Source organism: Schistocerca piceifrons, chromosome 10, assembly GCF_021461385.2.
Source record: "Schistocerca piceifrons isolate TAMUIC-IGC-003096 chromosome 10, iqSchPice1.1, whole genome shotgun sequence".
NCBI lineage: Eukaryota > Metazoa > Arthropoda > Insecta > Orthoptera > Acrididae > Schistocerca > Schistocerca piceifrons.
In genome coordinates, this window is record NC_060147.1 from 128,040,313 (window position 1) to 128,162,208 (window position 121,896).

The 121,896-nt window shown below is 41.0% G+C and overlaps 2 protein-coding genes across 2 annotated transcripts; one reads left to right on the forward strand and one right to left on the reverse strand.

Moving 5' to 3' along the window:
* Positions 1-26,422: 26,422 nt before the first annotated feature.
* LOC124718823 (zinc finger protein 830) lies at positions 26,423-82,730 on the reverse strand. Its single transcript, XM_047244442.1, has 5 exons — positions 82,540-82,730; positions 73,490-73,716; positions 58,739-59,073; positions 47,107-47,276; positions 26,423-27,821 (listed from the first exon to the last, which is right to left on the reverse strand). The coding sequence occupies exons 1-5, from the start codon at positions 82,659-82,661 to the stop codon at positions 27,653-27,655; spliced, it is 1,023 nt and encodes a 340-aa protein (XP_047100398.1). The 5' UTR covers positions 82,662-82,730; the 3' UTR covers positions 26,423-27,652.
* A 387-nt stretch (positions 82,731-83,117) lies between these two features.
* Positions 83,118-120,567, forward strand: LOC124718825 (charged multivesicular body protein 5). Its single transcript, XM_047244443.1, has 5 exons — positions 83,118-83,311; positions 83,529-83,680; positions 96,913-97,078; positions 100,567-100,794; positions 120,293-120,567. Exons 1-5 carry the CDS (start codon positions 83,243-83,245, stop codon positions 120,341-120,343), a joined length of 666 nt encoding a protein of 221 aa, XP_047100399.1. The 5' UTR covers positions 83,118-83,242; the 3' UTR covers positions 120,344-120,567.
* The last annotated feature ends 1,329 nt before the right edge of the window (positions 120,568-121,896 follow it).

The following is a 121,896-nucleotide window of genomic DNA, read 5'->3' on the forward strand; positions in this document are numbered from 1 at the left end:
TGTATAAAATGATCCTTGCAATAGCAACAGCCTTAAGGTTTTTTTTAACAAGAGATCATCATCTACCGAACACTTAATTCTTGAAGGGAGGGCATTAAAAATCTTACAGCCACTGAAATGGACTCCTTTCTGCACCACTCCTTCTAGTATTGTGACTGTGATATGCACTATTCAGCTTAAAGATGGATTTTTCTTTCCTTATGAAGCACATCAACGAGAATATATATTGCGCAGTGGATGTAAGTATTTCAAGCTTCTTAAAAAGATTCCTGCATGTGGCTCTAGGATGGACTCCACACATGATCCTTATGGCTCTTTTTTGTACACACAGTACTTTTTTAGCCAGTGGTTGATTTCCCCAAAATATAATTCCAAATGCCATCATTGCATGAAAGTAACCATAATACGCTGACTTCATGGTTTCCATATTTCTATAAGAAGAAACAATGCGCAATGTGTATGTTGCTGAACTTAGTCTTTTGCACAGATCCACGATGTGGTTTGACCAACTCAGTTTGCTATCAATATGCAAGCCTAGGTATTTTGAGGAATCTACCCTGGTTATTGTCTGCTCACCTACCTTTACAAATACTCCCTCACCTTTGGATGTTTTGTGGAACTGAATGTAGTTTGTTTTACAGTAATTTAAAATAAGACCATTAATGTTGAACCAGTTCACCGTTTCATTTAAAACCTTATTTGCCATTACCTCAAGCTTATCTACTGAATTATCAATAAGTAGTGTAGTGTCATCCGCAAAAATGGTGAATCTACAATATTCCGTAGAGAGAGGAAGATCATTTATAAATATAATAAAACGTAGGGGGCCCAGAACTGAGCCCTGCGGCACTCCACATGTGAAGGTACCCCATTCTGAAGATACTGGGACACCATCTTGACTATCTACTACAACTTTTTGTTTCCTGTTTGACAGATATGAGTCGAGCCATTTCCCTGCTGCACGACTTATACCGAGATGTGCAGCTTTTGGTAAAAGAATTTGGTGATTTACACTGTCAAATGCTTTTGTTAGGTCACAAAATATGCCAATCACTTTCAGTTTTTTGTTGATAGATTCCAAGAGTTTGCCAGTAAATGCAAATATTGCATCTTCTGTTAACAAACCTTTCTGAAATCCAAACTGACTTTTGCTGAAGCTATTGTGTTCACTGAGATGCTTAACTATCCTGGCATGCATTAGTTTCTCTAAAACCTTTGAAAAGCTTGTCAATAGTGATATTGGCCCATAGTTAGCAGTATCCGTCCTTTCCCCCTTCTTATACAGTGGTTTTACAACTGCATACTTAAGCCTCTCAGGAACTATTCCTTGCTTAAGTGACGTATCAAAAATGTGGCAAAGGACTTTACTTACATGGCTGGAGCAGTATTTTAATAATTTGTTAGAAATGTTGTTAATTCCAGCAGAGTTTTTACTTTTCAGGGATTTAATAACTCTTTCAATTTCTTGAACAGTGACTGTTTTTACCTTCATGTGTTGTACTGAACCAGGTACTCTAGCTTTCAAAAGATTGATGGCTTGCTTCATGGACCCTTGTAAACCTTTTTTTTTCTGTTACTGTTGAAAAATTGTTGTTGAATGTGTCTGCAACTGTTTTTGGATCGCTAACAAGATTACCCTCACTTTTGATTTGGATATTTTCACTACAAACTGCATTTTTCCCCGTTTCCTTCTTTACAAATTTCCAGATAGTTTTTACTTTATTGCCCAAGTTGTCAATTTCTGCCTTCAAGCACATGTTCTTTGCTGCCTGAATTGTCTTATTCAGAACTTTATTGTAGATTTTATAGTGTGTAATCCTACTGTTATCATTTGAACTCCTGGCTGCAGCATATAGTTCTCTTCTTGTTTTACAATTCGGATCATTAAATTCTTCCCGAGGGACTTCAAATTCAACATGATCACTATGTAAATCACAAACAATTTCTGGCTTAAATTTTACATCGTGACTCAACACCACTTTTCTTTTAGATGGAATCCAAACTCTGAACCCATCTTTGTCATTAACATATCCAACAAGTCGTCCAAAAACTGCCTTATCATCAAATTTGGAACGGAATTGTTTGTTAATGTGAACATAGTAGCCTGTACCAAAAATTCTGAGATGATCAAGTCGTCCTACTGGTCGATTAAACCATAGTTCATAAGGGGTTTTATTTTCAACTGAAGATTTTCCAGTACGATTTATTAGGTAGACTGCTGTGTTACATGCCTCTGCCCACAACCCTTTAGGTAATTTACTCGGATTTAGCATTGACCGGGCAGCATCAACAATGGTCCTATTTTCCCGTTCAGCCACACCATTTTGTTCAGGAGTGTAAGGAGGAGGAATCAGTAGCTCTATTCCCCTGTCTGCAAGCAGGTCACTGACATTCTTATTGTTAAATTCTTTGCCACCATCACATCTAAATTGTTTGACAACATGTCCATTAGTTCGTGCTTCATTTAAAAACTGCTTAAGCACAGTACAACTTCACTTTTGTGTCTTAAAAAGAAAATTCGACGAAATTTACTAAAATCATCTTTGAAACATACATAATAATGCTTGCCTCCAAAAGATTTCGTGCTCATTGGTCCATTTACATCCGCGTGGATTAATTCACCAGTACTGGTAGCGCGTATTGTTCGTGTTTTGAATGGCAGCCTATGCATCTTTCCAACCACACAGCTGTCACAAAATTCACTCTTGGCATCTTCCACATTAATGTTCATTCCTTTTAAAATATTCTTCACATGTTGTTTATTCTGATGACCAAACCTTTCATGGTACACTTGCAATGTTTCGAGTGAAGTCATCAAGCTCATACGATTCATTTTTGCATTTCTAACAACACGCATGTTCAACACATAAAGTCCATTTTTCACATAACCTGTCATAACAATATTGCCACTGACTTGTTTTCGAACACAGACATTATTATAACTAAAATTAGTACTGCAGCCTCTGCAGGCAATGGCTCTCACAGAGAACAGATTAGCACTTGCATCAGGGACGTATAAAACATTGTCCATTCTAGCACTGTACCATTTATTGTTTCGTCGGATTTGGATGTAAACTGTTCCTTGATCGTACGCACACATTTTCACATTTTGTTTTCCCAATGAAATTACTTGAGGAACATCAAATTCACTATACGAAACAAAATACTGTTTGTTGGGAGTGATATGATTTGTAGCGCCACTGTCGTAATACCATTTATTTGGGTCACTGTGATTACTGGTACACACACCCATAGCGTATGAAGTAAATGCAGCGTGTTCACTGTCTCGCTTCTTCTCTTTTCTTTTATTGCTGTCACGAGTGTTCTGTGGACACTCTGCTGCCCAGTGACCTAATTGTTTGCATTTATTACACGGAAACTTCTGTTTTAATTGTGACTTCGTCATCTTTACTTGCTGATTACTTGTTTGCCGTTTTCTTGTTTTAGAAACGGCAAAAGCTGCACTTCCATTAACGTCTTGTTCACGCAGTTCAATAGTACAGAGTTTTTCAATGACTAAGTTCAAGCTTTGCTTTTCTGTTGGTATCGTATCCCAGAGATCCTTAAAATTGTCGTAGTCTTTTCCCAGTGTAGACAAAATTCGACCATTTAAGATTCTTTCAGATAGCGTATTTTCTTCATGTTTTGATAATTCATCGTTCAGGTCCACAAATAACTTTTGCAGTTTGGCCACATGTGCACTAATATCTTCCGATTCATCACGTTTAACACGGAAAAATGTTTCAATCAACATATTCAAACGCTGAGTACTGCTACATTCAAATCGGGCGCGTAATTTATCCCAGATTTCTTAGCATTCTTGCACGTTAAGACGAGTTCTGCAACAGGTTTACTTAGCGCACTTGCTATAAGACTTGCTGCCTTTGCGTCGTCCTTGAGCCATGCCACATACGCTTCTTTTTGTTCACTTGTCGCATCTTGCGGCAACTCTACACGTTCACGTGTACCGTTAATAATATCTTCTAGTCCATATGAACGTAGCACCATAGAAATATGCCATTTCCATTTGGCCCAGTCGTCAGGTCCGTCAAGCTTATCAATGCTGACTTTATAATCGCCACTAGCAGTCATGTTTCTTTACAGACATACGCTCATTTCAAATATTGTTTTAATTAAACTGTGTTGTTTGCCTTTACGCGTGTACTGGGCCCATAACCTGATGAAAAATATTATTTAAAGGCAAGAAAACATTTTATTAGCTTTGTAATTACACCCTGGATACGAAAAAAAAACACATTTACTGTAAGAAAAAACACAGAAGTTACACACAAGCCAAGAATAAAGATATTGACAGCAGAGTCATGGAGCAGCACATAAATATAGATGTCAAGGATTTTTTTCTTTTCTTTTAACAATCATTTTACGTACAAAGTTTTTCCCTTCATAATTTAGATGCATCCCGTGTTTGGTATGCTGGCATCTGTCCAATTTGCCTATATCAAGGACGCTACATTTTCCAAACAAAGAACACATCTGCTTTATTTTAATGTTAGTTTTACGAATTTCTTTATTTACACACGAGTGATACATTAGATCATATCTGTGTGGTAATGTTGCAACTATCGTATTTTTTTGTTTACTGCGTTCCAGGAATTTATTTAGTTCAGTGAGATAGTTATTTGCTTCGTTTTTCGCAACATCATTTGCACCCGCTATACACACGACATAGTCATTTTTTCCCGACATTTTGTCTTGTAAATCAACACCAATAATGTTTTTTGCTGTTGCTCCTGGCTTCACAAAACCTGTTGCGTCGTATTTCGTGTTTTCTTTGACTAGTCTCGTCATATTTCTGCTGTGACTGTCCGTTAAAAATAATACATTACTTTCGTCTTTGCACTGTTGTACGTTTTGATTGATAGTGTCTTTCTCATTACTACGTGAAATAGATGTCCCATTATTATGTACAATAGATGGCATGCTCAATTTCGCACCTTCATTGTTTGCGTTAATGCTGAACTCAGAGCCTGTATCACCATTCTGATTACAAAGTTTGTTCAAAAGTTCATGTTCCCTTACCGATGTTAGGCCTAAATCCGCCTCTTCACTCACGGAAAGAACGTGAAATTTGTTTTTAACCGCCAACTGTTTGGTGTTTTTACTCCCTGGTGATGCTTTCGTATTCACACCTCTGTTTTTATATGGTATATTTGTCCACTCCTTAGAGTTTTTTTGCGGAAGAGAACTGGCCTTTTGTTTGACTAATGACTCACTTATTTCTTTTCGAAGTTCTGACATCTCACTACTCAATACACTGACGAATTGCTGAAGGCTAGAAATACACTGGTTTAACTTAATAATTTCGTCCTTACAATTCACACACACTGTACTTTTACCGATATTATTCTCGTTTTTCGCAGGAACACTACTCACTTGTACACACAACATCTCCGCCATCTTGGGCAAAGAGATGGGTGAGGCCTAAGGTTAAATTGGTCTGGAATTTAAGGCAAAGTTTAACTTGTTACAAATGATAAAGATATATGGAGAGATTTACTTTTAGAAATGTAAACACCCTAAAGTTAGGTAAATGACATATTATGGGGAGATTTACTTTTAGAAATGTAAACACCCTAAACTTAGGTAAATGACATATTGTACAATCCGCTAGTTTCTCTGTAGAATTATGTTTCAGCGTGTAATTGACAAAAACCAACCTAATGGCTATGGACAGAATTGTGTGTATAAACATACACTTAAGTCAATGAAAATATTTTGAGGAAGATAGATTGCTACTCATCATATAGTGGAGATGTTGAGTCGCAGGCAGTCACTACAAAAAAGATTGCTAAGCAACAACTTTCTGTTGTGCCTGTCTGCGACTCATCAACTCATCTATATGGTGAGCAGCAATCTATCCTTTCCATAATATTGTCATTATTCAGTCCTGGATTTTACTTTGTTTACACATTAAAGTTAGTAACACAAGCTGTAATTAGTAATTGCTGTCAACAATTTAGCAGGTATCTTTCAATTTTTTGTCCTACATGGTGAGACCACGATGTCTCCCACAAGTCCAACCCCTCTCCAAGTCATGGGAGATTTGCAATGGCAAGAAGTAGGGGATTGCCTGTAGGAGTGAGGTACAGTGGGGACTGTGTGTGCCCCGGGACCGCTACGGTAGCTGTGAAGGTCCTACAGGAGCCCTGAAAAGTGATGGTTAACGGGGCTGTGGTGAAGCTACCATAGGCCCAGCAAGCCAGTAGTGGATTATGATTTCTGCTTTCAAAAATAGAATGGGCCTCGGAAAGGACCGATTTAATCGATGACGAACTGGCTATAAACAAGGACTACGATTTGGAACATTAAATATACAAACATTGACTGGAAAGGTGGAGGAGATCGTAGACATGATGGAAAGAAGGAAGTTGACCTATTGTGGTTAGCTGAAATTGAAACGTCCCCTTTGAACAATTATACAAGACTGTGCTTAAACTGACACACAATATTTTGTTAGCGCAACGCAATCTGACTTTCAAAATTCCCTACAAAAGAATGGCCCTGACTAACATTAAACTATACCTTTCACAAATCACTTACCTCACAAAAATCTTCGCTGCTCAAGCTACTGCAATACAGCGAGCGCCACTACTGCCAGCTAAATAAAAGATTCAAACTATGGAAGGCACTAACTACTGATAGGGATAGTTAGCAAATGAAAGATATTAATAGAGAACAAACAATGTATTTACCTTGATATCATCATATATAAATATAGCAGTTCATGACAAATTTCAAAACTCCGCCATCTCTCTCCCCACATCCACCACTGCTGGCGGCTCACCTCCAACTGCGCAACGCTACGCACTGTTCACATCCAGCTGCCGCTGCCCAACACTACAATGGCAGACAACAATGCAAACTAGCCACAGACTGCACACAGCACAGCCAGTGATTTTCATATTGAGCGCTACGTAACGTTGCCAATAAGAAAACATAAACAGCCTACTTGTAACGTTGCCAATAAGAAAACATAAACAGCCTACTTACATAGAGAAAACATAAACAGCCTACTTACATAGAGAAAACATAAACAGCCTACTTACAAAATGAGATGGAAAGGAGAAGGAAGGACAGAACTGAGGAAAGGCTACTGACTGTACTGGAGCGGAAATGAGGAGGGAAGGAGAAATGGAGTTAGAATAGTTTTAAGAGATGGATTAAAATAGGAAGTGAAGAGAATAAGTGGTAGGATGATGAAGACCAAAATATAACTCAAGGGGATGACCACAGAGGTAATACAAGTGTATGTGCCGTAGGTGGGATGCACTTCTGAGGAGAAGCAAGAGTATGAAGAGGAAATGCAGAAGCAGATGGGAAGGAAGAATATGATAGTAATTGGGGATTTAAATGCACACATTGGAAGAGAAAGACAAAACTGCAAAAGTGTGCATGGACCAGAGGGTTGGGGCTGCTGAAATGAGGAAGGTGAAAGACTATTGGAGTTCTGTCAAAGGAATGGCTTGCTGGTTGAAGAGGCATTGGGCAAGAGGAAGGGAGGGGAGTCACCAGGTCTGGAAGAGCTAAGCATAGAGATGGTGAGAGCAGCAGGAGAGGTGGGGATACAATAACTCTATTGAGTAATGAAAATTGTGTGGAGACAGATGATGATACCAGAAGGCTGGAAGAAGGAAATAACTGTCCCGACCTTTAAGAAGGGAAATAGAAAGAGTGCAAGAACTACTGAGGGATAACATTGATCAGTCATTGTGCAAAGATTTTTGAGAAAATTTTGGAAGCACGAATTTGGGCAAAATTAGAAGGAAGAACGAGAGAAGAGCAACATGGCTTCAGAACAGGAAGCTCCACGATGGATCTAATTTTTGCTGTAAGACAACTGCACAAACAGCACTATGAATATGGAATAGATCTACTAATGACCTTCCTGGACATTGAAAGAGTGTATGATAGTGTACGCAGAAGCAAAGTGTGGAAAGCCCTGGAAACAGAGGAGTAGCAAAACAGATTATTTGGAGGATAAGGGAAATGTAAGATGGAAGTGTGAGCTGTGTGAAAGTGGGAGGAGAGAGATCTGCTTGGATTGAACTGAGGAATGGCTTGAGGCAGGGAAGTGCACTTTCACCATTACTCTTCACTGTAGTGATAGATGATGTAATGAGTACAACAGTACAAGTGATTGGTGAAAGGAAGAGGAAAACTGTGGTGTTTGCAAATGATCTGATGATTTGGGGGAATAAGGAGGAGGAAGTACAAGAGTGGTTGGATGTATGGGAATGAACAGTACAAGAATATGGGATGAAGTTTAGTATAAGTAAGAGTGAGATGATTATCACAACAAGAAAGAAGGAGAGAGGAACAACGAGAATAACAATTGGTGGGAAACGATTGGGGAGAGTGGAGAGTTTCAAATACCTAGGAGGCCTGATACAAGGAGATGGAAAAAATGACAAAGAAATAAATGAGTGGGGGAGAAAAGCAGAAGCATTTCGGAAGAGTGTCAGAAGCCTGATATGGAGCAAGGATCTACCCCAAATCAGTAAAAAGGTTATATACCAGTCATAATATGTCCCAATCCTGACATATACAACAGAAACTTGAGTTATGAAAGGAAGAGAGAAAAGCAAAGTACAAGCTAGTGAGATGAAATTCTTGAGAAACAGTATTGAAGTGACAAAGATAGACAGGTTAAGAAATGAGAGGATGAGAGAGTTAATGAAGGTGGAACCATTACAGGAGGAGATGGAGAAATCAAGGCTGAGATGGTATGGACACGTTAAGAGAATGGAGGAGAAGAGGATACCCAGGAGGATACATGAGATGAAACTGGAAGGAATGAGACCAAGTGGAAGATCGAGGGACAGATGGTTGAAAGAAGTAGAGGAATGCGTCCAGAGGAAAGGAGAAGACTGGACCAAAGTGAAGGTGGAGAGATGGTTGCAAGACAGAAGACAATGGAATAAGAATAAGAATCTTTAGTAGCCGTTCAGTATTTTCTCATACAATGGGCTTCATCAATAAGTTCAATTACAGTATAAAGATGGTTATATTCTCATAACAATGTATATATAAATCATATGAATGTTAGTGTAGTACAATAGCACACATTTGAAATCTTATACATCGTTAATTTTACAATAAAAAAGAAAACATTATACAAATTTATTTTAAGTGGGGAGTATTCATGTTGATGACACTGTGTCATTATCATATACATGTTGATAACACTATGTCATTATCCTGAGCTATTGATACAAATATAGAGCACTCGAAATAGGTCTATTATGCCTATATGTTATATATTGTTTTTCCAAATTTAGATCCTACTATAGGCAAAGGTACCTTTCTCTATGTTAAAACAGCAAATCTGCCATATTACAATGTTTATATTCATCAACTGAGTAAAATGCTTTACCTTTGAGCCACTGACCCAATGTTGTCTTAAATTTTTTTTTGATTGATTGATTTCTTTATTAATCCATGTAACAATTTACATTGTGTGGATTTCGTCAGCAAAATCATATACAATACAATATACCTACAATTATACACATAAAATTAGTATTTACACACATTTTTGAGGTATCTTAAATTAGTTTTATATCCTTGTGTAATTTGTAATTTTCTTATAGTACTGTACAATTTTTGATTACATATCATAATTATTTCCTCATGTATTACAATGCAGGCTACTTTAATTACACTACATGTTTTAATTCAGATAGTCCGTTACTGCGTAATAACTTTTATTTAATAAAAAAAATTTTAGTTTTGTTTTGAACTGTCCGATTGTGTCAATATCTCTTATTTTTTGGGGTAATTTATTATATAATTTAACAGCATTGTACAACAAGCTCTGCTGAGTTTTAACTTTATTTTTCCTCTCTAGATGCAGATTGAATTGGTTTCTAGTTTCATAGCTGTGTACTAATGAATTTTTCATATAGCAGTCAATATTTTTTTTTACGTACATAACACTTTGAAAAATGTATTCACAGGGGACAGTTAGGATTTCCAGCTTTTGGAAATGTTCAAGGCAGTGAGCCCTACTGCCACTCTTGGTTATTATACGAATTGCTCTTTTTTGTAATTTGAAAACTGTTTGAATATTTTTACTGTTGACTCCCCAAAATATTATTCCATAGGTAATAACAGAGTGGATATAAGAAAAATATACAGATCTGACACATGTAGTATCACAAACTGCAGTGAGAATTCTCAGAGCATAGCATGCTGTAGCGATTCTGTTACTAAGTATTTTAATGTGTTCTTCCCACTTTAACTGACTGTCAACATGCATACCAAGAAATTTTGTGTAGTCTACACATTCTATAGTTTCATTGTTTAACTTAAAGTTGTTAAAGTGTGGTTTTTTGCAGACATAGAAGTTAACAGAATTTGTTTTTTTAAGATTTAGTGTTAGTTTATTATTGGATGCCCACTCACGTACACTGTTTAGTGTTTGTTCGGCTTTTTCTTTTAGTGCATCTGGTGATTTGTCACTGATTAGAACATTTGAGTCATCTGCAAACAATATTGTTTGTCCATGCTTGATGCTCTGTGGGAAGTCGTTTATGTAAATGAGGAATAGTACTGGGCCAAGGACACTACCCTGTGGGACACCTATATTTACATAATTTGGGTCTGAAGTATACTTTACAATATAGTTTGAGCAACTTGAAATATGTGAGATTTCAGTTATCTGTCTTCTATTTTTTAGATATGACTGGAACCACTTTTTCACAAGTCCTCTAATTCCAAGTTCATCTAACTTATTTAACAATATGTTGTGGTCTACTGTATCAAACGCTTTAGTTAGATCAAGAAATATACCTGTTGTGTAGTTCCCTTTATCTAATGCTTCTAGAATGTGTTTTGTGAGGTGTGCTGTTGCTGATTCTGTGCTTTTCCCTGATCGAAATCCAAACTGGTCAACAGACAGTAAGTTGTATTTATTTAAATAATTGATTAGCCTATCTTTCATAATAGTTTCTAATATTTTTGCAAAGCATGATAGTAGAGAAATTGGCCTATAATTTTCAATTATTCCTGCATCACCTTTTTTGAAGAGAGGTAGTAATTTTGCATATTTTAAATAGTCTGGAAAGTAGCCCTGCTTGAAAGATTGATTTATAATATCAACTAAAAGTGGAAGTAGGCTCTTGATACAGTCCTTAATTATAAAAATGGGGACTTCATCCAGACCAGCTGAGTTTTTGTTTTTCAGTTTGCTGACTGCTTTATAGACTTCTTCCTGTGTTGTAGGGAATAACACCATTGAGTGTGATACACCATTATTTGGCTTTTTGACCTGAGGGGCTGTTAGAAAATTTTCCTGTAATTTTATTCCTATGCTACTAAAATAATCATTTATATAGTTTGCCAAATATATTGGGTCTTTTATTAAAGTCCCTTCCTCTTTGATTTTCAAGTTTGACAGATTCATTTTCCTGGTACCAGTTTCCTGCTTCACAATCTTCCATACTGCCTTATTTTTGTTTTCAGCAGAGTGCACTATTTTGGAGTTATGAGCTCTCTTTGCTGCAAACAATATTTTCCTATATGTTTTCCTATATCTTTTATAAAAGAGTGAGAAAGCAGGATTAGTTTGGCTGTGTTTAATGGAGCTCAGGTACTTTAGTGTTTCAGATGATTTTTTGATTCCTTTTGTGACCCACTTGCTTTTTCCTGCTGTTGGTAATGGACATAATACTTTAGGAAATGTTTCTTCAAAATTTAATTTAAACAATGTCATGAAATTTTTGAATTTTTCATTTGCATCTACCTCTGAGTATACTGAGTCCCATGTTTGTCCTGCTATCTGTTTGGCAAACTCATGTCTATTTTTTTTTAGAAAAAAATCGTCTGTAAATATGCATTTTCTTTGTTTCTTCTGGAGCCACTTTTATATTAATGATTTGAGCTGAGTGATCAGATAATCCTAGCTCTGCTACCACCACCTCACAGTTTTCTTTGCCTAAATCTGTTAATACCTGATCAACAGCTGTCTTTGAGTATTTTGTTATTCTGGTTGCACTGTTAACCATTGGAACTAAATTGAAACTTTGAGCAAGACTTTGTAATGAGTCCCATGTAGAATCAGGATTCAGTTTATCCACATTTAGGTCTCCACATATGAGAATGTGGTTCTTTGGAGTGGATATCTTGTCAAGAACATGATTAAGTTTGGAGAAAAAGATATTGAAGTCTCCACTAGGAGATCTGTATATACATAAGATAATCAAATTCCTACACCTGTATTGGTCCCTGATTTCAACTGCTGCCAGTTCAAAATGTTGCTCTTCACTGATTACACATAAATCGCTTCTGGTCTTATACTGATAATTTTGTTTTACATAAATACAACACCCTCCACGCTTCATAGAAGTCCTACAGTATGCACACGCTAAATTATAAGACTGCAAGACTAACTGATTAATTTCAGCCTCATTGCACCAATGCTCAGTGAGACAAACAACTGAGCACTCTGTAGACTCCAGCTCCACTTCTAGCTGTTGGGTCTTATTTGCTAGGGAACATATATTTTGGTGAACAACTGTTAAGTAATTTTTTCCACCGCTATTTGCATTCCCACTTTTTTTCGTTTTAATGTCGTTCTGTTTTGGTTCAACTGCTTCCTTATTACGATTACACTCACGTTTTTTGTTTGCATATGTTATTCTTGAATAGTCACCCCCTGCAGATCGTATTAGTTTCCCTTATTTTTTATAATTTTACATAAATCCAGGAGCATTTTACTGAAAGTCATTGCACCTAGTCTGTTTAGGTGCAGGCCATCCCTACCCAGACATTTGTCGTCGAGAAATTTATTCTTAGATACTGTTTGTACAATTTTAGGGAGCATATTAAACAGTTCGAGGCCTACAATTTATAACTATTATGTATCTTGGACAATCTAGAGTATGGCAGATCTATTGTGTGGCTTCGTCTTGTATTGTGGGTGTGGACAGATGACCTAATGGGATGTTGAGCTATGTTTTCTTTTACGTGTAATAAGCAATAATAGATGTACAAACAAGGAACTGTCATGATGTTAAGTTTTTTTGAAATGTTCCCTGCATGTATCCCTAGAAGATAAACCCACTATACATCGAAGAGCTTTTTTTTGCCATCTGAAAATTGATACTGAATAGGGAGAATTTCCCCAGAGCAGAATACCATGTGAAATATGGGGGTGGATATAAGCAAAATATGAATGCAGCAGTGTTTTGGCTGACATTACTCCTAAGCTTATAAAGTAGGAGAGGCCTATGTTCCACACAGACCCGGCCAGAGGCTGGGAACTGTCCAAGATGATGATGATGATGATGATGATGATGGTGAGACCATGATAGTGTTACAAACTTTTAGGGATGATGAAGAAGGGTAAATTTATCAATTTTGAGCTAAGGGACCTCGGTTCAGAAACGACCCCATCAAAAGTTCGAAGAGAAAATTGTTCTGATACCTCTGACAGTGGAATACATGTACCGATACAGTTTTCACTGAGATTACAGTGTGGGCAACTTTCACAGATGTTAATATGGATCAAAACAAGGAAAAATGTGCAGTAAATATGGGCTCTGAAATGCATACCTTAAGAGCAATGAGCACTTTATCATCTTTGGTACTGTGAAACACATCTGCTATGGAACAAATGCGCATAGCTCTTAGATCCATTTTAGAGCCCATGTTTACCAGACTTTTCTTTTTTGGTCCATACTACCTGTCCCCAAAATATGGAAAGTGCAGAGGTTGCAGACAAAATGCTTCATAGTACTGAAGATAACAAGTGCTCACAGCTGTTTAGGTACACATTTCAGGGCCCATATTTACTGGACTTTTTCTCTCGTTTTAATCCATACTACCATCTACAAAAGTTGACTATCCTAGAACATTAGCAATACTACTGGTACATTTATTCCCTTGGCAGAAGTAACACAACAATTTTTCCTTATAACTTACAATTTGGTTGTTTAAAAACCAGGGTCCCTTACTCGAATTGATATATGTACCCTTCTCCATGCCACTTTCCTTGATGTTGATCTCGTCCTCACCCATATAGCCTTGGCATCCGAGGTAAACATATTTGTTCAGATATAGACTCTTTATAGCAATACACCGCCATTCTCACCTCAGCCTTCACTGCACATAATTACCCCACCAGCCTAGTTAAAAAACAGATTTTCTGGGCCATCACATCGAATCCCGGTATTGCTGATCCCTGAACAACTTCGAAGCACACCATTGGTGACTCAGTATTATGCTGGTGTGGAATGTGTTAATCACCTACTTCGACAGGGCCATGACTTCCTAAAATTGTGCCCTGAAATGAGATCCATTCTGTCTACAGTTAGCTCACCACACCTAGAATAGCTTTCCGTCACCCTCCCAATCCCCGCAATATTCTTGTCAGACCCCATGCTCGTTCTGCGTCCATCCCTTCCCTATGGCTCCTATCCCTGTGACCGTCTCCACGGCGAGACTTGCCCTATTCACTCTCCTACTGGCACCTATTGCAGCCCTGCAAATGGCAAAACGTACACTACCAAAGGGAGAGCCACCTGCGAAACAACATGTCATATACCAGCTGTTCTGTAAACCCTGTTCGGCCTTCTACATCGGCATGTCTACCACCAAATTATCAATTAGGATGAACGGGCATATGCAGAGGGTGTATATTGGCAACTTGCAATATCCTGTTGTAGATCATGCCCTACGACATGACATTCATGACCTTGGCACCTGTTTCACCACAGGCACCATCTGGATTCTTCCCTCAGACACCAGTTTCGCAGAACTCTGTCTGTGGTTCTCGCCACCCACCTGGCCTTAATTTACATTAATTTCTTCTGTCTCTGCATTTCTTCACTGTAACTACTCTTCGCTTCACTTCTTTTTAGTTTTCTACATCTTTCATTGTCTTTCCTGTCTATTTTTCACTGCCCCTCTCCCATCTCTGTTATGTATTATGCACTTAGCTTTTTACTCTTATTAAATCGTACATAATGTTTTAGCAGTAATCTCTGTCTGCATATTACCTTGTCTTCCACCTTTAAGCTCTCAGGTTTTCAAATCTCGTCTGATGCAGTCCCCCAACAATCAGTCTTTCATTCTCATCCCGTACAGTAAGTCTCCCCTGACTCGCGGAACTGGGTGAATTCCCTGAAATCTACCCCTTTTCCTAGACCTCTCCAGTCCTTTTCCTTCGCTCCTCTTCCTTCCCCTTCAACCCTTCTGCCTGAAGAAGAAACTACTGGCTCTGAAAGCTTGCCAATTCAAACCATCTTTTAAAAGTGTGTTCACGCGCCACCTTGTGAGTAAATTTTTTATCTATTCAATTAAATAACCCATGAAAGTTTGTAACATCACCACATAACCACACTGTATACTGATTTGTTATAGTATGTCACAGCTACAGTTAGTCATATTTTTCATCTTATTGTGCTTTACATCTTGAAACACTCCTGTTAAGTCCTTTACTGGATTTTGCTTGATTTACCGAAGCCGCCAAACAGTTAATTATTATGATTATATGACCGTGTGCTTAATGGATGAAAGGCTATCGGTTTTTCTGCTGTGGTTTCGGGGGTATTTCAACCGAGTGCAGCTGTTCTGAGACGGAATAGTTAATGATTGAAAGTTTGTCTATTATTAAAGACCATAAAGGTTGCGATGTACAAATTGATTTGTATTTTCTACTAACACACAAATTCTGAGGCAGTTGCTACCTTCGCCTTACACATCTAATTACCGTTATATCTTTTATTGGTTGCTGATTATAAGTACTTCATCACATGCAATGATGATGGTTAACATTCACTACAATCCTCACTGCAATCCACAGTTGTTGTTGGCCGACATGGTTGACGCGAAACACGTAATTCCGCACTTGTCACCTTTGGTTCCATATCACTCGTGAATTGGTATTGATGAGGGTACAGCCCCACGACGATCAGGGAGACGTGCTCATTTGTCATACTCCGGTGAATTCACTCGACCACCATTCTTGCCCGTCTCTCCAGTACTACTTCTCACTCGACACTCGTCTCACTGCCTCCTGCAGCACTCGACAATCGACTCCTGTCTGCTATCGACCTGTGTGTCGGATACTAATATCTATGTTCGTGGGATCAAGGAACCCTTACATCCCTGCCCTAAAAACCTTCTTCGTAGCCACAGGCGAAAAAGAATAATAGGAAAAATTCACCACACAGCATATAAATGAAAATGACGAACATAAGTTCTGGTTCACATACTGAAAGTTACATTGTATCACAAATAATACCCTATTGACTCTTGTAGCAAACTGCCCCTACAGAAACATCATACACCATCAATCTATCTTAATTAACATACCATGGTAAATATTTTTACAAACTTATCTTACATTCAGTTACCAAAAATCTTCACTTTTAAAGGTTTGTATGGGTTGTTAACTACATATTTGTTACTGGTTAGCTTTCTATAACTTGCTACAGCAAAGACAAGAAAAACTAGTCTAATGCCAGCTACCCCTTTGGTATGCCATCCTTTCAGCTGGGCTCCTGCCGTCCATACTATTATCACACTAACTTATAACTCACTTGGCCAACACACGTGAAAGTTAAGGAAAAAATTGACAACTTATTCATTTGAGTCAACAGCAGCAGAAAATGGTAGAATGGGAGTAGGATTCACTATGAATAGGAAGGTAGGGCAGAGAGTGAGTTGCTGTGAAGTGTTCAGCGATAGGGTTGTTCTCGTCAGAATCAACAGCAAAACAACATGACAGTGATAGTTTATGTATTGTGCACATCCAAAGCTGAGGATAAGAGATACTGAACAGGTAATTTAGTATGTTACAGAGAGATGAAAATCTAATAGTCACAGAGGATTGGAATGCGGTTGTAGGAGAAGGAGTAGAAGAAAGAGTTAGAGGAGAACATGAGCTTTGTACTAGGAATGAGGAGAAAAAATGAGTTCTGTAATACATTTCAGTTAGTAATAGCGAACACACTTTTCCAAGAACTGCAAGAGGAGGAGGTATACTTGGAAAAGGCCAGGAGGTATGGGAACATTTCAGTTAGATTACGTCATGGTCATGCAGAGACTCTGAAATCAGATTTGGACTGTAAGACACACTGCAGAGGCAGATATATACTCAGATCACAATTTAGAAGTGATTAGGAGTAGGCTGAGACCAGTCAGGAAGAATAATGCACGAAGAAGTAGGATACGGAAGTACTAAGGAATGAAGAGATATGGTTGAAGTTGTCTGAAGCTATAGATACTGCGCTAAGAAATAGCTCAGTAGGCAGTTCAGTTGAAGAGGAATAGACATCTCTAAAAGGAACACTCACATTAGATGGAAAGAAAAAAATAGATACAACGAAGATAAGTGTGAGGAAACCGTGGGTAACAGGAGAAGTACTTCAACTGATCGATGAAAGAAGGAAGTACAAAATTGTTCAGGGGAATCCAGGAACAAAGAAATACAAGCCGACAATGTAGGAAAAGACACACATTTAGTTGCAGACATGCACAATTAAAAACACTTATGTAAAGCTTTCAGCCACAGCCTTCATCAACAAAAGAGAAATACACACCATTAATACACACAAGCAAGCACATCTCGTGCACAAGACTGCCAACTCCAGCATCTTGGGCCAGAATGGCTGAAATCTTTATGTGAGTGTCTTTTAATCATGGCTGTCTACAATTTATTGTGTCTTCTTTATGGTATACAGCAATCTGCCTTTTCCTACATCACAGGAATACGAGTCGCTTAGAAATGAAATAAACAGGAAATTCAGGGAAGCCACGGTGAAACGGTTGCATGAAAAATGTGAAAATCAAAAAAGAAACAATTATTGGAAGGAATGAATAGAAAAGTCAAAACAATCTTCAGTGAAATTAAAAATAAGCGTGGTAACATTAAGAGTGCAATAGTAATCTCATTGTCGAATGTGAAGAAGAGAGCAGATATGTGGAAAAAGTACACTAAAGGCCTCTGTGAGGGGGAAGACTTGTCTGAGGACGTGATACCAGAAAAACAGGAGTCGATATAGAAGAGAGTGGCAACAAAGAAGACTATTCACATTGGTGTGAAGGATGTACGAGTATGGTGATATATCAGGGGAGGGCAGGAATCCTGCACGTGTGCGGTGCACTTGCACGCGTGCAGTTAACAGGTGTTCTGCGTGCACACAGGGGCAAGCTGGCCACCTGCTTCTCTCCCTTCCCCGCCATACCTTCTCTCCGCTCCTTCCTCTTTAATGCTTTTTGTTTTCTAGCTTGCTTTATTGAATGAAGGAATAAGGTTAGTAGGAGTGCTTGAAAGAAATCATGGTTTGAAAGAGTACCTATTACCCACGACACATTTTATTTAATTATGACAGGTAGATTTTACAATACGTTTAATGTCTGGAACAAAATTTCTGCATACAGACAAATGCAAACAGTTACGTAAATTTTCATCACTGATGTTTGCTCTTAACCGAGACTTATTAATTTTCATAACAGAAAAAAATCTCTCACAAACGTATGTCGAGCCAAACATTGACATACTCTTCGCGGCTTCACGATGGAGACGAGGAAACTCTTGCTGTGGAAAGTCGTGATAAAAATCTATTACACGTCTTGCCAAAAGGAATTTGTCTCTCAGATGAGAATTACACTGTAGATCTACTAATTCATTTGCAAACTGGAATGAATATCATCTACAGAAACAGCAAATGGTCTCAAGAGCCATTCAAAAACTTGGGATAAATACGATATATCCCCAAATTGTTTGAGAAATTCCTCTTTTACTGCACTAAGTACAGAAACATATTCTTTGCAATTCTGTTCTCGCACAGTAGACAGAGTAGGGAAATGCACTGCGTTCCCTGACGAGAGCTGTCGTTCCCACAGCTCAAGCTTGCTAGTGAAAGCTTGCACCTTTTCAGCCATTTCACAAATTAGCTGATTTTCTCCTTGCAAACTTGTGTTCAATGCATTCATGTGTCCAGTAATGTCCACTAAAAATGCTAGGTCAGCAACTCACTCTGGATCTTCTAACTTGGTGTCATATACCTTCCTTTGTCCTTTAAAAATTGATTTATTGGCTCAGCTCAAAAAATCTTTTGAGTACGTTACCGCGGCTAAGCCAGCGGACTTCACTGTGGTATGGTATGTCACTGTACTCTTCCCCAATTTCAGCAAGCAGCACACGTGCAGCGCTGTGCGCTCACGAGCCGCGTGCAACGTTTGCCCGCCCCTGTGATATACCATCTGAATTTCAGAAAAACATCTTCCACATAATTCTGAAGACTGCAAGACCCGACTAGTACAAGAATTATCACAAAATCAGCTTAATAGCTCACGCGTCCAAGTTGCCGACAAGAATAATATGTAGAAGAATGGAAAAGAAAACTGAGGACGTGATAGTTGAAGAACAGTTTTGCTTTACGAAAGGTAAAGGCACCAGAGAGGCAATTCTGATGTTAAGGTTGATAATGGAAGCAACCTGGAAGAAGCATTTGACAATGTCAAATGGTGCAAGATGTTCAAAATTTTGAGATCAGTAGGGGTAAGCTACAGAGAAAGATGGGTAATATGCAATATGTACAAGATTCAAGAGGGAACGATAAGAGTTCAAGGCCAAGAACAAAGTGCCCAGATTAAAAAGGGTGTGAGACAGGGATGTAGTCTTTTGTCCTGACTGTTCAATCTATATGTTGAAGAAGCAATGACGGAAATAAACGAAAGGTTCAAGAGTGGAATTAAAATTCAAGGTGACAGGATATCAATGACAAGATTCTCCGATGATACTGCTATCCCCAGTGAAAGTGAAGAAGAATTACAGAATCTTCTGAATCAGGGTGTATACGTGGACAAGAAAAAGAATTCCGGATTTCCCAGTTAAAAAATACACTTTTTCTGTTAAAGTGACAGTATACTTTCCCACAGAACTCCAAAACTTATCGTTCCTTTGAATGGTTAACGTTTTATACACAGGTAGGTGTAAACCTTCCCAGCACTTTAGAACAGAATATGAAACCTAGCAAAACGTTGGAAAGGTCTCTGTTATGCACCAACATGTATGATGCATACTTTCGTATTACGAAAGTATAAATTCGAATTCCACCAAACACTGCACATTAGTTTCTGAAGAAATGAAATCGAGATCGTGATGTCCTTTTGTAAGCCAGTCATATCTCATTTCGCGTGATCTCGCCAGTTGATGACAGCAGATGTTCAGGGCATAGGACACGTGCTGTAGTCAGCCAATAGCAACTGTTAAAGAGTGCAAATACACAAACAGGAAAAGTGACAGATTTAAATTAATGTAGATACTGAGATACTGTAGCTACAAGAAAAGCTAAGGTTTCATGTATAATATTAATCTCTAAGATTAATAAGCTACAAGGGAAGCGAAGCTTTCACATGTAATATTGATCTTTTTTGCGTGTGTTACACTTTAAGATACATTACACAAATGTGCCAGTAAAATTTAAAATAATGACATAAACATCTGGTCTTCTGGGCTCGAAATTCTTCTAAGTGACTGGTCCTCAAAGTGTTAAGTTTTAAATGAGAGTCAAACGCTCTGTGATTTAATTAAAAGATCTTACATTATGCCATAAAAGAAACAGGATATCAGAGGATACCCCCAAGAGTATTGGACTTTCATAAACCATACTCAAACGCATAATTAGGCTTGAAGTGCATATTAGTATGTCCATATTCACAATAAAGTAGCCCCAACCTGATATTAAGCTTTTCACTGTGGTTTTCAGGATGTAAATTTTCTTGGAGTACCACTACTGTACTAGATCATGTTTGGTTCTTTGTTATGGCACAATGCCACATGAGCCAGAAGATGAAAATGTGCACTTGAAATCCAACAAACAGTTGGAACTAGCCTATACTGAGGAATGAAACACTTTGTTTCAAATAAATTGACTGCCTCAGTGGAAAAGATTAACAGAAGCCAAATTTGTTTAGCAAACTTACAAAAATAACTTCATTGTTCTGTAAGACGATGAATGCTTGACTAACGAAAATGTGGAAATAAAATAAAATCAGAAAAATGAAATTAATTACATATTTCAGCATTCCATAATTATGAGAATATACTTTAATTTACTTGATAGTTTCTGGCCACAGAAATCCATTTTGTTTTTATCTGAAGTGGGGGCTGTAAATGGCGAAGAAACAGCAAAATCATTAAACATACACACATTTCACATGAAGGCTAACCTCCCCCCCTCTCCCCCCCACTAATAATCATACTGCTCTGTGCGTGTGCAATCTGGCTGCCTGGGTGCACCAGAAAATTTTTTCTGTTTAGCATCTGGCTTCCAGTAGCCAGAAGCAAGAGAAGGTACTGCTTGTATGCAACTCACTGCGCATGTGCCCGAGCCCTCTGGCAACTGCTCAAACTAATCTAATGCAAACAAGTTGTGACGTCGCACTCATTGGAAGCAGTTTGTTGTTACACATTTTGCTGTTGGCAGACACTTGTGTGTGCGCAGTGTTTTGTTGCTGTAAAAGGCACATTTCTTATGCAACTAACTATTTTTTCTTGTTATGTTTTATTGCTGCAGTATTATTCTGCAGTGGTGGGATACAGTAATATTCTTAGTTAGAGTATCAGTTATTACCAGTCAAAATCACAAAAATTTAGTTGAAAGTTAAAATAATGAAAAATTTTTCTCCCAGATGAAAAAATTCCCAAGTTTTTCTCAGATTTCCGGTTTCCTAGGGTGTATACTCCGCGAATGGAATGAACAGTCTAATGAGTACAGAATGTGGATTGAGAGTAAATCGAAGAAACACGAAAGTAATGAGAAGTAGCAGAAATGAGAACGCTGAGAAACTGAACATTAGGACTGGTGATCACAAAGTAGATAAAGCTGAGGAATTCTGCTACCTGGGCAGCAAAATAATCCATGACAGATGGAGCAAGGAGTACATAAAAAGCAGATGGCATTCCTGGCCAAGAGAATTCTACTAGTAGCAAACATAGACCCTAATTTGACAAAGAAATTTCTGAAAATGTACATTTGGAGTACAGCATTATGTGGTAGTGAAACATGGACTGTAGGAATATTGGAAAAGAAGAAAATCACAGCATGTGGCCCTACAGGAATGCTGAAAATTAGGTTGACTGATAAGGTAAGGAATGAGTTGGTTCTCTAGAGAACCAGTGAAGAAAGGAATTTATGGAAAACACTGACAAGAAGAAGGGACAGGATTGTAGGACATCTGTTAAGACATCCTGGAATAACTGCTATGGTACTAGAGGGAGCTGTGGGAGGAGACACAGATTGGAATGCAACTTCTTCTTCTTCTTTCTTGGCTCTACAGCTCATGATGAGCCTTGGCCTCTTCTACAATTTCCTTCAATTTCTCTTGGTTCTTTGCCAATACTCTCTATAGCCCATCTTCCTAAGATCTTCAATTACTCCATCTTCCCACCTGGCTCTTGGTCGACCATGTCCTCTCTGCCCTCCTGGCTTTCCTTGTAAGATTCTTTTTGGTACTTCTGTATGATTCATGCGACCCATATGTCCCGCCAACCTCAGTCTGGATGAATTCACTATCCTTCTGATGGGTTGGTCTTTGAATATGATATACAACAACTCATGGTTGTATCTCCTCCTCCATCTTCCTCTTTCACAGATTGGGCCGATAATTCGTCTAAGTACCTTTCTTTCAAATGCATCCAGTGTTTCAATATCTTTAGTTGTTAATGTCCAGGCTTCAGAGGAATATGTAAGCACTGGTTGTATAAGTGATTTATACATAGTTAATTTCATGGTACGAGTCAGGAGCCTTGAGGATAGAATTCTTATTAGGGCAAAATAAGCTCTAATGGCTAGTATTAATCTCTGCTTAATTTCATAGTATCATTTAGATGCGTAACTGTTGAGCCCATGGAACTTGAAATGTTCAACTCTCTCAAATGTATAATTGCCCATTGTTATTGCATTTGGCATATTTTCTGTGTGTGCTTTTCCAGCTGCCATATATTTTGCTTTTTGTTCATTAATAATTAACCCCATATTCCTACTAGCCTGTTCAAGAGCTGTAAATGTCTCTTCCATTCCTTTTTGGGTTCTTGCTATTATATCTGTGCCATCTGCGTAGGCCAGTATCTGTACTGATTTATAGAAGATCGTTCCCTATTCAGAAGGTTTGTGTTTCTCATCACTTTCTCCAGGGGGGCATTAAATGGAAGACCTACCAATGCATCCCTTTTTTGCATTCCGTTTTTAATACTCAATGTATTGGACATCATTGTCCCTATTCTTACACTACCTCGTGTTTCGGTCATTGTCATTCTCACTAGCCTTACCAACTTTCTCGAGATTCCCAGTTCATCTAGAGCTTGATATAACTGCTCTCTATTTACACTATCATAAGCTGCTTTGAAATCTATAAAGAGGTGATGTGTGCCAACTACGTATTCATTTGTTTTTTCCCGGATTTGTCTTAAGATGAATATTTGATCTATAGTTGACTTTCGCGAGAAGGAATCCGCATTGGTACGGCCCCATCTCCCTCTGTATGATCGGGAGTATTCTGTCGAACAGCATATTAGAGAATATTTTATATCCCAAATTAAGCAGTGTGATCCCTCTGTAATTGCCACATTCCATTTTATGTCCTTTCTTATATATGGGACATATAATACGCTGTTTCCATTGTCGGGGCATTTTCTCCTCCCCCATATTCTGGTGACCATTTTCAGAAGGCTTCGTTCCAGCTCTCTGCCTCCTTGTTTAAACAGTTCTGCTGGACTACCATCTGTCCCTGCCGCCTTGTTGTTTTTCAATTTTTTTTACGGCGGTTTTCACTTCTTTTATATTTGGTGTAGTAGTGTTGTTGTCTGGGTCCACTTCCCCATTCGTGTCTTGCACCATCTTTCGAATATTCCCTTCTCTTCACTTATTATATTCCTTGTCTCATCTTTTATTAACCTAGGTTTACTACCAAAAGGCTTCCGTGCCGTATTCACCTCTCTATAGAATTTTCATATTTCATTTTTGCTTCTCATTAGCTCCATTTCTTTGACACTTGCTTTCATCCATTTTCTCTTTTTTTCTTTGGTGAGTCCTCTTTTCAATCCTCCATTTTTCTTTGTATTATTCTACCATCCTCCTCGTACAGTGTGATCACAGTGTCCTTCTATATGCTTTGTTCTTTTCTTCAGTTACTATTTCACATTCAGTATCAAATCATGTTGGTCTTACTTGTCTTGTCCCAATTCCAAGTATCTCTCTTGCCGATGTCTCCACCATCTTTTTTATCGCTTCCCACTGATCTTCGATATTGTTATATTCTCCAGTGTTTTCCAGAATCCGAGTTACCTTCTCCTGATACTGTTCTCTAACTTCCACTGATTCTAAAGTTTTTATATTTCTGTGCCCTGGGTCGGTCTCCTTGAGCTGCATTAGATATCCTTGCCCTCACCTGCACCCATACCAGGAAATGATCTGTATCTATATTAGGGCCTCTCAGACTCCTTACGTCCAACACGTCCAATTTGTGTCTCAAATCTATCAACACATGGTCGATATGGTTTACTGTGTTTCCATTCGGTGAGTTCCATGTTCCCTTATGTATTTTTCTATGCGGCAACAGTGTTGATCCTATTACCATATTTCTTGATTCTGCGAACAGTATAAGCCTTGTTCCGTTCTCATTACTTGTTGCGTGTTTGCTGTAGGGGCCAATTATCGGTCCATACATCTGTTCTTTCCCCACCTGAGCATTCAAGTCTCCGGCTATTATTTTAATATCATGCCTTGGGCACTCATAACATATCCTTTCCAAAGATTTATAGAATATTTCTTTCTCTCCTTCTTCGTATTGTTCTGCTGGTGCATGGGCATTAATTATGGAGTAGTTAAAGAATTTCCCTTTACCCTCAATGTTGCTAATCTTGGACTAATGGCTGTAAACCCTATTACCAAATGCTTTAATTGATGGTGTACAACAAATTCTGTCCCCAGTTCGTGATTTCTTTCCCTGCAGCTATAGAATATATTCGCCTCTTTCTTTTCTAAAACTCCACTCCTTGTCCATCTAATTTCTTGTAGTGCTATTATATTTTGCTTCAGATTCATTATTTGATTCAGCATTACTTTCAGTGCTCCTGGTTGATATAGGGATGTCACATTCCAAGTACCAATATATAGATCTGATCTACCCTTATATTTCTCTTCTTCCTTATTTTCCCTCCTTCATTTACTTGTATTCCATCCTCCTTGTCCTTTTCCATGCCAGATCTGTCTTCCTTCATCCGTCCGACTTTACTTTGTAGAAGTTCAGCAACAACTGTTTTTTACAGAGCGGGCTGTCAACCCTGCGTCCAACCCCTACCGGTGGATGGGTGATTTTTAATCAGGGTTTTCTTCCCTTAGCCTTTGGAGACCCAACAGCACATAATTGAGGATACAGGTTGCTAGTGCTACTCCGAGATAAAAGAGGGACTTGGAATGGGCCACATCAAACCAGTTAGAAGACTGAGGACTCAATCCAAAAAAATATCTGTATACAAGTATACAGTCTACATCTGTCAAAACATTCTAGGCAAAACATTGACTATATATCATAGAAATGGCAATGTGAGTGCATGACATTTAATTTTGTACGATCTGTAGTTAAATAAGTTGATTGTGTGTGTGTGTGTGTGTGTGTGTGTGTGTGTGTGTGTGTGTATTGGGAGACAGGGATTCGCGAAGGTGAGGTGTGAGGGGAGATGGGGAGGGGAGGGGAGGGGGGTGACGGGGGAGAGGAGAGGAGTGAGGGTAGAGAGCATAGAGCAGAGAGGGGGGAGTGGAGGGGAGGGGAAGGAGGGGGGAGACGGAGGGGAGGAGCGGAGTGAGGGGAGAGGAGAGGGAGGAGAGGAGAAGGAGGGGGTGGCAGGGGGAGAGAAGAGGGGAATAGGAGAGGGGAAAAGGAGAGGGGAATAGGAGAGGGGAAGAGGGAGAGGGGAAGAGGGAGAGGGGAAGAGGGAGAGGGGAAGAGGGAGAGGGGAAGAGGAGAGGGGGAAGGGGGAGAGGGGAAGAGGAGAGGGGGAAGGGGGAGAGGGGGAGGGGAGAGTGGGTGGGAGGGAGGGGAGGGGAGGGCGAGAGGGGGGAAGAGGGGGGGAAGAGGGGGGGAGAGAGGGAGAGGGAGAGGGGGGAGAGAGAGAGAGAGAGAGAGAGAGAGAGAGAGATAGAGAGAGAGAGATAGAGAGAGAGAGAGATAGAGAGAGAGATGGGGGTGGAGGGAGTGAGGAGGCGATGGGGTGGGGGCGGGGTGCAGGTCCTGTAATCTAGTCATTCAAATAAAATACAATTGAAGATAACACAATTTTCCAAAAACTGAAGAAGAGTGATTACGTGACTAACATTTTTAAAAAAAGGAAGAAGAAGAAGAAGCAGCTGGTGCAAGGGGCAAAATAAAAAATGTAAAGATCACAGAGTACAAGGAAATATCCAAAATTATTTATTCATATACACCATTATAAATTTTTTACATAAATTTTATACAGCTCTCACAATCTTTCAAGTTCAAAGCAGGCAGTTAAATTTGCAACTTACTCTTAATGTTAAGTTTTTTTCCTTGTTATGTCTCAAAATAACTGGTATACAACCTATGTTGCACAGTAACAGTCATATTTATTATGTTTACGACTGCAGCAGTGTTCAACAGATATTTCACATATTCATTGTAAACATAGAACTGGTTACACAAAAAATATTTTGCAAATTCTGTTGCTTGTCTAGAAACAATATTCTCCACAGGAGATAAACTCATTGTCTTTTATACATTATTAGTCTTCGCAATTCCTGAACATTGCTCCACGATAACGGGTACATTGTTCTTATAGTCAGTTGTCCACAAAACAACTTCCTAGTATTCACAACATTCAACTTCTAGCAACATACGAAGCACCCCATCTATACAATTTCAAAACATTCTAGTCATATGTTAAATAAAATAATGTACTATAGTCAAATGTAAGCTCTTGTATGAGTGATATTTGTAGCCATCTGCTACTACACAATACACTCCTTCCATCCAAATATAAAGTGTACAATTGATTTTCTGTTCTCACTGCACTCTATATTTAATTCAACATTAATTAACTGAGACCACTCACTCTGCACTGATAGAAACAAACCAATATGCATAAAGAAAGCTTTGGTGAACCTCAACTGCCTAAATTATAGGACAGAATCATGTACACTATGTTTGCAAACACATGTTTCTGATACGATACAATGTTGGCAGTGATTATCATAGCCTAAAATGTGTAGTACTGTAAATATCAAACAAAAGTTCAACTATGAAAGTGTTGATAGGAGAAACTAAGAACCTCATATTGCCATCACAATTGACCCACAATGCACCAAAGTACCTTTTGGTAGCAACCAACGATCTGAAGAATCATCGAAACACTGTGTTGGAAGTATCCGACTGTATTTTGCATAACAGTTCGGGGCAAAATTGCACGAAGGTCACCAGCTTCACCTTCTCTGAGGCATCAGATGAGGACACATTACAATGTCCAGTTGCAGACCCACAAGAACACTGCTCGATTCTCCCATTATTTTTCAAAAAATGATCTGAGACGTGGTTGTTGGAACAACAGCAGTTATGCACTTCCACTGTAACCTGGCAATGGCATCCAAAACTGCAATACGCCTTCTCACTTGAAGGACTTTTTCGCTCGCCAGTCCAGGTACTCGTCAAAACTGTCAGGGTCGAGCTCGTCCGAACTGTTGGGCGACTCTTCATCGCTGGCTCCTCCTCCGCCCTTCCCAGAAGTGTTCGACTGTTGCGCCACTAGCTCCTTCTTCCTTTCGAGGTCCAAAACCCTGTTATAAATGACAAATTTACACTCATCATTTAATAATGAAACAACGACATCATAAATGAACGCTTTAACTCAATAAATCAAATACAAGGAGAGAAAGAAGTTTGGTTTTTGGGATCCCATCAACAATGGGGTCATCAGAGGTGCAGCACAAGCTCAGAAGGACAAGGATGAGTACGGAAATTGCCTCAATTCTTTTTAATACACCGTTACCCATTAATAATGCAACACCAAGGAGGACAGCAAGTAATGAAATTTTACTTATTGTGTGTGTAGTACACTAACAGAAAAAAAGTACACCTAGAAACAAGTAATGTGGAGTACAGAAATTTTGTGAATGCATTTGTCTAGACAACATATTAAAGTGATAAATGTTGCAAACTCAAAGGCTGTATTGTACTGTACGGAACTGGGGACCTAGAAACGACGGAGAGTCTTCATCCCTACCTTAGCCCGCAGTGGTACACAACCCCAAAATAGGCTACAGCAGTCCATCCACCTCACCATTGCCCCACACTGAACCCAGGCTAGGGTTAGTGTGCGGTTCGGCTTACAGTGGACACCAGATGAGTGTAACCCCAATGTTTGCATGGTAGAGTAATTATGGTGCACACGTATGTGGAGAAAGTGTTTGTGCGGCAATTGCTGACATAGTGTAACTGAGGTAGAATAAGGGGAACCGGCCCGCATTCGCTGAGGCAGATGGAAAAAAGCATCCACAGCCTGGCCAGCAAACTGGACCTCGACACTAATCTGCCGGGCAGATTTGTGCCAGGGACCGGCACGCCTTCCTGCCAATGAAGCAGTGCATTAGATTGCACAGCTAACCGGGCAGGCAACTCACAGGTTAATGTGAGCTCGAGATACGCCACTGCAAATGTGAAATTCTGGTGCATTATAATAAGTGTAACTCCCAAAATGTTGAATTCAAGCTTGCAAACTTGCATACATTGTGTCTTACAGTTGTGAGGTGTCAGTTTGTGGGATGAAGTTCCATGCCTGTTGCGGTTGGTTAGTCAGTACAGGGATGGTTAATGCTGGTTGTGGACGACCCTGGAGTTGTCGTCCGATGATGTTGCATATGTGCTCAACCAGAGACAGACCTGGTGATCGAGCAGGTCAAGGCAACATGATGACACTTGTAGAGGGTGTTAAGTTACAACAGTGGTGTGTGGACAAGTATTATCCAGCTGGAAAACACCCCCTGGAACACTGTTCATAAGTGGCAGCACAACCACCACACTGGGATACAAATTTGCAGTCAGGATGCGTGCAATAACCACAAGAGCAATACGATTTTATACAACAGCAGGAGCACTCTTGTGGCTATCACATGCATCCTGACCACACATTTATACCTCTGTCTGGTGTAGGTGTAGGTTCAGTGTGACTAGGCCGCAGACTGGTTTGTTACAGATGCACACCTGGCCTGCTCCTAACTGACACACAAACGTCAATGGCAATGAGAGCGAACCATTTTTCATCAGAAAACACAACAGACTGTCATTCTACTCCACAATGAGCTCTCACTTGACACAACTGAAGTCAAAACTGTGGTGGTTTGGGGTCAGTGAATTGCATGCTACAGGATATCTGGCTCAGAGCTGTCCTTGAATTAACCAATAGTAAAAGTTCATTGTGTCACTGTGGTGCCAACTGCTGCTCAAATTCCTGCAGACTCGGTATGATGTTCCACAGCCATATGCCGGACAAGTGCCAAATTTCTATAGATGTCATCTTTTGGATATAAAATCGCGCTTACCAATTTCATTTCACAACTTCTTCTTGGTGTTGTTATTTTTTTCCCGTCAGTATATATAGTACACAAACACAAACAATTACATTTATAGATGATTTGACGGTACACAGAGCGCAAAATTCTGTACAGAGAGCTTCCAACTCTGGTAACAACAGCAGCCCTAGCCCAATTACGAATAGTATTAAACTGAGCTCAGATGTCAGATACAGGTACGCCATTCTGTGATGCTTCAACTGTGTGCAAGAGTTTATCAAAAGTAATGAGTAGGCACCAAGGAAGTGTAATAGGATCTTTAATATTCTCAATATACGAGACTTATTCAGAAAGCATTCTAATTTCTTATAAAACATAAACCATCACAGATTTTTTAAAAATATCGTTTTTATTTAATTCCTCACATGTTTCTCTATTTAACTACATAGTTTCCATATTGTTTTAAACATAACATTCTACAAGTTTCCCCCCCCCCCCCCTTAAGTCACAGACATGTGCCGCCTGTGAGGATAACCAGTCTTTAACAGCTCCTTTCACCTCGTCATATGTCGCAAAGCGCTTTCAGCTGAGAAACTCCTATAGTTAGTGGAACAAGTGAAAATCACTCAGTGTCTGGACTGTACAATAAGTGGACAATCTGTTCCCAGCCAAAATATCTGACCAGATTTTGGGTATGAATGGCAGAACGGGGTTTCACTCTCATGTGGCAAAAAAACTCGACGTCAGAAGGCCACATCACTTATTCTGTATTGCAGATCAAAGTTTAGCCAGCGCGTTTATGAGGTTCATTCAAATGAAACATGGTCAGTGCGTCTACCTTTGCCTTACATCTAAAGTGGCACCATGTAACTGCGGGTATCGTGGCGCCATCTACTGGTAGAGAGATGACTCATGTGCACTGTTTGATGTTGCATAGCACCAGTGTGATTTCACGCTGAAGAGTAGGAGTTCACACAAGTTATCGTCCACTACCGAACATGCAGGCGAGTGAGCAGGAACGACGACGAATGATTCAATTTTTGGAGGTGGAGGGAATTGCAGGATGTGAAATTCATCAATGGATGAAGGCTGTCTGAGTCATTCAAGTGTTGTGGAATGGTGCAAATGATTCCTTGAGAGATCTATTGGTTACTGGGTATCAGCATGGGCACCGCCCACACCATAATCTGCTCGCAGTGGGTTCCCCACCAACTGACCGCTGAACAACGCAATATTCAAATGGCGCTGCCTTCGAGTCATCTGCAACGTTATCATGAGGAGGAATACAGCTTTCTGTCACATTTTGTCACAGGTGACGAAACATGGTGTCAACATTTTGAACCGGAAAGTAAGTATCAGGGCAAGCAGTGGAAACATGTGACTTCACCACCTCCAAAGAAATTAAAGACCATGCACACCAGTTCTGGTAAGGTCAGGATGTCCTTCTTTTCTAACCACAAGGGCCCACTTCTTGTTGAGTTCCTGGAACAGGCAACGACCATCAATGTCCAGCATTATCAAGCCACCTTACAGAACCTTAGACGAGCCATCAGTTTGAAACGCCGAGGCACGTTGTCCAATGGTGTTATCCTCCTGCATGCGGCCAATGCGGTGAAGATGACACTGCAGCAGTTTCAGTGGGAAATGCTGGAACACCTACCGTACAGTCCTTACCTTTCACCATGGACTTTCATGTGTTTGGACCTCTAAAACAAGCTATTTGCGGACATTGATTCGCAACAAACAATGAAGTGTGTGACTGGATCCAGGTGTGGATCCGACAGCAGCCTCCTAGCTTCTTCAAGGATGGAATGGACCGACTAGTGTCACAGTGGGATAAATGTGCTAAGAGTTTTGGTGACTACTTTTGAGTATGGGTAGTGTGTATAACTACATTTCTGAGTTAACAAAACCGTTACCATTACCTTACACAAGTGACCGTATTTCATTTAAATGCCCCTTATATTATTGTCCTTTGCAGCATAAACTCGACTAACAAGATTCCATATCAACCTCAAAGACAGTTGCCCTTATCTTGGGTGTTCAGCTTGTCTGCTTGGCCTCGACTTTGACCAGTGATGTCGTGTGCCGGAATTCCATTGATTGACATTGGTTATGTGAGAAACCCATGTCTCGTCCCCTGTTACAAATTTCTCTAAAATCTGATCACCCTTTGCACGATACTGGTCAAAAAAGTCAATAGCACGAGCCATTTTTCCCATTTTGTGTTCCTTTGACAGTAGCCTGAGAACCCAAGGTCTGTACAATTTGGGAAGTTGCAACTTTCGAAAGACAATTTTATGAGAAATAGTTTTACCCATGTTTGGAAAGTCCAAACTTGTGAATCACTGGTATTCACAAATCTTTTTGTCCATGGCTTTGACCAAATCTACTGAGATCATGGAAGGGCAGCCTCATTGCAGTTCATCATGGACATGTCCCATCTATCCTCCAAACCTCTCACCCACTTACATGCTTTGCTGTCACTTGTCGCATTGGGGACATACACGTCACTTATTTGTCAATGATTTTCTACTGCTGCAACATTCCTTGTTGTGAAACACCAAGCAGGCTGGTAAATTGTTTTAAACATCTTAAACTGATACTATAAACAATGCACTGGGACAATATAAATGCATATGGTGCCGTTTGACAAGCAAGGCATGGCGCAAGTTGGTGTGCATGCATGTTTCAATGTTTGCACAACATTCAATTAGCTGCGGCAATTCGGAACTTACTTTCTGGACTACCCTCATACATAAGCAAGTTATAGTGTGGAAACACTATAAGACTGTTCACTGTTTGGTGCTGCCCACAACAAAACATCATCGCTGGACGATCCTATGGAAATGCAGGCAGACTTGGACAAAGTTTCCATTTGGTGTAATCAATGGAGACACTCTTTAAATGTGAATAAATATGACAGAAATTAATCACAGTGAAGACTTGGTTTAAGAATCATGAAAGAAGGTTGTTTACATGGAACAGACTTGGAGACACCAGACGGTTTCAGGTTTATTATATAATGATAAGACAGAGATTTCGGAACCAGATTTTAAACCATGAAGACATTTCCAGAGCAGATGTGCACTCTGACCACAATTTATTTGTTATGAACCGTAGATGAAAACTAAAGAAATTGCAAAAAGGTAGGAAATAAAGGAAATACAATCTGGATAGGTTACAAGAAGCAGAGGTTGTTGAGAGTTTCACAAGGAGCATTAGGCAACAATTGATTAGAACAGGGGAAAGGAATTGATGATGAATGGGTAGCTTTGCTGAATGAAATAGTGAAGGCAGCAGAAGATGAAACAGGTAAAACGACAAGGCCTAATAGAAATCCTTGGGTAACATAAGAAACATTGAATTTAATTGATGAAAGGAGAACGTAAAAATGCACCAAATGAAGCAGGCAAAATAGATACAAATGTCTAAAAAATGAGATTGACAGGAAGTGCAAAATGGCTCAGTACAAACAGCTAGAGGACAAATTTGAGGTTTTAAAAGTATACTTCACAAGGAGAAAGGTGGTGGTGGTTGTTGGGATGTTTAAGGGGGACGAAACAGCGAAGGTCATCAGTCCCCCATTCCAAAAACAGACGAGACATAAATTCACGAAGCAGGTAAAAACCCAAGGGGAAGGAGACTCACCCCAGGCCCTAAAAGAACACAAATGCGGCAACGAACACTACAGACATGAAGAGTACAGATGAACACCAAACAAAAGGAAACAGAAGAAAAGAAGACGGCCGGAGACCGATTGACTGACCACGAGAACAAAAAAAGGGAAAGAGTCAACCATCCGACGACACACCAAAACAGCAACAAATATTGAGAGACGCGAGGACAAAAGACACAGAAAGGGAAAGGTGCAGGACCTCCCTAAATGGAACCATAAAAAGGACTACCATGGATAAAATTTAAAACGTCATCAGCCATGGAGGCATCGTCACATAAAACCAAAGGCAAAGTGCCTGGGAGATTAAAAGACTGCCGGAGGGTGCGCAGTCGGGGACACTCCAACAAAATGTGGGCGACCGTCAGCCGGGACCCACACCGACACAGGGGGGGATCCTCCTGACGCAAAAGATGGCCATGCGTCAGGTAGGTATGGCCGATGCGGAGCCGACACAGGATGACAGAGTCCCTGCGAGAAGCCCGCAGGGAGGACCGCCACACATCGGTCGTCTCCTTAACAGCCCGCAGTTTATTCGGGGATGTCAGGCCACGCCACTCAGGAGCCCACATCCCAAGCACCTTACGGCGCAACACCAACTGCTGATCTCGAGCTGGGAGGCCGATCTCCAAAGCTGGGGCGTCGATCGCCCCTTTGGCCAGCCTGTCGACACGTTCGTTCCCCGGGATGCCAACGTGACCTGGCGTCCAAACAAAGACCACCGAACGACCAGAGCGGGTAATGGCGGAAACAGACTCCCAAATAGAGGATACCGCAGGAGAAGAGGGATAGCAGCGGTTGATGGCCTGGAGGCTGCTCAGGGAGTCACTGCAGATGACGATGGACGGACCTGAGCAGGAACGCATATGCTCAAGAGCGCGCAATATGGCCACCAGCTCTGCAGTAAAAATACTGCAGCCAGCCAGCAATGAGCGCTGTTCAACATGGGCACCGTGAGCAAAAGCGTAGGCAGTGCGACCATCAACCAGGGAACCATCTGTGAAGACAGTCTCACAGCCCGAAAATGAGGCGAGGAGCGCAAGAAAACGGCGATGGAGGGCCACGGGCGGAACCGAGTCCTTGGGTTCCTGTGCCAAGTCCAGACAGACGGACGGCTGAGGCAAACACCAGGGAGGCGTAGGTGCATGGACCCGGAAGGGAGGCAGAAGAGGGAATGACCCCAGTTCCGACAGCAGGGACTGGACGCGGACAGCTATGGCAAGCCCAGACCTAGGTCGCCTTTCGGGCAGATGGAGGACCATGGCAGGATAAAGCAGGTGACAACTGGGACGGCCCGGCGAGCAATGCACGTGGACAGCATAGTCGGCGAGCAGTCGATGGCGGCGAATCCGCAGCGGGGGAACCCCGGCCTCCACCAGTAGACTATCCACGGGGCTCGTACGAAAAGCGCCAGTTGCAAGCCGAACCCCACAGTGGTGTATGGGGTCTAACAACTTCAACACTGAGGGTGATGCAGACCCATGGACCAGGCTCCCATAATCAAGCCTGGACTGCACCAGGGCTCTGTATAATCGCAACAGTGTGCAGCGACCCGCACCCCAAGATGTGTGGCTCAGGCAACGGATGGCGTTGAGGTGCCGACAGCACTTTTGCTTCAGCTGGGTAATATGAGGAACCCATGTGAGTCGGGCATCAAAGACGAGTCCTAAGAAGCGGCAAGTGTCCACCACGTCAAGCAGGTGGCCGTCGAGGTAAAGTTCAGGATGAGGGTGGACCGTCCGACGCCTGCAGAAGTGCATAACTCGAGTCTTGGATGCAGAGAACTGAAAACCATGAGTCAGAGCCCATGATGCTGCCTCGCGAACAGCTACTTGCAGCCTGCGTTCGGCGACTCCCGTAGTCGTGGAGCCAAATGAGATGCAGAAGTCGTCGGCATACAAAGAAGGAGACACCGATGACCCCACGGCTGCAGCCAGACCATTAATGGCCACTAGAAATAAGGAGACACTCAAAACCGAGCCCTGCTGGACCCCATTTTCCTGTATATAAGATGAACTAGAGGCGGCACCCACTTGCACCCGGAAAGAGCGGCGCAATAAAAAGGTTTGAAGAAAAGCCGGGAGCTGACCACAAAGACCCCACTCATGCAACGTAGCAAGGATGTGATGCCTCCATGTGGTGTCATACGCCTTACGCAGATCAAAAAATACAGCAACGAGAAGCTGACGTCGGGCAAAGGCCGTACGGATAGCAGATTCCAGCCGCACCAAATTGTCCGCTGCAGACCGACCCCGATGGAAGCCACCCTGGGATGGAGCGAGGAGACCGCGCGACTCAAGGACCCAACACAAACGCCACCCCACCATACATTCGAGCAATTTGCACAAAACGTTGGTGAGGGTAATGGGACGATAGCTGTCCACCGCCAGTGGGTCCGCACCGGGTTTCAAGATGGGGACAATAACACCCTCTCGCCATTGCGACGGGAACACGCCCTCGCTCCAAATGCGGTTAAAGATGGTGAGGATGTGTCTCTGGCAGTCCCTGGAGAGATGCTTCAGCATCTGTGCATGGATGCAGTCTGGTCCTGGTGCTGTATCAGGGCAATGGGCGAGGGCAGCGAGGAATTCCCTCTCGCTGAAAGGAGCATTGTATTTTTCAGAACGACGCGTGTGGAATGATAACGGCGTCTGCTCGGCTCGCTCCTTTAAAGAGCGAAAGGCGGGGGGATAAGTTGCAGTCGCAGAGCTCTTAGCAAAGTGCGCAGCAAGGTGTTCAGCAATGGCGGCAGTGTCCGTGCAGACAGCGCCATCCAAGGAGATCCCAGGGACACCCAGAGGGGTCTGGTACCCGTAAATCCACCGGATCCGGGACCACACGAGTGATGGGTAGACACGGGAGCCCAAGGAGGAGACATACCTCTCCCAGCACTCCTGCTTACGCCGTGCAATAAGACGACGGGCCAAGGCACAGGGCCTCTTAAAGGCAATGAGGGTCTCGAGAGACGAGTGCCGCCTATCACACTGGAGAGCCTGCCGACGGTCGCGAATAGCCTCAGCAATCTCTGGCGACCACCAGGGTACAGCCTTCCTCTGAGGGAGTCTAGAAGAGCGGGGGATGGCAGCCTCGGCCGCCGAAATGATGGACGTGGTTAAGACACAGACCACCTCGTCAATGTCACCCTGTGGGGGAGACTCAATGGTTGCAGCGGAAGTAAAAGCCGGCCAGTCAGCCCTGTGGAGAGCCCAGCGGGGCAGGCGCTCAGAAGAATGACACTGGGGCAGTGACAAATAGATGGGAAAATGGTCACTACCACACAGGTCAGGATGCACTCTCCAGTGGAGGGACGGGACAAGTCCGGGGCTGCAAAGAGAGAGATCGATGGCCGAGAACGAGCCATGGACCACACTGAAATGCGTGGGAGCACCGGTGTTCAAGAGGCTAAGGTTGAGCTGAGACAACAAATGCTCCACGGCACGACCGTGGTCATCGACGACAGTCCCACCCCATAGAGGGTTGTGGGCATTGAAATCGCCCAGTAACAAGAAAGGTGGCGGCAATTGGGCCAGCAGCGCAGCCAGCTCATGCTGCGCGACATCACCATCCGGTGGAAGGTAAAGACTGCAGACGGTAATAGCCTGTGGCATCCACACCCTAACAGCGACAGCCTCTAAAGCCGTTTGGAGAGGTACACACTCGCTGTGAAGAGAGTTAAGGACGTATAGGCAGACGCCACCAGACACCCTTTCATAAGCTGCCCGGTTCTTATAATAACCCCGATAGCCATGGAGGGCGGGGGTTCGCATTGCTGGAAACCAAGTTTCCTGAAGAGCAATGCAGAAGAAAGGGTGAAGGCTGATAAGTTGTCGGAGCTCAGCTAGATGGTGGAAAACACCACTGCAGTTCCACTGGAGGATGGTATTGTCCATGTCTGAGAAAGGCGTGACGGGACTTGGAAGGCAGATTACGCCGCTGGGTCACCTGCTGCCTCCAATTGAGCACCAGTGCTAGCGCTATCCAAGGTGTCTGAGGGATCGACGAGATCGAGGTCCTCAGCGGACGCCAGAATCTCCACCTCGTCCCCAGACGCAGAGCTTGTAGGAAGCGGTGGGATGGGTGCCACCGCAACGTCGTTAGCCTTGGGGACTTTCTTCGTCTTCTGTTTCTCTCGCTGTGCCTTCGGTGGGTCAGGCTGGGAGGGCTTCACTGGGTCAGTCTCAGGGACAGACGACGACCGTGAGGCCCTACGACCAGGGACCGGTGGTTGTTGGAGCCACTTGCGGCTGTCTGCTTTTGTACCGGTCGGAACTTTGGGAAGGGAGATCCCTAAGGGATCCCTTCCTGGCGAGAGGAGCCGAAGAAGACTTACACTTCTCCAGCTGGGAAGGGGGAACTGATGTCCCCGATGGTTGGGTGGGTGTTGCTCCTGAAGTAGATGGAGCAGGAGCAACAGGGAGTGTAGTGCCCCCCACCATCAAGGGGGCAGGTGTGGGCCTTCGACTCTGAGAGCTGACTGGAGCAGATGGAACTGTAGCAGGAGTGACAGTTGCGGCATAAGAAGATGTCATGCGCACTGGATGAAGCCGATCATATTTCCGCTTCGCCTCAGTGTGCGTCAGGCGGTCGAGAGTCTTGATTTCCATGACCTTCCGCTCCTTCTGCAGAATCGGACAGTCCGGGGAGCAAGGCGGATGGCGCGCACCACAGTTCACACAGATTGGAGGCGGGGCACAGGGATGATCAGGATGGGATGGTCGACCGCAATCGCGACAGACGAGGTCGGAAGCACAGCGTGAAGACATATGTCCGAACTTCCAACACTTGAAGCACCGCATCGGGGGAGGGATATAAGGCTTGACATCACAACGGTACACCATCACCTTGACCTTCTCAGGTAACATGTCACCCTCGAAGGCCAAGATGAAGGCACCGGTGGCAACTTGACGATCCCTCGGACTCCGGTGGACGCGCCGGACGAAATGGACACCTCGTCGCTCCAAGTTGGCGCGCAGCTCGTCATCGGACTGTAAAAGGAGATCCCTGTGGAAGATAATGCCCTGGACCATATTCAGACTTTTATGGGGCATGATAGCTACGGAGACATCCCCCAGCTTAGTACAAGCGAGCAAGGCCCGCGACTGGGCGGAGGATGCGGTTTTTATCAACACCGATCCGGACCGCATCTTGGACAAGCCCTCCACCTCCCCAAACTTGTCCTCTAAATGCTCTACAAAGAACTGAGGCTTCACGGATATAAAAGATTCCCCATCAGCTCTGGTACAGACAAGATATCTGGGCGAATACGTCTCACTTTCATTCAATGCCTTTCGTTCCTCCCATGGTGCGGCGAGGGAGGGGAACGATTAGGGGTCATAAACGTTACCTTTAAAATGGGCCCTCGAATGCTTTGAGACTGCTGGTGGCTGGCCACCAGCAAGAGAAGATGTGCCACACTTCATTGCGTGTCATCCACCCTGATGCCACCTACTCCGACCAAGGGCCCTCCCCACGGGCGCCACCCAGCCACAGCAAAGGCCAGCTGGCAGGATGGCCATGGCCGGGAGTCCCGATGCCCCAGGGACATGGGCATCTACTCCTTGGCATACGTGGGGAGTTAACGGCGCAGGCATCAGTAGAGCGATCCCTGTGTTGTCAGGGGGCTACAACCAACAGGGTACATGGCGGCCCCACCACAACGGACTGGCTACCGTGCTGGATGTTAGGTAACATGTGGTCCATGGTCGCCGTCAGTGCAGAAAGAGGCACTGCACAGTGCAAGGTGTAATCTGCACGCAGGAACGTAGTCATGGCCAAGAGATGGAGAGCGGGCAGGACTGCAATTCAACAGCGAATAAGCTGGCAAAAGGTCTGATCGCAAGATGGAAACAACGCACCAAGTAAGGCGCCCTTCCCCAATCGGCTCGCTCTTCGGAAAATTTTGAGAGATGGAGGTCAAACCCAACAGGGGACCATCACAGAAGGCCGAAAAGTGCGAAACTCCTTTTAGTCGCCTCTTACGACAGGCAGGAATACCGCGGGCCTATTCTTACCCCCGAACCCGCAGGGGGTTCACAAGGAGAAAGATTTGTGCCATCTACAGGAAAATTAAAGAGGCCTTTGGAGAAAAGAGAAGCAGATACATAAATATCAAGAGCTCAGATGGAAAACCAGTCCTAAGCAAAGAAGGGAAAGGAGGAAGGAGTATTTAGAGGGTCTGTACAAGGGAGATGAACTTGAAGACAATATTATAGAAATGGAAAAGGATATAGATGAAGATGAGAAGGGAGATATGATACTGCAAGAAGAATTTGACACAGCACTGAAAGACCTAAAAAACTGAAACAAGGGCCCATGGCTAGATGACATGTCAGGACTACTGACAGCCTTAGGAAAGCCAGCATGACAAAACTCTTCCATCTGGCATGCAAGATGTACGAGAGAGGTGAAATACTCTCAGGCTTCAGGAAGAATGTAATTATTCCAATTCCAAAGAAAGCAGGTGCTGACAAATGTGAATATTACCAAACTATCAGGTTAATATGCCACAGTTGCAATATGCTAATGTGAATTCTTTACAGAAGAATGGAAAAAATTGGCAGAAACTTATCTAAGAAGATAGGTTAAGGAAAGGAAAAAACCAACATTTATAGCATTTGTAGACTTGGAGACAGCTTTTAACAATGTTGACTGAAATACACTCTCTGAAATTCCAAAGATAGCAGGGGTAAAACACAGGGAATGGAAGGCTATTTACAACTTGTAAGGAACCCAGACAGTAGTTATAGGAGTCGAGGGGCATGAAAGGGAAGCAGCAGTTGAGATGGGGGTGAGAAAGGATTGTAGCCTACCACCAATGTCAGTCAATCTGTACACTGAGCAAGCAGTGAAGAAAACAAAAGAAAAATCTGGAATAGGAATTAAAGATCAAGGAGAAGAAATAAAAACTTCAAGGTTTGCCAATGACATTGTAGTTCTGTCAGAGATAACAAAGGACAACAGCAGGAGCAGGAGCAGTTGATTGGAATGGACAGAGTCTTGAAAGGAAGATATAAGATGGACACCAACAAAAGTAAAACAAGGGTAATGAAATGTAGTTGAATTAATGCAGGTGGTGATGACAGAATTAGATTAGGAAAGAGATGAGTTTTGCTATCTGGACAGCACAATTACTGATGATGGGTGAAATAGAGAGGATACAAAATTTAGACTGACAATGGCAAGAAAAGCGTTTCTGGAGGAAAAAAAAGTTGTTAACATTGAGTATAGATTGAAGCATTAGAAAGGCTTTTCTGGAAGTATGTGTCTTGAGTGTAGCCATGCATAGAAGTGAAACATGGATGGTTAACAATTAAGACAAGAAGAGAATAGAAGCTTTTGAAATGTGAAGCTATAGAAGACTGCTGAAGATTAGGTGGATAGATACGTAACTAATTAGGAGGTACTGAACGGAACTGGGGAGAAAAGAAATTAGTAGCACAACTTGACTAGACGAAGAGATTAGATGATAGGACCCATTCTGAAACATCAAGGGATCACCAATTTAGTACTGGAGGGAGGTATGAGGGGTAAAAACTGTAGAGGTAGACCAAAAGATAAGCAAGCAGATTCAGAAGGATTCAATCCTTTGAATGGTAAAGGTTTTATACACCAGCATAGAACTTCCCAGCTTTTTAGGAAACAAAACATAGCAAATATAAATAAATAAATCTGGAAAGATCTTTGCGCCACGGTAACATGTACACTGCATATTTTCGTATTCCGAAAGTGTAATAAGAGTTCTACCAAATACAGTGCGGTAGCTTCAGAGCACTGAAATTGAGACTGCAATGCACTTTTGTCAGCCAGTCATGGTTCATGTCACATGATCTCGCCTGCCAATGACAGCAGAGACTCAGAGCATAGGACATAAGATGTACTCAGCCAATGGCAACATTACTGTTAAGTACTGCAAACACATCAACAGGAAAAGTTTATGGTTTGAATTAATATAAAAAACAACATAACCACAAGAAAAGCTAAGCTTTCATATATAATACTGGTTGTCAAAAATTTTTATGAGGGCATGGTAACACAGCAGCAGCTGAATATTTCTGGCATGCACAATTACACTCCTGGAAATGGAAAAAAGAACACGTTGACACCGGTGTGTCAGACCCACCATACTTGCTCCGGACACTGCGAGAGGGCTGTACAAGCAATGATCACACGCACGGCACAGCGGACACACCAGGAACCGCGGTGTTGGCCGTCGAATGGCGCTAGCTGCGCAGCATTTGTGCACCGCCGCCGTCAGTGTCAGCCAGTTTGCCGTGGCATACGGAGCTCCATCGCAGTCTTTAACACTGGTAGCATGCCGCGACAGCGTGGACGTGAACCGTATGTGCAGTTGACGGACTTTGAGCGAGGGCGTATAGTGGGCATGCGGGAGGCCGGGTGGACGTACCGCCGAATTGCTCAACACGTGGGGCGTGAGGTCTCCACAGTACATCGATGTTGCCGCCAGTGGTCGGAGGAAGGTGCACGTGCCCGTCGACCTGGGACCGGACCGCAGCGACGCACGGATGCACGCCAAGACCGTAGGATCCTACGCAGTGCCGTAGGGGACCGCACCGCCACTTCCCAGCAAATTAGGGACACTGTTGCTCCTGGGGTATCGGCGAGGACCATTCGCAACCGTCTCCATGAAGCTGGGCTACGGTCCCGCACACCGTTAGGCCGTCTTCCGCTCACGCCCCAACATCGTGCAGCCCGCCTCCAGTGGTGTCGCGACAGGCGTGAATGGAGGGACGAATGGAGACGTGTCGTCTTCAGCGATGAGAGTCGCTTCTGCCTTGGTGCCAATGATGGCCGTATGCGTGTTTGGCGCCGTGCAGGTGAGCGCCACAATCAGGACTGCATACGACTGAGGCACACAGGGCAACACCCGGCATCATGGTGTGGGGAGCGATCTCCTATACTGGCCGTACACCACTGGTGATCGTCGAGGGGACACTGAATAGTGCACGGTACATCCAAACCGTCATCGAACCCATCGTTCTACCATTCCTAGACCGGCAAGGGAACTTGCTGTTCCAACAGGACAATGCACGTCCGCATGTATCCCGTGCCACCCAACGTGCTCTAGAAGGTGTACGTCAACTACCCTGGCCAGCAAGATCTCCGGATCTGTCCCCCATTGAGCATGTTTGGGACTGGATGAAGCGTGGTCTCACGCGGTCTGCACGTCCAGCACGAACGCTGGTCCAACTGAGGCGCCAGGTGGAAATGGCATGGCAAGCCGTTCCACAGGACTACATCCAGCATCTCTACGATCGTCTCCATGGGAGAATAGCAGCCTGCATTGCTGCGAAAGGTGGATATACACTGTACTAGTGCCGACATTGTGCATGCTCTGTTGCCTGTGTCTATGTGCCTGTGGTTCTGTCAGTGTGATCATGTGATGTATCTGACCCCAGGAATGTGTCAATAAAGTTTCCCCTTCCTGGGACAATGAATTCACGGTGTTCTTATTTCAATTTCCAGGAGTGTATAAATTTCACTGACGTGTATGAAATGTTTTGTGAGTCTCCTGGCTGAATATATGTTCCATCAAGAACTTTGAGTTTTCCATAGAAGAGTCAGTTACCTATGAAATTGCTGAAGAACTTAACTTGTACTTTTTTTTTAACAATAATTATACCTTTTGCCATCATTATTACATAATTTGTAATGTATGAAAGAACTAAAATAAATGTGAAGAGCTAACCTTGAGGCTTGGTCTTTTTTAGCATGTGTTACCCTTTAAGATATATTCAACACAAATGTGCCACTAAAATTTTAAGTAACAGCATAAATGGCTGGTCTTCTGGGCCCGAGGCGGCCAGAGACGGTGATCGTGTGTGTGTGTGTGTGTGTTCTAGTTCGCAAGGAGGCCTTTTTGGCTGGCTTACTGCCATTCTCGATATCAAGTACTGAAATTATGTCCAGTTTGACCTATCCAGAATTTATCACATATTTCACAGTGAATTTTACATATGCCTGGATATGAATATATGGTTGTTTTTGTTTGTCAAAAGTTCAGTAGTGTTCAAAGATTGTGTCACGTCTAGTATGCAAATTTTATGTTAGTCCGTTTTAGTAATGTGTTCGTTGTGTGAAATATCATTCCTAGATATGCAGCACTGTATATATAAATTTTTGTGTTGTTGGTAATACTCCTGTCAGCTTTATTTCCTTACGTATAGTGGATTGTATAGGCCTAGTGTATCTATGATACTGGCAAGTAACAATTTTAGGATCACAATCATTTTGTTCTTCAACATGTTTTAGGATTTGTATCTCTCTTTGTATGGTGTTGATAAATCATAGTATGGAAATATGCATATTTTTGTGATTTTGGATAAAAGAAAAATTTGTGATTCCTAAGATAAATATCTCTTAGATTTTAAGGGTCTCTCTCAAACGGATACATTTGTGCCACACAACATTAATGTTTTAGATTGCACAATCTAGCTCTGTCCTTACATCTCTCTCTCTCTCTCTCTCTCTCTCTCTCTCTCTCTCTCTCTCTCTCTCTCTCTCTCTCCCCCCCCCCCCCCCCCCTTTTCCCTTTCAAAACATGGGAAAAAAGTGGTTTGTGTTTGATATCAAGAGCACCATCAATATCATCATCAAATGTGAGCTGTGAGCTATTTGTATGAAAATGCAGAGTGATTTTCATAAATGGGAACAAACTGCAGGAGACACTCCTTGGGAGGATAAGGAATGGAAAGAAAATGGACGTATGTTCTGAAACGCATTCCAAGGGAGGTTCACAAACTTGAAGAGTTTAGTTTATGCAATCAGACCCAGAGGACCAAATGCATCTACAAGGTTCTTCTTCCACTGGATTCTGCTGTGTGCCTTCTGTTACCACTCACCCTCTATGCTGTTTTGTAGGAAGTCCTTGTGGATTTCATCTAGCTTCTCATCAGGCCTCCAATGTTTGGTTTACTGTAGATTTTATCCAGCCTACAATTATGCTGGATCTTCCATTCTCCAGAGATCTCATCTTGTACTGGGCCACAGATCGTCCTTAAGATTTTTGCCCGAAGATGAGAAGATTATTTTAGTCTTTTTTCTGAACACTTCACAATAGAGATAAAATATCTTTGAGAAGAGTAGGTTTTCGTGATTGAAAGCACACACAAGAATAATATCAGATATGCAGAAATGTTCAGTTTGTATTAAGTTGGTGCACAAGTTCATAGCATTTTTGTTTTGCATGTTGACCTCTGGTTGCTACAGGTTTATTAATAGATTATCATTTTTTATTTGTAGTTCACTATTGCTATTTGAGTTTACATACTGTGGAGCATATGTAGCGAGTGGAGCCGTGGACATATAGCGAGTGGAGCCGTGGATGCTAGAAGATGGAATGCCACATGGAGAATGCGGAACATTTCTGAAATATTCTTCAGTTTTTCAATAGGGGAGTGACAGTAGCAGAGGCAGCCAGAAATATTTGTGCCATGTATGGAGATGTTGCCACTGGATAGAGCATGAGAAGAAAATGGTTTTCTCATTCTATGGAGGACCGTTTTGACATTAGTGATTCACCATATTCAGGAACACCTTCAGGGTCTGATGAAGATCATTTAAATGCATTAATCCGCAGTGATCGACATCATTGTACTCATTTTTTGGATAATGCAATGAAATGTTATTCCATCATTGTGTGACATTTGTGCGCACTGGGGAAGGTTCAAAAATTGGGTGTATAGGTACGAAGCCAATATCACAAAAATCAGGCGGATGGCAATATGTACATGTCTGCTTGCTCACCATCAATTGGCTCATAAACCACCCTGACCATTCGTATCCCGAGTTGTTACTGGTGATGAAAAATGGTGTCTTTATGCTAACATAAAGAAGAGAGAGGAATGGTTGAGCCCATACAAGGCAGCAACTCTCCATATATCCATGTGCGCATCCACAAAAGACAATGTTACACATCCTGTGGAACAGCGATAGTGTGGTGTACTGCGAATTGTTTCCCCGAGGTGTAATCACCATCTCCGACATTTTACTGTCAACAACTGAGACGTCTTGCAGACGCAATCCAAGAACAACGACCAGGAAGACTGCACGAAGTGATGCCACTTCACAATAACGCCTGCCCACATTCTGTTAGACTGACAAAAAAAAAAACACTATAAAGGCATAGGGTTGGGGAGTCATTCTGCATCCACCTTATTCACCTGCTCTTGCGCCCTCAGATTTTCACCTTTTCTGCTCTCCATCAAGCAACCTTCAAGGAACTTCCTTTCTGGATGAAAATGAACTCTGAACAGAGCTTGACGAGTTCTTCGACTCAAAACCATGTGATTTCTACAGTCGTGGAACTGAAAAGTTACTGCAGCATTGGCAAACTGTTGTAAATAGTGAAGGAGAATATACTTTTGGTGTCTGAAGCTTCTCTTGTGAGTTTTCAAAGTCTTTATTACGGTTATGGAAAAACAATATGAACTTATGCACCACCCTAATACTTGTGTTTTAGCTCCAGACTCAAGAGGGAAATAATGTTGTTCACAATGGTGGCACAATCAAGACATCAGTACTAGGGATCATCCTCTTCACTGCCACTGCTGACTCATTCTGGTGTGGACCTATACCACGTAGTGCAGCACTGAGAGACAAAGGCCGACAATACTGACCAGAACAGGACAACACAGTCTGTTTACGCAGAGAGGCAAGTGGCTACGGGTGGGCAGCAGCATGGCCGTGCTGCTAAAAGTATCCCTATTGAAAGTAACCACACCATACACTATTTGCAACACAGTTTCACCATTTGTGTGAGATGGTCTTGTTTACACGAGTGGATAACTATAAAAGACAGATATGCCCAGTACGTACACGGGCCTTGTAGGAACAGGTGTTGAAAGTTGCACAATATGACTCCTGTGTCGACAACACAAAGGTGGCCCAAAACATGGTGTAAGCCAACAAGCCATGTGGACAGTTCTACATTATAACTGGGAATATCCGTACAACTTATAACACATGCAGGCCTTATCTATGGACTTGTCTCCGTGACGGTTCCTGTTACCAGTTCATAGCGCATGCCCCCACAGTGCAGGGCTTCCTGTCATCCATCCTATTCCCAGAAAAGGTTGTGAGAGGCAGTATGGTCAACCTTCATAACATCCACTTGCGGGCTACGGAGAATCCTACGTCACTGTGGCAGTGAACCATCAAGACTGGTTCAGCCTTAACGTGTGATTGGGGATTATCGTTGACCCGCCTCGTGGGACCAGTCACAAGATAGGCATATCTCCACTTCCTGGGGTTCTCTGCTTCCCCTGCTGAAAGTATTGCCTTTGGTGGCACAAAGGGTAATGTAGGTACTACATGATGGTGCTCCAGCTCCCTTACAAATTTCTATGCACAGGCATCTTGACAACATCTACCGCAGCCAATGGATCAGACGAAGTGGCCTTGTCGCATTGTCCACCTGGTCACTGGATCTCAACCCTTTAGATTCCTGCCTGTGTGGGCACTTGAAAGATGTGCACACAAAGCCAATCGTGGGTGAGCAGCCACTATAAAAATGTGTTGCCTGTGACACTATGACTGCAATATTGCACATCTAAAAATCTGTGCCAGGCACTGCTGCAACGCATTCACACAAGCTTAAATGCCCGCGGGGCCAATCTGAAGAACTCGTCTAACGGAGGTCTCATCGTAGCATGTTGTGCACCGCACTGAACTGTAGAGACACGATGGATTAGTAATTACCCTGTACCAAAGACACAATGCGCTTCAGGCCGTGTGTTCATATGACTTTTTTTGCTCCTTTTCCTGTTGGGGATTGTTTCCTGTAGGTAGTCTCCATTCAGCAAAATCACCCTATATACCCTCAGTATACACAAACTAGAGACAAAAGGATAGGCACATTACCTGGACCAGTTGCGTATCTGCTCGTCTATCTCATCTATCTGCCTCTCTGCAGTCGCTGCCTCCTGGTCCTCTGCTATAATGGCAGCAGACATGTTCTCCGTCGCCTTAATCTCTCGCTGAAACCTCTCCCACTCCTCCTCCACTGGGTCTTTATACTCCACATTTCGGGCCTGCATTCAAAATTCATGTTCTAACAAAGTGAAAACAGAAAGACTGAGAAAACATTAGACAATACACAAAATAGTTTGTCAAAAACAATTTGAAACATTGTCTTTTACACTGTTAGCACATACATAAAAAGATGCCTTCCTCCGAATGTGAATAAGGTCTCAAACTTCTGAAACTTCTTGGCCAATTAAAACTGCATGCCAGACTGGGACTCAAACCATTAACTTTCCACTTTGTGGGCAACAGTCTTATTAAATGAGTAACCCAGTTATGACACACAACCTGCTTTCACAGCTTTAATCCCACCAGATTCTCTTCTCTACTTTCACAGTCATACCCAAATAGCTCAGTCTGTAAGTGCATTTCAGCAAAAAGCAAAACACCAATTATCAGTTTGGGTCTGACAGAGAGTTCCAAAAATGGCACATATGTTGCACCAGTTTGAAAGTCAGTGTTAAATTATAACATATTCTACAGACATAATGTTACAGTTAGTTCTCATACTCACCAATTATATGCGTGTTACATTCAAAAGGAATCAAGCTCACAAGCACAAAAATTGTTTGACACATTATCAAATTTATATTACTAAATGGCTATAGCTGTTACCCAGTCTCAGTTGCAAAATATACAAAAAGGAACAAGCACATAGGGATTGTAGTAGAGAAGGCAAATGGTCAACTTCAGTTTATTGGGAGAATTTTAGGAATGTGTGGTTCATGTATAAAAGAGACTGCATACATGATACCAGTGCAACCCACTCTCAAATACTGCTTGAGTGTTTGTGATCCTCATTAGGTCCAATTGAAGGAAGACAAGCAATTCAGCGGAGGGCTGCAAGATTTGTTACCAGTAAGTTTGATCGATGCGCAGGTACATGAGAAGTGTGAGCTCTGGGATGAGCGAGAAGGGTGGGCTCTGTCGTATGTTTGTGAGAAGTGTAGTGGGATATGGTGTGGGATTTGTTCGAAGTATTTTCATTGGGGGGGGGGGGGGGGGGTTTGAGAATGCAGTGGGGAAGCCAGTGGGTATTCTAGCAAGATCCTCTCCTGAGAATGCGGAATCTGAAGTAGAAAAGTTGACAGAGGAGCAGGAGCGAAAGATCTGTGCCCTTCAGGTGCAGTTAAACGCGCAAGGGAGGAACTAGATAGGTTGAGGAGGGTCAAGGGTGGTGGGGAATGGGAATTGGCAGTTGGCAAGAAGGCAGCTAGGAGGAGGAGGTATTTACATAGTTATACTTTGCGTATATGCAATAGATTTAACCAACTATCAGAGTTGAGTGGAGAGGAACCTCTTGTAGCTGTAGATGGAGGGAACATGCAGTAGTCCTCAGCAGTTAGGAGGCCTAGGTCAGTTGCAAAGTCTAACAGAAAGAAGAAGGTTCTGCTGCTACGTAGTTCACATGGGAGAGGTGTGGGTCAGCAGTTACAGGAAGTGTTAGGGAGTGAGTACAAGGTCACCAGCTTTGTGAAGCCTAGTGCAGGGTTGGCTCAGGTGACTGACAGCATAGGGGAGTTATGTAGGAATTTTATGGAGGAGGATCAGGTAGTGATAGTGGGTGGAGCAGGGAACAGTCTTGATAGAGACAGGAAATATGATGCAGGTTGTGACCAGGTAAAGATAGCTACTGAAACTGGTGGCACTTAAGTGCATTTCGTGCAACTGTTTCAGCGTCGTGATCGGCCTCATCTTAATGTGGCTGTTAGGTGCATTAAATGGGGCTGGAGAGGGCGCTGATGGCAGAGGGCATGGGTCACATTTCAGTGGTGCCAGATGGGTATAACGGTAGATCAGGTTTCAATAGGCATGGCCTTCCCCTCAATAGGTATGGGAAGAGGAGGCTGGCAAAGCTTATAGGTGACAATGTAGTGGGTAGTGGTGGGATCACTCATGGAAAAATATATGTAGTAGTTGGTGTTAGAGCTGCACCTTTTCTAGACTGAAGTCAACTGATATGTGTACCAGGTGTACCAGAATGAAACGAGCCTTAAGATACAAATGTGTCAATAGGGAACATTTGTTGTGAACGAGCCTTAATTTTTTTTTTTTTTTTGGTTGGTATGACATCTGTCAAAGATATTTAGTATACATCAAGTCATGGAACAAACATCATATGTTTTCATCGTGTTAACAATGTCAAATTTTGTACCAGAAAGTGATGATTTGCGGAAAGCATTAATTTTTTGTTTTCATTTGAAAAAAAGTGCTGCAGAATCGCATCGACTGTTTGTCAAGGCATATGGTGATCACGCTCTATCAGAAGCAATGCAAAAGATGGTTTCAACGGTTCAGAAATAGTGATTTTGATGTAAGAAATGAAGAACATGGAAAACCACCAAAAAAGTTTGAAGATGCCGAATTGCAAGCAAGATTGGATGAAGATGATACTTTGAGTCAGAAGCAAATGGCAGCAATGCTAAATGTTGCACAACAAACAGTTTCTGACCATTTGAAAGCTATGGGAAAGATCCAAAAGTTTGGAAAATGGGTGCTACATGAATTGAATGAAAGACAGATGGAAAACCGAAAAACCATTTGTCAAATTTTGCTTCAAAGACATGAAAGAAAATCAATTTTGCATCGAATTGTTACTAGCGATGAAAAATGGATTTATTTTAAGAATCTTAAACGGGAAAAATCATGAGTTAATCCGGGACAACCATCAACATTGACTGCAAAACCAGACCGATTTGACAACAAACAATGCTCTGTGTTTGGTGGGATCAGAAAGGTGTGGTGTATCATGAGCTTCTAAAACCCAGTGAAACTGTGAATACTAATCGCTACAGGCAACAAATGATCAATCTGAACTATGAATTGATCGAAAAAAGACCAGAATGGGCCAGAAGGCATGGCAAAGTAATTTTTTTACATGACAATGCACCTGCACACAAAGCAAAACTGGTCCAGGATACAATCAAAACACTTGGCTGGGAGCTGCTACCCCACCCGCTGTATTCACCAGACTTGGCCCCTTCTACTACCATTTGTTTTCATCAATGGAACATGCATTGGCTGAGGAACACTTCAGTTCCTACGAAGAAGTCGAAAACTGGGTGTCTAATTGGTTTGCTTCAAAAGACGAACATTTCTATTGGCGTGGTGTCCACAAATTGCCAGAAAGGTGGTGAAAATGTATAGAAATCGATAGTCAGTACTTTGGATAAAATGTTTACTTTTCAATTCAAAATTAGTGTTTCATTTTCACAAAAAAGACGCTCATTTCATACCAGTACACCTGGTACTTGCTTACAGGAAGTCCCTGTAACTAAGGGCTCACGTTCAGAGGAGGTCATGTTTCCAAGTAGAGAAGGAATTAGCACATTTCATCAAAATATAAGATGTATTAGGGATAAAGTTAGTGAACTGCTTATAGACGTTGACTCTGAAGCTACTGGTATATCAGAGCACCACTTAAATAATTTGAGAATTCAGAGGCTTCCTTTACCAGGATACAGTTTAGCTGGCTGTTTTTCAAGGAGTTTCTTGCGGGGTGGGGGAGTAGCTATGTACGTGAAAAACACTATTCCATTTGAGTCCATAGATGTATCACGGCACTTCGCTGAACAGATATTTGAATGTTATGCAGGGACATTTGTATTTATTAAAAATAAACTTCTAATTGTTGTTGTTTATAGCTCCCCTAACTCTGACTCCAGAGCATTTCTGCTCAAGTTAGAGAGGGTTCTTGCTTCACTTTACAGGAAGTACCACAAATTAGTTATATGTGGTGACTTCAATATAAATTTTGTATATGGTGGTGCAAGAAAAATGATGTTGGTAGATCTCCTAAATTCATACAATCTGATGCACACTGTGTTTTTTTTCCAACTAGGGTGCAGGGGAACAGTAGCACAGCCACTGATAATATTTTTATTCATTCTTCATTACTAGATGGGCATTCTGTTAGTAAAACGGTGAATGGCCTTTCAGACCATGATGCACAAATTTTAACACTAAAGGCTGTTGTACTCAAAGAAATGTCACATATAATTACAAACTATGTAGGAAAGTTAATCCATCAGCAATAGAGAGTTTTTTTAAATGTTGTCAAGGAACAAGAGTGGCAGGATGTTTATAGTGCCGATAAATAGATGATAAATATAATGCTTTCCTTAACACATTTCTCATGCTCTTTGAGAGTTGTTTTCCATCAGAATGTTCTAAACGGTGTACTAGCAGTAATAGGCAGCCCGGATGGCTGACTTGTGGGCTACGGATATCATGTAGAACAATGAGGGAATTATATCAAAATGTTAGAAGTAGTCACAATCAAGCTGCAGTAGCCCATTACAAACAGTATTGTAAGGTGCTTAAAATGTTATTAGGAAGGCAAAGAGTATGTGATATGTAAATAGAATAGCTAATTCAGAGGATAAAATCAAAACCATATGGTCAGTTGTGAAGGAAGTGTCTGGTCAGCAACACAAGTTCGACAATATAAAGTCAGTTCGTAGTAAAAATATTTCTGTTACTGATAAATCAGACATATGTACAGTACTTAACAATCATTTTCTGAGCATCACTGGTGAATTAAATAAAAATTTAGTTTCTACAGGGAATCCTATAACTTTCATGGCAAATGCCTTTCTGACATTGATGTCTGAAACACTCCTCTGTTATACAGACAAGGGGGATATTGAGTCACTAATTAAATCACTGAAGACTAAGGTCTCTCATTGATATGAGGTAGTGCCCAACAGAATATTAAGGTACTGTGCTGCACATGTTAGCCCTGCATTTAGCCTTATTTGTAATTTGTACATCAGGAATGGTCATCTTCCTGAAGGATTAAAGTACTCAGTAGTAAAGCGACTTTATGAAAGGGGAGAAAAGGATAATATAGACAATTTTAGTCCCATTTCTATGCTATCAGTGTTTTCTAAAGTTAGTGAAAAGGCTGTGTATACAAAGATGATTGAACATTTTATATCACATGATTTGCTATCAAATGTACAGGTCGGCTTTAGAAGTCGTCTGACAACTAAAAATGCTACATTCTCTTTTCTCTATGAGGTACTGGATGGGTTAAACGAAAGGTTTCGAACACTAGACATATTTTTTGATTTAACTATGGCGTTTGATTGTGTTAATCACAAAATATTGTTCCAGAGGTCGGATCATTACGGAATATGGGGAGTAGCTCACAATTGGTTCATCTCTTACTTTAGCAACAGACAGCAAAAGGTCATTATTCACAATGTTGAGAATGGCTGTGACGTGGAGTCTGAGTGGGGTACAGTCAAGTTGGAGGTGCCCCAGGGATCAGTGTTGGGGACACTCCTGTTTCTTATTTATATAAATGATATGCCCTCTAGTATTACGGGTAACTCTGAAATATTTCTATTGGCTGTTGACACTAGCTTGGTAATATAGGATGTTGAGTGCAACACTGGCTCGGTTTGAAATAGTGCAGTTCATGACGTAAATTCATGGCTTGTAGAAAATAAACTAATGCTAAATCATAGTAAGACTAGGTTTTTACAGTTTCTAACACACAATTCAACAAAATCTGACATTTTAATTTCGCAGAATGGGCACATGATTAGTGAAATTGGACAGTTCAAATTTCTAGGTGTCCAGATAGATAGTAAACTGTCATGGAAAGCCCATGTTCAGGATCTTGTTCAAAGACTCAATGCTGCCATTTTTACTATTTGAACGCTATATGAAGTGAGTGAACGTCCGGCACGAAAATTAGTCTACTTTGCTTATTTTCATTCACTTGTGTCATACGGTATTATATTTTGGGGTAACTCTTCCCATTTTAAAAGGATATTTTTGGCTCTGAAATGGGCAGTTCAGGCAATAAGTGGTGCAAGTTTACAAAGCTCCTGTCAACCCCTGTTCACAAGTCTGGGTATTTTGACATTGACGTCTCAATATATATATTCCTTACTGTCATTTATTGTTAACAATATTAGCTTATTCCCCAGAATAAGCAGCTTTCACTAGTTAATATTCAGCAGAAATCAAATCTGCATTTGCATCAGACTTCCTTAACTCTTGTGCAGAAAGCTGTGCAGTATACTGTTGCATCCATTTTCAATAAGCTGCTGCTCGAATTCAAAAATCTTAGCAGTAATCGACGCACTTTCAAATCAAAACTGAAGAGTTTCCTCATGGATCACTCTTTCTATTCTGTTAAGGAGTTCCTTAAAAAATTAAGCTGATTCTTGTTGTATTGTTGATTGTGTTTACTTAAACTTATGGACTGGCTTTTTTCGGATTCATAAACATTTTATTTTTGTCTGTTATTAGTTTTATGTTGTAATTTCATGTACTGACATGTTCCATGACCTTGAAGATTTGCTCCTCAATTTGGTTCTACTGAACTTAACATGTAAATAAAAATAAGTGTTGGAGAGAAGGCGTGAAGGGGTGATGAAAGGAAGTGTATGTAACCACTATCAACCACTACTAATGTCACCAAATAAAATAATTAACATGCTGAACACGTGAAGGTATGGGATAAAGGCCAGGAAAAATGAAGAATAGGTATACCTGGGTTGGCTCTTCTTAAAATACACAAGGGGACACTTCAAAAGCTATGAATTATACAAACTGGAAACTAGATCAGTGACTACTACATTGTTAAAATCATGAAATGTGGACTCATTAATTTGGTACTACCCCTCATTCTTCTTAATTTCTGAATTTGATGTAAAAAATCAGAACACGAGTTTGGGAAAATCTACGAATGGGACAAACTGTATCAAGTGTTAATGATGTCAAGGTCTTCCTGCATTTCTCTTTGATATACACAAAAGTGTGTTCCACACAACTACCTGACATTATCCACCACAGGTCATTTATGTGGACGGTACAGGGTGTGTCACACACATTGTAGCATCTCTCTTATTTCATGATTGGTTCAAGGTATTGAAATGCGGTTTGCAGTAGACATTACTGACAGTTGTTCCATCTGTGCATGATTCATGAATGGAATAGTTGTGGTGTGACATGTCATTCATTCAGAATAATATGTTACTCTTCTTCCTCTCGAGCTGATTACAGACGTTTGCGTAAAAGCATTTTTATATAGTTTTTAAACAGAGGATGTCTCACTGTTTGTGCTGTGGTCTGATGTAAGTACAGATGTGGTGAAAGAAGTCTGAGCACAGGACGCTGCCAAGGCACAAGGACAATTGAGTATCTCCACCTGCTATGGTGGGGTTGCTTAACCCTTAAGTGGGTGTGCAGGAGTGAGCGCATGGCGGACTCTGTACACATTGAAAGAATATCTGTCTTCATGTTACCAAGGTAAAAATGAAAGAGATAAATCACAGTTTAATCTTAGTTTAATTAAACAATGATAAAATGGAAAGGAAATGAGCACATGGCACTGTTGGCCGGAGACCCCATCCAGGGAAGTTCGCCCGCCATGTGCAAGTCGATGCGACATTGGGCGACTAGTGTGCTGGTGATGAGGATGCAATGATGATGAAGACAAGACAAGACAACACAACGCTCAGTCCACGAGCACAGAAAATCTCCGACCTGGCTAGGAATCAAACCTGGGCCCGCTTGAATGGGAGGCAAGCACTTTACCATCCAGCTAAGCAGGCAGAACGATAAAGTAAACTTACATTATACGAGCTAAAGCACTGTTTAGTTAAAAAATAATAAAATAAATTTTCAGTATATCACTCTGATGGCACATACAGGGCTTGTCCTACAGTATTGACACACTCGAAGCATTAAACAGTGCAGCTGCATCAGATCACAGCCAACTGCTAGTTAGATTGCTAATTATCTTGTTCTGCTAGCTCGAAATCTGGGTCATTTTCTTCCATGGATCACAGATTTTTTCTTACCTAGCACCCAGTTTATTTTATATTACTGTTGCTCACATGGATGTATGGCAGCTCAACTTAGCACTGGGTTAGCTGAAGCAATAATGAACGAATAGATATGGGCTCAAAGATGTAAACAACATTGGAACAGTAGAAGACAATGTTATTTGCAGTTGGCGCACTTTATACAAAAGTGCACCTGCTGGAGAGTTAAAACTTTGGCATCACAGCTTGGCGATGTCTCGGAAGGAACAAGACAGAGTGGCTGCTGATAATGACAGTGTTCAGAAAAAGTTGAAGGAAGTTTAATAGAAATGTCATTCTCTTCAGTTATTTTCTAAGACTGTCTTCAGAGGTGTTGTTCTGATTTATGAGTTAATAAAAGATTTGTTCACTTAATGTTGTAATGGTTACACCAGAGCAGCAAAATAAAGAACAGTTACCTAAAGAGTGATTATGTCATTTCATAGTTTGAATACTTTGAAGCTCTCTTCCAGCCCTCAACCCTCTGCAGACAGTGAAGAATTCTCACGGCAAGACTTTGTGACACTGCACAGCAGGTCCACTAAATCAAGAAACTTCAACATGTAAATAATTAAGGAAAAATTATTACAGATATCATCAAAGTGACAGATCAAATGAAGGAATATGCCTTCTTGGCTCAGTTCAACCGTAGAACAGCACATTCCATACCACAAAAAAGTGGCAAATAACAGTGGTGTGCAAAGTACCCTCTGCCACACTATGTAAGATGTACAGATGTGGATGTGTGATTAACTGAAAACAGAGGAAAGACTCGGGAAAGAACTTTTCAAGCTCATCTAATCATTGTGAGAATCCTAGTTTAGTGGCAGACATTACAAGAGAGCTAATGTACAAAATGGGGTGGCATATTGTTAAAATTCAGTGACCAAGAATCTGAGAAGAGAGGAGTGATGTGTATTTCCCCCACGCATCTCTCACAAAATGACTGTGACAGTAAAACTAGAGATGCTCAGTCCCGCAAAGAAGCTTTTTACACTATAATTCTTCCCCTGCACCATTTGTGAGCAAAATAATTTTTTAGCACAACGTAAGTGTGACCTTTGTCTGTTGAAACAGTTTACTCATAAGATCACTATTGTAATTTTGACCATTTAACTGTTTTCAACCTGAGTACAGCACAAGTGTAAAAACAGAGTGTACATATAAAATGCAATTATTTCGCTTACAGCAACTGCATGAGGCAGTTGTACAGTAAGGTGACAAATATCGTCGGATAGTGATACGCACATATACAGACGGTGGCAGTATCGCGTACCTGAGGTATAAAAGAGCAGTGCATTGGTACAGCTGTCATTTGTACTCAGGTGATTCACGTCGAAAGATTTCCGAACTGATTATGGCTGCATGATGAAAATTAACACATTTTGAACTTGGAATGATAGTTGGATGAAGATGCACGGGACATTCCATTTCGGAAATCATTAGGAAATTCAATATTATTAGATCCACAGTGTCAAGAGTATGCCAAGAATACTAAATTTCAGCCATTATGTCTCATCATGGACAACACAGTGGCTGATGGCCTTCACGTAACGACCAAGGGCAGAGGCATGTTGCTAGTGATAACACACAAGCAACACTGTGTGGAATAACCACAGAAATCAATGTGGGACATATGCCAAGCGTATTCATTAGGACATTATGGTGAGGTACGGCATTAACGGGCTACGGCAGCATATGATCGACACAAGTGCCTTTGCTAACAACACGACATCCTCTGCACCACCTCTCCTGGGCTTATGACCCCATCAGCTGGACCCTAAACAATTTTAGCAGGTAAGAGCTGATGGTAGGGATCAAGTATGGTGCAGACCCCATGAAGCTGTAGACCCAAGTTGTCAAGAAGGCACTATGCAAGACGGTAGTGACTCCATAATGGTGTGAGCTGTGTTTACACGGAATGGACTTGGTCCTCTGGTCCGAATGAATTGATCATTGACTGGAAATGGTTACGTTTGGGTACTCGGGAGACCATCCGCACGTTCCCAAGTAATGATGGGACTTATATGGATGACAATGTGCCACGTCACTGAGGCATAATTGCTCATGACTGCTTTGAAGAACATTCTGGACAATTCGAGTGCATGATTTGGTCACCCAGATCGCCCAACATGAATCCCATCGAGCACCTACGGGACATAACTGAGAGGTCAGTTCGCGCATAACATCCTGTACCGCAACTCTTTCATAATTATGGACATCTATATAGACAGTACGGCTCAGCATTTCTACAACGGACTCCAATGATTTGTCGAGTCCACACCACACTGAACTACTGAACTTCATGGGGCAAAAGGGGGTCCGACATTATATTAGGAGGTATCCCACAATTTTTGTCACCTTGGTGTACATAAAAATGACACTTCACTCACATTTTCTGCTTCAGCACATGCAAAATTTTAAAAACATCTAACACAAATAGACTTTTAAAATAAGGTTCATTTCTGAATAAGAGGGACAATCCTAAATGATTGCCAAAATGCAGCTGTTTCACCTGTAGGTGTGCTTAGCTGTAGAAGTTAAAAAAAGTTCAGGAATGCATTCATCCACCGGTTCTGAGATATGATCTGTAATTTGATTTTTTAGTGCAAGAAAATATAGTATGCCAAACAAAACAAACAGTGTGGCCACTGTCTTACAGTGCGAAGTTGCTAATGACTACGGAAGGCCACACGGTTATGCGCAAGCATACAGTTTAATCACATATTTTTGATACAAACAACTGGCTCATCTGCTTCACAGTGCAGATCTCGCATCCAGTGATTTTTACTTGTTTCAGTATTTGGTCAATGATTTAACAATGACAAAAAAGAGCAAACTGTAGAACTGGAATGGGTTTCTTCACAGGTGGCAGATTTATTTGATGTCAGGATTTAAAAATTTGCTGAACAGTATGACAAAAGTTTTAACAACAATGGAAACTATGTGTGAAAGTAGATAAAAGTGTTTACAATATGGACAAAAATTATTTTAATGATATACTACTTTTCTTCTTCTGAAAAAAAATGTCCTTATTTAAAATACCACTTGTATGTCATCACCACAATCAGGCGGTAAGTAGTCAACTGAAACAATTTGTCCACTTTAAAAAAGAACAACGCTATTTTACACAGCAAAAATAGCATAAACTATACTCGCTGTTACTGTTGTTGGCATCTTTTGCATAAATACTATCAGACCGTAACATGTGTTAAGTGTCTACTTGCAATTGAGGCTGCTGGTTTGAGGAAAATATTCAAAGGTCATATTTTGTCTGCTATTGTCAGAGATCATTCGCTACAGAGCATATACCCTATGGGAGTCTCTTGATAACTAATTCGAAGTTTAAAAACAAACACACACACACACACACACACACACACACACACACACACACACAGGTTGGTATACCATGGGCGCAACATTTTAATAATCAATCATGTCACCATCATCAGTGGTGCTTACATACGATTCATTTTTGTAGTTATGCTGTACTCCACTGCAAAATGACTAAATGACCAAAATTGGAATAGTGGATTTTACAAATAAGTAGTTTTAACAATCAAAGGTGATAATAATGTACATCAAAAAGTTTTACAACACTGAACCCCAGGCAATAAAATCAAAATTTGTATTTAGCTCACCTTAGCATCCAACAGAGGGTCATCAAAAAATCCTTCAGGTAAGGCATCTTCTGCAGCCACTTTGCTATTTTTTGCAGCCTTCTCATCCTTCGCATCTGTCTCGGCTTCCTCTTCCTTAGCCTTCAACACAGCCTCATCACCATCATTTTCTACCTCATCCTCCTCATCGTCATCCGACGGCACACCTCGAACCAACAGAACCCTCGCCGGTACGGTCTTTTTCTCAGGCAGTGTTGCGGGAGGGGCAGTTTTCATCTGCGCTGATCCGTCAAAAAAGTCAGGTGGAATGCTGTTGACTATTATTGGTGGACTTTCACTGGCATTCTTCAAGATACCTGTGAAGGAACAAACAAATTACATGATACAATCACAATCATTAGGTGCTAATACCGTTTCAATAGAGAGACATATCCCTACTCAAATGGCTAAAATCAACTTGAAATGAACATTAAGTGTAACACTGAAAATGAACAGCTATCCATTGAACATCATTCAGCTGTTGTTTAAAAGATACTTTGAGTTTACAGACTGGATAATCTATATTACTAAACGATTATGCTCGAGCTTGATATCAGTCACAGGTTTCACATCTATTGGCTTCCAGGGCCAACAACTATTGACCAAATTCAAAAATTTAATATGCTGTCATAATGTTCTCATTAAAAGGCTTAAAGTTGTGTTAAAAATTTAACACAATAAAACAACAGCCATTGCACTCAGTTTTTCGGCAGCTGTATATGCAGTACGTGTGAAAAGGAATTCGACCCACACGAAACACACTGATGTGGCCGCAAATATGTCATCCCGCATCATATCGGGACGTCCGAGGCCCGTGTCGACAGAGAAGATCTACCCTCCCATAGAGATAGTTCCCCCCAGCATACAGCAGCAAGCAGCTGCTGAGGTGGAGAGGAAGATACAGATGACAGATTATCGTCACCTTCTACATGAGCACCGACAATGGCCCAGGTGACTTCGTGCCAGAAAGAGCTCCCTTTGTACGTCAGAGCCAGTTGACATTATTGTCGAAGAGAGGAGACTGCACCTATGAAAGGAGGCAACACCAAATCCTTTCCTGGAGCTTAAGAAAGAACTTGCAGCTGGAGATGATAAATCCTTCACAACATGGAAGGCTCTCAATAGGCTGAGGACAACGGTCTCAAATTGCAAGTGTAGCCCTGCCCGATGGGGAACCACTATGCGACTGTGGGAATGTCCACACAGATGAGCACCAACTGACATGCCCAAACCTCACTACAAGCTGTACCCCACTACATTTACAGCTAGCTTACGATGAGGCCATTTGCGTAGCTGACTCTTGGGCAAAATATATTTAAACTTTAAATTTTATTAATGTTGACTGTTGCCAGATTTAGATTTTAACGTGTGGTGCTCTTGACACAGAAAATAAAATAGATAAACAGTTAGAAACTGTGCTTTTGACTTGAGGCACCATAACTGACAGCGCACAAATACCGAGAGACTTTGTTCATCCAGTATTTGAGAATGAGAGCACTAGGTGACTTTCAACAAACTTGAGATCTAATTTCAAACCTTTGTGAAACCTTTTGTCACTGCCATGCCCCATAAAATGATAGAAGGAAAAAAGTTTATTGCTCATGTAGTAAAATGCAAGCATTAGGTATGACCTTTTAATCTATTATTTAATTAGTACTATCTCTATTTATGACACAGTTTGAAGATAGTTTCCACATATAACACAGACTGTATCTGCAAAACTGTATCATTGTACAACACATAGTTCAGGAGATGTGATGTCATAAACAACAAGTTGCATGAAAAACTTGCTTATGCTTAAAACAGAGTGCAAATTGCCAAGACTATATTCATCCAGTATTTCATAATAAGAGCTCTTAGCACTTTCCAACAATATGCAAGTGTAATTTCAAACATATTCTAAATTTTTTCTCCTTTATATGCTTAAAGTCATACATTTAACACATTAACTCATTTTTAAAGTAATCAGACATTTTATACATGGGAGTTCAGTTCTTTAATTAATCGAGGTTTACTGGTGAAGACATAATTGGAATAGGAGATAGGTTGTTTGCAAACATGTTACAGACAACATAACGCAAGAAATACTGTAGGGACGTGGTGATTACGCAGTGACACTTTGTAGGAAAATAGTGATTCAGGACTGTTGTTTGTGGAAATCATGTCACACAGAACCACTATCAATTCTGACATATACATTGCAGTTCTTAGAAAAAACATCATACTCAAATGTGTCATGTTCAACAACAGGGCAAAAAGCATGGCATTTTGCTGTCGCATGATAACGCGAGGACACACATCAGTGAGAAAACCACCACCATGATGCAACACGCAACTTCCAGACCTGACCTGACACTGTGTGGTTACCACCTCTCCAGCGGACTGAAGGACATTTGAAGATGAAGACTCCCTTGTGAAGGCTGCTAAACAGTGGCTCCAATATGCTTTTCCCAACTTCTACTATGCAGTTATAAAGCCTCAATTGCACTGTGCCGTAAGGCAGTTGAAAGGGAAGGAGATTATGTGAAAAAATGACATGTTTTCTCTCCAAGAGTATCAACACACTGTAAAAACATCAAAGAAATGGAAAGTAAAATGGATGTTTTAAAAAAAATCATCAATCATTTATTTTGGAGTAACACTCATACACCTTCACCCGGTAGTAAAACCCACTTCATTTCTGTTACTGCCACATAAATTCTGGTCTTTGCTATCCTTGCAATGCCTGAACAAATGAAAATTAGAGCTGTAAGAACATTTATTTTATTTACAACCAATATAGTAATACACTTATAATTTCTTTCAACTTGCAGCAACATACCATCCACTAATGCATCCTGAATATTATGAATTTTCCTTGTGATATGATTGTTCCAACTGAACTGTTATTATATTAATATAATGAAATACAAGAGCATGCTGAAAACTAATGCCTCCAATTTTTTTCATGAGGAAACTGTTAAAGCTTTCACAATAACACAAATATTATTAAGTTTCTACACCTTTATCCTTCATGTCTACATATTTCTTTCTCAGTATAGTCTCCCAATGAGAGACCAGTTTGTTGATATTGTCACTGTAGAATGTGTGAATGTGGAGATGGTGCCACAGCCTCACCTCTGCTTGCACTGCTTCATCACTATCAGATTGAAGTCCTCAGAGGTGTCCTTTAGCATCACTATCAGACTGAAGTTCTTGAAGGTGTCCTTTAAGTTTGGAAACAGATGACAATAAGATCGGACAAAGTTGGGATTGTATGGAGGACGATCAACACTTCAAACCCAAGGTGCCAGATTGTTGCACCACTCATGTGTATTCTGGCATTGTCATGCTGAAGGAGAGGATGCTCTATGTGTGGATGAACTCTTAAAATTCGAAACTCGATTTACAGCACATTGTTTCATGTGCACCGACGTAGTTAAGTTACACACCGCCAAGCTACATGCAACAATTCGGTGCCCTTTAGCAGCAGAGGGCTGTGAATATGTACATGTGAAGAAAAAACACAGAATGTTTTCTTTAAAAAGCCTTAAGAGACTTCACATACAGATTCAGAGACATTACTTTTCAGTGCACTTGTATGTTATTCTCAAAACAATGCTTATTTGGTGTAGTCCTTTCGACAAACACTCTAATCGCAAAATTACATGTAATAATTAAAGAGCAAAATTTTTGTTCGGCAGTTTATGTTCTCACTCAAATTAGCTTCAATACACATATTATTACTGTATGAATCATTCATAAAAATGCATTAATTAAGCCACTGAACAATACACAGTTCATATTTCATGAGAGAAATTTCTGTCAACTCTGATAACATGTAATGTGCAACTGGGAGTAAAATGAACTGTAGCTTACTACATGTGGAGGGACAACATTATCAAATTTTTTGCATGATTGTAACTGAGGTTTTATCAGGAATATTTTAGCTTTGTTATGATATAGGGTTTTTTATTAAACCACGTACAATCTTGATTTTTGGGGAAGACACTTTTCGTTCAAATATTTACTCATTAATCATAAAAGTTAGCTATAGTTTGTAGTAGCATTGAATTGTCACGTTTCATTAATAAATTCATAAATTGCAAGTATAGGGATCCATCACGAACACAAATTAGTTAAATAATGATCACTAAAAACTGAAATTTGTAAGTTTCATCACTAACTTTAAAACTCTGTTTGGATAAAAAATTATTTGTTTCCCTGTAAGAATAATCTTATTAATATCAAAAAAATTGATTTCCACAGAGATGGTACCTACTGAAATGCATTTAGGTACCAGCATGCCAAGGTGCAGTCATTTGTAGTTAGTCTGCAGTCTGTCTTCAGTTTTCACACACTGCAATCAGTCTTCAGCAATGTGTAGGTGCAAGTCTGTTCTCTAATCACAAACAAAATATATAATATGATCCTGCGGAATTATCAGTTTATTCTGGAAACCTAGTTACATTATGAGTATCTGCAGTGCTTAAAAAACCTGAGTGAAAGAAATGGAAATGTCATGAAATTTGATAATGATTACCTTAAAAAAAAAAAAATAGATACGTAAATGTTTCGCTTAGATCTCAAATTCATTATCACTATAGTTCTACATTTACATGACAACTCTGCAACTCTCAATCAAGTGCCTGGCAGAGGCATACTACTTCTCTATCGTTCTACTCCCTAACAGCATGATGGAGAAACGAATGCTTAATTCCTGTTGTGCCTTTTATGATTTCTATCAATTTGTTGCAATGATCATTTCTCCCTGTGTAGGGAGGTGTCAACAAAATATTTTCGCATTTAGAGGAGAATGTTGGAAATTCAAATTTCGTGACAAGATCTCACCGCAATTGAAAACGCCTTCAATTTAATGACTGCCACCCCAACTCACTTATCATGTGTGTGACACTATCTCATCAGTTTCACGATAATACAAAACAAGTTGTCCTTCTTTGGACTTTTTTAATGCCCTCTGTCAATACTATCTGGGAAAGATCCCTTACTGCTCAGCAATACTCTAGCAGAGGACAAACAACCACATTGCAGGCAGTGTCTTTAATAGACCTGTTGCACCTTCTGTGTGTTCTGCCAATAAAATGCAGTCTTTGGTTTGCCTTCGCCACAACATTATGTATGTGACTGTTCCAGTTAAACTTGTTCATAATTTTAATTCCTAAGTATTTTGTTGAATTGGCAGACTTTAAATTTGTATGATTTTATCATGTTAATGCAATTTAACAGATGCGTGATAAATTATGCATGTGAACGACCTCACATTTTTCATTATTTAAGGCCACTTGCCGCTTTTCGTATCATACAGATATTTTGTCTAAATCATTTTCCAATTGGTTTTGGTCCTCAGAAGACTTTACTGCATGGTGCATGACAGCATCATTTGCAAACAATGTAAGAGGGCCAATCAGATTGTCTCCTACATCACTGATATTGATTAGGAACAACAGAGGTTCTATAACACTTCCTTGGGGAAATGCCAGGTATCACTTCTGTTTTAATCAATGACTTTTCATCAGTTACTACGCACTGTGATCTTTCTGAGAGGAAATCAAAAATCCAGTCACACATTAGGTGATCCTTGTGATGAACAATATCAAAAGCCCTTTTGGAAATCTAAAAATATGGAATGACTCTGAGGTCCTCATTTGATAGCACTCATTACTTCGTGAGAATAAAGAGCTAGTTGTGTTTCACACGAACAATATTTTCTGAATCCCTGCTGACTGCATACCAACATGTGCGGCGGGTGGAATAATTGTTAATGTTCCTATTATTTATTTAATGCTGTTGTTTGCCGTTCTCAACACTGGCTCTCTAACTACAATATTGGCAACCAGAAAGTGATTAGCAAAACGTGAAGCCTGTAATTAGAATTCCTAGTGCCCACTTCATCTGAGAAATACATTTATAGCTACAGCTTACAGCTATGAGGAATTAGGAGATTGTCTGGGATTCATGTTGCTTCCCTACAAACAGACCATTTTAACTGAGACAATTCACAATGTTAAAACACAGTGTATGTTCCAAAATGCTACTGGAAATCAACATCAGTGATATGGGTCTGTATTTTGGTGTACTATTCTTTTTCCATTCTCGGAGATTGGAGTTACCTGTGCAAATCCTCAGTCTTTAGGTGCAGATCTTTAATCAAACGAGCAGTTGTATACAGCTGTTAAGTTTTTTATGAGTCATTAGTCTCCTGACTGGTTTCATGTGGTCCGCCACGAATTACCTGTCCTGTGCCAACCTCTTCATCTCAGAGTAGCACTTGTACTCTATGTCCTCAATATCTACTGGATGTATTCCAATCTCTGTCTTCCTACACTCTTTTTACCCTCTACAGCTTCCTCCAGTACCATGGAAGATATTCCCTGATGTCTAAACACATGTCCTACCATCCTGCCCCTTCTTCTTGCCAGTGTTCCCCCTATGTTCCTTTCCTTGTCAGTTCTGTGGAGAACCTCCTCATTTATTACCTTATCAGTCCCATTAGTTTTCAAAATTCTTCTGTAGCACCACATCTCAAATGCAACAACACTTTTCTGCTCCAGTTTCCCCACAGTCCATACTTCACTACCACATAATACTGTGCTCCAAATATATATTCTCAAATATTTCTTCCTCATATTAAAGCCTATGTTTGATAATACTAGACTTCTCTTGGCCAAGAATGTCCTTTTTGCCACTACTAGTCTCCTTTTTATGACCTCCTTGCTCCACGCACCATGGGTTATTTTGCTATGTAGGTAGCAGAATTCCTCAACTTCATATACTTTGGATCCCGAATTCTGATGCTCAGCTTCTTACTGTTCTCATTTATGATATTCTGAACTCATTAAACTGTTCATTCCATTCAACAGATCCTGTATTTTTTTCTTCACTTTACTGAGGATAGCAATGTCATCAGCAATTCAGTTCACTGATATACTTCCATTTGAATTTCAATCCTATTCTTGAACCTTTCTTCTATTTCTGTCTTTGCTTCTTCAATATATAGACTGAACAGTAGGACTGAAAGACTATGTCCCTGACTTACACTCTTATAAAAATAATGTTTCTTGATTTTTCTTCAGTTTGCTTTCATTATCAAGCACAAGATATGAACTCATACTTTTACCTTCACTTAAGCCAAACTGAGCATCATCTAACAGATCCTCAGTTTTTTTTACATTCTTCTGAATATTATTCCTGTCCTGTCAGCAACTTGGATGCACGGGCTCTTAAGCTGATTATGTGATAATTCTTGCACCTGCTGGCTCATCCTATCTTCGGAATTTTGTGGATGATGTTTCTCCGAAAGTCTGATGGTACATTGCGTTTTATACGTTTTACACATGAATGTGAATAAGTGTTTTGTTGACACTTCCCTGAAGGATTTTAGTAATTCTGATGGAATGTTATTTATCTCTTCTGTCTCATTTGATCTTAAAGTCTTCAAAAGCTCTTTTAAATTCTGATTCTAATCCTGTATCTCCTAGCTCTTCCCTGTTGGTTGCTACTACTACTTCTTCTTCTATCATGTCATCAACAGTGGAATTCAAACTACACTTTCAATGTTGCCATCCTTATTTTTAATTTTGCCGAAGGTTGTTTCCACCTTTCCATTTGCTGAGTCACTCCTCCTAACAGTCTCTCTCACTCTCACTCTCTCTTTTTTATTCCCCCCCCCCCCCCCAAACACACACACACAATGTCTTAGCTTCCCTGCACTTCCTATCTATTTCATTAGTGAGTGATTTGTTTTTCTTTATTCCTGAATTTCCCTGAACATTTCTGTACTTCCTTTTGTCAATCAACTGAAGTATTTCTTCTGTTACCCACAGTTTCTTCGCAGACGCCTCCCTAGTACGTCCGTTTTTCACTCCAACTTCTGTGATTGTTCTCTTTAGAGATGTTCATTGCTCTTCAGCTAAACTGCCTACTGAGCTATTTGTTACTGCAGTATTTTTAGCCTCAAATAACTTCCAGCACATCTCTTCATTCTTCAGACTTCTGTATTCCACTTCTTTGCGCATTTATTCTTCCTGACTAGTCTCTTAACCTTCAGCCTACTCTTCATCATTACTAAATTGTGATCTGATGCTACATCTGTTCCTGGGTATGCCTTACAATCCAACATCTGTGTTCAGAATCTCTGAAATCCTTCCATGCCTCCTGGCCTTTTCCATGTATACTGCCACCACTTGTGCTTCTTGAACACAGTATTCACTATTACTAACTGATATTCATTGCAGAACTCAAATAAATCTTTCTCCTCTACAATTTCTAGTACCAAGCCCATATTCTCCCGCAATCCTTTCTTCTACTGCCTCCCACAACAACCACATTCCAATCCCCCACACAAACATTAGATTTGCATCTCCCTTTGCATACTGAATCACCCATTCAATATCCTCATATACTTCCTCCCTTTTGTCTCTTCATCTTCAGCTTGTGATACCTCAACTTTTTTTTAAAGTGTTGGTTTGCTGTTGATTCTGATGTGAAGAACCCGACCACTGAACTGTTCACAGTAACTTACTCTCTGCCCTACCTTCCTATTCATAATTAATTCTACTCCCATTATACCATTTTCTGCTGCTGTTGACATTGACCTACACTTGTCTAACCAGAAACCCTTGTCTTACTTTGATTACACTTCACTGACTCCCACTATATCTAGACTGGGCCTTAGCATTTCCCTTTCCAGATTTTCTAGCTTCCCCACCACGTTCAGACTTCTGACATTCCACACCCAGGCTCACAGAATGTTACACTTACATTATTTATTCAGTCTTTTTCCCATGGTCACCTCCTGCTTGGCAGTCTCCTACAAGAGATCCAAATGGGGGAACATTCCGGGATCTTTTGTCAATGGAGAGATCATCGCAACAATTTTTCAATTACAGGCCACATGTCCTGTGGATACAAATTATGTGTTTTCAATGCAATAGTTTCCGCTGCCTTCTGCATCCTCATGCAACTGAACACTGCTGATGCCTCAGCCACTTAGGAGCAGTTTAGTTCCCCAAGCCTTTTGGGAGCCGTTTGCCACCCCATGGGCAAGAGAGTGCCCTGAAGCTCTGTCTGGTCCTCCATCCTATTTGACAACATTGTTGGCAGAACAAGAGTGACTTCTTTGCCAGAAGTCTTCAGTCACCATTAGTGATGATTTTTATTCTAGCATGTTATCCTTTTCCTAATATTGCTGATATTCCAACCTGGAGTTGCCATTGTTTGGTTACAACAATTAAAAAATCAGTCATAGTAACAACCATCTCACAATATATCACACTTGGAACAAGAAGTCTGCACTATTCAAAACTCATATCTTACTCTTGCACAGAAATGAGCAGAGTATGGAGCCATATAAAATATATGACCACCTTCATTGTGAGTTCAGATGCTAGTAGATAACACAAGTTCTAAAAGAAATTGAAATGATTTCTACTGGACAACTCCTTCTTCATAGATGAATTTCTGAGTGCATAGTATTTCTATGTGGTTGGGTTACAGTTATCAAATTTTGTTACATTTTAAAAAATTATAAGAAAATACTGATGGCCATATCAGCAAACCTAGTAACATGTTCCACATACAGCAAATTGTCACAAAACATACAGAAAACCAAACTGAACCACACCATTAGTTGTTTACAAAAGAAGGAGGTCATGAAACATGTGAAGGATTCATTTTGCCTACTGCTCCACTGAATGGAACTCAACATGTGCTTTCTTCACAAGTCATCATGAGAGTCATGAATCAAGGCAGTCAGATGGCTGCAGCAATTTTTTACTTCAGAAAACCTTTGTCTCCAAACCACAGAAATGCTTATCAATGGAAGTATAATCATGACAAGTATGAAGTAAAATTTGTGACAGGAATGAGGATTTCTTGGTAGGGAGAATGCTGCACGTTATCTCGGATGGAGACTCATCGACAGACATAGAAGTAAGTATCTTCAGGTGTGCTCAGGGAGGCGTGCAGAGGCTGTTCCTACGCATGTCATATATTAATGACCTATAGGCAGTATTAATAGTAACGTCAAACTTTTTGCAGATGATGCAGCTATCCACAATGAAGTCCAGTCTGGAAAAAAGAACCTACACAAATATCCTGTCGATCTGGATAAGATTTCAAAGTGGAACAAAGACTGGCAACTTGCTTTAAATGTACAGAAAGTAAAATTGTGAACTTCACAAACTGCAAAAACATAGTATCCCATGACTACAGTATCAACAAGTTACAACTGCAGTCAGGCAACTCATACCAGTAGCTGAAGATTATAATGTGTAGAAATCTGAAATGGAATCACCACACAGGCTCACTCGTAGGAAAGGCAGTTACCAGACTTTGGTTTGCTAGTAGGATTTTTAAGTGGAATCAGTCTACAGAGGAAATTGCTTATGGGATCATTTATTCAGCGTCAGAGTATTACAGAGATGCTCAATAAATTGCAGTGGTAGACATTATATAAGAGAGGCATTGTGCATCACTAGGAGGTTTACTTTTGAAATTTCAAGAAAGAACTTTCCACCCGCAAACATCTCACGAAATGACATCAATGAGAAAATTCAAGTGTTAGAGCTGATAAAGAGGCTTACTGATAATCATTCTTCCCATGTCCCATTCGCAAAAAGGGCAGGGAAGGGGGGATCAGCTAATGGTACCAGAAGTATCATCCACCACTTACTATTACTAGCCTGGAAGGTATGATGTAGATGCTTACAAAACACTCATACACCCTATCTTAAGGTACTGCTCAAGTGTGGAGGACCCATACTAAATGTCTGCAAAGAACGGCAGCATGAATAGTCACAGGATTGTTTGACCCATGAAAAAGCATCACCGAGACGCTGAAAAACACGAACTGGCTTCAAGACAAGCGCAAACTGCCCTGCCAAGGCCTACTTACGAAGTTTCAATAATCAGCATTTAGCGAGTAATCTAAGAATACAGTACGTCCCCTACACATCACTCCAGTAGGGATCACAAAGACACCGTCACACAAATTAGAACACACGTGGCATTTAAGCAATTATTCCTTATCACCTTCCACAAGTGAACGGGGTGGGAAGACAACCTAATGAATGGCACAAAGGGAAATATCCTCTTCCCTGCACTTCATAATGGTTTGCAAATTGCAGACGTAGCTGCAGAAAGAAGCTGACAGAATGAAGCTTTGAAGTCGGCTGAAAGTTCTGTTATGAGATTTTCAATAAAAGAGAAAAATCACAGTTTGCATCTCTCTTTACCTGGCATACAGTTTTAATCTGTCATGAAGTTGCACCGCAGTGTGCATATTAATGCAGAATGGAAGTTCTCATCTGATAGTGTCATATTCTTTAGTGATATCTCTGACTGTTTTTCAATTACAGTCCACATGTCCTGTGGATACAAATTATGTGCCTTCAATGCAATAGTTTCCGCTGCCTTCTGCATCCTCATGCAACTGATCACTGCTGATGCCTCAGCTATTTAGGAGCAGTTTAGTTCCCCAAGCCTTTTGGGCAGCACATTATATCATTATCATGAGAACTGCACATTTCTATTGTATTAGGTCATCTAAAGTGAGCAAATGAGCTTCCAGAAGTAACTTTCAAGAATGCAGCCAGGTGATATAGTCAACAATCACTGATATTTCCAAAGGTGCATGCCCTGTAATTTGCAAGGTAAAATTTCAGCAACTAATCACTGTGCAAGGGAATTAAAAATCCCAGTTTGCAGAGTAATTCAGGAAAGATTAACACACACACACACACACACACACAGTAAATGCTAGTGCTATCACATTATCAAAGATGACTGACAGTAAGTTATCTCTATTTACAAGATTAGTTGCTAATTTAATTTTTGACTGCTTTCTTAATAACACTATCTCTATAACTGGAAGTGCATGTCAGAATCTTCGTATTGTTATATTCCATAAAATAACTGGAGCCAAGACCAAGTTCTGCAATGGTTGATTGCTCAGCTACTCTAAGCTTGTGTGTTGCTTATGCTCAAAGTTCTGATAGTCTGACCAATATATGACGTGGATGGCACTACTGCTACGAATACAACACAAATCCACCTTACACAAACCACGATCATCATCTTTCATGGAACCTAAAAGGACCTTAATCTTAGATAGTAGTTGAAAAACACAATTCACATATTTCCACAAAATACAGCCAATCCTGTTCAAAATGCTCCCTTCATAGGGCAAAAAGGTCATAGGCTTGGGTGTTTAGACTACCTTCTAAGATTAAGATCTTTTTAGGTTCCATAAAGGATAATCTCAGTTTGCTTAAGGCTGGTTTCTATCGTTTTCTTGCGGTTGTGGCATGTCATGTATTGGTCAGACTAACAGCACCGTGAAGGACCAGTGTACTGAGCATAAGCGTCACACATGCTTACAACAGCCAAAGAAATCTGCTATTGCAGTACATTGTCTTGGTAGTGGTCATCCTATGAATTGTAACAACATGCAGATTCTGGGATGCACTTCCATCAGCTGGGATAGTGTTATTAAGGAAACAGCTGAAATTAAATTAGCAAGTAACCTTACAAACAGAGATGGAGGATTTTGTTTAAACTGTGTGTTGAATCCTGCTCTCTCGATTGTCGAAAACAGAGGGACAGAGTTAATGCTATCTCACCATTGGTTATTAATTTTCACTATTGACAACCTGTGAAGCCAGTCATCTTTGGTTGTGAGATAGCACTAGTGTTTACTGTGTGTGTGTGTGTGTGTGTGTGTGTGTGTGTGTGTGTGTGTGTGTGTGTGTGTGTGTGTGTGTGCGCGCGCGCGTGCACACATGTTTGAAAATGACTGGGTGTGCACTTGTCGAAACATCAGCAGTTGTTGACATCACTTGGCTGCATTCCAGTAAGTTATTTGAACAATGTATGTGCTGGGAGAAACTCAGGTCTCACAGAGCTTCCTGAAGATTTTCAGCAGCATAGTGACCCCGAAGGTACCGTATCATGAGATGGTGATTACACTGAAATGTGACAGCTTGTTCCTTCTGAAGTTACTGTGACAGTCACAAGCAGCAAAATGACCACAGGAAAGTTGACATTACCCTACATACGCTTTACGGTGGGGAGAAATGTTTAGCTCAAGTAGGAGATTAACATTTAAATGTCACAAATTGTATTTTTCAGAAGATGCCAGAGGAGCTGTAAATGCTTGTGTGTGTCACATTAGTGAAGGCAATAAAAGGAAAGTTTGAGTTTGGTGGGGTATTCACTGTGGATTTTGTGAAGGACCATCCTTGATGTTTATCAGAGACAGTTCAAGAAAAAACCAGAAAACCTACATCAAAGTGGTTAGACAGAGATTTGACCCCACTGCCTCTGAATGTAAGAAACTGCCAGCAGAATAATTTACTAGTAGTATCTAACTGGAAGAGACACACTTGTTGCACATACATCAACAAGATAAAACTTCTGTTATAGTACATTACACAGATTCAAAAACTCATTACATCACAATAATGAAAAAAATGCTTGAACAAATGAGACATAGACTACATATTCTTACAAGCACTGGAGTACCTCACCCAACTGTGGCCTTTAGTACAGACTGTCCAGCCACTACAGCCGAGTCATTACTTGCGAGATCACTGAAGTTAAAATATGTCTGATTATACAGCTGACATTCTTTGACGACCTATCATTTTGTTTACGGGTTTGTGTTCAGGATGTCTAAATGTCTGAGGGCCCAGAGTTCCATGCTCTGGTGAGCAATCCAAAATTTGGGCGTCATTTGTATGGATTACACTTACGAACACCAACTGAGCAATTTTATGCTTTTTAAATATGTGAGCTAATGAGAATACAAGGAAATGTAAGTGAGGTTAGGAATGAGGGAATGTAATTGCGTCTCCCCCCCCCCCCATCCTCCACCCACCCACACACACACAGGTATGAGGGTCATAGGGTCATTACTAAAAGCAGAAATACTTTGAAAGAAGGGTTTCAGACTCTTGTTTCCAGAGTGTTGCACTGAGTGTAGACACTTATAGTAATGCTATGGTGCATACTATACTGGCGAACTTTAAATGTCACGAATGTTGTGGGCTCTGATTTTTGATAAGTTAGATAGAGTCTGTACACTAAATAACTTCGACAGATGTGTTCATGTGTGGAAGACTGAACATTGCTATAAAAACCACATGACAGCACTAATGCATATCGGATACTTATGAATGTTGGTGTTTTAAGCCATGCAAATTATGAACTGCACTATTTTTTTATTCTACAGCTGGTGGGGTAATAGGATATTGGTAGATCTTGTATTGGGCTGTTCCAAGTAAGAATTGGTGCATTTCCTACAAGAATATTTGAGCTATTTGATCATAAACTATGTTTCCCATTACAACCCTATGTCATTATTCACAACCTGTTCAGTAAATTTTAGTGCATGTGTGGATGATCTGGCTAGGCATAGTGTTTTGGTGTTTGTTTCTATGGACTCGTCATAAGTTAGTCAGCAGACATTGCATGTATATGAGGTACACAGTTGAAAATGAAACATTTATAACAGAAATTTATAATGAGTAAATTACAACTGCATCCCACAAAGTGCACATACTTAATGTCAGAGCATATGACCAACTTTTCAGAGGTTATGAACAATGTAGTAATTACGCCTCCGTAAGCATATAATTTGTTCTGTGATTAATTTCTATATCACTCATAATCTTATATGATGACTCTAGTCTAGTAAGTGCTTTGGAAGTTTGGATATAAAACAAAACTGCTCACTTTTCAGCTTCTTAGCTGGCTGTGGTGGTGGTGTAGGTGGCCGCCTCTTGACTTGCACACGGGCAAGTTCCGCAATACGCTCTCGCTCGCGCTCTGCTTCTCGTTTCTTCTTAACCTGTGCAACATTTTCACGGTGCTGCTTGCTGTTGATGTGCACAGTCCACACTGCCTCACTGCGCACCACCGAATCACACAGGATGCACGTAAGTTGACCTGAATCGGTATACGTACAGTTACGAGTTAAGGGTACATAGTGGTACAACCAAATTGCCAATATTATGCTCTTTAATGTGTGTACATTGGACAGACTGCACTAGCTTTTGTTTTGGTCAAGCTTCGTTTCTATAAATACAAGCAAATAGATTCTTCACCTGATCCTTAGCTGCCGTACAAATGTATGTTACACAGAGTGCCCTAAGTAACAATATCATAGATGAAGGAGAGTTGAGAATGACATATTTACTATCAAAAACAGCAGACTCCTTACATAAATGATCTCACAAACTGAGTTCTGGTAGAACCTAACAACAAAAATTACCCTGTCAGCATTTTCTGTGATCTTGCTGAGCACTTCAATAACTGTATGGAGATAACAACATTCTACAAGGGCAACAAAAATGGTATGGTGTTTAAGATATCCTCCTTACATGGGTAGAGTCTTATCTACATCTACACTCTGAAAGCAGCCATGTGGTGAATGGCAGAGGGTACGTTCCATTGTAACAGTTATTAGGGCTTTGCCCTGTTCCATTCACGTGTGGAGTGCAGAAAGAATGTTTGAATGCCCCTGTGCATGCAATAATTATTCTAATCTTATCCTCACGATGCCTGTGTGAGCGATATGTAGGGGTTGTAGCATATTTTCATATTCTTGAAATTTTGTTAATAGACTTTCTTGGGTCAGTTTACGTCTATCTTCCCGAGTATTCCAGTTCAGTTCCTTCAGTATCTCTGTGACACCCTCCCACCAATTAAAAAAATCTGTGATTCTGTGTTTGTGCTGCCCTTCTCTGTATATGTTCAAAATCCCCTGTTAGTTCTATTTTGTACAGGTCCCATACACTGGAGCAACATTCTAGAGCTGGTTGCATGAATGATTTGTAAACAATCTCCTCCGTAAACTGATTGCACTTTGCCAGTATTCTACCAATAAACTGAAGTTTACCACCTACGTCACCCACAACTGAATCAATGTGATCATTCTGTTTCATATCCCTACAAAGTGTTATTGGGAAGAAAGAAGATAATAAAGAGGAGGAAATGGTTCAACAAGACATGCTAGTAGGCTACAGAAAAGGGAAGAAGATGGGGGAGAAGTGGCTAGATGTCAGGGAGAATGAGCAGAAAAGGGAACATCAGAAGGGAGACAAAGTGAATCCTAAGAGCAGAGAAGAGAATATATCTAACCAGTCTATCTGACTAGTGGAAGCAGAGAGACAAAACATGAACTCAAGGCAATTCCAAACCATAAAAATCGGAAATCCGGATTTCAGAGCCCAACTTTTTTCATTAGAGATAAGAACTGCAACTTGATAAATGACAAGGAAAGAAACTGCCAGAAGATTGGAAATTGGCTATAATATGCCCAAGATACAAGAAGGGAAGCAAAATGGAATGCGGTAACTACAGAGGAATCAGCTTGTTGAATGTAACATATAAGGTGCTGTCCATCATTATCCACAGAAAATTGCAACCATTCATAGAGAACAACATACAGGAGTAGCAAGCTGGCTTTCCACCAAACCGATCGACAATAGATCACATTTTCACATTAAGACAATTGTTTGAAAAACATTGGGAATATGATAAGGATATATCTACAGCCTGTTTGTCGATTTTCAACATGCATATGATAGCATCCACAGGAATAGTGTATACAATGCAATGCGTGACTTCAGAATCCCTGGGAAGTGAGTGAGAATGGTGCAAGTTTGTATGAAAGGGTCAAAGGCAGCAGTACATTTCCGAGGAGCCACATCAGAAACATTCGAGATTAGACAGGCCTCAGACAAGGTGATGCTCTCTCATGTGTTCTGTTAAATGTCATCTTAGAGAAAGTAATAAAAGAGTGTAGGCAACAGGAGTGGGTTGGAGTAGAGATGGACCGTAACTTCTACTGCCTCGCACATGCAGATGACATAGTACTACTAAGTGAATCAAAGCATGAGTTGAAAGAAATGTACCAGAAAATGGACAATTAAGAACAAAAGGTAGGGCTCAAAGTGAATCGAGACAAAACAGAGTTCACGCAATTAAGAAGACGAGAGCAGGAAGAATTTCCTAAGGTAGATGGCAAGAGGTTCAAGAGAGTACACCAGTTCAAATACTTGGGATCTTGGTTTACCATGGACAACAAGACAAAAATGGACATCAAGGAAAGAATAGCAGTGGGAATGAAATGCATGCATTCCCTCAGAGACGCTCTGCTCTAAATCAATCTCAGTGAACACTAAAATGAAATCTACAACACAGTGATATGCCCAGCAGTAATGTACGGTTCAGAAACATGGAGCATGACTAAGCGAGAAAGGGAAAAACTATTAATATTTGAAAGAAGAGTAATGAGGAAGATATGGGGGCCAGTTTTAGATAACGGAGAATGGAGGAGGAGGAAAAATAAGGAAATCTACCTTCTGATGTGACAACCAACTATCCTAAAAAAGGTAAAAAGCAAAAGAATACAATGGTGGGCCATGTAGCTCATATGCCAGATGGAAGACAGGCAAAGATGGCACTAGTGGAGAAACCAAACACCAAACACTCCATTGGACGACCAAGGCAATGCTGGGTGGACGACCTGGTGAAGGACCTAGCAGCCCTGGGAATCGAAGACACCTGGAGAAACTGGGCACAAAACAGGAAGGAATGGAGGCAGTTTATGGAAGCAGCACATGGTCTGCAGGGCCTGTGATCACTGAATATCTATCTATCTACAAAGTGTTACACCCAATTTTTTGTATGAGTTGGCCAATGTCAACAGTGGCTCATTGATATTATAGTCATATGATACTGCATTTTTTTCATTTTGTTAAGTGCAAAATTTTATGTTTCTGAACATTTACAGCAAGTTGCTGATCTCTGCACCACGTTGAAATCTTAACAATACCTGACTGAATATTTATGCAGCTTCTTTCAGGTATTGCTTCATTATAAAGAACTACATCATCTACAAAAGCCTGATTTTACTATTAAAATTGTCTGCGAGGTCATTAACATACAAGATAAACTGCAAGGGTCCCAACACATTTCCCTGGGGCACACCTAAAGTTACTTCTACATCTGACAATGACTCTCCATCCAAGATAACACGCTGTGTCCTCCCAGCCAAAATGTCCTCAGTCCAGCCACAAATTTCACTTGATACCTCAAATGATTGTACTTTTGACAATAATCTTAGGTGCGATACTGAGTCAAATGCTTTTCAGAAATTAAGAAATACTGTATCTGCCTTGGCTTGATCCAAAGCCTTCAGTATGTTGTGTGAGAAAAGTGCGAGTTGGGATTCACTGGATCGACATTTTCTAAATCCATGCTGGTTGGCACTGAGAAGGTCATTCTGTTCAAGATACCTCATTATGTTTGAGTTCTGAATATGTTTTAGGATTCTACAACAAATTGCTGTCAAGAATATTGGACGGTAGCCTCGTAGATCACTTTGACTACCCTTCTTGTAGACAAGTGCGACCTGTGCCTTTTTCCAAGAACTGAGCAAGGTTTTTTGTTTGAGGGATCTACAATGGATTACAGTAAGAACAGGGGCTAACTCAGTCACAAATTCAGTAGACCTATAGAATCTGACGGGGATTCCATCAGGGCCTGGAGCTTTGTTCAAGTTCAATGATTTCTGCTGATTCTCAACACCACTGACACCAATACTTATTTCACCCATCTTTTCAATGGTACGATGATTAAATGTGGGTAATTCTCCTGGGTTTTCCTTTGTAAAGGAACATTTGAAAATGGAGTTAAGCACTTCAGGTTTAGCTTTTCTACCCTTAATTTTAGTTCCTGTCTCATTTGGTGCCACTAACAGCCTTTACACACGACCAGAATGTCTTTGAGTTCCGTGAAAGAGCACTTGACAGTATTCTGCTATGGTAGTCTTAGATGACTTCACAAATTGCTCTCTTGAGTTTTTTCAGGGAGAAGACCAGACAGCGAGGTCATCGGGTTAGGGAAGGACGTGGAAGGAAGTCGGCCGTGCCCTTTCAAAGGAACCATCACGGCATTTGCCTAGAGCGATTTAGGGAAATCATGGAAAACCTAAATCAGGATGGCCGGACGCGGGATTGAACCGTCGTCCCCCCGAACGCGAGTCCAGTGTGCTAGCCACTGCGCCACGTCACTCGTTAAAATTTCTCTCTTGACAGCCAAACATGTTTCAGTCGGCATCTCTCTATGTATAGTCCTACACTTTATTTCACACCTCTGTTTCTTTAGAAATTTCTTTACAGTGATTGTATACAATGCAGGTTCCCTTCCATTACGAACTGTTCTACTGTGTACATATCCATCCAGTGCATAGAAAATATTCTTTCAAACTTGATACAGAGTTCCTCTACATGCTTCTGAGCTGTGCTGCAAGCTTCAAGTTCCTCACTGAGATATGAAACTACTGAATTTTTATCAAGTTTACTGAACATATACATCTTTCTGCTTGTTTTAGTTGCCCTTTGTATTTTGGTAATCATTGTTGCCACAACCATGTCATACTCAAAGAGGTCAGGTCCATTTGTTGCCATTAGATTCTATATGTTTTCATCGTGAGTGGGGCTCCTAACTATCTGTTCAAGATAGTTTTCAGAGAAGGCACTTAGCAGAGTTTCACAGGATGTCTTATAACACACACCACTAACAAAACTGTAATTTTCCCAATTAATTGTTGGATGATTAACGTCTCCATCAATGATTATAGTATGATTGGGGAACTTACGTACAAGTGAACTGAGGTTTTCTCTTAAGTTTTCGATTACATCAGGAGATGACTCTGGTCGGTGATAGAAGGATCCAGTAATCATTTTACGCCCACCCCTGATACTGAGTCTTGCACAAACTGTTTCACATGCAACTTCAATTTCTAAATCGGTGGGTTCAAGTTTCTTATCTATTGTGACAAATACGCCACCTCCACTTGCCATCTGCCTATCCCTTCGATCAATAGACACTCAAATTTTCCTCAAAAATCTCACTGCTATCAATTTCCAGTTTCAACAAGCTTTCTGTACGTAGTATTATGTGAGCTTCACTGCTTCTTATGAGCACTTCAAGCCTTGGCACTTTGCTGTGAATGCTTAGGCAGGTTACCATTAGGATTTTAAAACTCTCACCTGTGGGAAGAATTTCTTTCGATCTTACATTGATACTCCTGGGTTTCCTACTGGTATTGTTTTCTGGATTGGATGGAAAGTTGCCTAATCCAAAAAACCCTTGTGTGCACCCAACACAGTCAACTGCCTGAGTAGTAGCTTCTGATGAGTAGTGCACACCTTACCTACAGTTCTCAACCCTATGTCACAAGTCCAGGGAGTCATAGCCTAGCTTGTCACACATCTTAACAACAGAACACAGAGAGTCACATCAGCAAATTACACAACATGAATTACATGAATTTTGGAATAAGAAAACAAAAAATATGGAGTGAATTTTAAAATTTTCCTGGCAAACTGAATTTACAAACAACTTTTTGGATTGCAGCTGGTCATCATTTAATACCTCCCACAATATTTCGACTGAGCACCTGCTAATCATCTTCAGGTGAGCCATCGAAGATTGTCAGTCAGACTGGCAAGGGCCCAGTTGAACTATCGTGGAATGTACTGGGTGGCCCAAAAAGGATGGTCGGATTTGAACTGCGTAGTACCATTGAAAGGTGAGGAGGGGGGACCACTGCCGGCCGTCTGCAAGTCGGCCATTACACCCAGTTTGCCACGAGATGGCGCAGTGGACGGTCGAGCATCGTGTTTTTGCTGTGGAACAGTTTTTCAGAAATGATGAATCGTTTATTACTGTGCAACGATTGTTTCGACAACGTTTTGGTGTAGCGCGTGATGGACCCATTCCAGATCGCAGATCCATATCACGTTGGGTGACTGCATTCCGGACAACAGGGTCTGTCAAAAGTGGTAAATCTACAGGGCGTACACGTACGGCAGTTACTCCACAGAACATTGATGATGTTAGAGCGTCAGTGCTGCAAAGCCCGCGTCGTTCCACTAGGCGTCATGCTCAAACTTTAGGCCTCAGCCGTAGTTCGTTGCAGCGTATTTTAAGCCGTGAATTACAGTTTCACCCATACAAAATTATGATCACGCAAAAGCTGTATGATCGTGATTTTGAGCAGCGAAGACGATTTTGTGAATCAATGCTTGACATTTTGTACTCTAATAATGATGTTGTGCTTCTTATGTCAGATGAAGCCCATTTCCATTTAGACGGCTATGTCAATAAACAAAACTGCAGGTATTGGGCAGCAGATAATCCCAGAGAATTGCACCAAAAGCCTCTTCATAGTGCTAAGGTAACAGTCTGGTGTGGAATTTCAAGATTGGGGATTGTTGGTCCTTATTTTTTTGAGGAGAACAACGCTACAGTCACAGTGAACTCGAAACGTTACGTTAACATGCTACGTAGCTTTTTGGTGCCGAAACTGCGAGAGTTACATGTAAATCGAGATCGAATTTGGTTTCAACAGGACGGGGCCACGGCCCACACAGCCAATGACTCCATGTGTGTTTTAAGGCGGATGTTCCCCCACCACATCATCTCGCGTTTTGGAGATGTCCACTGGCCCGCGAGATCACCTGACCTCTCAGCCTGTGATTTTTTTCTTTGGGGATACCTACAGTCAAAAGTCTACGTAAAGAAGCCCTGAAACTTAATTGATCTGAAGGAGGCAATCAGTGTGGAAATTATGGCAATTCAAGAAGAAACAGTAGTGAAAGTGATGGAAAATTTCGAGGAAAGACTTGTGGAATGCATCACCGAGGAAGGACACCATCTTCTGGAAGTCATTTTCCGTACATGATTTTTTGTGGTTAGTTCTTGTAATTGGGTGCCTGGGAGCATTTAGTTACGTAATTGAATAAAATTAATTTGTAAAACTGATGGAGTTATAGTTATTTAAAATGTGACCATCCTTTTTGGGACACCCTGTATTAGACGACGATCAGCTGCAAGCCTGAAGCTTGTTGCAACATTAAATATGGAGTTCCATAGGGTTTAGTGCCTGGTACACTACCATTCTTTGCCTTCATAAACAATTTATTGGGGACACTATAGGACTTTCAGACAACTGTGATGTTTGGTGATGACACTCGCATACTGATAAAGGTCTCAAGCGCATCCACACCATATGAAGCCAGGAGAATAATGAAACAGGCATACTACTGCTTCACAGCAAAGCCCAAACCCTAAGTTTATGAACACTAATATTATGTAACTTCAAACAAATTAAAACGACTTACAGGTACCACAAGTGGAAATGAATGGATCCGCAATGAGTGAAGCTCACTGTGTGAAGTTCTAATCCATCTAGATTGATAACAATGTGAAGTGGCACTAGTAGTTGTGGTTGGTATCTGTATCTTCCGTTGTGTGCTGCACTTGGTAACTGCACAATGAATGGTTTGTAGCAGCCAATCAGAATGCTTGTTCATTATTTCCTATGGTCTGTAAATAGAGTTAGCTATTCGATTAGAAATTAACCATACTGTCATGATTTTTGGCAAAACTGGAAGTAAGACCTACAAGTAGGTTAATGTAATGAGGAACATATATCTCAGGCTATACTAGATATCAATCTACTACAACAACCATATTTGTGTTGAGGTTTGTTGGATTTGCCAACTTGTACACAAACTGTCACATTCTAACCTAACCTAGACCTAGATCTTCATCACAGGTCAGCCTGCCAGCATATCTAGTTTTCTTCCTGCTCCCCATAACAAAAACAAGTGAAATCAATAACTGTGTTTGACTGAAAGGCATCAAGGCCTTCAATGATTGACATTGGCTACTGACAGCTGATTCACAATTCATCATTTTCATTTCCCATCATTCATCATGTGCAGCACATAAAGGAAGGGCCAAGTACAATATACCTACACTTTACCCAAATATTCTGTGCTTGAGTCACAGTCTGACACACAGTTTCAATCTGCCAGGGAGTTTCAATGTAGTGTTGTATGTACAATAGCTGAATTAACAAAGTATGAATATGCACATGCATGGAACAGTCTCAAACTCTATAACAATTATGAAATGTGCTGTAGAAATCTTGGTCAGGAGGACCTCATTGGTGCGATTTTGACAAACAGAAAATTCAAACCTGGACGTCCTGAATTCCTTCCTGACTTTGATTTGTGCTCATTGACTCAGTATTGCTCTGTTTCATTTTGCCAATATGTATTTGAGGAAGCACAGTCATTACATGATGAGGATAAAGAAATAATACAGGATATACAATGACTACAAATATTAACCAGTTAAGAGAAATGTAAACTTAAGTCATGCAAACAATATTGCTATTGAACCAAATAGTAGTAATCAGGTGTTCAAAGGCTACATCAGCCATGGTGACTGTATCTCAAAATATAGCTCATGGGCGTATCTCAGGGCAGACAAGAATATAAGCAATCTGGTCAAGGAGTTGGATATCCAACCACATTCCCCCTCATCTCTTAAAGAGTACATTCCATATGTCTTCGCAATATATTGTGTGCCTGCGGTTAACGTATTTGAAGTGAAAATGCTTCTCTGCAAATAAAAACTCAGAATTTGAAAAGAAATCAACACTGTCTAATAACAGTACAGCACAAAACCACGGATGAGTATAGAACTTCTGTTTGAAGTACCCGACACTGTTTGATCTTCGGGTGAGGAGTACGGGCAAGTTAAGTAACGAAAAGAAACATACTTAATGAGAGGCATGCGTTTACTCAGTTACGCCTATGTTAAACTTACACAGATGGCACGGCAGTGTAATATTACCGAAACAGTATAAAAGACCTTTAAAAAATACATCTTATACATAACCATATAAGAAAGGATATTTTGCCAGAGGTGAATCAATTTTTTTTACAGACTGTAGAAGCTTCTGCTTCTGTTCACTCATTATTCTTCTAAGATCATTTTGTGTTACTTTTTTCTTCATCGCATTCATAGCAGTTGTCATATTTCTCGTTTCACGTGCCACCACCCACACTCACTATATGCAAAACACAAAACAAACTCACGTATTTACCATTCGTCAGAGATATCAGTAGTAACAGCTGCTCATCTCTGGTTTTCCGAATTAAATTTCCGACAACTTGTAAATACGATTTTTTCTCAACGATTCCCGAAGGAATATACTTTAAAGCAAAATCGTGTTCTTTTCAATATTTTTATGATTAATGAAAATGTCAATATTTTTATAAGTTTTATACAAACTCGTCATTCTTTCTCTTGCGCTACTTAATTTGGTTCAGATGTCTTCGAATAAAAATTTATTAAATGATTTCTATGTCTCAGTCTTCCGCTACCATCAGGAGCTGGATTTATCTAAAAGTAATGGGTACAATGTACGAAAGAACTCGAATTTTCTATCATTAGTATTTCTATGTAGTTGACAGAACATCTTTGAGCTAAAATCTGTGTTACTAAATACTTTGAATTCGCATGACTGTGAGCTGGAAATTGTGACATTTGTAGGGGGATTTTGTTGTTATTTGGAGAATAGTAGTCGCTCGTCGTTACACCAAAAAAAAAAGAAAAATGAATAGGTTGTTCGGGAAAGGAAAACCGAAAGAGCCCCCACCAAATTTGACTGACTGTATAGCTGGCGTAAGTTATTCACTTTATAAGTTATTGTTGCCGTTATTGTTTATTACGTATTTATTAAAGATGCATCTTTTACCGTAATAAAATATAAAAACGCAAAACTTGTATGACCCCCTTGTTTCATGAAACTAACCTGTTTTATTAATCCTTGTTAGCAGACGAAAAATATGTTTACATGAACAATTTTTTACCGCAATGTATCCTACATCGATTGTTCTAGGTTGATAGCAGAGCGGAATCAGTTGAAAAGAAAATAGCTCGACTTGATCAGGAACTAGTGAAATATAAAGACCAGATGAAGAAAATGAGAGAAGGGCCAGCAAAAAATTCAGTTAAGCAGAAAGCATTGAGAGTGTTGAAGCAGAAAAAAATGTGAGTACTGTGGGTTGTTGACAGGCCAGTTATGATGATTTAGACGGAAAGCTGGAAGATATACAAAACTAGGCCCTTATTTATATTTGTTGTGGTTTAATATTAGTTTTATTATTGGTAGAAGCACCTGTGTGAAATGAAGGATGAGATGTACTATTTAGTGATAACTTTGGATCTGGTGGTCTGAGGGTGAAATAATACATAACTCTATGTATAAATGTTGCAGAATATGGTATTGACGAATGACTATAAGGAAACATTTATGTTTGTACTGTGCAAACTTCTGTGAAGTGCATGGCTGATGGTAGTTCTGATTGTACCATTTATTAGGGAGGTTTCCTGTTCCACTTGCATATGTAGTGCACAAAGGATGCCTATTTATACACCTCCGCACTTGCTGTAATTAGTCTGATCTTGACTTCTTGAGCCCTATAGCAGTGACACATAGGGGGCTGTAATATATTCTTAGATTCCTCATTTAAAGCTGGCTTGTGAAACTTTGTAAGTAGGATGTCGTGGATTAGTTTGTGTACAAGCATCTGCTTGTTATAAATGATACATGGATTGAAATCAAACAGTGGAAAGTACACACACACACACACACACACACACACACACACACACACACACACACACACACAAAACTGCAGTCACAGGCAATTGAAGCCACAAGTTGTGTAGGTACTTATTGGAGATCTATATATCCTCTGATAATGCTTTAGCTATCCATTTTAGATTTTGTATTGAAACAGAAAAGAGTTTGTTTAAAGTACCATAAACAAGGACTGAGGCTGTGCTATAGGTCAAACTCTCGCCACAACTTTTAATTCACTTTCAGTGGCTTCACCATCTCTCAACCAAATAGTTCAACTTTAAGGCTGGCCAAGACCTCTGGCTACACTGCAGATTAATCACTGTCTAGACCCAAGATTTATGTGGGACCAGTATTATGCTGTTGCCATCTTCTACTTCGATTTTTGTGTTTACATTACACAAGCTACCTTTGTGTGTGCATTGTGTACCACTGTATTTTTGCCCTCACCCCCTTTTTCAAAATTATTTCTTTAGGAAGTGATGGAAGGGTAATGGTCAATAAGCATTTTATTTCCTCCATTCAGGAGAAACAACAAAATTCATTCAGTGGACACCAATTGGAAAAATAATATAATACACGTGTTAACACTTCCTTAAGCATTGTACTGAAAGATCTGCACTATTCAGAAAGGTTCATTGTCAACATACATCCAGCAGAACAGGAAAAAAATTAATTTATTAAACCACAACTATTCATATCCAAGAGGAAAGGTTTCCTTGTAACAGACACCTCTAAAAGTTACTGTTCAAGAGTTTCCTGGAGTTGTTGAGACATTTCTTTGTGTGTGATGTGTTATATACTTTTTTTTCATTTTTTGTTAATTCTTTGATTATAAGTTTCCTAATCGGCATAGCTGCAAACTGTGTTTCGACGCATTCCATGACCAAGTACCATGGCCCCCCAGAATGTATATAACATAAATAAAATTCAATTATTATGATTTCAATTTTACAATAATTCTGTATTATTTATGTGGAAGTATTAAGTTGCTAGAGGCTTACAAGGATTTGCAATGTCTACTTGTAACAGTATGCCTCAGTGCGATGCATAATGCCAGTTTTAGTGTGTCTCACTAGGACTGGCTGAGCTTTGTGATGAAATCACTGACCAAATGGACCCATGGGAAATTGTGCAGCTCTTGGACTTTTTTTCTGCCTGTCTTTATTAGTGCTACATACTAAAGAGCCCAGAATAGGGAGATATATGAATATGTAAAGTGTAACTGTGTGACTGCACTGCAAGGAAATGTGCAATTAATTTACATGTCTACATATGTCCATGGGAGGTGTTTTATATTGTTATTGCTTCACTCAAGGTACTTTGTGTCCACACATCACTTCAACTTGTACATAAGATTCTTAGAATAGCATTATTCTATGACAGTCACGTGATTTTAGCTGGTATACATCTTTAGATGTGTTCTTTGTATGAGATTTACATCCACTGCTCTAAATCGACATATACGAAGACATTGGTAATCTATCTGGTGGATAACCTTGTAGGTATAACATGTGAAAGTGAACCTTAGCCTTCAGTAAAACTGATAAAGCTTTACTGGAATATGAACTGTGATGTGCATAACTTAGTAATATTGCATTACTTAACAAACAAGAAAGAAGTGCTGGAATGAAACCCACCTCTCAATCACTCTTTTTGTCTCACTAAATTACACTTAATTGTGTTGGCAGCTTTTGCGTTGCGTGTTGATATTGGCAATGCCTTGACGCTCATTATAATCACTTGGGTGATGGGTACCAAGTGAGAATCGGTGAATCTAATGACTTCTCTCACACGAAGATATGAATTGGTTACATTTATTTTTGATATGGAGAGTTGCAAAATAATTTTAGTGATTTGCTAATTATGAATTTTAATGTTACTTACTTATTTTAATATCAACTATTTGTGTGTCTAACCTCCAGTAGTGTTTATAATTCAGATGATGTGGTTAAATTCAAACCTAATAGAACAAAATACCAGGTAACTTTATTTACAAACCATAATAAATCATGAACAAGACTCTCATTGGCCACCTACATTTAACTCGTGATTCGTCTCATTGACTTCCCATTATACGTTGTGCCGACCAGTACCAACAGCCCCCCAGGGGGTCCACAGCTGTTTCGTGGGCTCATGCGTGTCACACGTGGGTCCCCAAGCTGTTGCAGCCTTTATTCTTTTTCGAGCTGCTTTACCTTCCTACTCCTTCCCTGTCCTTCTTCCTTTCCCTTTGCGCTTTCCTTTCCTCTTCTTCGTGTTCTTCTTTGACAGCCCGGCTATCCTCGTAACTTTACTTCGTCTTGCAGCTATCGTTGGGTGCTTTCCCTCCTCCTCTTTGGCTTTTCTTTTTTGGTCCCCCTCAGGGTTTTGACGTCCATCTGGAATTTTGAAATCTGAAGTGTGAGCCAGATGGGGAAGAACTCCCTGTCTAATGTCTTTGGCGTGGATTTCTCTCCCTGCCCCCCCTCCCTCCCCCCTCCTCCTCCTCCTCCTCCTCCTCCTCCTCCTCCTCCTCTTCCCCCCTTCCCCTCACTCCCCACCATAGCCCTTTCACACCCTTAGGTCACCAGCTTGGTAGCCATTCTGTGTGATGGAACTGTTATTTACCCATTTGACTGAGCCCATTGATACCACAGGGATCACACTGCTGGCACCTGTGCTGGGAAGCCTTGTGCAAGCCTAGGTGTGGTTGCCCAACTTTTCAGGGCATCAGAACTCCCAGCAACAACTGTCCTGTCAGGCGGCCGTTGCTGTGGCTGGGTGGTGCTCACAGGCGAGCGCCTGTTCAGAATGGGTGGTACCAGGGTGAATGTTTGGCACATGAAATGTGTTAGACTCTCTGGTCACTCTTCTGAGGCCGTCTCTCTCTCTCTTCTGTGTCAGTTCCTCTTTCTGCATTCCCGGCCTTACCCTCCTCGGCTACCCCCTGGAAGGAGGGCCAGACCCACCAGCTTGAGGCGAAACTCTTTTCACGGATCGTGGCCTGTACCAGCACCGACAGGAAGACTTTTACAGCCACCAAACCCGTTTTCTTTGTGGGACATATTTAGGACAAGTTCGGTTAAGTTGAGTTGTTAAACAAGATGGGATATGGCTCTCTCCTTATAAAAACAACTTCTGCCAATCAGCCCCCCCCCCCCCCCCCTCCCCTGTGCATGCGACCATTTAGGAGACATCCCCTCGACTGTTGTTCATCACAAGTCACTCAATATGACACAGGGTGTAATTTTCCCTAGGGCCCTTCTCCTCCAGTCCAATGATGAACTTGGGGCTAATTTAGAACGGCGTGGCGTTCATTTCGTCTGACGTGTCCAGAAAGGCCCTAAAGACAGTCGTGTAGACACTGGCACATTCATCCTGGCATTTGAGGGGAGGATACCCTGCCCGAGAAGGTCAAGGTAATAGTGCACAGATGTGACGTGAAACTGTACATTCCACCTCCCTTGCATTGCTTCCGTTGTCTCAAGTTCGGCCACATGTTCTTGTGCTGTGATGCCACTCCCATCTGTGGTGGCTGGCCGTCCATTTCATGTGGGGAAGCCTTACACCCCATCGCCTAACTGTGTTAACTGCTCTGGTCTCCATTCTCCCCGCTCACTGGACTGTCCAGTGTACATGAAGGTAAAAAGAATTCAGGAAATAAAGGTCCTTGACCATCTCAGCTTCTTTGAGGGCCGGAAGAAGTTTGACAGACTTCACTCTGTAAATCTCTCCTCTACCTGTGCCTCAGTTACGTCTTGCCCTCCTCACCCCTCCCCCTTTCCCCCATCCTATCCCCTTCCCTTTCCTCACCCTCGGTGGCTCCCATCCCTTCCCCTCCAGGAATCACTCCTCTTCCTCCCCATCAGCCAGGGAAGACATCCTCTTCTGTGGTTAGTGCTAGGGATGGGACTCCTTCTCGGAACATCCTTCCCTCGCATTCTCAGGATAGGAAGCTTGCATGCTCAGGTCAGACAAGAGACCTGTACTCGGAGGACCCAAAAGCCACTCGCTCTCTGTCTGATCCGGACATCACTGTCGCCTATTTTCTTACTGATAATACCTCCTCCCTCTCTCCGAGGGAGAAGAAGAAGCAGCGCAAGTCAAAAGACGAGGCTTTGCTCCCTCCTCCTTGTCCCGAATCAAATCCAGTTTTTATGGATGTCATCCATCCTCATTGGGGACGACCATCGACCAAGTGACATGACCTGCCCTTGGCTTCTTTGTCTTACCTGGTCTCTCATCACACGATAATCCAGTGGAATTGCAATGGATGTTATCGTCACCTTCTGGAAATACTGCACCTTGTTTTCTCCTACTCTTCATTCTGTCTTGCTCTTAGAGAAATGCACTTTCATTATGACCACTCCCAACATTTCGTGATTATTGGGCATTCTGTCGGAACTGTGCCAGCCTTGTGATAGTCTGGTAGGGTCTACACTTTGGTTCACGCTGATGTCATTAGTGACTGGATTCCCTTTACACCAACCTAGAAGCAATAGAGGTTAGAGTGCAGACAACTCTGACAATCATCGTTTACAATGTCTACTTCCCTCCAGGTAGGTCACTTCCTTACGTTGAACTGTGTACCTTAATACAGCAACTCTCACCCCCGTACCTCCTCCTTGGGGACTTCAGTGCACACTGCCTCTGTGGGGGAGTGCCACTTCAATGGGTAGCAGTCTTCTACTTGGCCAACTTATTACAGACTCTCTTCAGTGATGATTCCCCTACTCACTTTGGCACCGTTACTGTTATTGATGTCGCACTCTCTTCCCCTGCTCTTGTGGCTTCCCTGCATTGGTCACCCCATGATGATCTTTGTGACAGTGACCACTTCTGGTGATTCTATCATTCCCTTGCTGCCGTCAGGTAGACAGGCCCCTCACGTTGGGCATTCCGCAGGTCCAGTTGGCCTTTATGTAAGTCTGCTGTGCACTTAGACACCCCTCTCTCGAACTGCATTGATAGGGTCGTGCAGCGCATCTCTGCCCCTATTCTTCATGCTGCTGGCACTGCTGTCCCCCTATCCACAGGTCCCCCTCATCATTGGCCGCTATCGTGATGGACCAGGATGTCGCTGTCCAGGACCGCTGAGAGGTGCTGCACCGACCAACCTCCTCTCTTTTAAGTGTCTCCGAGCTAAGGCTCATTACCTTATGAAGCGGAGTAAAAAGGAATACTGGGAGCGATTTGTTTCCTCCCTGTGGGTGTATGCCTCTTCATCACAGATTTGGTCCCAGCTCCGTAGCTTTTTGGGCCACCTGCGACAGTCAACTATCCAGGCCCATATTTTCATGGTACTCTGTCTACTGATCCATTGGTCCATGCAGAACATCTCAAGAGCTCTTTCAGGCTCAAGTTGCACTTCACTCAGCACCCCTCGGATTCAGGAGAACAGTATCCTATAGGGTTCTGTATTAAGCGTCACACTCTTCCTTGCAGCCATCAATGGGCTCGTAACCTCTGTTGTGCCCCTGGTTACCCCGACATTGCACGTCGACGAATTTGCATCTGGTGCAGATCCCACTCGGTAGCGTCTGCTGAGTGCCGGCGCCAAGGCGTGGTCCGATGGACCCACGTGTAGGCTGTCTCCCATGGCTTCCAGTTTTCTCCCTCGATGCATTTTTTGTTGTCAACTCATAGTACACCCTGATCCAGAACTTTATTTAGGCAACCAGCTCCCACAAATTGTAGCACAGTCACATTTCTTGGGTCATATTTTTGATAAAAAGCTGACATGGCTGCCCCGTATTTGCCACCTGAAGACTACATGCATGCAGAAGCTTAATGCCCTCCACTTCCTGGCCCATACATCTTGGGGTGCAGACCGTGCCACTCTTCTCCATCTTCACTGTGCTCTGGCTTGTCCAGATTGAATTATGGAAGTCAGGTTTATGGCTTAGTGGCTCCTTCCACTTTGAAAATACTTGATCCTGTTCACAACTGTGGGGTGTATTTGGCCATTGGTGCCATTCGCACTAGTCCCGCTGACGGTCTCCTCGAAGATGTGGAGATTCGCCTCTACAAATACGATGCAGCCAACTCCTGGTTTCTTACGCAATTGCCATTTTCAGATTGCCTGATCATCCTGTGTACCCTGTCCTCTTTGCAAGCGAGGGGCATCTCCCTCCTGATTGCACCCCATGGGTGGGATTGCCGGTTGGTAAGCGTCTTACTTCCGTTTGTAAGAATCTCTGTCTCCACTCACTGGAATGCACCCTGTGTATTTCCTCTCATACCCCCTCCCCTTGGATAGCGCCTAGACCATGGATTAGGACCGACCTATTCTAGGGTCCTAAGGTCTGTCATCCCTATGGTCTTCCAGCATCTTGCACATTCCATCCTTGCAGAGTTCCAGGATGCTACTATCTTCTGCACTGGTTGTTCTAAGATGATTCATAAAGCAGGATATACTTTCACGTATTCTACTGGCTTAAAACATCGTTTATTGCTGGGATCAGGTAGTGTGTTCACAGCAGAGCTACTAGCCATTACCAACGCCCTCCATTTTGTTACTCAGACCGCCTTTCACAGTGTTTTAATATGTATCAACTCAATGAGCAGCCTCCAGGCAATCGACAAATGCTACTCTCATCATTCTTTGGTCTTTGCTATCCGTGACCTTTCCTCCCTTGGCAATGCTGCCTGCTCAGTTGTCTTTCTCTGGGTCCCAAGTCATGTGGGTATCCCAGGGAATGAACTGGCTGACTGTTTGGCTAGAGAAGTCATTCCTTTCGTGACTCCAGCTGCGGTTATGCGGATCTGTGTCACATCCCTTTTTGCACAAAAGTGGAATGACATCTGGTGTGCTGCTCTCAGTAACAAACTTCACACAATCAAGGCGACTAATTCAGTTTAGAGCTTTTCCTTGCTACTCGGAAGGAGTCCACTGTTTTATGTCATCTACGTGTTGGTTATACCAGGCTCACCCATTGTTTCTTTCTGTGTAGCAAACCACCCCCACAATGTGGTTGTGGAGCCAGACTGATGGTATCCCACATATTGGAGGAATGTCTCATTCTTTTGGCTCCTTCTGCTAAGTATAGTCTTCCAGATTCCTTAGTTTTAATATTAGCAGATGATTCATGGATGGTTTTTATTTTCAGTTATAAGGTTTTGCTTTACTCTTGGAGCAGGGGCAGGGTGGTTATGGTTGGGGCCTCTCTTCATGTTTTATCGGTCTGGGACCTCATGACCAATCCCCCATGGAAAACACTCCTCTTCTTTCTCCAGTTTTTGGTTTGGTTTAACCTTTTATGCCTTTTATTATGTATGTTTTAACTTCCTTGTTTTATAGTTTGACTCCTCTGGCTGGGTCTGTCCACTTTTAACGGACCCTCTCTCTTCGGTGAGTAACTTTGGAATCGTGGGACAGGTCTCCTTGCCATGTGGTCCCATAAACCCTCTCAAGTAATCAGTCAGTACCAACAGCAACATGCAACAGAAAAGCTGACACTGTAAGTACACTTTAACTTCCTACCTAATTCTCAGCCTCCTCCGTCGTGACTCGACTCAATTTTTTGAACAGTGCGCAAGAGTATATCTCCATTTGGGATTACTGGAGACTGAAATACCACCTGTCTTCTTTGACCAATGACATCATTGCCCTGCCAGAAACCCCTATTTCGAGCGTATCAAACATGTGGACTAAAACATTGTTCATCTCTGTATCCGATTCCCGTTCCAGCTACTGCCGGGTCTGGATGCTGACGAGTCCTCTCCATTTGGCTCGGTCCTCCCACCACTTTTCTTCCTCCACTTGCTGCCAGGTCACACCTCTACTTTCCACATATATTCTCACTCCCATTTTCCACCGTGATCTTGGGCGCCCTCTAGGTCTTTTCCCATCCATCTTTAGTTCTTCCATAATTTTGGGGAGTCTCTGCCCATGCAGCCTCTTAACATGCCCATACCATCTTATCTACGTTTTTCAATTTCTTCTCTCATACTTTCTTGTTTAAGGTCCTTTCTAATCTCTACATTCCCTACTGTGTCCATTCTTGTTTTTCCCTTAACTGCTCTGAGAAATTTCATTTCCTCTGCTTGCAGTCTGCTCCAGTCCCTTTCTTTCATTGTCCATGTTTCTCCACCATCGATGACGATAGGGAAGTAATAATTCTTATACATAAGGAGTTTTGCTCTTTCTGAAACTTCATTATTCCAAATCAGGTGTTTTATTGTTTGGCAGAAATTGCCTCCCTTCTGTAACCTCCTATTAATTTTGTTAGTTATTCTTCCATCCCTAGATATTTCACTCCCTAAATAAGTGAAACTTTTTAGCACTTTGAGGGGTTCTCCATTCAAGCTAATATTTCCGTTGATCCCTTTCTCTCTTCCAAATACCATTACTTCACTCTTATCTTTATTTATTTTTAATCCATACCTTTACATTATTTCCTTCCACACATAAAGTTGTAACTGTACATCTACCTCTTTATCACCCCATATTACCATATCATCAGCAAAAATCATCTTTTCGTCTTTTTCTTTTACTGTATCTTTAATTGCCCTATTCATTCCCTCCATCACAACATTACAAAGTTCAGGAGATAGAATGCTTCCTTGCTTAAGTCCTTATCTTATTTCGAAGTATTCAGAGTTCCCCTATGGTGTTCTAATTTTACAATTGTGTCCTCTGTACATTGTCTTTATTACATTAATGTATCCATCTTCTATATAAATCTTCTTCATTTCTTCCAGAGTCTTTCCCTGTTAACTGAGTCATATGCCTTTTCTATGTCTATAAAAACCATTATCACCCTTTTGTTATAGTCTCAACTTTTTCCACAGTTGACGGATAGAAAATATCAGGTCGATCGTCCTTCCTTCTTTCCTAAACCCATGCTGTTCTTCACTCTGCTCCTTTTCTGTCTTTTCACTTATTCGATTTAGTAAAATTCTTTCAAAAATCTTGGCTGTATGACTCATAAGGGTTATTCCTCTGTAGTTTTTACAAAGTCTTTTGTTGCCCTTTTTGAAGATGGGAACAATGTCTCCTCTCCTCCAGTCGTCAGGTATTGTACTGTTTCTCCATACACTTGATAGTTCCCTATGCAGCCATTGCATTCCCACTGGACCTGTTGCTCGTATCATGTCCACAGATACTTCATCAGGTCCTGGGGCTTTCCCCTCATCCATCTTCTTCACAGCTATTTCCATTTCTTCCAGTGTAATTTGTCCTAATTCTGCTTCCCAACTTCTCTCAATTTCTCCATTATTTGTTGTTTCCTCGTGTACCTGCTCCTCAGCGTTTAACAGTTTCTTAAAATGTTCTTTCCAGAGATCTTTTATATTCCCTGGATCTTAAATCACAGTATCGTCCTCTGTTTCCATCTTTACTGGTACTTCAGAAGCCTTCCTTTTATTTTTCGTCATTTTATAGAACATTTTCTTATTGCTCTTCACATCTTCTTCCAAGTTTTTTGTAAACTCTTCCCATGCCTTTTTCTTTGCTGTATCAAACGTGTCGACCAAAACATTGTTCATAACACGTCTAAAGACACAAATTCCATGCAAATCCATACACTAACTGAACACAATGATGATAGCAGGACAGTCATGTGAAAAGGCGATTTTGGGTGGGGACTGACTAAAAGTTCAATAATGAGAACAACAACGACAACAACAACAACAAGGTTCAAGATGCAACACTCTGGAACACTGAAACTGCCAAAAAAATAAAATAAAACCTGACAAGACCTTTAAAAAAAATGTTCACAGTATCCAGTTAGTCTATATAGCTCAACCCTAGACCAGGATACGAATAATTCCCCCCTCCCCTCCCCTCCCCCCACTACACACACACACACACACACACACACACACACACACACACACACACACAGCAAAAGCCAGCATCTCAATCTCAAATTCACCTATATAGGTCAACCGTAGAGTAAAAGTTCACTTGTGGTATAGGTGGCTTTTCTGTTGCATGTTGCTGTTGGTAGCTGTGTGCACTGTGAAAGATGGGAAGGGAACATGATGAATGGTGTGTCAGATAGGGCAAAGGAAAATAGTTTTTGATAAACATCATAAATGGATCAGTGTTTACAATTAAATCATGGGAGAAGATAGGTTGATGAATGTTCATTAATAATAGTCACAAGTTTTATATATTAACTTAACATTGATCCTCTTACTCAGTGGCTACATTATGCAGGCACCTAAGAGTACAGTTTAAATTTTACGATTTATTTTGTTTTACGTAACAACATTCTGCACAGTATGTTCCATTGTGCCACCACATAATTTCGTACACCCCACGTCATGACTACTGTTGCAGACTACAGCTCTTTCATGTAGCTGAAAGTGTGCTAATGTTACACTTGTGCCTAGTCTTGTGTAATGCTCTGTCTCTAATATTCGAAAATGTTGAGCATATGTAGTTGTCTAGTTACAGTTCTCTAACTAAACTAAACAACTTTGATAAAGACGACATCATACGGGCAGTCCGTGAATTTTATGACAATGCCGAGTACCCAACATCAGAAAAATTGAGAAAAAAGTTAGTTGCAAAAATAATTTTTTTAGATCTGTTAGGTCAGTGAGAGACATATTAAATGATATAGGATTGAAATACAAGTATCGAAATGACGGTAGACAATTTTTACTTAATCACGACAACATAACAATTCACTGTGTAGTTCAAGTGACATGCAGTTTATATTCTATTTGTGTGAAACTTGGGTTACTCACAACCGTACATCATGCGGAATTCGAGCCAAAGTGGGGGCCTTAAGGCACCTGTTGGGAAATGGATCCTCTGATCGTTGTACGTGAGGGGTGAGGAAAGACTGGTTTTCTTAATGAAAATAAATTAGTTCACAGGTGTAGAATACATTATGAAATACGGATATTTTTGGCTCATCTTCACGCGTGATAAGTCTCGGGAATGAAGCATTTCTGATAGGTATTCTGCACTTGTATTACTGTACTTACCATGAAAATTTTAGACAAAAGGGGTCCATTTTCCATTAAGTTCCAGTGCAGTAACGTGTGTGACTTTTGTGCCAAGTCTACATTACTTTTACAGTGTGACATGAAAGGGAAGCAGTGGTTGGGAAGGGAGTGAGACAGGGTTGTAGCCTCTCCCCAATGTTATTCAATCTGTATATTGAGCAAGGAGTAAAGGAAACAAAGAAAAATTCGGAGTAGGTATTAAAATCCATGGAGAAGAAATAAAAACTTTGAGATTCGCCGATGACATTGTAATTCTGTCAGAAACAGCAAAGGACTTGGAAGAGCAGTTGAACGGAATGGACAGTGTCTTGAAGGGAGGGTATAAGATGAACATCAACAAAAGCAAAACGAGGATAATGGAATGTAGTCAAATTAAGTCGGGCGATGCTGAGGGAATTAGATTAGGAAATGAGACACTTAAGTAGTTAATGAGTTTTGCTGTTTGGGGAGCAAAGTAACTGATGATGGTCGAAGTAGAGAGGATATAAAATGTAGACTGGCAATGGTGAGGAAAGCATTTCTGAAGAAGAGAAATTTGTTAACATCGAGTATAGATTTAAATGTCAGGAAGTCATTTCTGAAAGTATTTGTATGGAGTGTAGCCATGTATGGAAGTGAAACATGGACAAGAAGAGAATAGAAGCCTTTGAAATGTGGTGCTACAGAAGAATGCTGAAGATTAGATGGGTAGATCACGTAACTAATGAGGAAGTATTGAATAGGATTGGAGAGAAGAGGAGTCTGTGGCACAACTTGACAAGAAGAAGGGATCGGTTGGTAGGACATGTTCTGAGGCATCAAGGGATCACCAACTTAGTATTGGAGGGCAGCGTGGAGGGTAAAAATCGTAGAGGGAGACCAAGAGATGAATACACTAAACAGATTCAGAAGGATGTAGGCTGCAGTACGTATTGGGAGATGATGAAGCTTGCACAGGATAGAGTAGCATGGAGAGCTGCATCAAACCAGTCTCAGGACTGAAGACAACAACAACTCCAACTATCTTTTCTTGTTCCAAGCACTCGTGGGGTAAGGAGAGTGCACATTCTGCGTCGTAGTTGATAGCGGGGATTGGTAATTTCCATCATTCTCAAACAGTGCTGTCACCAAATGTGTTAAAACTGCAGTGCCTCAGAGTCTAGAAAAGACAGACAGAAAGAATATCTCTTTCAATACTCAATATTTGATATTGATTAATTGATATATTGTTAATTTAGATATCGACATATATATCAATATATTGTGAAAAAATTTTGATATTTTTTGCCCATCATTGCTCTCCTGTGCCAGCCTCTTAATGTCACAGCAGCAGGTGCACCCAACGCCCTCAGTTATTAGTTGGATATATTCCAGTATCAGTTTCCCCCTACCATTTTTACCCTCGACACCCCCAATAAATACCATGGAACTTATTTATTAATGTATTAACATGTCCTATCATCCTGCCCCTACTTCTTGTCAGTGTTTTCTACATATTCATCTTATCTTTGATTATTCCGAGAATCTCCTAGTTTCTTGTCAGTCTATCTAATTTTCAACGTCCTAAGCATTATGCCTCAAACACTTTGATTCTCTTCTTTTTCCATTTTTTCACAGTCCATAATCTACTTTCATAAGAGGGAAACACAGGTGTGCATATAATTTTTACCACACACTGACATTTTAAAAATCGCTTTGAGGACTCATTTTTCAGGTACGAACAGCAAGTGGACAACTTGAGACAGCAGGCGTTCAACATGGAACAGGCCAATTATGCAACTCAGACACTGAAAGACACTCATGCCACTGTGGCAGCCATGAAGGCCGGTGCAAAGCAAATGCAGAAGGAGTTCAAGAAGCTCAACATTGATGAAATTGAGGTACATTTTCCCAGTGTTTTCTCTGTACAGGCAGGCAGAAGACAAGAGAGTTATAGATGTGGAAGAGGTTTGCTGGTCCTGAAATCTTATGAAATAATTATAACTCGTTTATATTAAAACTAAACTTCTTGATTAGTCTCCTAGTTCTGAAAAATGCTGACAGGTCTCTGTCGTACCAGTGATTTCATTTGAAGTGGTACAAACTGCTGTGGGATCAGCTGACATAACTCCCAGCCATTGTCAGCTTTCGGAACCTTCTCACTGCTACTTTTCACTCGAGCATCTTGCCAGTAGGCTCCACAAGGTTAAGTGCACCCCACACCAGTTACCCTAACAAGTAAAGTCCCATGTGGATTTGAAAATTGAACTTGGTCAGCGTGAATAAGGTGAGAGTTAGCCATTTTGTAGGTTTAGTCCTTGTGGTGTGTGAACATTTTAGCCCTTCTATCCAAATTCTTAGCTTTAATATTTATAAGGGTGCTGATAACCTTGCCATGAGTGCTCTTAAGACTCTAGAGAGAGAGAGAGAGAGAGAGAGAGAGAGAGAGAGAGAGACACACACAACTTGGTAGGAGTCCTATGCTGGGAAAATTTTGTGATGAGGTTGATGTGATTTGAGCGCACAACCTCATAATCTGCAGTCATATGCTCTATCATTGTGCCAAACAGTCGCCCGGAAATAAATACAAGTAATGTTGATTACGTAGTAGGTAGAATGTTTTGTAAAGTGTTTTGGTAAGTTAATCAAAGAACTCAGTTCATCTGCTTTGCTCCATAAAGTTTACCTCACGGTCGTAACCTCTTGTCAGTAATGCACAATTTGTGTAGTATTGTAAGGGATTTCCTTCTAAAGAATTGGTACTGTTGTCAAAACAGTTATTGTTAATAAATAAGTCATAGGGATATTAATAACAATAGGTGTTCGTGTCTTATGATGTGGTAATGTAGGTATACCTTCCAGAATGAATTTTCACTCTGCAGCAGAATGTGCTGATTTGAAAATTCTTGGAAATTTAAAATTGTTTACTGGAGTGGGACTTAGATGTGAGACTTTGCCTTTTGCAGGCAAATGGTCTACGGTCTGTGAGCTATCGGAATACATCTGACGATTGCCCTCACAGTTTCACTTCATTCTTCCAGGACTACTAGTCCCATACAGTATGGAGGAGAACTGCTGTGAAGTTTGGAAGTTAGGAGAGTAGTCACTGGCAGCAGTGTGTAGGCAGGTCGTGGGAAGTGGTTGTGTAGCTCAGTAGAGACAGTACTTACCCATGAAAGTCAGAGGTCCCAGTTTAGAGTCCTGGTCATGCACATAGTTTTAATTTGCCAGGAAGTTTCAAGTCAGGTATACCTTGATTTGTTCCAGGTTTCCTCAAAGTTCTCCTTATTGAAAGGATTTATAGAACATGGAGGAATGAGTTAAGTCACGCCTTTTACGTACCTACATATTTGGGACTCTTGGAATTCTTATGTATAAGAGACAGTCAAGTGAAAACTGAACACCCACTGGAATAGAACCATGGTATGGTTCCATTCAAAAGTAATCACCACACACATTAAGACATTTATCCCACTGGGAGACAAGATGAGCAGTTCCTGTTTTGTAGAACGCAGTTGGCTGATAACGTATTCACGATAACGTATTCACAACCTCATCCACTGTTGCACTTCCTCATCCAACTGAGACAGACATCCACACATGGTTTTCTTCAGTCCGCAAAAGATATGAAAATCACACTGTGAAAGATCCGGTCTGTACAGAGGATGTTGCATTGTTTCCCAGCCACATTGCTTGAAGTGCAACAGGATGATTCCTGGCCATTTTGAATTTATTGTGCATCACAGTTTCTGCAAAGTGTTTTCATTGTTCTGCACAGTGATTGTTGTTCCATGCTCAAGGAACTCTACAAGCAGAGGACCCCTGAAGTCCCCCCCCCCCCCCCCCCCCCCCCACACACACACACACACACACACACACACACACACACACACACACACACTGCCAATCAGACTTAGACCATGCATCAGTGATTTGGTTGGGAAACACTGCAACATTCTCCATACAGCCCTGATCCTTTATCTTAGGACTTACACACCTTCGGCAACGAAGAAAGACGTGTGGGCGAGAAAGTGCAAGAGTGTGTGTGGTTGTGGATCCATCAGGTATGGATATCTGGAACAGGGTCAGATGAGGAGCTGCTTGAATAAAACAGTAGTAGCATTTTCAGGATTCATTTGCTGGCAGTAATGGCTGGAGGGATTAGCAAACTGCTGATCGCATGTCCTACGATCACACAAAGCTCTTTGTACTGCTTTGTAGGCACCAGTTATCTAGCCAGAACAGGTCTAAGACCTAATTCCTGAGTGAGTGATGGTGGTGATAAAAAAAAAGGACACCTAGTTATGAGTTACAGAACATAATTAAAGGATTGCTTAGGGACTGACTTGTATAGTGAGAAAAAATAGGAACCTGTGTTCCAGAACACCAACAGTTTTACTGTGAGGTAACACCTGTTGCCATTAGATGATGGAAGTTGGGCTTGGCTAGCACTAGGATGGGTGACCGTCCAGGTCTGCTTAGTGTCATTGGCAAGCGGGGTGCACTGAGCCCGTGTGAGGCCAGTTGAGAAGTTTGTTATGAAAACTGGCAACTTGAGGGAGAGTGGTGTGCTGACTAGGTGCTCCTCCATATCCACATCCACATCCAATGACGCTTGACTGACTGCTGAGAATGATACGGCAGTCGGTCAATTCTGTTGGGCATTCTGAGGCCTGTTCAGATCAAGTACGAGTTTCTTTTTGTTTGAGTTTTAGAGTATAAACAAAATGTTTGATGTAACACACAAGTAGCACAGGAATAGCAAACGGAAATATGTGGAAAGTGATCCACCTGCCTTGGTAAAAAACTGCTTTAAAGCAAACACTCTTGTAATATACTTTGCCTTGCAAGGACCATATCTCCTCAAGCAAAGATTTATGTACTACTCTATTTCATTGCTTTATGGCCTACAGGCAAATTCTTCGTGTCACAGCATAGGCCACAGTAGTAGATAAGCGGCAGTATTTTCGTATAACTAAGAGAGGATCAGTTTTTCTGTGAAACTAACAACTTCCCTGTTATTCATGTAATTGCAATGTTTTTTAGTTGAACTAGAACTTGGCAATTTACCTTGGCAAATAATGCTCTGTTGATTATTATTAGTGTGAGCTACAGAAGCAGTTCATTATAGCTCCATTTTTGCAGTAATAAAGTATGTTCATTCATGTTCCTGATGATTTTGTGTTTCATGATCAGATATAATGTTCGATGAATGCCTGCTGATGGTGGAAAAATATCACACTAATGCTGATGTCGCTTAAATTACTTGTGAACCAGTTTCCATTCTCATTGTGTGTATTGTGCAACACAAGATTTTCACAAGTGCAGTTGATCTGTTTCTGAGAGTTGTGTGATGTGAAGTACACGTGTGTGCCACTTCTCATTGAAGGATGTGCAAGACGATATGGCAGACCTGTTGGATCAAGCGGAAGAAGTGCAGGAGGCTCTGGGACGTTCATACGGCATGCCCGAGATTGATGACGACGAATTGGCTGCCGAGTTGGACGCTTTGGGTGACGAAATAGCTCTCGACGATGACACTTCCTATCTCGATGATGCAGTCAAGGCCCCGACTGCTCCAGATAAGGAACCCGGAGCTGACAGTTTGCGGAACAAGGTACTGTGTCCTTTCTTTGTAAATTAATTTTTGCTGAAAACTGTCTTGCATTAATTAAGGGGTGAAGTACTGTACACTTTTGTGAAGCCTTCATCAGTATCTTTAATCCTAGAGTGGGCACGCCATTTTTCGTAACAAGAGGGGGCACACAGCCCACTTCGTACATTTGTAAAGGATAGCTGTCTTTATGTTACCAAGGTAAATGTGTAGGAACAAAATCACAGTTTATCTTAGTTTAATTAAACTTACATTATAAGAGCTAAAAAACTGCTCAGCTAATCAGTAAAAAAATACACTGTTCATTACATAGCTCTGTTTCTGTGTACTAATGTTCCCCACATTAATAACCCACTCGAAACCTTCAGCAGTGCAGTTGCATCAGATCCCTTGCCAGTTGTTTATATGATTAGTAATTAATGATATCAATATAATGGAAGGAAACATTCCACGTGGGAAAAATTAGTAATTAGTAATTAGTGATTAGTAATTAATTCGTAGGTAACTGTCACACGACACTAGAATTGTACTGTTAGCTCAAAATTTGTGTCATTTTCGTGCACGGATTGTGCATTTTTTCTCATCAAGCTCACTGTTTATTTTATATCATTGATGCTCACTTGAACATGTGACACCACAACCTATTAGTGTTCTAGCTGAATCAGTAATGAAGGAATACATACTGGCTCGCAGTTGTTTTACAACAATGTAACTGCACAAGGCAGTGTTATTTGTAATTGGCACGTTTTATACATAGGCATACCTGCTTGAGGGTTATATTTGGCGAGTTGTGTTTTTGTTGGTAAAATTTGATGGTTCAAACCAGCAGTGAGTTAAAAGTAAACTGCAGACTTAAAGATGTTGCTATTAAGCAGGGGAGGTTCGTTCTAGAAATTTTTGTGGCACCTGAGGGTTTATCATCATCATATGTGCTACTCTGACTCATACACTGAATAAAGCTCAGAAATTCTTCACTACAACTCTAGTCCTCGAAAACTCTTTGCAGATTGTATCATTAAAAAAATAGGCGTGAAACACCAAAAACATGCCAGTAATTGGCACTTTGTGTTACCGTATTTACTCGAATCTAAGCCGCACTTTTTTTCCGGTTTTTGTAATCCAAAAAACCGCCTGCGGCTTAGAATCGAGTGTAAAGTAAGTGGAAGTTCTGAAAAATGTTGGCATGTGTCGCCACAACTAACTTCTGCCGTCAAATGTATGTTGCGCTAGACAGGTATGCTTTGCAGGCACAAAGATAAACACTGGCGCCAAAACCTCTGCGTCAGTAAATAAATTAAAGGTAGAAGAATGTAAACATTATGCCATGTATTCTTTCGTGTTTGTTGCTATTTCATTTAAATCCTGTCTGCCTAAAAAACTACGAAACTAGAACAGCAAACGCGGAAGAATATACATATCATGTCATGTTTATATTCGTATTATTCTTATGCTGAATAGTGATACAGTCAGAAACTAAGCACGGCAACTGACTAGATTTTTAAATCTAAGATGACCCTAATTTCTGTGCAGAATGTAATGTACTAAAGAGTCGTCTGCAAACAGAGAAAAATTTTCGCTAAACTCTCGTTCAGAACATCTTCTATCATACGCAGTCTATTATTTGGTTCTTGTTGATCATTATCAAAGAAAGCAGCAGTTTAAGTAACAACAAATAGCAGACTCTCGCCATTGTTTCGCTTATGAGACAATTCCTCTCTCTCTTTTTTTTTTTTTTTTTTTTTTTTTTTTTTAAAAAAAAAATTGTAAGCCGCGGTAGCGCGCACAAAAGCAAGCCTTGCCGCGAGCGGCGACAGGCCGTAAACACGCATTATCAGAATGTAACAAACAATGCATGACACAGTACAATAATGCATTTTCAGCTTAGAGTGACATAAACACCTATAACAAAAAGAATGGCACTTACCAGATCACAGCAAAATAAGCAATCGATTCAAACCAGACGAAGCACGCGAAAAAGGAAGGGTACCCGTATAAATACGGACGGAGCGCCTGACATAGCAAGGGCTACCTAGTAAAGCTTAACTGTTAAGCTTACGACTCGAACCAAACTATTGTAGCTGTATCTTCATCCATTCGACCTCAATTGTGTTTCACGTTACAATGGACCAACTGTTTTTCGATTTGGAGGGGCGGTCTAAAACTTTTCTCTCACCTTGAATTTTGAGTCTCAAATTTCGGGAGCGGCTTAGATTTGGGAAAAAATTTTTTCCTTGATTTTGAGTCTCATTTTTCGGGTGCGACTTAGATTCGAGTGCGGCTTAGATTCGAGTAAATACGGTACATTAGCTGTTGAGTTCCAACAGTTTCATGTCACACATGGAATAGGAAAAGACACAAAATTTTTGAATCCACCCTTAATAATTGACCATTGAAATTCATCAGTAATGTTGCACTCGTAGTGAAGAAGTAGTTTGTCTTACAGAAGTACGGCAGCTTTTGTCAGGAGGGAACCAGCTAATGGTCAAGCCATTATTAAAATCATTGTTTGATGTGGTGCAGGCAAAGTAAAATGTTGTTGGGCAATGATAGAAGTGAAGCAGAGCTGAGAAAGTTCAAAAGAGGTGCAGCTTTCATGGAATGGTGAAGAAAAATCAATGGAAGTAGCTATTAATTGAGTGTAGAGCTGAGACAGAATATGTGTGTAATATTTTTAGAAACACACCCAGAAGCAATGTTGTCTGTTGAAAATTGGCCATGTATTTCATTTAAAACCGAAGCCCAATGAAAACTTATTAAGTAAACAATACAACTGCCTGAAGGGATTTTTTCCTTGCAGTGCCAGCAGTTTTGGCGGGGAGTGTATTTCCCATCCACTGCGAGGCCTTTGTTTCTGTAGAAAGCTTGTACATGATAAGAGTACTGTATTCTCCGAAGAGTATTCATGTACAATTCCTGTGTGCACTCTGAATCAGCACATGCAGTAAGGATTTTATTTCAGGAGGAATTTCCTGCTTTTCATGTTCGTAATTGGAGAACGATTGACCGATTGCTAAATAAAATTCAGAAAACAGGAAGTGCTCTTGAAAGGAAACCTACAAGTCACATAAATACTCACAGAAGATGAGACACCCCTACGTAATCAAAAAGTAGGATTGTGATGTGCTACTAGTGTTGAGAGAATAATAGGCCTCTTTTCCTTCCAGGACAAAATTAACAATGGGAGATATGTGGAATGCATTTTGTGGCTTCCCCCCCCCCCCCCCCCCCCCTGCGCCCCCCACCTCTCCTCCCACCCCCTCTCACAATTAAGGGGTTTTGCTCCAGATGAAATCTTGAAAATTTTCAGTTTCTGTTTGTTTCATGTATTATTGCCTTATTTCTTGTTTATTCATTCATTTAAACAAAACACTGTGTGGCCATGACCATTTTTCAAGGATCTGAACAGTCGAAGAAGGTAAGATTCACAAGTTATTTAGGAGGTGGGAATTCAAAAGCTTTCAAAGCAGTTGAAGAAGCTATATGGAGAAAATGTAACTATCACTAACCTGGAGTGCATAGGTCATGCACAAAAACGAATGGGTACGAGGCTGCGAAGACTGAAAACTGCATACTAGTGAAAGAACTTGGAAGGTGGCAGAGGATTCGTTGGTAATAATAGACTCACAGAATCCATCGTAGATAAAATCCAAAATTATTGTGGCAAGGTATTAGGCAAAAGTTTGAAGCGTTGAAGATAGAAAAGCTGTGGGCCCAATTTTGTTTAACTTCTCCTCAAAAGACGATAAATCCATTCGTAGCCTGTGCCCTCCAAGAAGTGATTCATGGTGCAAATACAACAGAGCACAGCAAAATTGTGAGAAATTGATTCACAAACTAACTGTACCTTTTGCCATATTAGAGGTCCTGAGAAAAATTTTCAGTGGTTTGTCAGATGTAAGTAAGGCTATTGGAGAAATACCTTTATGGCTGCACTCAGAATCCTAATGATTCCATCAGCGGTATAATCTGGGCCAGAATTCCCAAGACAGTTTTTGTGTTTGTGGCAATTAGTACACAGCATTTTGGTGTCTTTGAAGCAGTGGCAGTGATCAGTGAAGGGAATGTTGCTAGGTATGAAGTCCTGAAAAGACTGCTACAAACTTTTGGTCATTTCACAGTAAAATATATGTTAAATTATGATAAAAAAAGAGTTAGGCCATCAGAGAGAGCTGTTAGAGACCTTTAAACAAGAGCAAGGTAACACAGACGAGCAGGAAAAAAGGACATTACAAGATGAGGAGGAAGAGAATCCAGTAACCGATCTTATAAAACTGGACTTCATTGACAACTTTACTGTCTGTTTTCCACAAGTTGTATTTTTTAAGAGTAAAGTATACATTTTCTTAGCTTCTGTTTGCCAGAATTTGTTCAAAATTAGAGGATATACTAACCAAGCATTGTACGTATTTTAACGTAGAGGTTTTCGTATTCTGTAAATCTCAAAGAAATTAGAGCCTTACGCATGTAGAAAATTGAAAACAGTTTCTTATTGTGATGTCCACTTTTCCAGTAAGTATCATAGTCTTTAAACTGATCAATATTTTTTGAAATGCTTCTGGTAAATTGGTTAGAAATGTGTAACCTACAAAACGTATTTTTTTTTTATTCCCAATAATTTCTGCTAAAAGGCACCTTTCATATGAATAAAAAGGGATTACCAACCAGTGCAGATGTCCTTAACTAAGAGAGAACATGCTTTTGTCAACTTTCAGCAGGACTGCAATGACACACAAAGCCAGCCTGTCGTTACAGGAAACTCATGATGTGTTTAGAGAGAATAGTTATCAATAACATGTGGCCGCCTCATTCCCTGCTAGATTTCTTGTGGGGAAAATGAAATTGTGCAAATCAAATTCACATACTTTAGGTGAACTTAAAATTAACATTTGTCAAGAAATTATTCCCATTTCTCAGAGGAAAATGCAGAGTATAATGAGTAATTTCCCAAGCAGGTGTCAGAAATGCATGGGGAATGGAAGGAGGCAGTTTAGTATCTCCTTGCTTCACATGTGTGTTTAATTTACTTTTCTTTTTAAGTGTTTGTTAGGTATATTAGAAATAACAGGTGTGACAAACTGTACTATGTTTACTGTGGACCTCCTGTCATCTGCACATCAGGCACAACAGCTGGCCTTGCCAGTTGGCCACACGCCACAAAACTGTTCTGTTCAATAGGTGATTACCCTGTACTTGTTACAAGGCTGAAATGTCTGTTCAGTGCGAGTTCTTTCGGTATCCTCTATAGTAGTTTCGGAACACGCATCACGTGTTTGAGCTTGAGTGCCTAGTATATCCTATATATAGTAGACAGCTAAACGATGGAGGCTGTGTATCAGATACAAGGAAATATTCTCAGGATGTCTTAACAACTAAAGTTGAAACTACAGTGTATAAATTGAGGCACTGAGAACCGAAAGGGCCTAAAGCATATCGTCATCAGTGGTGAGATTTTTGCATTTATTCATGCTTCCAGTGTCTGTTGATCTTATGGTAAGTCAAGTTTATCTGTGCTGTAGACGCACATTGTGTGTGTCGTACTCTCCTACTAGAAAAAGAGCAGGCACTCAAAAGTTGGTGTTAACTCTTTAAATGTTTCTGTGTGCCATGCACCAGCCCCTGTATAAGCAAGTGAATGTCAACATATACTATAAAGCAGTGATACACAATCCACATAGCTCATTTGTTTGAATGCTCATTGAAGTAATATACATTGTGAATTTTGCTGGTGTCCTGTGTTTTGATGAATCTCATTAGAATTCATACTATAAAGCTGCACCAGGAAATGGCAACCAGATGAAGCCAGTAATGGAGGAATCAGATCACTGCTTCTTTGTTAGCTAGTGTCTTGTACTAGGTTAAAAATCACAATACTTAATTAAGGATTACGATGTGAATTATATTTCATTATGCCCACTAAAGATTTTATTAACTGAAAGCAAAATGTGTCTGAGTTAAGATCCGTCATGTTATGGCTTACAAAGAGACAGAGTATAACAGAGAAACATTTATATTACTGCTGGAAATGCAGTCCTCAGCACACTTTTTTAAAACATTATTTATTTCTGATGGTGACTTCATGGAGTTGTTGTAATATGAAATAGTAGCTAACTTGGAAGCAATTTTGAAGAATTACCAAGTTACTCGTGTCTAAGAATATACTAAAATTGCAGTTAAGTCATGTTAAGCATAGTAGTATTTTTTATGAAGTACCATTCTGTCACTAGTGTAAATCATTGAAGCAACAGTCATTTGTGTGTGGTGTTTCATTTTTTTAAAAAGAGCATTATCTTAGTCAATACAACTTTGACATGCTATTGTTTGTTGCTTCTCTTGAAGCGGTTTTCAAGTAACTCTGGACTGTTTTGCAGGAACTTCTGCCTGAAGAGCAGTATTTTTTGTAAAAATTGGCTTATTTGTCTGATATTGAAAATGTTTGTAAAGAAGATATCATTGTCACTTTCTGCAAAGGTAAATGCAAGTTATGTTACACAGGTTGTATGCCTAAAATAATCAGAACTCTCCAGGTGCATTTTTTTGTTCCTGTTTATGAATTTCAGTAGATATGGATGAGAAGGTTTATACTGACTAGGTGTGAAGAGTGCAATAAGTCTGGCATAACTTTTTGTTTTTTACTGTAAGTCCTCTGTTTCACTGCCGGTTAGTATTTACATTGCTCAGTGTAGCATTCTAATTTTTATATGTAACATTTAGTACTTCTCTTAGCACATTCCTCAAGATGGGCAGGGCTCAGAAAGATCACTTGAAACTTGTTGATGCATCAAGAAGTGAAGACGTACTTGTTCTGACCACAAGAACACACAGATCATAACAGACACAACACTTTATTGAGTGTAGAACACTTGTACAAGAACACACTTGCCACGGAGTGGCTGCACTATTAGTTTGATAAATGTAGGCTGAATGTCAACATATGACTGAGAGCGAGGCTGGCCGGGTCCACTTTTACCAGCCGTCGGCCACCCAATAGAGTTCCCTGAGGAGCAGCTGCGTGCTCAACCGAGAGTGGTGGCCTGTGCTATGGTAGCATCTTCAGACTCCTGTGGCACAGCGTATGACTGTGTGCCCGGATTACGAGTGTGGAATCTACGTGGGTCACTACACCCCTCCCCTATCGGGGACTGATCGTTGCAGCTTCACGGGCACAGCGCACGTGACGAGGATGTGGGGGTGGCTTCCATGTCCGTGGAGGCGAGATGGTCACTAGAACACAGGTGAAAGTGTCCAGTACAGGGAGTGCCCTGATGAACCCATATATAAGCAAGAGACAAACAGTCCAAGCTGGGATTCCCTGCGGTGTCTGGCAGCAGTGGGGAAGATGGAAGTGACTCGGCCACAGATGGAGGTCGCAAGGGGCACGTCTACCGGCTGGAGGGGTGCCAGAGCCGCCACTGGCAGCCGTGGACTCTCTACCTCCTCAAGCAGAGGCACTGACGCAGGCAGAAGAGGAGGCTGGAACACCAGTGGATAGGTGGCACCCAGTGACTGGGGCACCAGCGAAGGTAGAGATGTGGCCAGAATGGGAGGGAGTGTGTGTCTACCCAGACTCGGAGCTCATTTCGATGGTGCTGGACCTTCTGATCCCCAGTCTAAAGGGTGTAGACGCTGTGGCCATTCAGACTCACGATGATTGCCAGTAACGAGAGAGGGTGCCAAACAAAACCACATGCCCAGACTTCCATTCCTGGTGAGAAACTCTTTACAGCTGAACATGATGGCGGGCGAGATTCCAGATGGAGCAGCACTTGCGACTGGTGCCTGTGGAGAAAGTCGGCAGTGTTAATGGGAACCTGTATGAGTCATCTGGTTGGCCATCGGAAAAACCCTTAATGCCTTCTCTGTGGGAAATTCCTGCAGATATTTTTTCATCTGAGTGTGTGTGAACCATACGCTCTGCCTCCCCATTAGGTTGGGGGTGAAAAGGAGTGGAGCAAACATGGCCAGTGCTTGACCATGCACAGAAATCACAAAGCGCCAGGGACTGGAACTGAGGTCCCTTGTCGGAAACGAGAGTAACTGGGAGTCCTCCCAGAGGAAAAATAGTGATTTTGGTAGTGACTGAGAAGCGCTAGACCATGTACGGAAAACACAAAAATGCATCACTGACAATCAGGTTAAACACGTCCAGAAATGGACCTTCAAATCTATATGGATGTGTTCCCAGGGCTGCGTAGCTACAGGCCATCGGGAGAACGAAGCCTTGTGAGCCATCTGTTGACTAGCCCCCTGGGGACAGTCTGCAACCAAATGGTACAGCCCCCTGTCAATGCCAGTCCTGTACATGTCTGCGAGTCAAGGCTTTGGTGCGGGAAACACACCAGCAACAGTCATGTAACAGCTGCAAGACCTTTTGTGGCAATCTCCCAGGAATAACTACCATGGGAGCCGCGTAGTCCGTGGAGAGGAGGTGGATGGACCCCATCTGAGACCGAGAGATGATGACGCAACACATGAAGTAGTTATGAAATGGGTTATAAGCCTGGCTCAGGGGATGAGACAGTCAAACCTGCTGGACAAGTGGCATGACCTGTTTGAGGATGGGTCACATGCAGTAGCCTCAGCGACCTGGGTACTAGTGATCAGAAACCCGTGTACCGCTTGGCAGCAGGTGATATCCAAATGAAAATATACGAACTTCTCTCAAACTCGAGAGCCGGGGCGACTGGCAGCCAGGATGAAGCATCTGCGTGTTCTTGATACCTAGTGGGGCGAAAATGGATGTCGTAGTGGTATTTGGAGAGGTGCAAGACACACTGCTGTAGCCTTTGGGCCATCTTATCGGGGTCCCAGGCAGAAACTAATGGCTTTTGGCCCATAATGATTTGAAATTTGGCGCCATACAAGAAAACGTGAAATTTGATGACCTCATACACAATAGCTAGAGCCACCTTCTTGACCTGAGAGTAGTGGACCTATGCTGGACTGAGATTTTTGGATGGAAATACCAGTGGCCACTCTGAGGTGTCTATATTGCAATGGGCAAAGACTGCCCCTACACCATAGTGCGAAGTGCCCATAGACAAAAGCAATGCTTTGGTGGGATCAAAAGTAGCTACACATTGTGCCAACCTGAGACGATCCTTCAGCATGGTGATGGCTTGGTCACATGGTGTAGACCAGACAAAGGATGCAGACAAAGGTGGAAGTAGAAGGAGGGTGTGGTCAGTTGTGGACACCCTGGGAATGAATTGGTGTAATAGGCTGTTGTACCCAGGAAATCCTGCAGTTCTTGCAATGACAAGGGACAGGGCAGATCTGTAATGGCCCTGACAAGAATCACCAGGAGTTGGATGCCCTGCCATGATATGGCGTGACGCAGATACTCGGGGAATGGTTGAAAAAATTTGGTCTTCTGCAAGTTGAAACTCGGACCAACAGCCAGGAGTTCGAAAAAAGGCCCAGAGATCGTACAGGTGGTTGCTCGTAGTACTTCCAGTAATGAAACAGTGTCACCCAAGTAGTTGAAACAGTGTGGAATAGTGGACATTCCAAATGAAAACGGAATGCTAGGAAGAAAAAGTAAGAGCAAATGCCAAAGCTGATATGCTGACTAAAGAAGTGCTGTGACGAAAGATTAAAAATTAAAAAAGAAAAAAAAAATACTTTTAAATCAAGCAACTGAATAAAAATAACTAACAAAATCATTGAAATAACAATTTTAAAAAAGTTTTTAAGCACCTACCAAAATTTGGACCCATCACCCTCTGCACATTACAGATGTGCATTGAACACTATGCTAAAATGACACTCTAATTAGGACTGTCTATTTTATGGCTCTGTAACATCACACGAAATTACAAAGTTTACATTTGTTGATTACCTATAAATGATAGTCCACAGGGGTGAATGGCAACAGGGTGAGATATCTGGGACCCTAATCTACATCACTATACAGATGGTTTCGAAAAGTTGATCCCACCTGTGGGGACCTCTTCCTGTATGCAACTATCACAGAACCAATTGCAGTTTGCCTATTTTAATGGATTCCACGGTCAACAAAAATTTTATTTTCCGTTTTTTGTGTAATGATTGACAAATTTAAAATGCTGTCACAATCTGCTCATTAAGAAAAATCATCATATGTTAAAAGTTTAAGGCAATAATGCGAATGTTATAGTTAGAAACAGTGTTCGTCTTGACGCAGCGTAACTGATGGCGCACAAATACCTAGACTTTATTCATCCACTGTTTGAGAATTGTCGCACTTAGAGGCTTTCAACAAACATTAGATGTAATTTCAAACCTGTATGATAAAAAAGGATGAAATGAAAACTTTTTATCAGTTAAAACATTTTTACATTCAGTAAAACTTCAACATAAGGCACGACATTTTAATTTATTACTTTACCACGTACTCTATTTGTAATACAGTCTGCAGACAGTGTTCATATATATCACTGAGTATACCTACAAAATTATGTCAGTGTACGACATATAGTTCAGCAGATGTGATGTCATAAACATTGAGATGAATGAAAAATTAGCTTTTGCTTAAAATGGAGTGCAAATTACCCAGACTATATGTGTCCAGTGTTTCATAATAAGAACACTTAGACTGTTTCAAGCTTAAGGTGAAATACTTGACACAAACTCATTTGTAAAGCTCTCAGAGTTGGTGATCATGTGAGCATGAGGTGTGCTTGGTTATGTGTATGAATGGTGGTACGTGTTTCTCTTTTGCTGATGAAGGTTGTGGCCCAAAGCTTTATGTAAGTGTCTTTTAATTGTGCCTGTTCACAACTTATCGTGTCTTCTTTACGGCAAGTAGCAATCTGTCTTTTCCTACATCGTTGATATTCCTACCTGGAGTTTCCATTGTTTGATGAAGAGTACTTGTCAGGCAAGAAGGTACAAATGATAAGTACTCTTTCATTGATATGTGCAGATATTGCAGTCTTACTGCTTGTATTTATGAGTCCATGGAGCTTCAATACTAATCCCGATGATGGTCAGGTAGTGACTGAAATCAATTTGCAACAGAAATAAAGACGTCTACTTCGTCGACCAGTGGTGACCCTCCTTTGTTGTTAGCACTGACAAGGTGGTTGTGATGCATGCAGCGCCTGATGAAGTCCTCATTCGAGCTACTTTTGTTTAATCTTCAAAATTTCCTTGTGTTTCTTCCTTAAAGAACCCCAGTGGTCGATAATTAAACCCAGATTTGAGTGTATGGACTTTAAAGTTCGTATTGGAAGGTACTTTTGTGCAGAGAACAATAACTGTAGTAAACGCGGACGAGGACAAGGTTTGCATACGCGTGGCAGCTGTGAGGGGACAGAAACCTTTCACATTGCCAAGGCTTACAAAGTATTGCTGCAAACAACAGTGAGTGAGATTGTATCACCACTGAAGTGGCCCCCATGTAGCAGTTTGCCTCAGTGTGTTAATCGCTGTCCAGCCCTGTTCCTGGCAAGGTATACGGAAGAAGACGAAACTTGATTAGCTGCTGGAGATTAGTGGAAGGGAGAATGGTTCAAAATTAGGCCACCTTATGTTGTGATTCTGCAAACAGATATCTTGTGAAACTTGGCTTGCTCTGTTCCTCCACGAGATCCATATCACTGTAGACAACAGTGCTCAGATTGATTCAGTGTTCCGTCACTTCAGGAAGACATTTGACGACAACTCGCTCTACCGTTTGGTGAAAAACATAGAGTTTTTTGAGTATTGGATCAGATTTTCCTCTGGATTAAAGACTTCTTTGTAGATAGAACTAAACATGTCACTCTTAGCGTTGCTCTTAACGGGACAAAATTGACAGATGCAAAGATAATTTCTGAAGTACCCCAAGGAAGTGAAATACGACTGTTACTGCTGTTTACAGTGTATATAAATGATCTATTAGAAAGTGTCGGAAGCTCTTTAAGACATTTTTCAGGTGATGTGGTTGTCTATAAGAAAGTAGTAATGCCATAAGACATTACCTATTTGCAGAGTGAGCTGCAGGGAATTGATGAATGGTGCAGGCTCCAGCAGTTGACCCTGAACGTAAATAAATGTAACATATCGCAGGTACATAGAAAAAGAAATCCACTACATACAGCTAGTGAATTTCTACACTACTGATGACAAATTTCTGGAAACAATATCTACCATAAAATATCTAGATAGATGTTGTGGAAGACCACATGAAACAAATTATAGGAAAAGCAGATGGTAGATTTAGATCATAGGAAGAATAGTCTTAAGGAAATGTAACTCATCCACAAAGGAAGTGGCTACCATGATGCTCATTCAACTGGTTCTTGGTCATTGCTCGTCAATCTGGCATCATTACTACATACAACTGATTGGGGGGAGGAGAGAGAGAGAGAGAGAGAGAGAGAGAGAGAGAGAGAGATCCAACGAAGAGTGGTGGGTTTTGTTCATTTAGTTGATGTGAAAGCCTTAGAGATGGTCAATAAACTCCGGAGGCAGACGCTATAAGAGACATTGTGCATTGCAGAGAGGTTTATTGAAATTTCAAGTGGCCGATTCCCAGGAAGAGTCAGACAGCATGTTACTTCCTCCTCCATACAATTCTTGATATGACCGTGACGAGAAAATCCAAGAAACTAGACCTAATACAGAGACTTTACCAACAATGAACTAGTGGAACAGGAAAGTGGAGCTCAGTTAGTTGTACCAGAAGTACCCTTTGCCACACACTATTTGGTGGCTTGCGGAGTATGATGTAGATGTGATACACACTGTAGTGGACTTAATTTCCAAGCTCTCCCTTCATCGACCGTAAAAATATGATTGTGATTGCTTTCCTGCAAACTCTCAAAATCCCTGACTACTTGACTCAGTCTTATCCATGACCTTAATGAACTTTATTCAGTTAAGATTTTTCACGTAAATATCCTTTTGGTGCAGAGAATCAAGAACAGGGAGCTGTAAGATAAATTCAACCCTGCAAAGTTTTATAATTGTTGGAAGATAGAATTTCCCTCAGGGTAAATCAACAAGCCAGCTGTGAAAATATTCTGTTGTTTATTGAATTCCTGAATCAGTTATAGTATTATTTTTTAAACAATGCTCAATCACACATACAAGTGCATACATAATCTGCAAGCCATCATACGGTGTGTAGTGGAGGTTACTTCATACTGTTAGTGACTTTTTATCCTATTCTATTCACATATGGATTGAGGGGAGAAATGACATATGAACTGCTGAGGTAAAGCATTCATCAGATCAAGGGATGGTGTCAGCATCACAGTGCTTTGCTTAGACATGGTCATGTGGGATGTGCTGTACTCTTCCCTTCTTCTGACCTGTATGACATAGAATCTAAGGCACTTGGACTGAGACCTACCACTGGACTTATGGAAGAATATCATCCGCGCGATCTTCAAGATAGCAGATGCAGCTATATGTGGATTATCACATAATTGGCTTAAAAGCTCGTGCATCCAATTTGCTGACAAGAATAATTACAGAAAATTGAAAATCTGTTGGAGGACAATATTTGGCTTTAGGAAAAGCTAAGAGGCTGTTGTGACATTGCCTCTAAAATGGGAGCAAGAAAAATCAAAATATCTTCCTAGCATTTGCAAACATAAAGCATTCAGCAACATAAAATGTTGAAGAATGTTCAAAGTTATCGGGAAAATAGATATAAGCTATAGCAAAGACAGATATTGTACAGGGCAGTTCAAAATTAATATAGCAATTATGAACTTCTTTAAAAATTCAGTGCATAGTGATCAAGCATTTATTGCAGAGAATGAAAAAGAAGGTCCTGTTGTACCTACTTTATAGGTACTCTATGTAACTCCCTTTGGTCACACAGACAGTGTTTAGCAAAAAACTAGTTGATGCCATACATTCTGTAGCATATGTGGAGTCATTGATGTGAAGGCACTAGAAATGCATTTATTCCTCTAAAAAGAAAACCACGGTTGTTGGGTCCACAGATCTAGGTGGTCAGGAGCAGAAAACTGTATCGTCATACCTATCTAGTCGTCATATCTATCTAGTATGACGAATTGAACACTTGGGCTATAATTGAAATTTTGAACTTTTTCAACATTGTCATTATTAGCAATATATCACTATCCACGAAGTGGTTATAGCCGTTTGTAGTTGCTATATTCATTTTGAATTACCCTATGACATAATTAAAAACGAAGAGAACAATAAAAACAGAAGATTGAGAGAGATTCTGATAGGATTAAGAGTGGTATAAAGCAGCGATGCTGTCTTTTGCCACTGCTAAACAATGTGTACATTGATGAAGCAATGAGGGAAACAAAAAGAAAGGTTCAGAAGTGGGATTAAAGGTCACTATGAAAGGATATCAATAATAAAATATGATGATGATATTGCCATCCTTGGTCAAAGGGAGGGGAAATTACAGGCCCTGTTGAGAATAATGAAACCTACTGAGCACACGGTATGCCAAAGATGAAAGTAGTGAGGACTAGCAAAAATGAGATTAAATAAAGTGAACATAAAAATTTGGTACCCTGTAGTAGGTAAAGCAAAGGAATTTTGATACCTGTGAAGCAAAGTGACTCTTGGCAGACAAAGGAGGAGGACATAACAAATAGATTAGCACAGGCAAAGAGGACATTCCCGGGGGGGGGGGATTGCAATAACAGACATTGGACTTAATTTGAGGAGGAAATTTTCAAGAATTTACGAGATGTGGCAATAAAGAAACTGGACTGGTTGTGCACATTTGTGGCTTTATTGATGACAGAAAGGAGAGTGGGGGAATAACCATGGGTCTCCCATGACACGTGTACAAAATGTCACGCCGCTGTGGTGGTTAGTCTGGCTGTGAGCTTTCTTAGAAACAGGCTGTGTGTCCGAGCTCTGTCAGAATTATGCTATGCTCCAAAGTGAACAACATGTTAACATCAAATTCCTCACAAAACTTCGAAAATCAGCCACAGAAACTTAGGATTTGTTGAAACAAGTTTATGGTGATTAGTGTGTATCTCGTACACAAGTTTTCAAGCGAGTTAAGAGGCTCAAGGATGGTAGGGAAGACATTGAAGATCCAAAACTGGGCCATTCTTCCACTTGGAAGGCGGTCAGTAGAAATGTTCGAGAAGACCACCGCCTGAGTGTTCCAGCAATTTCAGAACTTGCCTACATCAATAAGGAAACCATTAGACAGACTTATTACGATGATTTGGGCATGACAAAGGTTTGATGACAATTGTCGTTTTCTTCAATATCCGAGGGCTTATCTACATTGATTAAAGACCTGAAGGTCAGACTGTCAATCAAGATTATTACGTAACTGTTCTGAAGACCCTACATGAATGTGTGTGACCAAGGAGACCATACCTGTGGAAGAATCACTCCATGGTTCTTCATCAGGACAACGCGCCGTTTCATAACGCGATGTCTGTGAAGAGGTTGTTGGCAAAAAAACAACATTCCAGTGATGGAACATCCACCGTATTCACCTGATGTAGAACTGTGCAACTTCTTTCTCTTCCCAGAACTGAAATCCGTACTCAAAGAAACAAAATTAGTCAGTGGATGCAACTAACGAGACTCCTCACCAGCATAACAGAAAAAGACTTGCAGCACTGCTTCCAACAATGGCAAATTCACATGGACCGGTGCAGCAATCTGAGAGCAGAATTCATTGAATGGGGCGTTTAAGTTGTGTAAGCTTTTTCAATAAACAGTTAGAGCGTGAGTTCGGTTTCTTTATCGTCACAACTCGTCCATTTGGAGTACAGCATTGTATGGAATTATCATAGACTATGGGAAAACTGGAAAAGAAGAGAATCACACCATTTGAGATATGATGCTGTAGAAGGGTGTTGAAAACTAGCTGGGCAGATAAGAAATGAGAAGGTACCCACTGGGTCAACGAGGAGGCTGGAATATACGAAACAGATAACTGAGGCCATTGGGTGCAAATGTTACTCTAAGAGGAAGAGGCTGGTACAGGAGGAGAAGGCTACGTTGACTCAGTTCGAAGGCTGATGCGACACTGTGTGCCTTAATCTCGCCTCTCTGATCATACTAGCTGACGAACCCAGCATTGTCCGGTTATTAATTTTGCCAATTTTCTGTTAGAAACGAAAACAAAAAATGAACTTTCTTTATCGTGTAATATTGAGAAAATTTCATTTTCATGCATCCATGAAAACACCTTTGAAGTTATGAAATTTGTACAAAGAAATATGTATAATAAACAAATGTATAAGCAGAGTATCCAAATTTTTTATAACCATCTCTGTGCCATGCCTCTTCTTAGCTCTATAGCTGACTATTGTTTTCTTCTAGAGCCATCTGCACTTGGCAGCTGAAAACTTTCAAAAGCGCTGCCAGGTGTTGAGGATTTCCTTAAGCTGACTTGACTGTAGGAGTGTCTTAGTTATAAAGAATAGATGTATTAAAACATTTTTTCACACATTTAATTGTTTGTGACATTGTGTCTCTTGAACAGCGCGCTTCGTTACAGGACCATTTAGTAATCGCAAAAGCGTTATGGAGATGATAGATAAACTCCAGTGGAAGACTCTGCAGTAGAGACGCTCAGTAGCTCGGTATGGGCTTTTGTTGAAGTTTTGAGAACATACCTTCACCGTGGAGTCAAGCAGTATGTTGCTGCCTCCTACGTATATCTCGCAAAGAGACCATGAGGATAAAATCAGAGAGATTAGAGCCCACACAGAGGCATACCGACAATTCTTCTTTCCACAAACAATACGAGACTGGAATAGAAGGGAGAACCGATAGAGGTACTCAAGATATTCTCCGCCACACACTGTCAGGTGGCTTGCGGAGTATGGATGTAGATGTAGAGCTGTGTGTAGTATAATTATATATTTGTATACGAACATTCAGTTGCATATGTGGGTACTGTCTGCAAAATGTGTTGTGAATAGTTGGTCGCCATGGGCAGTGTGGCAGGTTTTCACACATCTCAGTGTTTATGATGTCATATCTCCCGAACAGTGTATGATACCACGATCTAGCAGCGTATGTGGAAACTGTCTGCGAAATTTATTGCAAATAATAGTTGCACAGAAATACACCCCCCCTCCCCCTCCCCACCTCCACCCCCCCCCCCCCCCCACACACACACACACACACACACACACACACACACACACACACACACACACACCTCCCAAACCACTGGACTGATTTCAGCCAAACTTGGTATGCATCTTCCATACTGTCAGGCAACAATTGCTGTGGGGGTAAGAGCCACCTACCTATCATAACTCAGGAGATAAAAAACTGAGATGCATGAAAAACTGCCGCATCATGCATGACATACGTACATTCATGCTGTATTCATTGTACATGCTAATTATAATTAAAGTTAAACTTTCAAAACGCTGTAAAAATAACACCACTGGTCAGAATGATGTAAAATTGCAATGGAATATTATTGGAAAAGGGGCAAAAAGTATGGCAGAAAAAAAATAGTATGGAAATTGATCAATAGATGACGATGGTGTCAGATTACATAAATGAAGATATGTCGTGCACACGACCCACTGAAGTGGCTATAAACACGCCGGGTACATGGCTTTTCCTCCTTTTTGCATCTGCGACATTCGCCATGACTGTCTCGGTGCAGGATTGTGTTCGCTTGTAAAGCCTTACTACAGGAATGATGACTGTGCACATGTCGTTCTGCAGAAGTTCCGTACACTGAAGGGTTTGGAAAAAGGCGTTGGCCCAATGACTGCCGTGGGTCTGGAGAAAATGATTCGGAAATTTGAAAAGACAGGTTCTTTTGGTGTGCAACCTGGTAGAGGGAGGAAACGAACTGATTCGACGCCAATGGAAGCAGTGACCACTGCAGTGCAGGAGGGAAAGGGTGCTCGTGTGCAAATGTACAGTGCACGGAAAATTGACCGAACATTTGACATACCCGTGAACATGGTGCATAAAATCCTATGAAACATTTTTCTTTCCTATCCATTTAGAATTTCTTGCTTGCATGGAAGTGGACAATGATTAGCTGTGGAAGATTCTGTGGACAGACGAAGGCCACTTTCATCTGACAGGTATGTCAATACACAGAATTGTCGAATATGGGCAACAGAAAATCCACACACAAATCATCCAGTACCACTTCATCCTGAAAAGGCCACTGTGTGGTGCAGGTTTACAGCATCATTTATCATAGAGCCATATTTTTTCAAAGAGACAGGTGCTTCTCGTCCAGTTACCTGTACCATCACTGGTGAGCGCTATGAGTGCCTTTTGCGCAACCACGTCATTCCAGCTCTCCAACGGCATGGATGTGTGGATGGGATCATTTTTATGCACGATGACGCCCCTTTGCACATTGCAAATCCAGTTTAGCAGCTGCTGAGGTGCCATTTTGGAAATGCTAGAATTATCAGCTATCATTTCCCTTCAGCCTGGCCGTCCCAATCACCTGATCTTAATCCATGTGACTTCTGGCTGTGGGTCTGTCTGAAAGCTGTTGTGTTCAGTGTTCCGATTGCAAACTTAGCTGCATTGAAGGCATGCATTGCACAACACAATCTGAATGTGACCCCAGAAACGCTTCGATCAGTTGTGGAACATGTTGTTTCTGGTTTTCAACTTGTTGACGAAAATGGTGGACAGCATATTGAACATCTTTTGCGCCAGTCACGTGGAAATTAATAATCCGATTTGATTTTGATTGATGCTTTTTATGCGGTTTTTGGCCTCAGGAGAATTAAAAACCGATGTGATGGATGCTTTTTATGCAGCTTTTGGTCTCGGGACAATTAAAAACATATTTTTTTCATATGATGTGATATGACCTTGCTGTGGTGGATGGGATTACGTAACTGACAGTATCACACCTCTACACCCAAGCACACTGAGTAGAACAGTTTGGTTAGTGTCAAACGTACACCTTAGGCATTGTTGTGTGATTCATTTGTCATTTGTAGTCAACCACTATTGTACTATGATGCTTACAGCACCGTCTGTTGCTACATTTATAACTATTTATTTTTATTCTGCCATACTTTTTCCCTCCTCTTCTTATAATATTCCGTTGCACTTTGACATCGTTCTGACCAGTGACGTTACTTCTACAGTGGTTTAAAACTTTAACTTTAATTAGTCACCCTGTATATTTCATGCATTGTATATTTACATACTGTGCATGTAAATACATCCATTTTTATAATCTGTATGGGTATTTGGATTTCCTAAATGAAATATACAATGAATACAGCACAAACATTTCTTAAATACCACCCCTTTAAATTTTCATATCAGATTAAATAAGATCATGATGGTGTCAGACAATATTTGAGTGTTGAACCTGATACTGATAAAATAGGATTATTCTACCGGATACTGATAAAATAGAATTATTCTACAAAAGAGGCTGCTTACAAATCACTTGTGTGTCCCATTTTAGAATATTGCTTAAGGGTGTCAACAATACGTGATGATTGTACCTCACAAATACATCTTGTATAGAAATATTGTTTTTCAATTCTGAATGACTGCTTTTCTTTATCACCTGTGACAAAAATTCCATTCTTTTTTTCAGGATGGTGTACCTGTGGATGAATTTGGTCTGCCTCAAATACCTGCATCATAACTTTGTGATGTCACTTGTAAACTGTGCACGTTACTTCCAAAAGAACTTATGAACGTTTCTTGATATGTGAGACAGCCATAATGATCGTTACAATTAAGCAATATCAGCCACTCTGAATTTGTTCATGTGGTGATGCCTCCTGCTAAATATCAGAAAGTATAGTTGCTTGTTCTAACCATAAATTAAAGAGCATTTTGATATGATGACGGTTACAAACTATGAAATAAGACACAATTTTTATTTTGTACACCTTTTCTTTGGAAGTGAGAATGTTGAAGGATTGTGTACATTTTGAAACTGCTATTTATCTGAAGGTATTCTTTTAATCAAAAGTAATTGTAGTCTTTATTGTTTTGTTATTTTACTATATATTTTATTCTTTGTATAAACTAACATTTGTATTTTAAACATTTCTGTATTAGTTATTAAGCGTGCTTTCACACAAACGTTAAATATCCGTTGTTACCTGCCAATATGATTCACAAAATCATTAAGGTTTGTCGTTAAGAATGTCACCTATCCATTAAGGGAATGTTCAAAAAATCAAGTGACTATTCAGCCTGAGTGGATATCTGATTAGCCAAGGTAAGGAACCTATACATTTTGGAATCTGAACAGTGAATTTTTGAATGTGGTTCTGTTTTTATTGGACTTTTACTGATAACCTCAACATATTTATAAATGAAGGAAATCTAAGAAAAAGGACACGGTTGTCATGTTTTTGTTGATATGCTGTGATGCCACATGAGATAGAGAAGAATTGTACATGTCTCAGAGAATAACACAATTTTTTACTAGTTGTGAGATTGATAATTTTCAGAAATAGCATTTGCATAAGCTATGGTGTGTCAGCAGTGTTAGAGCACAGTATTATTGCGCTTAAATAAAATGAACTTTCAGTTGTTGAGGTGTAGTGAAAATGATTGAATTCCAGTTTCTTAGTCGAGTTAACGGTTCCATAGTTGCACACGATTTTGATGATTGATGGGTCTAGTTCGAAGTCCAGAGGCTATAGCTCACAATATCAGATGAAGACTTGGACAGTATTCAAAATATTGTGCCTAAAAATGTAATTGTCAGCTTGGCCAAAAGGCTGCAAATTTACCGTAATAATGAACTGTTTTTTTATACGCACTATTAAAATAAGTGCTTGTGCATTGATTAATCCATGGCCTTGATCTCTGTATTAAAAAAAAGGAACCGACAGAAAATACGAAGCTCAGGGTTCACACTCCCCCTGATGACACTCTAGTTGAAAACTTCCCAGGTAATTTTGAAGAACAGATGGACACTCTACATTGCGTTCAGAAATACCCATATACGCTTGTAACATCAGTTGCATGATGTTGAAAATAGAATAGTGTGTATTTCTTTTGAGCTCCAGTGGAGTAGAAACATAAGTAAAATTTGAAATATTGTTTTGTTTATAATCTCCTAAGCTTATTATCTTTCATAGTATAATTGTTGCAAATATGCAACGACAGTCAGATGTCGTAAACGCTTCCACATAACAGGCAAATAAATTTGTTGAATTATTTTTTCCCCTATCCATT

What these genes read in the sequence shown, in the direction of transcription:
- LOC124718823 (XM_047244442.1), bottom strand. Translation starts at nt 82,661, where the DNA reads ATGACAACTGCTATGAATGCGATGAAGAAAAAAGTAACACAAAATGAT. An exon ending in ACCCTCTGTTGGATGCTAAG is followed by an intron (nt 47,277 to 58,738) that starts GTGAGCTAAATA and finishes TTTTGAATGCAG; the next exon opens with GCCCGAAATGTGGAGTATAA. An exon ending in CAGATACGCAACTGGTCCAG is followed by an intron (nt 27,822 to 47,106) that starts GTAATGTGCCTA and finishes CATTTATAACAG; the next exon opens with GGTTTTGGACCTCGAAAGGA.
- LOC124718825 (XM_047244443.1), top strand. Translation starts at nt 83,243, where the DNA reads ATGAATAGGTTGTTCGGGAAAGGAAAACCGAAAGAGCCCCCACCAAAT. An exon ending in TGACTGACTGTATAGCTGGC is followed by an intron (nt 83,312 to 83,528) that starts GTAAGTTATTCA and finishes CGATTGTTCTAG; the next exon opens with GTTGATAGCAGAGCGGAATC. An exon ending in TCAACATTGATGAAATTGAG is followed by an intron (nt 97,079 to 100,566) that starts GTACATTTTCCC and finishes TTCTCATTGAAG; the next exon opens with GATGTGCAAGACGATATGGC.